The following is a 127,258-nucleotide window of genomic DNA, read 5'->3' on the forward strand; positions in this document are numbered from 1 at the left end:
GGATTTCTTCATAGGTAGCAAAAAGTTTGTTTGCCTTTGTTTTCGGAAGAACCAAGAACTATCAAGTTGGAATTTACAAACGGTTAAATCAAATCAAAACAACTTTCTACAAAAGGTTAATTTAATTGAAAAATATATATTTTATATTTATGGTAAAAAATAGCTAAAATGAAAAATATCTAGAAGTTTGGGTTTGTAAGTAAAAGTATGTATTAGTGGGCATTGTAGAATCAAAAGGACAAACCAACTCAATTAAAAAAAAGAGTTGAAACTAAAACCAAAAAAAAGTGAAACAATTCATTAGATTGATTGGTTTACTGATTTAAAGTAAAAAACAAATTTTATGCAAATTATTGAAAGTACACTAAAACAAAAATGGAGCAATTCATTAGATTGATTGGTTTACTGATTCAAAGTTAAAAACCAATTTCATGCAAATTACTAAAAGTACACTAAAACAAAAATGAAGCAATTCATTAGATTGAGGTTTACTGCTTCAAAGTTAAAAACTAATTTCATGCACATTATTAAAAGTACACTAAAATAAAAATGGAGCAATTCATTAGATTGATTGGTTTACTGATTCAAAGTTAAACACCAATTTGCATCAAAGTTATTGAAATTACACTGGAATTATGTTGAAAATATTTTATTTTGAAAAATTCATCCTGTTCATATTGTTTATGAAAGTTTCAAAGATAACTTAATCTTTATGATAAAAAAGGATAACTAAATTTTTAATTTTTATCTCTTTGTTTTAAGTTCATCAAATAACCTAAGTTCATAAAATAAAAGAATAATAATAAATAAGTTATATTTTGTAAAATAATAAAACATTTAGTCATAAAATTTTTGTCACTATTAAATCTTGTTTAAAAGACCTCGCTCTACTATGATATGAATGTCCCTTATTTAAACATAATTAGCTGTTGTGGAAGACACATATAATCACAACAATACAAATTATAGTTAAAGTTTAAACTTATGACATCAAACATGTCATAACACCAAAATGGGTATTGTAGTAATTACAAAATAGAGGTAAGGATAACTTTCGTGGGGACCAAGTCACTTTAAATTAAATTAAATTAATTGAAAGGTTTGAATGCAAATTTACGGAAAGTGAATGAAAGCTGATTGAAACTTCCAGTGAGTCTGACATGCTCCCCAAATTACACGGCGACTTTTAATTCACATTTTTATTATTACAAAGTGATTAATATAATTGAAACTTGATTATTTTGAAATCAAGTAGAGTTGCGTATTTATTTAAACATGTCCTTATTATTAGCTAATAATTTAACGGAAAATAGAAAGAAGGTGCCAAAGACATAATTGAAGGTAATACGCACCATTTGGTAGGTCCACGCGGTGGCCTACGGCATTTTTTTTTTTTTCCTTTTTAAGACCGTGAATGAGTGTGGGACAAATGTCATTTCAGCTGGGATTGATGGCCAAAGCCAAGAAAAATAATTGTTAGACACCTGATTGGAGTATAGACAAATTTAATAAAATTAATAGGAAATAATTTGAGAAAAAATTCAATGATACGTGATTTGATATGATAGAAAGATAAAAATAAATAAAAAATAAAGTGTATAATAAAGATGGGATAATAGTAAATTCATGTATAAACTATTTTTACACAGGTTTTCAATTGTTTTTCACTATATTAGAGTATTCACGTTTTATTTAATCTTAATAAAAGAAGAAAATAATAATTTGTCTTATGTGATTGAATGTCAGTGTAAAATTTAATGAGTATATTGGACAAAAACATTTTCTTTACATATTGTTGGATCAAAAATCTATATTGAAATTTTGTGTTTATGAGATTTATATGTAATAAATTGGTGAAATCCTATGAATATTTATGAAGGGAGAAATACACACAATTGCGTTTTAGAATAGAGATCGCCGGAAATTGTCTCTTGTGGCGGCGTACGACGTAGGATGGCGGAGGAGTCAAATGTTATGTGGATCCTTTTCTCCTTATGACAGGGATCATCATGGTAGTATCTGATTTCCCAAAAGGTGAAGGATCTGGTCATAAAACGTTGTTGCAGGTGCGGTGGCTCGACGGTGTAAACCCAGATCGAAGTGAGAGTTTCAGATCTGACCCTGTGCTTCAATCTGCGGCTTTCTCCCTCTATCTTGCTCGCTTCCTTCCTCTCTCGCTCTCTTCTTCTCTTCCCCCTCTCACGATTTCTCTTTCCCCCTCTCCACCGTAATTGTTGGTCTTCCTTTCCCGCTATCAGAAACTTCGATTCAGCGTCCACGACGATGGATGTCAAAACCCAAGCCTATGCGATTTTGGAATCGCTTCCTTTTTGCAGAACGAGAAGTACCGAGTCTATGCTCTGGTTCTGCAGCACCGAGTTTTTCAACTCCTCCCTCTTCTCTATCTTACTGAGAATCAAATCCAGCGCCTGACATAGAATTAACCCTGGAGATCTTAATCAAATCCCCTTAATGATCTATCATAAGGAGATGGTTTTGAATTTGATATTGGATGATGAAGATTAATGGCGGTTGAGGGTGGCAATCCAGATTGATGGAGATGATGGGGTGAAGAAAAATGTTGGGGTTTGTAAGGATGCAGATGAATCGGTGATGATGAGGGAGTATTATTGTAATTGTAATTTTCTTTTAGTTTGTTAGTTTTTATTTAATTGATTTTGAAGATAATTTTCTCTGATAGAAAATGTTGTTATTTTTTTATGCAGTTTTATTAAAGTTTTAAATTATTTTCCATATTATTTTCCTATGTGTAATTAAAAAATAAAAAACCGGCTAATTAACTAACATGTAAGCGTTTACTTACAAGCTGGCATGCCACCTAAGTGGTCAACATGGTCAAAGGGTAAAAACCAAACGGTTTACTAGTAAAGGGATGAAAACCATCAGAAAATTAATTGAGGGACGGAAGCCAAAATTTCGCTATAGTTCAAGGATGAAAAGAATATTTAACCCTTCTTGTTTTTACCTATGTAAGGCCCAAGTTTTAACGCTTTGGATAAGTGAATAAAATAAAAGAGTTTATTTGATTAAGATAAATTTGTGAAGGAAAAAGGTTCAGGAAAAGTCCAAGAATTTATCGAAAAACCGATAAGAGTTATAGCACGACTAACATACGCTTAATCCTAGGTCAAAGGTATTAGTGAATAGTTAATTTACGCTTTAGGACATGATGGAAACTAATTCCAAAAATCCTCAGAGAAATGTTAGAACTTCTCTTTTCCGTCCTTAAACAATTATTTCGATGCGAAATCCTGGAAAGTACGAACGTCAAATTCCAATTCTCGGAAGTTTGCCGAAACGGAATCCCTGATAGTTCGAGAAACCTAAGATCGACAGACGATGAAGATTTTTTCTATTCGGAGCTGCAAATGAAGATTCCACCCGCGTTCTCCTATTTCTCTCGTCATTCCCAATCTTTCTTCAGAAGGAAGTTTTCTCATCCGACGATCACTGCAAAAAGTAGTTTTTCGGGATAAACCGACTTACACCGACTTATGCCGATTTTGGATCTTTTGGTTTAACTCCAAGAATCCTTTTCTGAGTTCTGGAATTCTGTCGCCAGAACCTATCTTAGAATGCGCAGAGGAACGCGCAGGAAAAATCGGAATCGCAAAAAAATCATTTTTCCGCATTTTCCAAAATCTATAAATAGCTCAAAAATTAGATTTTTGCCAAAAAAATCACCCATTCCCTCCCCCAAAAACCGTGAGCAGCTAGAGAGAAAGAGAGGATCCGGATTTTCGCGAATCTTTGCCCGTTTTCTTCACCGATCGTTGCTAATCGAAGACCTTGAGGTAGGTAAACTATATCTCACTTCTGATCGTCAGATCTGTCGACTTTTTCTATGTTTTTCTGAGCTCAAAGTTTGGAGCTTTTTGTAAAATTGTCCAAATAGCTTGATTTCAGTGTCTAAACTTCTTCCCTGCATGCTCCTGAGCGTGTTCTGCGGATTAGATTTTGTCAAATGTCGACGAAATGCCGCCGGGATCAATTTCTACCTTAAATACCCATTTTTCGGTAAAGTCGCAACCTTTAAGCTCTAATCTATCGACTTGGCTTAGTGCTAGTAGGATTTGTCGTCATAAACGTCGTTGTGGACGTCTCCATCCAATCTGTTTTTCAAAAATCCAATTTTGAAATTTTGAGCTAAAAATAATGACCAAACTACCCCTATATCAGTTTTCGATCCGAAAATTTTTCCGAGCTTAGAACCGTCTTAGTTACGGCGTATGTTAACCTAGGAACCAAGTTTGATCGAAGAAAAATCGACCCTCCCAATTAAGGAAAGTGGCCGAGAGCTATACCAAGGGGGGAGGAAATCCGACTTTTTCGAAAACTTGTCTTAACGCGTTAGATTGTCGTACCACAGAGTTTGTAATGTACCGTGTAACCCTAGGACTTATTGCTTGCTGAGTTTCTGACTCAATGTGTTGATTTCTGTGATTTTGGCTTAAGGTTCTTTTGAGGAGTTTCCTGGAGATCAAGGCGAGGAACGTGAAGGAGGTTGTGAGGAAAACGCTGGAGGAGTTACAGGTGAGGGCTACTATCTGAATTACTAGATAATGCTTTAGGTGTCGATGAAATTCGACTTGATTTATGTGTTATGCACCTAATTGCTAAATGTCTGAAATGATTTCTGAGGCTTCGGCCGCACTTGTTGAGTACTTGATGCCATGATATTGTGTGCTAAATGATTCACATGCTATGTGCTACATGGTTAACTTAGGATGTGTTGGAATATGCTGTTTATGCCTATTGGTTGAGCTGTTTCATGATGCTATTCCACTCGTGCCTATGTTTCTGGAAAGTGAGGATTACGGGCAAGTCATGCCGAATTTTTATGAGATTTTGAGAGAGTTTGAAAGGACGAACGAAGTTCGGACCTTGTTATATTTTAATGGATCGAGACCTTCTCAGAAATTAATTGGGATTAGGGGATCCCTGAAACTCATAGGAAGTATCATAAGACTAAACGAAATCTATTTTCTCAAAGAAAATTCATAAGACATTAATCAATCTCTAAACCCCTTGAACAATGATAACAACTTTAGATAAGAGCTTAGAGCCTGAATATTAGTCTTGGAGATATGATAAGTGTCGTCGAGTCCAAGTTTTGAGGAACTTACAAGTTTTCGAGTATGTTGATACTCTTTTCGCTCGATGAGTAGTTTATTGTTTGGCTATCTAAAGTTTAGCCGGAGACTATAAGTTTCCAAGTACTTCGGTACCTTTTCGCTCGATGAGCAGTTTATTGATTGGCTATCTAAAGTTTAGCCGGGAACCATGAGTTCCAAAGTATCTTCTTCTTCTTTTGATTAATTCATTTTGTCGCAGAATCGACGTTTGCCTTAGGGTAGGCTTTTTAGAGACAATAAGTTAGCTAGAACATGTGACGACGTGTCGAGTGAGGTCGGAGACGTTGTTTGGCTAATCACTTGCATTCATGCACTCATTTTGAGGTTAATACACGGCGTGATACCGGACCTCGGTGGATTCCAAAATGGTCATAAGACCCGGATTTCCATATTTAGGACACTACGGTGGTCCTTAGTAGCAGACGGAATGGCAGACCTACGGGTTCACTGCTGATCTGACTACTTTTGTGTGGTGTAAGAGGCGCCCGAGCGGAATGGTCCCACTTTGGCCGGTGTTAGGGCTGACTCGATGGTGTCCATCCTTCTTCCGGAATGCATTTTGTTACCCAGCATTGCATTTCATGCAACATACATGCTGACTTAGTTGCTGAGTGTGATTGGTACCTGTTTATCCTACTTGAGGCATGCTAATTGTTATTATGATCTTTATATTCATTGTGATATATGCAACCCTAGGATGTTATCCCTAAACGTATAAGCCTGAGAGGCTAAATAATTATTACCCTATATATCTGGTTTTATTATTTATATAATTCTTTGGAGTTGACCCTCGCGTCTTCTGTGTGTGTTTGGGCGGACTACGCCATTGTCAGTTGAGTATGGCGGACCGGTTCACGATGGTTCACCCTTCAGGGGAAACTAGGTTGAAGAAGCTTGATCAGGAGGACTACGGTTCAGGGGTGGTCGACCCCGCTGGCCACCGAGCAACTTACTCGAGATGGGATTAGTGTAGGAGTAGTGTCGATGCTCTGACCGTCATGCTTCAGTTTTGGGGACAGGGTAGTTTCCTACCGGTAGCTTTTTGTGTGGTTTCCTATGGAGATCACAGAGAGCTGGTTGGATTTAGGGGGTCTTTTCTTAGGCCGCTGGGCCAACTTGTTCTCAGATTTTGAGGTTTAGTGTTGCGGACACAGTATTTTTACCTTGGTTTGTACTTTTGCCTACGGGCGTTACTCTCTTTTTCTTTCCGTCACTGGAGGTTTACTCGTGACGTGGTTTACAACTTACAGTGGGGGCTGTAATCATATTGTATATTAGTTCTGTTATCTTCGTTTTAGAGTTTCATCTCTTTCTGTCTTTACTTACATTATCGAAAAAAAATAATTCACGTTTTTCCGCTTAAGTTATTTCTTTGGTTACTAAAGTGACGCCACCGAAATCGGGGTGTTACAACCTATGTAGCTGATACTATTGTGTATTTGGGCGCCACCCCTTATGCCTTTTAGTCAAAGTATTTGGCCTATAAAAAAATAGGAAAAATTTAACCTTCACAAGTAAAAACTTGTGTAAGGTTACACATGTAGCTTTTGACCTGCAATAGGAAGTTTAAAAAAAAATTAAAATACATATTTTCTTAATTAAACATTTACCTTTTAATTAATTTCAAAAATTTATTTTATCTTAATTTGTTCTTTTTCTCTCTCCTTCACCAGAAAATATTTTCATCAACAGAAACCCATTAATCCCCCATCTTCTCCTACAAGCACAAAACCCTAGCTGCCACCTCCTCCATCTCTCCCATGGTCTAGCCGCCACCACCACCTCCTTGGCCTTGCCGTCACACCACCTCCTTCTACCCCATGACCCCGTTTCCTTCCTTCTCAACCGCACCACCACCTCTTCTCCTTCTTTCCTCCACAAAACAGCTCCGCCGCCACGCTCCTCGCCGGTTCCAGCGTCGATCGCTCTAGATCTGAAGAGGGGAGGACCAACCACCACCACAAGCACCAGATCGGTGGTAGGTTGGGGTTGCCGTGATTGGTTGTTGTTGTGGACTGGGGAAGACGAGTGGATGGCATGCAAGGAGGGCCGACACGGCGTGGCACCGGCACCGCGCAACTGCCACCGCGTCGTCCAGCGCACGCGCGGCCTCGTCCAGCACCGCTTCATCGCACCACCGCCACCATCCCTTCTCTCTCTAGGTTCAGATCACCAAGTTCGCACTTTTTCTGGTGTTGCGATTTTGGGTTTCTGCGGTTGGGTGGAGAGGCATATCGGACGGTGACGGGATCTCCATCTTCAGCGCGTGGAACATCTGGATGATTAATATACCAGGTTCCTCTTGCTTCCAGATCTGTTGCTTCAAACTACCAAGTTCCTCCTTGGTGTTGTTGGTATCAAGCTTCTCAATCTCTCTCGATCTTTCTTTCTTCCAGATCTGTTGCTTCAATTGTTGTTACTGGGTGATGAATTTCTCAGATCTGTAATCATTTTTCTTTGTTTTGAGCAACACATTCATGTAAAGATCTAACCCCTTTTTTCTGGGTTCAAGCTTTGTATTTCTGTAATTTATATTGATTTAGCAAAACAATTATGATACTGGAGAGCAGGTTTAATGTTATATGTTCTTCCTCTGTAACGGTATATTCAAAATTTTCACTATCAAAATTTAGCAAAATTTTTATGTTCTTCCTCTGGGTTATTTTGTTTCAGATCTGTTATGTTGATGATGATGAACAATTCAAGTTTAATAGATTAATTAACTTAATTAAAATTATCACAAGTTAATTATTGTAATTAATAAATATGTATTTTTATTTATATTTTAAAAACCGGCGAAACCTCCTATTACAGGTCAAAAGTCACTTGTGCAACCTTACACAAGCATTCAATTGTGCACCGTAAATTCCTCCATTCTCAAAAAAATAGCTTATGGCCCAGTTTGGAAGAGCTTATTTGAGCTTATCTGACAGCATAAGCTCTTATGCCAGTGTTTGTGAGAGCTTATGCAAACAGCTTATGACATACCATAAGCTATTTTCAGCTTATTTTCATAAGCTACTCAGGATAGCTTATGAAAAACAGCTTATGCTTATATACAGCTTATTTTTAATTTATTTAAATAAATTTTTAAAAATAGCTTATGAATAAGCGCTTATGTCATAAGCGCTTATGACCATAAGTGCTTAATTAAGTTGTTTTTCCAAACGGGGCCTATATATGTTCAATAATAAACTTTACCTTAAGTATATATCAACATTCAACAAATATTAACGACTAAAAACACTCGGGGGAAAAGCACACGGGTAATAAATGATTTTAGTTTCAAATAGGAGTTTTTCAACCCCCACTTTGAAATGGATCAGGTCGCACTTCACATTGCAACTAGTTTGATTGGATTGCTATAGTAACGCTAAAAATTAAAGTTGGGTCCATACTCTATCCGTTCAGCAGAAAACCAAAACAAAGGAAAAGTCTTTGTCTAGAGTTCATAGATTCATAATAGCAGAAACAAAAGAGAGAAAAAGCTCATGAAAGTGGGCATCTCATACATGCACGGAATTTCATGATGGCAATGGGCAAGAATTAGATATGCATCACATAATTCTATAATAGTAAATCGTTGAAGTACAAGTGTGTGTGTGTGTGAATGAAAGAATTCATACATAAAAAGTAAGGGTTCAACAGATTATAAAGTAAAAGAAATTACATACTTCACATACTTTATTAATGTCTGAAGGTTTTGTGATGAATGTATGTAGATGATGTTTAAACACTTGCTTTTAATCCAATATATGGTCAACTCTAAATCCCCCTTATAAGAGCCATCAAATTATGAGAGTACTCTCATATTCTGCTGCTCCCTTCCAACATAAATAACACTCACATACTTATGGTTCACAATCTTTTCATGTGAAAAATATTTCATGTTAATTAAAGTTGCGTGCTTATATCTCGCACATATATTAAATATCTTGCATTTTGATGTCAGCTCTTCGCTACCAAGACTATAATATGTTTCAAGAGTCTGGTTGTTCACCTATTAAATTGGTAAGTGAGATAAGTATTAGAACGTCATATGCATGAAGAGTTGCCATAAACTTCATTTTCTTGTTTAGAAGAATGAATTTTCAAAATTTTTGTTGAAGTTTACCATCAATACACACCATCACTTTGAAATGGGATACAAGATATCGAAAACTAATATCCGTTATTAATTTTTTGGTGTAAGATATGTGTCCTTCTCTAGAAGTGATTTTGTTCCCGCCGGTAACATCCACATCGTGGTAGGGTTAGCTCTACCAGCGGAGGTTTTATCTATCCACAAGACTCGAACCGATATCTTACTTAAAGTGAATTAAATATGTAACACTTGAACCGACCGACCGTTGTTATATTTGTTATTAATTTAATTAAGCATGTTTATCTAATTCATTACCCCATAAGAAAAAAGATATGACACCAGAATTATCAATAAATTAAGATCAAGAAAAAAATTAACGAACTCTTATTCCTTATTCTATTATGTCAACAGATAATATTAACTGTAATTTTTGACAAATTAAATACATAACGTCTTTAGTATTTTCCTCTAATGATTCCCTGTTTTTTTGTCTATCCTTTAATGGTTCCTTTTAAATAAGACAATTTTGTCTTTTTTTTAAGAGGGCAGGGTGGAATCATTTAAAATTGACAACTAACAATCGTTCCATTACTATGTTATCTAGTCTAAGGTTTCTAATATCTTGTTTACCTCGTAATAAGCACATACCTAGGGTTTCCATTTAAATTTCTAAAGTTACACTCTCAAGCAGAGAAAAAACGCTAAAGGTTGTAAGGCGAAAAAAGAAACCTCCAACAACCAAGATCCCGACTAAAACCCCAACTGAGAAAACCTATCACCAAAAAACCACTAAAAAGCCAACAGAGCCACCATAGATACAACTAAATACACATAAAACAAACCCCAACAGACTCGAAAACACCTCACTAGGAACCTCCGTAAAGCCTCGAATGGTTAGCAACGAGGTGATCAGCAAGACTAAGGATGTTGGTGATTTTAGTATCATCAATGGATTTTAGTAGTAATGCGATTTATTGTAGGCCGATGCGATTATGCGTTAAGCTCGGAAACGAATTAGGGTAGTGCGGAGTGCACGCTTGTTGAACCAACGCATAATTGACCGCGATTAGATTGCAGGGTTCCAAGGGGCGGAGCCCCTGGCTGAAACAAACTCCTTTATAAGGAGTCATTTGGCCTCAGTTTTTGACACAGAAAACAAAAACCGATATTTCTCTCTACATTCCTGATCTGTTCTCATTTTCCTGAAGCAGATTGTTCTTCAAGAATTATCCCAACAAGGATTTCGTGAACCCAGGCAAGAATAGGGTCGAAATACTTTGTTCGGAAAGTGTACGAACACGATTCTTCGAAGTTATCCAGGATTATCATACCCAAATTTCTAACAAAGGATGGCTTCCTCATCAGAACCTTCCGGGAAGACTCCAAATTGTTTGACAATGAAGTAATTCCTGCGAGCTCTCGTCAAAGCACCCTCGTAACCACGGGCTTCAGGGAGAATTAGAGGAGAGCTCTAGACCAGCGAATCCACAACCCTCAGATTCTCTACGACCTCCTCGATCGAAGCTCCTTCTTGAGGTTGCAGCTCTGCAGTAGGGGTCTTCCTTGGTCGCCCTCTTCGCCGTCGTTCCGTCAACATACCCACCTCAGCCGCCATTGAGCCAGCGCCAGCACCAACACGAACAGGAGAAGGAGAGGAAGACGACCCGGGAAACCCCAAGCAAACACCAGAAACAGACCCAATAAGACTCACTGCCACTTCGGGAAACAAAACTTCAATGGGGTTTCTCCTCACACCATCAACCCACTCAAAACCGCCACCCCTGCCAGAGGAGACGATCTCCGGGAACAACAGCGGCTCCGGCAAGCCTAGATAGGGGAAGAACGAAGCAAACTTGAAATCATCAGCCCTTCATCAGCGGAAAAGACCCCCTCTCATCGCTCCTTCAAAGCTCCACCCTCATTGGACCGAAAAGACCCAAACAAATCTGGAGCATTGCCGAGTCTATCCTCTGATCGCCACGCCCTGCTCTCAGAAACTTCGCGAGAACCACACAAAGGATCGAACCTCTCATCAGAACCCCGTTGAACAGATTGATAGCCATGGAAGCCACATCCAGAGACGAGTAACAGACAAACCCGAATCGGAATGCCCTTCCAATCCTTTTCTGCTTTTGGACGAAAACGTTCAACAGACCCCCGATTTAGCCAAAGAGCCCCCGGATCTGGTATTAGTGTGCAGGCTCCGGGATCCCGTCGATGAAGAGGGTAAACGATGAGGATCCACTTCTTCCTTCGACCCGATCATCACCATCATTCTCGTCGGTCGCATTCTTCTCGTCGTTCGCGCCGTCTGTAGAAGTCGGTCCTCCGCTGTTTGAAATCGCCAGCCGCCGTGAGCCAAGGTCAGGAGAAACCCTAGCAGACCTTGAAGAGGAGAAGCGAGACAAAATAGTTTGAATTTTTATCTAGAGGGTAAATTATATCATGATGGGAATATTTCCTATTTGAATATGATTAAGTCATGTTAATGACAATTGTAATATAAAAAAGAATTGTTTAAACAGAGCACATAGTGGCCCTCGGTAGGCACTGCATGTGGATAGACAACACCATCTTTCATTACCCTATCATTAGTGACCAAGAAAAGGAAACCCCACTTTTTTGGATGGGGACACAAGGCATCTTGGTTTGAATCCAAAATGGCTTTCCAAGGAAATTTCTAAGATGGACCAGCAGCATTTATCAGCATCACAGATAAGCATGTGTGATTTATGGACAGTAAGATGGACATTTGGCAACGGATTCAATGGAGAGAGATTAAGGATAGGACCACTTATTAAAGATTCCAACTTTTGAGCAGGCACCTAATAATATATGAAGAAAGCCACATCAGAGTTGGCTCAATCATTCTTAGATTAAACAAATAAGAGTTAGCTTAAGCTTATGGATGCTGATAATTTACGACAATGCAATCCCATGTTACCATATAAAAGTATATGATATATCTTGTTTGGTCAGGTTTATGAAAATCAGATGACTAGTTCAAGAGTCCAGTTCATATGTGATATGATTATGTGTTTGTTCAACCCATAAATTGATGACTTGAAAACCGGTTATACAATAGTTGAATAATAAGTTAGTTGATGAAAATTATACTAATATATAACAGTTTGGTTGCTCAAGCCAAACCATTTCCATTTCTTGTAGAAGTGGTTTTGCATTGGTATTTATAAATTTAATGTAGTATGACTTTTCTTAACATGATCTATTATGAAATGATATTTTATATCAACTAGTAGAGAAAAATAGGGAGTGAATCAGCACATAAGGTGATATAGACTTTTCCATCCTAGGGACGAACGGAAAATGTATAAAAGGATTAATGAGACCGACGTTTGCAACTTCGAGAGCTTTTTGAGTCATTTTTGGAGTTCATGGATGAAAATGCTCGATGCCTACAACTTCAGAGACCAATTAGATGATTCACTCGAAAAATAGAATTTAGCAACAGTGTGTAGATGGAAAAAAACTACGTCACTATTAGCGACGAAAAAATTGTTTGTCACTAATTTCATTTACTAGGGATCTTGTCACCGATATTTTCCCTTTCAACATTTCCTTCACAAAGTTGTCGTTGATTTTGGGAAACAATTTAGAGAGGAACTTGTTCCGTCACTAAAAAGAGATATATTTCTGCCGCGCACTAGAGAGGGATCTGTCGCTAACTAGAGAGGAAACAACTTTGTCGCTTGTGGAGAGAGAATAATTCATCCCTAGAAAGAGATGGAATGTTTCGTCGCTTATTTCCTTTGCAACATGAGAGGGAATGTTTGTCGCTTATTTCCTTTGCAACATGAGAGGGGAAAATTACATCGCTAAATAGAGAGGGATTCGTTCCGTCACAAAATTATTTTAAATTGAAAACTTATCCCTCTAATACATTGTCAACTGTTTCAGACGCAAATATTCGACTTTAATCCAAAGCATTCACACTTTCAGCTCTTCACGTGAACACCGCCGCCACCACCTCTAACCTTGCGATGCCGTTGTCGGCCCTATTTGACGCTCGTGAAGCGCCTCTGCCTCATAACGTCATTGATCATGCCTGTTGGAGCTATTTTATGATTAAAGGCACGTGGGTAACTATTTACTATCTTCTAAGGTCCAATAACTATGAGTCCCTAACTAGAACAATTGTAAAACCCATACATATTGCCTGTCTCTTGAACATGTAAAGTGGGCTCTCTAAAATTCTACCTTCAAGTTGGGTTCAAATCATCATTCTTAATCGACCAAAAAAAATAAAATCATCATTCTTAAGTTGTATGAAAGTGACCCACTTAGTTATACTCACTTTTATCTACTATTGTTTTGAGCTTCATAATTCATTATTGCAAAGCTTTTATTATTATTATTATTAATTTTTGGCTATTTCTGTCACTCCTTACAAAAACTACTTCATTCTTTTAGTCATGGATCTTGTTATTGGGCTTCATGCGCACTCATATTCCTTGTAAAGAGTCATTCAATGGGTTGGACTTATCTATATCACAATCGAAGCCATTTTTTTATCAGTATCACAATTGAAGTTTGCAAGGAGTTATTGTGGATGGATTTTGACCAAAAAAAAATTGTGGATGGATTTTTATTCCTTCATCAATCAGCTTAATTTGCATGTATATATATATATATATATATATATATATATATCCAATGAATCATAATCAATAACTTGTATCAATCACGTTCTCAGTATTTTGTGCAAAACTATTAATAGCTCCATCTTATAACATGTCTTTTTAAAAAGAATCAATAATTGTATTTTGTTTATGATACCTGACCTCGATCCAGCTAACCGATTACTCCTTTGCTTAGAATTCAAACATACATATAATGATATAAATATATAGGCAATAGGAAAACAATTTAACCACATAGTTTACTATTTAGTGGACATATGTATATAATATACTATCAATCAAAATTCAAATTAAAGCAAAACCATGTTATAGAAAGGATCTTAAAAGTTCACCACAGCCCTTAGAAGAAGCTTCTTTTGCAAAAAAAAAAAAGAATGCCTCCATTACTAAAGGGTGTCATCAAAATCGTTCCTTTTGGCAATACTTATCAACAAAGTAATCCTGTGTCCCTCTTTAATATGATGCAATTATGCAAGAGGGGGCATGATAGAACAAAAATAGGGTCAAAAGGGAGAGTGATTAACTGGGAATATATGTTTATGGGTATCCTCAGCGGCTTTGGTTGATTATGCAAAGGCTGGAATATATTTGCTTACTGTCAAAACAAAGCAATAAATAAAGGTTTCTTTAATTGCTTGTCATTCATAATTGGCTGGTCCTCATCAACTAAATGTCCCCATCAAATAAATTACAATTACGACATCTAACTACAGTACTCTTGGTTTAGTGAAGATTTAGAGTAATGCTACATTACTCTACACTACCCCTGCTGAGAATCGTCGTTGTCATCCAAAAGCTCCTAGAAATTAGAAATCCCGCCTTGTAGATCTTTTTTGTTCTTATTCTAAGATAACTCATAACTCTATACTAAGATTTTTTTTTGGAATGCTACTCTATACTAAGATGATTGATGCATTGAGTAGTTTCTCTCATGAATTAGACCTACACCAACTTCTCAATTGTCATGCAAGTCCTTAACATTAGAAAAATGTTACTTTCACACTTAATATCAAAGTACCAAGACACATATAGAGATAAATGAGAGATATGATATATGATGTAATAGAAAAATAAGAGTGAGATAGATAGAGAAAGTGAGTAGAAATAAGATGGAAGATAAATTGGAGTGTAAATGAATAATAAACCTTAGCATTATTACATGGTCACAAGATACTCGAAGCATAGAAAGAAAACCATTAACACTTATCAGTGCAACCTGCAAGACATTACAAAGCAACCAATTATCACAAAAACTTAAGTTATTGGATTTATATTATTTCTTACATGTTCCCTCACGCAAGAGTCCGTTTGGCCATGAAGCGTGAACAATGCACAGACTCAACTACCATGTACTGAAATTCAACTTTTTATTAGAAAAATTGGAGGCGGCAATGATCGAACTCTAAATTGCTTGGTCATAGTACTATAATTCTCATACCATGTCAAACAACAAATTATCCCAAAAGTTTAAGTTGTTGGATGAATGTCGTACGAATAGTTTTATATTTTTATTTCTAGGTGTTTTCCTTCCTTTGATTTAAGCAAGAGCATTGCTATTTTGCATCGGCCATGATAGTACACGACCAAACACACCTCCATTTGCTCTGGATTGCTAGAAATGGTTCTGTTTTCAGGGAGGAGGAAGCGAAGGTAACAAGGTTATTTGAGGAAGCTAAGGTTAAATCATGGTGTTGGCTCCGTGCAAGAAATAAAGCCTTCATCCATAGCATTTCTGAGTGGCATAATCACCCTCTTGATTGCCTAAAATATATGTGATGTGGAGATGCTTGGAAATTTTGTGACTCATTTAACTAATAGTTCTCTGTTTCTTGCTGTTTAAATGGTTAATTGGCAGGTTTGAATATGTTGGTACCTCTTTGTAATGCTGCTGCTTTGGGGTTGGATTTGGTATTGAGCTTTGGATGATTTGGTGCTTTGGATTTATACTGCGTTTGGGTATATTACTAGTGGGCAGAGCTATTCTTTTCAACCAATTTTGAAGGTTCTTTGAAGGCCTAGTATCAGTTATTTATTGTTGCAGTGGTCAAACTGAATATGAAACTATGGATAGTTTTAATTGACTTTGTTTGAGTTGGTATTTTTGGGTGGAAAGTGCTCTATTTCGGTTCACAAAAGCTAGTGGAGGAATTGGAATGCTTTGTTGGTACTTAAGCTCTGATATGAGGAAAGAGTGGGTATGGGGTGGGAACTTAGAATGTTTTGTAAACTTCCTTGAAAATTTTCCCTTGACTTTCTAAAGTTGATACTCTTTTTCCTTACTAGGTTTTCCTAAGGGGGTTTTATCCTAGTAAGGTTTTAACGAGGCCGGCTTTGTTAAGTCTATTTTCATTGAAGTATTAGGTGGGTAGTTCCGGTCTGGTTAGGTTTCATCAATGTTTTCGTCTCTATTCTGTTCTTCTCTTCTTTTTTTCTATATTGGTTGAAGTATCCCTTGTACTTCTATTCAATATAATTTATATTACCTATGAAAAAAAAGTAACCGTTCATAATTTTTGAAAAATAAAATAAAATAAAAAAATGAATTCAAAATAGAAATCACAGGCCGTGCGAAGTCGGGCCACTAACGGGTCATGTGTTTCAGCATTATTGTTTAAGCAAACAACTAATCCATATCAATCTTCTGATCTACTTATAAATTGGCAAAACCATAAAGATTATCAAATGGCCAGTAAAAGTAGGAAGTGCAGAGTAAAACACCAAACAATGTAAGAAAGTCGATTACATTAATGAAACAGTATTTTAAACAAACAACGGAAGAAACTGCAATTAGAAGAGGAAGGAACAGATAAAATCCAAGAGAAGGGGACAAATCCATGGCCGCTCTCATTAGCCTGGGGTGACAAGGTACAATTCCCCAAACTTGACGAGAAGCTCCTTCGCCAGGGTGTACACATTGTGACCCTTAGGGTTAATTTTAATTTCTAGTGCATTATTGAACGTCAATCTCACTTCATAGTCAAAATCCTTAGGCGCATTGAGTACAATAAAAAAATTGTTATTTAATTAGTGATTTCTTTCAATTTCTTTATTATTATTTTTTCATCGGAAAACTAGCTTACAATTTCTTTATAAGAGAGTATCAATAATATTTGTTTTTTGGGGTTTCGCTTTAGGGATGACTTGATGTATAGTTATAAAATATTTTTGGTAAATTGAAAAGATAAATTATACCCTCTTGGGATTAGTTTTTTAATCTTTCTATCTCAACTCATATTTCCTCTGTGTTTCAAAAGAGAAGTCTTCTGCTTGTTTGCAAAGTGCCTCAATGCTCTCTGATAAAGGTTGTTCTGTTCATTAATTCATTTTGATTCTAGTTTCATCTAGATGCAGGGTCTTTCATGATTGACTTTCCTCTTCAACAGTAATTTTTTCGGTGTATTTTCTTTTCTTACCAATCTTGAAATTGCATTCATTTGCTAGTAGCCAGATTTTCTTGGTTTGTCTATATATACATAAGATTGAGACAAATGGGCTGAGCAAAGGGAGAATGGAATATTCCTTAGCTTGGTAACAGCTCCAGGAAAATTCCGCACGTACGTGATCAGAACAACAATTTCACATTCTAAAGGGTGAAATACAAACAACAATTTTAAAATGAAAGTTTCACGCTTATTAAGTGTAAAACGCTTAAACACTGTTTTTTTATCTCTTAATTTTTTTTTGAACTTCTAAACGAGTACCTTCATTGCATTTTGTGCATCAACTTCAAAACCGGTCCATCACAAGTTCATAACATTATAATAGCAATAACCGAAATCAAGCCATTACAATGACATGCTCCAAAGTCACCATATCACAAATATCAAATAGAATACAGCCAAGAACTAACTTCATTCCACAACTGAATGCAGCCAAGCTGCTATCACTCTGTCATAACAGGTTTGTTCTCATTGGCTTTGGATCTCTGCTCTTTTGGCTTCTGCTCCTCGATTTTCCTCTTATCGAAGGAACCTCCCTTTTGGCTGAGGAAGGATCGGAAAAGAGGAGAATTAACGTCGTAGATCATCTTGTCGTAGTTCGTTTTCAGAAGGAGATGATAGTTCTGCAGCAAAGATTTTTATCTCTTAATTATTTTTAATATTATTTGTAATTTTGAAATATACCATCTAATATACGGATAAATGTCAAAAATCAAAATAATTGATAAACAAATCTCCTGAAACAAATCAATATTTTAATTGATGTGAACCTCAAATAATTGTCTTATCATATTTAATTGAAGTCATCATATCATGTCTAGAAACTTTCATCATTTCGTTTTTTCTTTGAATCTTTATTTAATAGACTGTTGCATGTGAAAAAATTTGTAACCACACTACCACCCTCTCCTACACAAGCTACCAGAGAATTTCTCAGTGCAAATCTCTCGCGTCATCTAAGTCCAACTCTTCAGAGGTAAGTCAAATAAACATTGTTATTGTTATTGTTCTTACATGAACATGGAGGTGCTTCCTCTAGGGTTTATAGTAGTTATTGATGAACATAAGAGAGAACCTGCTTTATTCAATAGGAGCCTAGCCTTTTATAGTGGGTCTTGACTCTTGACCTAAATATTACATTTGGGCCTCATCTATAGTCTATTGGGCCTTGTGGGATATAAGCCCCCCGAAGGTCCTACATAACCTAAGGTACATACTTGCTATCCTATGTAGGTCAAGTCTAGTGCGTCTTGCTAGCCCTTGAGGATCCGCCAGTCAGGACCCGCCAGGTCGAGTCATGTCCATATGTCCGCAAGACGTCGAGTCCTTAGGCGATAGGATGAAGCACGTCTGACTTGACCAACTCGATCCACATGGCGGGTCCGGTCCACATGCCCACAAGACGGCAAGTCCTATGGTGTTAAGGCGAAGCGCGTCTGACTTGACCATCTCGTTCCACATGGCGGGTCTTGTCCACATGCCAACAAGATGTCGAGTCCTTAGGCAATAGGACGAAACATGTTTGACTTGACCAGCTCGATCCACATGGCGGGTCCGGTCCACAAGCCTGACGCTTGTCAATTCCTCGCGTGCTCGTAGGAGCATGTGTCACATCCCCATCGATGGAGATGATCTGTTTCCTCTTTCCGCGTGACATCTTCCGCGTGGTACAATCCACTCTTTAGCATCAGGTCCCGCCCGCAGGGGTCATGTGTCAAATCCCCATTGTGAAGTCCCCTGAATAGAGGTCGAGTCTCCCTTATGGGTCGGGACCTGTCCATATGCCCGCAAGACGCCGAGTCGGAATCATGAGGGTAAAGTATCTTAATTGTGTCAAGCCTTAGAAAACGTGTCGCCCTTAGATGACTCGTTATAGAGATAACCCCTCGATTGGCGGTCACGACCAATACCCCAGGGTGTCCCCCCACAACTAGCCTTCCAGGTTACACCGTTCTAAGCTCGACTTTGACAATGAAGCTTGCCTTCTATAAAGCATATAGGTCGTCAACATGGCGTAGTAAGCATACAACTTGCCAAAAAGGGGCAAGTAATAAACAAAAGCGATCGTCCAAGCCTCTTGAGGTGAGGTCGTCAGCTGGTTGAATGACATCATGTATGGGAAGAAACCGACCTGTCCACATGCCCGCAAGACGTCGAGTCCTTAGGCAATAGGACGAAGCTCGTCTTTACTCCAAGACGACAATGATGAGGATGGCAAGATTAAGCTGGCAAATACTTTTTGTTTGGCGTAGCGGGTGTCACATGTGTGAATGTGTGACGAGTGTCATGTTTCTGGCACTTGGCCATTTTGAACAGCCTTCTGTTCTTTATATTTGGATTTGGTCCCTGTGAAAGTGAAACAATGAACTTTACAGACGTGAGCTTGATTGCGCGACATGAATCATTTTTTCTGCGTCAAGTAACGCGCATCCGGCGAGTAGCCGATCCGAACCGTTAGTTCGACCTGACATGCTTTCCGCGTAAAGTATAGCGCAAGAGCGCGAGCTTTTATCCGCGACATGACGCAAGTTTTGTGACAAAAGTGTCACGTCGAGAACTTGATTCCGCGGCATGTGACATGTCTTTCACGTGAAGCGTCACGTAAGGACGCGAATTTGTCTTTGCGACATGCATCATGCTTTTCGCGTCAAGTGACGTGCATCTAGCCTTAGCCGTTCAACGCACGCCCGACGAGTCTGACATGATTTCCATGTCAAGTGTTACTTAAAGATGCGAACTTGATTCGCGACATGCAAGGCAACCTGGAGGCAATGTGAAGGTTCGGGTGGCTACAAATGAGAGCTCCAGGAAGATTGTTAGTGAGTTGTCAGGTCGGGTTGATGGGTTGACCGCTGAGTAGGTTAAGTTGGTTGGCGAGTTTGCGGCAACTGAATTTTTTAAAACAAAAGCGATCATCTATGTTTGAAGAGGTTAAGCGATAGGACGAAGAGCGTCTGACTTGACCAGCTCACGTTCCCTGGTCGAGTCATGTCCACATGCCCCCAAGACGCCGAGTCGGAATCATGAGGACGAAGTGCGTTTTTATTCCAAGATGACAATGATGCAGATGGTTTGCTTGCCGTGACAAGCATCCGACAGAAGCTCCTAAGGTTCGTGGCGGATGGAGATGCACTCGCCACTTCTCTGATAGGTGGGGAGGTACATGACCCGCTCGTGACGTAGCAGCCACCTAAATTTCTTAACCTGCAAGTAATTTGGTGTTGTAACTTGACAATTTCGTGTTTTGCTTTTCCCAATCTAATTTTCATAAGCTTTTTTGAACCTTTTCGAAAGTGGGTGATGTTTTAACTTGTTTAAGTAAGAAAATGCCTTTCATAAATGTGAACTTTTAGCAAGATGTAAGGACATGGAAATAGTTAAGTTTTGTGCAAAAATTAGACAGCGAAGGTGTAATACAGACTCGTTAAGCGTGTGCTCGATTCCGCGATATATGACATGTTCTCAGCGTCAAGTCACACGCATCCGCGCGAGTTGCCGATCCAAACATTAGTTTGATATGGTGACTCTGAGTCACATCGCGAGCTATTCTTATCTGACACTTGGCCAATCCGAACGCTAGCTCGATTCGTGATTGTGAGTCACGTCGCGAGCTTGATTCCGCGGCGAGGGGCATGCTTTCCTCGCGCAAATGCAAATTTGTTTTCGCGACATTTCCCTCGCTTTCCGCGTCAAGTCTTGCGTATCCGGCGTGTCGCTGAGTGTTTGAACAATGATCAAACTGGAGATGGCGATAAACAATCATGACATTCAGTTAGGATGCATCACCTGCCTGAGTCTTACTTGACATTTAACAGAGCTCGAAACAATCATGTCATTTACTTCCAACGAATATAACTTGCCAATATGAAAATATCTTACCTAATTTCACTCGTCATATAAGGGCAAGTCTCTTTCAATTTATCAAGACAATCAATTTAAGATGTTTCGATTTTGCATCTAAGTGCAACATGACTACCGCAAGCTTTAGAATGCATTTCTCATAGAACTCAAACATGGGGCCAATAAATTTCAACAACTTTTCATTCCATATAACTTGTTCAAATGAGACTTGATATATTATAAGATGCCTGAATGTTTGTTGCTAATACTTACAACATGTTTGGCATATCACTTGACCACATGTTTGATTGCAATAAAATAAACCATTCCTAGCATATCATCAAATTATATGACGAGTGAAATCATATTGACAAGTTATCAAACATGTGATGGACATTTTAAATATCAAAGAGTCATTTAGGACCATAATAATCAGCAACTAGCTTGAAGATGAGTGAACTATTTGTTAATTATGTTGGATTTCAATATCATGTCAGTCAGTTTGGCATTAGCAGCAGTCGATTCTATGAAATTTAAGAAATACAAGCTGGAATGTTATTTCAAATCATGTTCACATGCCCGCAAGACGTCGAGTCCTTAAGCGATATGATGAAGCGCGTCTGACTTGACCAGCTCGATCCACATGGCGGGTCCGGTCCAATTATTATTATTATTTTTGTATCCAACAATCGAATTTGTATTTTTAGTCCTTAATGTTCAACCACGTACATAAAGTCACATTTGAGTTCAGGAAATTATTAGGTTTCAAAACACTTTTGAGTATTCAACTTCTATCTAAACATTCATTACTTTTCACAATTAAGAGTTACCATTTTTTTTCTCTATTCATATTTTGTAATAATAAAAACAGACTTTAAGGTCTACCGGCGACATCCACTTTGCCGACGATGTTGGAGAACTCGTACCTCCGACAGAAATTATCGGCGTTCGCAGCAGCGGCAGAGACGAAGAAGAATAGTGAGAATTTGAATGGTTCGAAGGGGAAGAAGGATTGCGAATTTGGGTATAAAGATGTTGCAGAGGCCATAAAGAGGTTTGGGGAGATACATGAAAGAGTGGAGTTAGCCAAGCAAAGGCAAATGATGGAGTTGGAGATAGGATGCAATTTGTTAAGGATTTGAAGTACCAGAGGATGCAACTCTTCATGGAAACTCAAGTGCAGCTTCAAAAAATTAACACTTCCAAGCGATCTTTTACATCTGACAGTTTCTCGTAGCAAAGCGGTGATGGAGACTCGAATTGAGAAGAATATATAGATATGGAAGCATACTTAGCCCCTTTTAATGGATAAAGAAATTAGGTAAGATATTTTCATCCTAAGGTTCAATGTGAGTTGTATTTAACTAGTGCTATATTTATTCATGTGAAGTAAAATCAACGAAGTGACTATGAATGGTTGTCTAGTTGGAATTTTCTTTGTTCAAGGGAACTTACTTGTGTTAAAGTCACGATATTTAAATGTGATGGAAATTGATTTTGTGTAAAAAAAAACAAACTTTAAGGTCCAGTTTATCTATTTTTAATTTACAAAGTGCATTTTTTTAATTTAACACAAAAAAAACTCTTTAAATTACCAAGACCCAAATCCTTTTGAGTAAAAATAAATGTATAAATAGGAAATGTGATAGAACATCCATGTTAAATCATTTACACTTTACCATATATTAGATGTTAGACCCACACGTTGTGCGAACATATATTAATATTTTGTAGTAAAATAATATTTATTTTAAAACATCAATGAAATGTTAAGAATTGAAAAATAGTAAGTTAAAATGTTAATTGTGCCAATATTAATAATATTTAGTTTTCGGATGAAGAAAAAAAAAACTGATAGTATTTGGAAGTAAATAAAAGCTTACATAGAAATAATACTAACAACAAATCATGCAATTGACCTAATTTATTAATAAGAATTTTTATAAATAAAAAATATAATGTAATTTTTTCATATTAATAATTTTACTAAATATATCAATAAAAATATACATTTCATAAAATATTGTGAATATTTTATATGTACAAAGATACATATATTATATGCATTATATAGTAAACATGTAGTATATGTTTGTTATATAAACATCATTATAAGTGTGTTATATAAACATGCATTATATGTTTATTGAATGAAAACGTTTAGACTCTATGAGGTAATCTCGAAGTATCTAGATTAGTTTCATGGCTGTCGGCTATGGAGATACCTTGGAAAACAAAAAAAAAAGACTTAGACTGTATGAGATAGTTTAGAAGTGTCTAGATATATTTTGAATTTATATTTATAAATATGATAAATATATGTAAAAATAATTAACATATTATTAATATGATTTTTTTAATATTTAAACTTTTGATTAAATCATTTTGATGTTTAATATTTTATTTTTTATTTAGTAGCTATTCTTATTTTATTAATTTATAAAATGATTGAATATAGAAATTAAACTTAAGGTTTTATATTTAAATGATATATTTAATAATATGGGCAATTTTCTGCCAAACTATAAACGAGTTCTATTATATTGTCACGAAGAGCGCAAGATATTAAAAATTAATTTTTTTCTACAATGAAGTGTTAAGTTCAAAACATTGTATGTATCGTTGATCATATTTTGAATGATAATAATTTTCAAGAGTATAAGTAAACTGACTAAATATATCATGTGAATTGTATTTAATTTAGGAAATCACACTTATACCCCTTACACTATATTGTAACGCAAGAAGATGACAAGACAACTCAACCTAAAAGGACAAAAGTCAGAGCAATAAGGGCAGACGACACAATTAAAGAAAGTCAAACATGCCACATCATCTAAGCATCAACAAAGAAGAGATTGATCAAAGCAGCAAGACAAGTTGGTCAAACAAAAGGAATGTTGATAATGCTGAATGGATCATTCCTTTTAGGTTTTTTATAATCTTTATTATTTTATTTTAATTAAGATTATGATTTGTAATTAAAAAATAAAAATAAAATTCCACCTAGGCTTATTTTTTCATGTCAGCGTGTCACTAGGAGCCTCGTCGGAAATTTGCCCTCCGGCAGGGACTAATACCAAAATTGAAAAAAGGTCAGAGAGATATCGCTTAATTTTTCCGGGGAGGGGCTAAATTGAAAATTCAATACAAAGACAGGGACTAATATGACCTTTAACCCTTAAATTAATCTAGAAAATAATCTAAATTACATTAATTCCTCTAAGATAAGACTCAATATTTTAAGAAACTATAAAATACAATAAAAATATTATGAGATATTTTTTCATATTCTAATAACACTAATTGAACCCACACTTGTTAACAGAAAAATCTCTTAAAGCAATCCTTTTACCTAGATTTATTATCAGTGATGTCTTGTAGCTAGAGCTAGAGGTAATCCAGCCAGCTTGGAAAGATATAGATACTCAATGTAATTGTACAAGTGAAGTTTTGCACATTATCTTATAATGAAGGAGTTAGGTGTAAAAGTGGTCCTTTTGCATTGCGTTATTCCATTTGGTAGGCAACTAGAATCGAATTCCTCCCATAACCTTTCAATAAAATGAATTTTGCTATATACTTTTAAAAGTTCGGTTACACACTCCAGAACGTTTTTCATTTTCCACGAAAGTTCAATAAATGACCCTAGCTAGCTAAGTTTTTTCCCATTTGAAAAAGTTCAGTAGACACCGTTGTTTTGGTACACCTGCGATTTATGACAGTTTTTTACCCTCTCAAATAGAACTCTGCAATTTGTGATAGGCAGAAACCTCCACTAATTCCTGATTTCTTCCGATGTCGCCAAAAACATGGTCTAGTTTGCGACTGATTTCCATTAGTTATATCCTATACATATAGTTGAATATATAGCAAGAGTAAACAAAAGTACATTCATTCATCGACTCTTCTCCTGTTATCCTCTACCACAAAGCAACAAGTGCAAAGAAAAAGCTGCAACTTGAACAACTAATTAATGTATTTGGATTGTCATTGTCTTCACTATTTTTTTCCATTCACTCATGAGACATGATTAATTTCTGTTACAAATGATTATAACGTTTGATAACAGAAATCGAAACGCACACTACAAAATAAGTTCTTGTAAGATTGGTTACATGATGGAGCATCCATTTACATTGTCTTCACTGAAATAGGACATGAGTTTCTCTTCTGTCTCACTGGATGCTGGGAATGTTTGCACGTCTTTAACATAACCTGCCGGTGCCCTTTTATCGTACACTCCAGGAGCATGAGGATAAGACACTACATGCTGTGGAATATAAGGCCAAAATTCAACTCTTTTCTTGCCTGTACTTTTAACCCTCTTCAACACCTTGTTTGGATCAACATCACCAATCACTGTTACCTTGCTTTGCTTTCTATTTATCTCCACAGATTTTACTCCTGCAACACATGCATATATACAACGACTAACCTTAAAAAAGAAACTATACATGTTGCGCATAAGTAATGCATATTTAATATATAAAAAAAGATAGACAGATATCAGGAACAGAAGCTACCAATACAAAAAAAATTGTAAATATTGGTGGTTTATTTATTTTGATAATACAGCGGTTTCACCGCCATTTTATACATTAGTGACGACGATTTCCATGTTATGCTGCAATTATTTTCATTATGACGGTTTGCAAAACGCTGTTTTATACATAACATAACGGCAGTTTTAGTAAACCTCTATAATAAATTGCCAATTTTTGCAGTTATTTGCAGTGACCACTGACCACTCTATTTACCCACTTTTGTGACGGTCAAATACCCTAGTAGAAGGGAGTGATTGGTGTGGTTGTTACGGTTACCATCTATATATGTATACTATGTGCTCTTAATGTATTGAATTTTGATAGATGTCTTTTGATTAATAGTTGTTTCCCATTTCTATATTTCCTCATAAAGTATAACCTTAATTTATATCATATATTTCAAAAAAAAAAACCTTAATTTATATCATAATATGTCATGTATTTTTTTGTCAAGTACTGCAGGATCGAAATAATCTGTACTTGTAGCTTACGAAAGAAGTTAAGTTAAATAACAAATATAGGAATATCTTAATGATCAACAATATTGGAATAGAAAAGATAAAGGATAGAAAAAGAGACAATAATGCTTTGAACTTTCTAGAAAGTGTTTGCTTTCACCTAGCTGAAAGGTAATATATCCATTTTATCTCTTTATGAATACATCATTTTATCTTTTTACCATCAATGACATCTAGACACTCATTTTTGTGAAAGTTTTAAAACATCACATAGTGTAATTTTTTTTCTTTGTTGTTATTTTTCATAATGTGAGAGTCAAGACCGCTACAAAAGTGAATATCTGATGTGGTCACTGGTCAATACTGTAGACATGATCTGCATATCAAGCTTCTTAATTTTATTCTATTTTCAACCATTAAAAGTTGAAAATAACCTTTCTAGTATTTCCTTTTTTTTTTGAAAATAGTATTTCCAAATTAAATTAATGAAAGTTTTCTAAGTGAAACTATGAAGTCCAAGAGATAGATAGAGAGACTAGCTACTAGCTAGTGAAGAAAACAAGCAAAGCTTTACCACACACAAAAACAAGAAAGATGAAGTTTGCTCTTGAGATTCAGTATAATGAAATTGATTGGAACCTTTCATTGTAGCCACTGCATTTCTGACTCTTCGTTCACATCCATCGCAGTCCATTTTCACTTTGATCTCAACTGTCTAGAACAAATGAAGATCCCAACTCATGTAAGAAGCACTTAATGATAAAATGTTGCAATAGTAGATAACTAGAGGAATGAAATGGAACTAGCTACAAAGATGATTTATGAAAATGCATGCCTCTTGAGTGCATGTTTGCGTACACAGTGAGCAGAAACTACAGTAAGAGTAGAAACAATTTTCCTTAGCTTTTGTAGTTGTCCACACTTCACTGTAATTTTAACTTCGTGTATGGAAACAGACACTTAGATTAAGAAGGAAACAATTATAAACTGTTAAAATAGTGTGGTAAAGGAGAAAGTAACAGGGGAAATGGTTTCTTGGCAGTGTTAGAGCGAGTACCTGCATTGCTTTGTATTTAGTTTTTGTGCTGGGTGAAGTGCAAAAGTTGGAGAACAGATAATCAAGAACACCCATTTCTTTTTCCAGAAAGCAAATTAAATTAAGGCAGGGAGAGATAAGAAGACAGACACATATCAAACATAGAGAATGGTGTTTATATATATAGGAAACTCAAAATTCTCAGACACTGAAGGAGAGAGATGGAGAGAGAGGAAGGTTCAAAAGTAGTGTCTAGAAAATTAAGCTAATAAAAATAAGCAGAATATAATTGAATTGGTGGACATATCACATATATTATGCCCATAGATGTAGGTTAGTGGTTCAGGATCCTGCTTTAAAATTGGGTCTTGTGTGATGCTACGTTTTACTGAATAAAATAGTTTGAAAAGTGATTTTATGTTGTCTTTCTTTTATGTCAATGATATGGGTAGAGAAATTGTATTAGTATTTTTTTATCTTTAATATTAATTAAACAGTAAAGATTGACTGATCACCAAACATCAAAATTTGATCCTTAAAAATTGCTATAAAAGTAAAAATTTGAATTTGTTTTCATACTCTTTACTTTGTGACTGTTTTTGTAAGGTGTCTGCAAGTGTTCACCACTCTTTAGCTGTTTATATATCTCATTTTGCTGATTAAAGATGTGTATTTAGTGAATCAAAATTAAATATAATTGCCAGCTTATATGATTCCAACCAATAGAGAGGGGAATAATTGACCTACCTAAAGTGTAAAGTAGCTATATATAACTTTCGAACCCTCAAAAAGATGGAAAAGAAAAAGAGCATTATGCAACGTACAGAACAGAACCACCGCCAGAGGATCAAAATTCTTTGGTGACTAGCTCGAACTTTGTTGTGGTCATCATTGGTTTTCATTTGGCATTTGGGCAGGTAGATATATATATATTCATACTCATTCATTCTAAGTTTTGTATTTTTTTTATCAGTCGTTTTCCTCTCCCAAAATATGATCTTTGTTTCTTTCTTTTTTTTTCTTCATCAAAGTCATGACAATATAATATGTAAAGGCAAGGAACTATATACGACTATACACTTTTCAACAGATCTAAACATTAACAAATGATGTCGGTTCTATTCACTTACTTTTAGAACTAATAATTAGTAGTAACTTCTTTCAAAAAAAAAACTAGTAGTAACTTATTTGAAGAACATGAAGGATAAAAAATGCTAACCAGTTTGGCTTCATTTCCTGAAAAAAGGAACTCATAGAAACTTGGGAAGTTTGCAAAATCTTAAATCCAGATGAGAAAAGCATGCAGCAGAGATTGCAATCAAATCATCAGGGACAAACTAGAGCAAACTGGAGGAAACATTATATTCATTAATGCACCTAACACTTGAGGTATACAAGTTTTGATAACTAATATACAGTCTGGATCTTAATGGAATATGAAATATGACCAGCAATAACACACCAAAAAATCCCTTTTAGCTTCTGGTGGAACTGTGGAAGTGATAAATGTTAAAATAAACAGATTTGTGGAGTACAGAAGCAATAGAATCCTTGCTTCCTAACTCATACAGCAGTTGTTCCCTCTTCTTGTCCAGTACCTTTATCATCATCACTATCCTGGCCATGAATTGCATTCTGTAAAAACTTATGTTCAGAGGGCATATTTTTCCTCGCTTTCCGAGTTCCTTCAACTTTCCATAGATCCCAAACACGAGTTTTTGGAGGTGCCGATGCTTCTGCCGTCGGTGCAATTAATCCTGGTTTTCCCTCATCAATAACACCATCAACTAAACCATATTCCTTGGCTTCCCAAGGATTCATAAAGTTATCGCGATCAGTGTCTAATTCAATCTGCAGATAAAATAAACTACAATGGTGAATAACATGTATCATATTGGACAACAAACTAATTAGTTATTAAGATAAGGAGGTTCCATCTGATATCTAACCTGCTCTTCAGGTTTCCCTGTAATTCGTGACAGTATTTTGTTTATCTTGATCTTGTGATATGCCATTTCTCTTATACGGATGCTCATTTCTGTAGCCTGTAATTACGTTTCACTATTTAGCAATATAGAAAGCAAAGTTTTTGCTCAGAGCCACCAGAAGAACCATTTAGACAAGCTAATTTTGAAAATAACGCATCCTCCATATTGGAATTGCATAGTAATAACACCAGGCATTATGAATTCATAATAGATAGCCAAAAGAATCCCAGGTAAAATACTTCTAATAATAATTATCAAAAGTATTTATTTAAAACCTATTAGGATCGGAAAAATCCGAACAGTGGAATCGATAGAGAAAGGAGGATAAAGGATAATTTTTTTGGTATGTTTAACATAATAAAAACTGGAAAACAAGATAAATAAGAAGCTGAACCTTCTCCAAAAGGGAAAATCCCTGACAACTCAATAAAAAGACATAATTCTAACCTAAGGAGGGTACTCCTATTTATAATAAACTAATCCTAATAAGATAAACTTAAATCCCAAAAACATAAAGATATACTAACCAAAATAAAAGATAACCCAACCCAAAAATAAAAGATCTCCTATGATAGACTCTAAATTGAAAAATAAAAATAAAATAAATCTAAGTCCCTAATAATTAGATCCTCACAAACCCATATTTTGCAATTATAATTGTCACCAACCTTGGTTCCTGCACAATCATTTTTGATACATCAAACTTGGCACCATTCTAATTTATCTACATGGCGATAGGCATACCAATAAAACCTTGATCTTTCAATAACTAAAAAGGTTGTTTTTCAACCAAATCATCTTCCAAAAGAATCTACTTCAAAGGTGGCCTAGCCATGGGAGAACGATAAATGACACCCCCATCAGAGAAAACAGAAATCAGTTTAGTTCAGAATGCCAAATGGCATATTTGATTAATATAAACATCTTAGTTCTAAACCTCAGAAATATCATTGTGGACAGAGGAAGCAAAAAAGTAGTTTGTTTATTAGTGCAAATGAAATCAAACAACGTCCCCTTATCAGTTTATTAATTATATATAAGCAACAGATCTAAAGCAGGTCATGCTTGCGTTTGTTATTTTTTAAAAGAGAGGTTCTTTCACTTGGTTCAGATTGGAATTGAGTAAACATCGGTACTTGCAATCAAAGGGAACTTTACCCCTTCTATACCCCATGTTTCTCTAACATTTAGTTGAAATATATGGTTAGCTTAAACTTTAACATGATCACATGAACTCAAACAAAAATAACCATGACAAACTTCATATCTATTTCTAATTGAGAACAATCGAAGTTAGAGGATATTAGCGGACAGTCTTACTTTCCCACCAGCAGTTCCAAGCGGCTGATGGATCATAACTCTGGAATTAGGCATACAATACCTCTTCCCTTTAGTACCAGAAGCAAGGATAAATGCGCCCATGGATGCTGCAAGCCCGAGACAAACAGTAGACACATCTGCCTTGCATAACTTCATGGCATCATAAATTCCCATTCCTACATGCAGTCAGGTATAAGTGTATAACAAAGAAAGAGCACTTAGTAGAAGACATTCTTACTTTTAGATTCATTAAATTGAACAATGCCCCATAGTTCACTAATAGCAGGTACCTTGCCTATACTCACAGATTCAGTAGATTCAATCTCTTATGAAGAGATCCTTTAAGGAGTTACAATGAAATTCTATTTTCACAAATCTGAATTAGCTTGGGAATCAGAGTTAAAAACAGTCAGGTATAAGTGTATAACACAGACCAACAACTCGGTTGATTGTTAATGGTATATTTATTTAAGTTATCTGTTGCAGTCAATAGATAGCTGAGTGCGTGTTAGCAAATAATTCATGTGAACTATTAAAACCTGAATACTCGAGTATGGTATTAAGAAATTTAACATCTCTGAGCAAGTGGATATAAGAACAACAAATACACAAAACAAACTGAGACAGAACCGGGAGCAAAACTTTGTTGACATACCAGCAGTAACAGAACCACCAGGTGAATTTATAAACAACTTGATGTCTTTCTTTGAGTCTTCAGCATCCAAAAACAAAAGCTGACTAATGATAAAATCTGCAGTCATATCATCCACCTGCTCAAACAAAAGCCATACACAAACACATTATCAGACACACAACAGTCTCTTCAGTTGCATTTTATTTCCCATGTTTGTTCTTTCTTTCTATTGTAGTCTCTTCAAAATAAACCAACATTAACAAGCACACAATCCCTCAAAATTAACAACATCAAACATGTTTTGAGCTATTCAAAAAAAAATTCCTATTTTTTTTCCTATTCCCCCCAGTTTGTTCATTCATCTGCTACTGTGACTGTGAGCATGCTTTAGAATGACCCACATGAAAAGTTTGGAAATTTCCCAAAAAAACATAATCACAAAGATAAAGGGTACTCTAAAAACATCAAAATAACAACAAAGGGATTCAGAACCTGAGAACCCAAAAAGACAATCCTCTGACGGAGAAGCATGTTGGTGGTGTCAAGCTCTTCGAGTTTGGGGAGCCATGGGGAAGCGGTAGATGCAGATAAATCATTGGGAAGGTCCCAGTTGGAGGACAAGGTTTGTCTGGTGGTTGATGAAGCGTTAACGGTGAACAAGGGTTTCGTTGTTGTTCTTCTTGTGGCTTTGGTTGAAGCTGTGAGAATGGGAATTTGAGAGTGGAAGAGGTCATGGTTCAGTTTCAACTTGAAGCTCAATGGCATACACGTTGAAGCTAAACTCAATTCCATCTTCGTTTCTCTTGTGTTGCTTTGGTGACGAGTATTGGGTTTTGTTTTGTGCGATGAAGGATGGAGATTGTAGACTCAAATCTTTGGGTAAATAGTGAAGTTGGTCCCTAAATGTGTCAGCCGCCTTCAAGTTGGTCCCTAAACTTCTAAAATGCCTCCCGTGGTCCCTGAATGTGGCAAAACACATTCACGCTAGTCCTTGACGTTAAAAAATGAGACTGCCGTTAACTGAATCTTTTTTTTGTAATTTTTTTACTTACGTGGAATGCCTACGTGGAACTAGAATGTTGGGAAAAAAATTTATACGTCAAATTAGTCCCTGAATGTAGCAAACTAGTCCCCAATGTAAAAAAAAAAAAGTGAATTTCTATCATAATTTTGTCATCTTCATCCCTAATCATTTTCAACCTCTATTATCTTCTTCATCTTAAAGTTTAAATTTGAAACTCAGAAACCCAGAAAAATTTCTAATTCAAGAAAAAATAAAATTAAAACCCCTAATTTTTTCTAATGTTAAATTTATTTTTGTTCATCTTCTTCTATTGAAAATCAAACCCAGAGACTCATGCCCGCGAGTATCATTTCTGAAAACAAACTTAGAGACTCAAAACATTCACTTGTTTCAAAACAGCCAATTATTAGTATATTGTAGGAAACTTCATCCCTGACAGAAATATTAAAGACATTCTGAGTAAGGTTTAGGCATCCACAATTTGAATATATCTATCATAGAATTAGCAATAAAAATATCAAACTCAATACCCATCCTCAAAGTAAATGCACGGACTTCCATTCCTGACTTAAAAAATCCAAATTCTCCTAATACTGGTAACATACTGGAAAGGGTAACAGAGTTTGGTGTCATTCCTCTATTAAACGTCAACCTAAATGCATCCAGAGCATCCTTGCACAACCCTCTGAAAGAAAAAGTGGTAATAATAGCATTCAGATCCAAAAAGCTTCGAACTTCATGACAAATTGAACCCAGTAAACTTCAACAATGAGTTAATTTTCACAATGAGAGTTTTCAACCCATCTTGTTCAGATTTTCAGATTTTGTTCGCATCTTGTTCAGATTTTTTCTCTTCAAAACCCCATCTTCTTCTTATTGCAATCTCAAAGTTCTCAACTTTCCTACTTCCCATAAACTCTTTCCTCTCACTCAATCCAAAACCTTTCTCCACCCCACCCACTTCTCCTTGCAAAACCCCTCTCAGTTCTCAACTAGATGCGAAACTGGACAACCCAGATGCAGATGCAAAGTCTCCACCTTTGTCGAAATCTCGCATCTGGTGGAGTAGCTGGATTTGGAGCCTCCGAATCTGAGATTTGATTTGGTGGAAGAAGATGAAGGTTGAGGGAGGTTGGTGTTGGTGGAAGAGGGTTTCGGTGGTGGTGGTGGTGTTGGGTGAGAGAGGGGATTTGGTGGTGGTAGTGGTGGTGTTTGGTGGGGCTTCAATGGTGTTGGGTTTCTAATTTTGAAGGAGTTGGGAGGAAGAAGATGAAGGTTGAGGGAGGAGGAAGAAGATGAAGGTTGGCTTTTTTTTTTTATAAGCAAGATGAAGGTTGGTTGTTTAATTTTATCTTAAGTTAATTAAGGTGGCAGAGACCAATTTGACCACCATTTCTGCCTATAAGTCTCTGACACGTGTCCTGTGAGTTTCATTTTTTTGGGGGAAACTAAATAATTTCCACATCAGCCCTCATTGATGGAAAATAAAATTCCAGGTCCGACTTCCGTTAACGGCAGTCTCATTTTTTTAACGTCGGGGACTAGCATGAATGTGTTTTGCCACATTCAGGGACCACGGGAGGCATTTTAGAAGTTTAGGGACCAACTTGAAGGCGGCTGGCACATTCAGGGACCAACTTGGCTATTTACCCCAAATCTTTGGTAAACCCATGGATTTTTGTGACCTTTAGGACCTACAAAATTGATATTTTTGACATTTTATTTTTGAAAAGTTAATATATATGCACCCTAATTTTCCAAAGCATAGAAAAACAAATATTTGTTTTGGACTTTGGCTCTCCAATTATAGAGGCTAAGCTCAGAAAAAAAAAAAAACTAATCACTAGGCTCAAACGGCCAGGGGGAAGACCTACCCCGACATCTATTCTAAGATAGCGGTGACATCCACCGAAAGAGGAGAAAAAAATATGAGTCTGTAAATGAAAGGATAATCGCACTCGCCAACCAATCTACAACTGTGTTGCATTCCCTCAGAGCAAAAGAAAAAGTGATACTACCATGAAAGGTAACTTCGTGGTTAATATGACCGAGAGTGGCCGCATACAGGTATCCGGATCCTGGTGAAAGGACACCAAGCGAATTGCTCTAACGAGTCACTTTCTATAACAACATAGAGAAAGCTCTGCTCGAGAATTAATTGAATTGCTGACAAAATAACATTGAGCTCAACAAGGAGAGGATTAGAGGTACTCAAGTTGTTGTAAAGCCCGATAATCCAATCCCCTTCAGCATTACGCAACACTCCTCCACAACCAGCCATCGACATTGAATTTTACATGGCCTGCCGCTGGACGCTTCCACCGTTACACTCTGATATTACCTCCACTCCCCATATCACGAACAACTAGAAGTTATTGCTCGACACGAGTAGACATTGTTGACTAGTATGGAAAAAGCACATATATGCCCACGCACATTGTGGATCCGGAGAAAGACCTTAGACCACCGCCTCGTTCCGCAACCGCCAAAGGGTCGCCATGGAAAAGCAAACCGACCACGAACTAGAGAGACATCCATCTCCAGCAACCTGCAAGTTACAAATCACCCAAGACTGAAAATCAAGTGAATAAAAATCTGGCACCACCGGGCATCGCAACAACCAAGGCCAAAGGAGGGATGTTTGGTGACAGCCCTTGAAAACGAGAAGTTTCGTTTCAGATGTTGCACCACACATAGAGCAAAGGTCCGACGAAACCAAACCACGCTGCACCCGTACCGCGTTCGTCAGGAGCCCTCTGTTCAACATCTTCCAAGTGAACGTCTAGATATAGTGAGACACCTTCAGCTTTCCAGCACCTCCTGAATATCGCTTCATATATTTCATGTTTCTATTGATGAATGAGAGAAAAAATTGATTTTTAATTTTAAGAACCACCAAGAACCAACTGCTTCCACAAGAACAATTTTAAAAATAGTCAATAACCTCTAGCTAGCTTTCTCCAATGAATTAATTGCAAATTTAAGCAACTAGTTCTTATCTTAGTAATCAACCTTAAGATACTCGTTTGAGATACTCTAATTGAATGAATGTGTAAATTTGTTTTACTACATGGATATTGGTATACAAAATAGCATTTTTTTTGTTATTCGTTTTTTTTAAATCCCATATTTTGTTATTCATACACGTGATATTTTACAATTTCTCATGTGATATTTTAGTTTTACACCATAAATTATACAATAGAAAGTATGATGGATATAATAATAATAATAATAGCAATAATTATTTTGGTGCAATTCATAAAGAAAAAACAAAACCGGGAGATCCTCATACTATTGTCTCCCATAAGAGACCCCCGAAGCATCAGCCAGAAGTAACAAACCCGAACCCGCTAATGGGTGCTCTATCACCACAAGGTCTGCACTCTGCTTCACACTATGTTTACCAAATAATCAGCACAAGCATTACTCTCCCTTAACGTGTGGCGAATCTCCACTGACCAAGGACAACACAACAACTCCTTAATATCCCAAATAAGAGAAGCAAACATGTGATAAGAAGAAGGCACAAACTTAAGAAGAGTCACACCATCAAGGAATCTAATCGACAATCCACAACGTTATAACCATAATCCCATACAAGAAGTCAAACCATGAAAGAGACCTTGCAATTCTAGATGGAGAATACAAGAATCATCTAGGTATCCAAAAAAGCCGCCCATCCACTATTCATATTGGCTTTTGAAACAACCACCGAACCCACCATGACTCGAAGTACCTCTAACATTGTCATCCACATACAACACAACACAATCTAATGAGCCAACCATCCACTTAACAAACCTCGGAACCGGCTCCGGAGCATCAAGGGGTTAACAACAACAACAACAACAATAATAATAATAATAATAATAATAATAATAATAATAATAATAATAATAATAATAATAATAATAATAAATAAATGCTCTCAAAAAAGAAAAATATATACATAAATAGATTCTTCTCTATCTTCCTCTCCGAAACTATGTAGCAGTAGAATTCTTATCTCTGTTATCATAGCTCCATCCATGGCTCTTTCATTCTGTAACAATCATCTGCTTCATCTGAACAAAATCCCTTTTGCTCTGCAATCTCAGCGCACACCTTCATCAAACACCACATACACAAGCTTGCTCCAATTCCCATCAATCCGGTGCTGCTCAACTCTCAACCAGAAAAACAGCATCAATCTCAACACTTGCAAGAACTGCAAAACCCAATTCGACCCTGCCCTCAATCACCCTCGTGCTTGCCGATTTCACACTGCCCATTATGGAGGTACCCAGTTAATGCATTTATGAATTCCATGTGTTGATGCCATGACATATGCAAAATGCTTTGATTTTTTTTTTTCTTTAGGGAATCTAATTAGCATTGGGTAAATTTTGCATCTTGAATTGTAGAATGTTGATATTGAAGAATATGCAAAACTGGGTTTTGATAGCTGAAATAGCCTATTAGTAAATCTCTTTGAAAGATGCTAACTTTTGCCCTTGCACCAAGTTTAATGTTGAATTTTATAATGTGAAAGGAAGAAAGAGACATTCTATAGAAATGTTCCCTGATTAATGTGGATAAATCTTTGAATAGATCACTGCCTATACTAGTATACTCTATACATATGCTCTTAGATTTTAAGATGTTTAGTATGTTTTTGGAACTACATTTGACACATAATCGGATGCTTGTTAAATGTGAAGCTACACATGCTAGGTTTTGGAATTGATGCAATTATGGGGTTGTTTGCTGCGGAACCAAACTCATTCTTAGTCTCTTAGGTTTGAATGGAGTTACAAAGGAATTGATGGAACCCAAGTGTGCTGGACTCAGCACACTTAAGTCTGCTGACTGATGTGTTGCCTGCCTGAGATATTGTTGGACGGGCATGGGGATATTTCTGGTTTTTTTAATGAGAAGCTGACCAAGATATATCCATGAATTCTGAAGCCCATTTTTGTCAAAAAATGATCTCTTTAAAAGCCTATATTTCTTCATGAAACCTGGTCAAAGAATCATCGATATTAACCTAGAACAGTTAAACCCAATTAGGCAAAGATATATGTTAGGATCCAATTGCAAGGTATGGGACTTAAGTCCCACATTAGAATTATGGGATCTAATGTGGGGATCTAATGTGGGGTTTATAAGTCTTTGGGCTCTCCATATTTCTCAATGTTTTAGTGTGTGAGTTTGTGTCGTATTCAAATTACACTCCAACTTACATTCCAGATTTCCAGCTAATCCAACAATTTGTTGCTTTCATGTTGTGGTGCATTGGAGCATGTACCAGCAACATGTATACTTACTCACCCTTATTTATTATGGCTGCCAAAGTTGACCAATCATGAACAAGTGGTAAATTCTAACTTTAGCCATTGTACTACTACTAAGTCTAATGTTAGCTGCTGAGCTTATGATATGAAAGGAAAAAGAGGAAGTAACTGTTGAGCCTATGGCGTCAAAAGAAAGTGTTTCTTGAACTGGAATTGTAATGTTCTATTAAGTGACAGCTAGCTTGTATACAATTTTTTGGCTTTCCTTCTTGTGAACGTGTCCTGCATTTAGAGTAGTAATGAGAGGCTGGGTTCTCTTTGTCAATTGTCAATGGCATCTTTTCCATTCCTTTCAATATAATCTTAGACAGATTTCAACATAGGGCACTAAATCTTTGTGTTCCAAACTTAATATATCTAACCTCTCTCTAATTGCGCAAAACCATTGCCACGTGAACTATGTATGCTTGGGCACAAATAAAGATAATACCTATTCCTCCTGAGAAGTTGGCCCAGATTTATTTGTTAATTCAGAAGCTCATCTTTGATACAATATAAGAATCCTTTTAATAATATCAAATGATTTCATTGTTGTTTTATTTTTCCTTGGAACTTAAAAGCAACTTCTCTATATTAGTGGAAACTTAGTTGGAGTGACTTTCATCCTTACACAGGACAAGGTATATTGCTGTAAGGACACTATTATTAGCTGGGGCACTTAGCATACACCTATGAAACCTGTTCATTGCCTTAGTGTGGAACCTTTTAATTTCCTTAATTTGAAAGGGGAGATTTTCTATTTGTTTGAGAGATAGAATGTAGATATGAGGCCTCTCTGGGTCACAACACCCCACTCGCAAGGTATTTATATAATCTGTTTCTTTTCAATATGTAGATCTGGGTGTTACTCAAGTATTGGATGTAAATCTAGTCAATGGTCTTCTTAGAATGAACTAAAAGACATATTATATACATAAAATTAATGCTGCAGGGAAGGAGCATCAAAAAGCTTATGTGAACCTACTGCACTGCATGGCAACATTTTGTATCTTCTGCTGACGAAGTTTGATGGGTCTACACTAGACAAATGGGCTACAACACATGAGGCCAGGCCCAAAGTCTGGCAGGTCTATGTTAGAAGGAACAAAAAGAGTGAATCATAGAGAATCAATGAGCTGGAGGAGAGAGGTTTAGTGTGAGAAGTTAGTTACGGGAATTGCGGATGAGAGGAGAGGTGTGTGTGTAGAGATTCCTCATATAGGCTTTCTGTCAGCTGAGGTAGGGTATTCAGAGAATTGGTTAGTAAGAATTGGATAGAGTTCTCCTCTCTATAGGAGTGTAATACCCTGGGGTAGAAGCTTGCTTCTGCATTTGTTCTTCTTTCTACCATTAATATTACTCAGTTCTACGTTTCAGTTCTTATTTCCTTTTCACTGTTGCATTGGTTCCTAACAAAGTTCAGATTGATTCATGCTCATATGAAGAAACACTTATGATATTAGAAAACATAACAATTATGTATGATATTAATAAAGCTTAGGTTAACAAAGGATCTACTTTGAAATGTTAAGAACCCAAGCTTGGGTGTGGGGTTATCCCATTAGAAGCCGCACTTGTAATTTAACTATCTTAGTGAAAAGGTTTGCCTATTGGGTTGGAAATTGAAGCAATTTCTGTTTGAACGATATTGGGACGAAATGTTTACCTTCTTGAATTTTTTCCAACCATTGCTTTGATGAAAAGTTATGCATTTTGGTATTATGTTGTTCATTTGCTTTACAATTTGGATATAAGTTGGCTTTTGATTGGATCTCTTTCTATCTTCCTCTACCACAGGAGAAACTAAGAGAAAGTTTGAGAGTGTGTATGAAGGGGGTACCATGAACACTCCTGACTCTGGCAAAGTTCTTCAGTATTGGCATTGCTGTGGATCTGAAGATCCATTTGATCCTGGTTGCACTGCTTCTCCTCACTCCTCCTATGATGACTAATGTAGATGCCATTCATTATCCATGAATCTGTGGTTCACTTATTGCATTTAGGACTCTTCTTGCTAAATATTATAGCTTTCCAAACACTTGTACAAATTCATTGATACAATAATTTCTGAAAAATTTGAATGCTGTCCTCGTGGAAACATATAATCTGCAACATAATCCTCAGACTTTACTTAGTATAATATGTTTGTTAAAGGAGACTAGGAGGTGGAGGAAGAATTCTCTAGGAGGACCAGCAGTTGATCAATGTAGACTCCATTTAATTGTGATTCTCATTCATTATGTCTCATACTAAGCATATTAGGTTTGCACAGCCGCACTCGATGAGTGAATAGTAATATTAGTTCCTAAATGATTTGGGTTGGTCATTTTAGTCACTAAGCTATGAAAGTTACTCAAAATGTCTCTAACTCTTGCATACATCAGTCATCGGTCAAGTTAGTCTTTACTCTAATTTCGTAATATAGTATCGGTCCAATATATTTTTAATTTTTTAAAGTTTACACCGGCCTAAAATATTAATTTTTTTTAACGTAATTTTTTTTAATTTCAAAATAATTTAAATACCAAAATTTAGTTTTTAATGCTTACTTTTAAAAATCTGTTTAGTTAAATAAGTTAGTTTTTATTTTCAACAATTAAATTAAATTGGTCAATTCAAAACTGAAATATGAGATCCTGCCTAAGGAAAAACCAAGTTGCTTGCCACTTAAAGTCTTAAACCAAGTTTTTGTACATAATATATTTTTATCAGTTTTCCCAAATCAATTCTTTTTTGGTGCATTTTATTATTTTAACCGATTGGATGATTTTTTTAACATGCTATTCCATTACATAAACAAGAGAAAAGGGTAATCAATTGTCCTTCTTTATTTGAAGGAAGGTTTTACCAATACATTTGGACAACCATTTATTTAAAAGTTTTAATATTCCAATGCTAATGTTCATCTTTGATAATTGATAATGATAAGCCATATATTCCAAGATTCATATACTTCGTCTGAAATCAATGTTTTGTGTAAATTGCATATAGCTGACAGTTTTCCTTTACATTCCGTGTGCATGTGGAAGTTCCTTTCTTTCCTTATCTCTTTTGAAACGTGCCACTAAAGGTAAACACAAAGTAAAAGAATTCTACTCATAATTATAAAAGCAAAGGAAACAGTGCCATGTCTATGATGCAATTGAATCTACCCTCTATGGTTGTGATTTCTAATGAAAATGTTCCTATTTCAGAAGGATTGAGATCAGTTTGTTTTTCTGGTTGATCAGCTTCACATTGAATCTACCCTTGTACATGTTATCAAGATCCAAAAGAGGTTGCAAAGCAATGTTGAAGTGATTTTTTTCACATAAGATGGATGAGAAAATTAAGTCATCTCCTAACACATTGGTACAATGTCGAATATGCCATGATGAAGATGAAGATTCAAACATGGAAACACCTTGTTCTTGTTGTGGCACCTTGAAGGTAATAATGCCTTGTTAAATTTTTGTTGAGGAGTTTGAAGAATCTATTTGCATAGCTTTATACCTTTTGCATAGTTTTATACCTTTGCAAGCTTGTCTCTCTGCAAAGTTATGTTTGGTGTTGTTAGCAGGACCTTTTAAACTTAAAAAAGATTCATTAAACCATGATAATTGCTTAAATTTTTAATAGCCAATTCATTCAAGCTGTAGATTAATAATGTGCTAGTCATCAATGTTGAATATCTTTTTAGAGTACATTTCGTAGTCAGTTGTTTATCACTTCGTACAAGCTCTGCAGTGAGGGAAATAGTCACTGCTGCCGGTGGTGAATGTCCTAGTTTGAGATTTTTTTTTTAAAAAATCTCCTAATTAACTACTATGTGCAGGGCCGGGCCCAGGTAGAATAAAAGTTGGGCAATCGCCGCCAAGAGAAAATGTAAAAATTTGTTTAGTAGAATGATATTGAAATAGTGTTTTGTCCCCCCAAAATTTTATATATACTAGCTACTCTAATTAGCTAATTTTTTATTTTGCTAAATATGAGTTTAATTTTCTCCCTCCATATCTATTTTTTCTGGTCCGTTCCTGATTATGTTCTTGTGGCCAACTTATGACCCTTTTGCTGGTTTATTCAGATTAATAGTTTGAGCTATTTCTTTTGCTTTTGGTCATTGTAGTACGCACATAGAAAATGTGTCCAAAGATGGTGCAATGCGAAAGGTGATAATACCTGTGAGATTTGCCAACAGGTTTTGCAGCTTAATCCTATTCAACGTTTGTATAATCATCATAAGTCATTCAAACTTGTAAAAAAAAAAGCTTACATTTTCACCCTATCAACTGTGGTAATTGCAGCAACTTAAGGGCTACGTTGCACTTCCACCAGCTCCTTTGTTTCATTTTGGTGGTTCTCCAATAAATTTTGGGTACCTGTTAATCTGTCATTGAATTCCTAGTCCTGTTTTATATATTTGCTTTTCTGTGGATCAAATGATAATAGAATACTGTTATTTCAGAGAGACTACTAGAATGGATCTTCATAATCATCAGTTTATAGCAATGTTTACTACTAATCATGAGTTCACAGACCCTGACTTTGAATATTCAGCCCCCTCTACAAGGAGCCTGATATGCTACCGCATCATTGCCATCATTGTAATTTCCTTTTGCTCCCTTCACATCTGTGTTTTACTTTACATGAGAAAAATGCTAAGTACATATGGTGAAAATAAAATTATGGTGCTCTAAGAGCTAAAGGAAGTTGTTTCTATCCACCATGATTTTGGTTGAATGTGGTTCTCCACCGTGTATCCAAACATGATTTATGAAGATTATGAAACCAACAACGTTCTAGATTTTTGTTTTATTTAGCAACGGGTCGTTAGTTCAAGTTATACATGTTTGATTTTCCTTAAACAAAGTCTTAGGTTTAAGTATGGAAAAAAATATCGCTTGTAGAACCGAGAGCTAGCCCTACCATGATGTGGATGTTCTCAGCTCGATTCTAAACAATATTATCTTTTGTGGAGGTTACTGTATTAGACGAAAAAATTATTTGTTTTATTTTATGTATTAGATAAGAAAATGAGATGCCTACGTTGTTATGGTCTTAAGCTACTACCTGTTTCCCTTACACTCTTACGAGAAGATAGTTTCCTTATCCTTTGCAGTTTCTTGTTCTTCTTGTTTTACGCCATACACTTCCAATCATATTTATACTCAGTGGAGCAGAAGGGTATTCATTGACAGTGTCTACGGTAAGCAAATACAGAACATTCATTCATAATAGAAACAATTGACAACCCTTTACATGTATATAAGTCCAGACAAAAAAATGTTGATTTGTTAAATGCATTGCAGTTAATTGTGTTGAGAATCATTGGAATGCTTGTACCAGTGTATATAATGGTTAAAGCTATTATTTCGATCCAACGGCTTCAGTTTGTGCATGAGGTTAGATCTGACTTTACCATAGTCCATATTCTTTATACACTCAAAAATCAATTCTAATATTTGAACTTCTATTATTCTAGACTTGTAAATAGTTCATTAAAGATTATTACAATTTCCATATGTTCTAGTGAAAAAGAATTGATACAATATTCTGGTGCATCGTCTACTAATTACTTCAGGTGTCATGAAAGCTAGTGAAACAATGCCTAATTTTCAAGATGACTTGCTTTAGAAAATGAAAAAGTAGCAAAAGGGAAAAGGAAAATGAATGTTTAAAAAATATGGAACATTAATCTTATACTAATGCTACTAGCTACTGCACTCTAGCTAGGATAGACAAATCAGTTGAATGAAACATAAATCCTAGAGTAAGTTTGAAAAACCTTCTGATTCTGAAGCCAGAATCAATTCTGATTAGAAGCTTCTGAAAGTGGATCCGAACCTGCTATGACAAGCTGTACTTGTCTCAGTTGTACTAATACTAATCTACAAGAACTATGCCTTTGTTTGCAACAAGCTGATAACAATTCCTTATTCATATTGTATCGAAGTTTTTGTATCTTTAGACAAGGGAAATCATTTTTTTTTAATTTCTGCTCAGGATCATCACTCTCCTATGCAATCTCATGAGGAAAATGGCATGGAGGGGCAGTCTCAGTTGCGTGTCATTCAGATTCAGTGACTTCATGATCAATTTGGAATGGAGAAGTTGAGATAATGTTGAAAAGATAAATCAGAGTGGAATCATGAATCATGATCATTCTTTATGTGCCGGGATGGCAGAAGAAAACCTGTTTAGATTTCCGTTACATTCACCTAAAAGAACTTTCATCCTACTTCATTGTGAGACATGAATTTCTTCTGAAAATATTTCTGAGATTTGCTAAACGGAAATTCAAACACATCTAAACTAGACTCAAACCCGCGCGATGCGCGGCGGAATAATTCATCGTGATTTCGCTAGAATCAAAAGTGTTATATTAACCTATCTTTCTAAACTTTTGAAATAGGCTATTATCAAGCATCATAGTTACTAATCAACCAAGTAGACCCCAATTTTTCTCATATTTCCATCTAAACATATCAACAATAATCTAAAAAGAAAACATTTTCTAGTCATTAACTTGCAGTGGTTGTAATCTACTTTTCCACATTCATGCTCAGGAGGTATATTTCCTTTCTCTTACTCTGCATCAGTTTTCTCTGCCAGCATTCAAAGTAAGTGGTTGTGCAGAATAGAGAAAATTTTATACACTTCTACAGTATTATTTTTAAAAAGTTTTAGAACGGTTTCAGATTTAATTCCTTTTAATCTCCTGTCACTTAAGCGGCTTGTAACATTACAATAAAATAAAGTTTCATTGGAGATGTTGATACCCCAAGAATCAGTATCTAATATTTAAAAAAGATTCATCTTAAAAATAGTCAAGATATTAACAATACACATACAAGTCGAAATCTTAGAACAAATAGTGTATACATGTCCTACTGTGAAATTTGAGCAGTTTGTTTGATGAATCTCCTAAACTTGGTTTTATCATGTACACAAGATGTCATTGGAGAGGTTGGTTAACAAAAGCTGTGAAAAAGTACCACAAATATATACATTAAATAAAATTATCTAAAAAGTTGAAATAAACAATTAACTATGGAACACATATGCAATCAGGCTCTCTTCCACACAAGTTCATTTCTTCATGAATCTATAATGAAATAGACCAAAACCCAGAGTAGGCGACAGAATTTCATCAGACCAGTACCTGATCATCAATTCATCATACATGTACATTGTACCATTGGTATGCCTTTCACAGTAGATTGCTGACTGTGATTGCATCATCTTTGCAAATCTAAGAATGGAAAAACTGAATAATTTGGGTAACATTCTTATTAGAAAGATTGTGGCTTAATTTGATATAGCGAGCTATGCACTTTTTCATCCACTTCAAAGTATAGGTAGAAAAAATATCTAGTCATTTTGGTATAAGTTAACTTCCAGACAAAAGGAAACACTGAATTCGAAATTCAAAATAGTCTTGCAGTGAACATTTTTCTACAGCAGAAAGAAAGTTCAAATTATTGTAATTAGAGGAGATAATCATTCCAAAATATTGCATGAAGAAATACATGAAAGGAAAACCTGATAACTGAATTCTGCACGACCAATTTTCTCAAATCACTGTGAAGCTTAAGGTTAAATTGATACTATAAAAAGAAGAGTAGAACACATTTCTAACAGGTAAATATAAGAAACATGTCAAACCTTCACTTAATATATATTTTGGATAGGACTGAGGTAGTTTTATTCTTAACCAAATGGATGGATGTATTCATTAGCATGAAAAGAAAATGAAAAAACACACTCATACCTTGTAAAAGACAGCATCAGCTGCAAAGAAAAGCAAAAGCAAAAGATACATTAGGTTTGAGTAAGTATTAAGAAACAGAAAATAAATCATACTTCAAAAAGAAAAATGACCTATGACTTTTGAGAATCATAGATTTTTGTTATACATGCAAAATAATAGAACACATATCACTTTGTAAATTCAGATCTTATTCATAATGTCATTCATGAGAAGGAAAATGGGTCTTAGCTAGCAACCATTACCATCCTAGCCATGAGTGAGCCTCGGAAACATGCGGTTTAGCTGTGCAATGAGCAGATCTCTGTAATTGGAAGAAGTAGAACATAATAGTTGAAAGGAGGATGGAGAAAACTGACCTCAAATGGAGATTGATGGCAAAGGACTCGAAATCCTTTAGCATGCGAGTTGAGGAGCAGAGCGAGCGATAGAGTGGAACGGACGGAACAGCAACAACATAGTTGGCGGAGGTCGAACAATTATATATCATCCCTCTTTTGTTCTTTTCTAACAGCAAAAGGAAGCCAAAACCGTAGAATACAATTATGAACTGGGGAGCGTTAGAAAAGCCCTTTATTCTCTAATGAATGAATGGGTTCAAAGAATGAGAAACGGAAAGAATGAGTGTGTGTGAGGGGTCAGGATATAGTAGTAACTGTGATAGATGGGTTCAAAGAAAGAAGGAAATTGATGACACGTAAGCTAATTATCAGATGTGGCAAGTATAGGTGAGTAAAAAAAGATGAGTTGTCAGTGCTTAATTGCGCGCTTGAGAATTACTATATTATAAATAGATTGCAAGAAAATTGATTTAGTTCTGTAACTGATACTGTTGTACATATAATGAATTGGTCCAAATGACTTACAAAGCAACTTGATGAGCAAAAAATACATGCCATGACCAAATGACTTTGTTGATCACTAATGGATGCTATGGGATTTTTCACTTCATGTTGTCTCAAAATATCGAAAGATGTGCTAAGAAGAATTAAAATTCAAAATTTCGATAATTCGTACCACCAAAAGACCAAAAGTCCAAAAGTGTAGATCAACGGGAGTTGTTGCAATATCTTAATATCCTTCACCACAATCCCAACAAGAAAAAATAGATAAGGTTTTAAAACCATTCCAACGAAAACCTTAACTTATCCTTGATTGATTGGAAGACCAAGCCGTGGGATCTCAAGTTTGCCCAAACTAGAAGAGAGGGGAATGCCCTTACTGATTTTTTGGCTAATCTAGGCCACTCTTTCGATCCAGGAATTCATGTCTTCCATAGTCCCCCACAGGGGTGCAACCTCATGATTTTAGAGGATCATTCAAGAGTTTCTTTTCCTAGGCGTGTCTTAGCTTAAGCTTTGGGGCTTTGTCCCTCCATGTAACAAAAAAAACCTTAACTTATGAATGTTAAATCCGGCAACTAAGAAAAGAGTAATGTGCAAAAGAGATGGCTAAGTGATAACAAGATAGCATCAACCATTTGAAATGCCATATTCACATAGCAGTGGACTATCGTGGAGGTGAGGGGAAAGGAGGGAATAAGAGGTGAGAGATTTTTAATCCTTATGTTTGGTTCATAGGAGATCGGGGAGGTGAGGGGAAGTAACTCCTATCTTAATTGGTTCATAAGAGAAAGAAATATATTTTTAAAAAATTACTTTAGTTGCCCTTACTTGTAAAAGAGTTTTTTTTTTACGGGATTGTAAAAGAGTTTTAAAACAAAGGAAGAACATTTTTGTATAATGTAATATTCCCCACCTAATAACTTTTCAAGGAAAGACAAAATTGGGTTATAAAAGGGTTCAATCCCCTCCATTCCCCACCAAACAAGGATAAGTTTAAAAGACCTCTCCCCTCTCCTCCCTCCAACCAAAGACCCCTCCAACTAAAGACTATGTTAGTGTAATTCGCTTAAAGTTATAAAACTCCCAAAACCTTCATTTTGACAAACTTTTAGCATTTACCGATTACATCTTTTTAAAAATACCCAACTCATCACTTTTATCCTCATGAAAACTAAGCTTTCTTCCGAGACATCTCAAAAAAGTTAAGAATAACAGGAAGACCACCCCTTGGGGAAAAGGCCAGGGGCGTGCACTACGCTATGGATTTTACACCAACTTCATGCAATATAGACAGTATAACTTAAATAAGAAACAACCATCAGCAAGGAAGAAAAAGGTCACATAATATTTAAACGAGTCTACAAACACAAGCACAAGCACACATCATAATTTCAAGTTCTACAACATAGTTCAACAACACCAGAGAAAACTAAGAAAAGAGTCTCGGAAAATAATTTGAGAAGAGTGCAGAAACACAAGCAGACAACATAATTCGAAGTTCAAAACAAAAGCTCAACAACACTATGGGTTGGACCGACCCTTATTCAAAATAAGACACATCAAAGCAACAGAAGTAAACAACACATCGAAGTAACAGAAGTAAACAACAATCTGGGCACATTACTCTTCCTCTGATTCTGACTCTGCACTCTGAAGCCAGTCAACAAAAGGCTTAACATTCTTCCAAATCTGAGAGTCCTTGTTATCGCCTTTGAGCCCTTTCTGGTACCACTGAACTATGTGCTCTTCCTCCAAAACATCAGCATCGTAGAGCGCCTTCAGAACCAGGGCAACCTCCTTCAACGCATTGGAAGTGGACTTGCAGGAAAATTCCTCAATTGCATGCAGCAATGGCAACTGCATACCCTCCTCCTGAGAAACTGCAGCAGCAAGGTAGCTCTTCCTCTTAATTGCTACTTTCGCGAACCCTTTCTCAGTGCCCTCAAACAGGGCTTCATACAGAGCACTCATTTTTTCTTGAGCAGATGCAGGAAGTGTTGCCAGATGGGTCAGCAATTCTTTTGCAGTAGCACCTTTCTTCAAATCTGCTTTGACTTCCCCAACCAGTTTGCTATAGTGCATGGAGCCACCATTCTCAGAAGTGTCATTTACCTTAGTTGCTGCTTTCTCAGATTTACCATTTGTGGAGCTACCATTCTCAGCGTTATCACTTAACTTAGTTGCTACTTTCTCCTTCTCTGGTTCATTTGTGGTGAGCATGACCATATCAGCTGTCACAGCACTTAACTGCTCTTGGATACGTTTACGAGCAGCCTCTGCTGATGTATCAGCTAGCCACTGAACATCATCATCATCATCTTCTTCGTCTTCCTCATGAGCAACATCCTTCTCATCAATTTGACTATGAGTAGGAGATGTACGGTCCTCATCAGAGCCATTTGCCTTTTTCCTTGAAGAGCTAGATTTGGTGGTGCCATCCTTAGAAGACGAAGTGCCTTTCTTCTTAACCTCTTTCTTCAGTTTTTTGAGCTCCTCATCAGCTGCTTCACCTTCTTTCAGTCTCTCCTTCTCAGCTCTTCTCATGGCCTTCTTGTCTTTGGATCCCTTCTTACTCTCAGGAGGGTTCTTTATGATGAAGGTAGTTAGCTTGTCTCTCATATCCACATCAGACACAAAACCACAAGCAGCACATTTCAGCTGGATCATTTGACTCTTAGTAATCAATATCTCAGTCTCAGGATTTCCACAGCCATAGCATTGGACATATTTCTTAATGAAATTCTCAAGGAGGCCAGCAAGTTTTGCAGTATCATGTGCACCATTGACATGAGAAGTTCCAGTCTTCTCATCAAATTTCGACTGGGCTCCAAGTTCACAACCGAAATACTTGGTAGTGTAAGCCGCTGGCCTCGCCAATGCCTTTGCTATATCAACCATGTTGACAACATTTGTTTTGATGCCGTTACCTCTACCCTCAATTTTGGTAATCATTCTAGGCATCTTATACCTATAGAAGGCATCGTCGCGATTACCAGCACCAATGTTCTGTAACGCCATGATGACAGCAGCAAGTCTTGACAAAACTAGATGTCACAGGCAGCAGCAACTGTGGAAACTCAATATATCCAGCCGCAATGTTGATTTGCTATTAAGGTCACACAGACTCTCCAGCAATTTCGGTAGGCAGCAAACAGAAATGACAGAGCTCAGTATGTTCCTGATAAGGCACACGATGCATACAGCCAAGTCTTCTCCGCAACGGCCTGTTCTTTTTCCTAGAACAAGAAAAACTGTCTCCAAGCAACTCAATTGCTCCCAAATGGATGATAGCCTGTTCAAACATGAAAGAAACTTCCACGTGATACCTTCACCTTGGAATCTGCCACCGGAGAACTAGCACAGATCCTGAGTCAACAACCAGAAGCCACATTATTTCAGTTACAAGCATAAAATACTGGACAGTAACTCTTCCAAAAGAAAACATTACAATAGTAAACATTTACTAAGCCAACAAACTTAATGTCCGAAAAACATCATCATAATAAACAAATACCAGATACCGACAACATTAATGGCCGATAAATAAATACCGATACCAACAACATTAATGGCCAATCGATAAACACCGAATACCAACAGCATCAAGGACTTATATATAATCACCTGATACCGGAAGAAACCAATTCGCAAATATAAAGGACATTCCTAAGCCCACAAACAAAAATCGTAATCCCTCCCAGTTCTATTCAATATCATGTAGATCAATGAAACAACAAACCAAGCCTTAACCCACACAGAGGGATCAGCTTACACAGACTAAATAGTCGCGAAAGCACAATATCAAACACCCTCCAACAGATCAAACCAAAATAAAGCAAATATCAAAAGCCACTAACATGCTTAACTTGAACCTATAGAACCGCATAAACTAAAACCTTAAACAAAACTGAAATCACAACATTCAGATAATTAAAGTTAATACGAACACAGTAGGTACCGTAAAGTTTATCCCCAAATCTTGAAGTTAACGGAAAATCGTTCAAACACAGCGACGTAACAAAAAACATTCAGATAATAATCAGATCAAAATCAATCATGAAAAAATTTAAAATCTAAAGTTCCGAACAGATAAATCGATTAAACCTAGAATCGATACAGCTAGAACAAGACGATCTAGGTTTTTGGAAGCAGAAGTTGAAATTAAAATTAACGAAAAATCGAGAAAAATAGAGAGAAGAAAAGATGAACCCTAAGGGTTGTTACCTGGAGGAGAAGGGAGAATGCAGAGAGAGAGAGAGAGAGAGAGAGAGGAGATTGTGAATGAGATGAGAAGAAGAAGAAGAAGATGCGGCTGAAGAAGAAGCGATTGTATGAGAAACGAGGTTTAGCATCACCAATGCCCTTATATATTTATATATAGACCTATCATTGCATACCCTTCTTACGTGAAAACTAATTTCTCTTTTTTATTTATTTATTTTATATATGCGGTCTAAAGTGTAGGCTCTAGACTATTCTTTTTTCTTTAGGAAACTACATTTTTGTTTGAATATATAAAAAATAAAAACCACTTTTTAAAATGAATCAAAACCTTATAATGTTTGGGTTGGCCGAAGTGGTTATAAGACTTAATATCGTTCGGAAGTTCAAAAAATTCACAAATGAACTGAATGATGTATTGATTTCTATCGTCCAATAGGTAGTTGTGTGAAAGAGAGTTGACATAATCATTAAACACCTAAAAGTTGTCCTAACACAAACATGAATCATCATCTTGGGAGTCTTCCTTAAATGTTTCACTAGGGTCAAGCGCATCAGTTACATATCATATTGTGCTTTATAAATGCATTTTTGATCGTTTAATTACATAAACGTTCCTCATTTTGCTCATTAATTGTGCTTTTTTTGTTGACCTAGAGGTTGACTTAAGTGTTAGAGTGCCTTTTGTAGGTACATCCTCCACTGTGCTCCGTTGTGGATGTTCCTCGCCACCGCATATACAGCCTACATCCACCACTTTCGGATCAAAAGTATATACAAAGCTCTATTTCTCGAAAGATATATAGGATGAAGAAAAAGTAAATTTTAAGGCAAGAATACCATGTAATTATGATGTTAATCTTGGTATTCGTGCTTTTAAAAATTAACATCATAAAAGAATAGTTGCATCATACTAACAACATTTGTGGTCGTCAATCTTGTTGCGACGATCAATCTCCACTTTCTGATCAAAGGTACCCAGATCAATCTCAACATTTGTGGTCGTCAATCTTGTTGTGGCGATTCTTTGAGGATAGATTCTTCACCATAGTGGGTTACATATTGGCATAGTCAACCTTGCACTAATAGCTACGTATCCAAAATTTTCCAACTTTCGATTTGACGGCCACAAATGTTGCACATGATTGCCCGCCTCTTTCATCTCTCGCGCGAGTCGAGTCACAAGTTCAACGATTGAACCAACGAGCGCCTCACCATGGGGCCAATCCCTCCATTATATGCGTTGTTGGCACTGCCACCATACCCAACAACTTCTCCTATGCCTCATCTTCTTCTGCTACGTCTCCAACAACTACTTCCATTCCTCATTTGGCCACGAACCCTTGCTCGCATAGACGACGAGTCCCGAGTCATTAAGGATGACAATGTAGGACATTCAATCGTCAGCCCTGCTGCCTCGTTGGCTTGTCAACACGCCAATCAAAGCGAATACCTTAACCCTACAAGCGGGAAGACGAGTGATGTGAAATTGAATTCACTCAATGAGAGAGGAAAACGATATGTGAAAATGCAGCAACTTGTAGTCTTGGTAGAAGCAAGTAATCATAGTTGCACGATGGATCCTTGCAGCAGAGCTAGGAGAACCCTGAGTGGTAAAGGCAAGTATAAAATCCTTCACGAAACAAGTAATTTGTCTGACCTATCATGGTCCCATATGTATACATGCAAATATGCAAGGGGGAAAACTTAGATACGACACCTTAGGTGTGGTTTTTACTTTGGTCAATTATAATATAACACCTGCAATATCAATCCATTCCATTGATATTGGATTCCAATAAATCTCACCGTCATTTATCTCTATTGTGTTGTTAACACCTTGAAGTTCTACAACTGTGGCATCAACACCAATGGAAAATAGGGGTTAGATGAAGGGAGGCTTTAAAAATTCAGAATGGGATCCGAGAAATTGATTAGAAGAGTGACAAGAGAGTTTCATAAAATGTAGAATCATACCAAACTAAGTTCACAACCATATATCATCATTAGCCATGAGCACTTGGACTAACAATAAAAAAATACGCACAGATGAAAGACAAACCCAACATTTTGTTTCACAAAATTGTACCATTGGAGGTTATAAAGAAATAATAAATTTTACTACTCCTTAAAACCCCTTGAAAAACCAATATAATCTCTTCTCACAATGGCATAAATCTAAAAAATGGGCACTTTTCCTGTGACGGAACACTCATTGTGGTGGTTCAACAACCAGATTCGGTTATGGATTTGACGAATCTCGAACAACCAGTTCTCCCACCACAACGGGGTTGATGCTGCAGCCTCACAACCACTACACCATGTCTCGGCGATGCAAGTGCAGGTAACAATTGCGTGTTAAACCACTTCGGCGAGGACCTCGTGCAGAGGATTCTGCAATGAAGGCTAGGTATATCCTGGCGACAAACAACGACTTTACACAGTGGGAGATGCAAGCGATCGAGGGAGTAAGGACTCCCCCTTCAACAACCAACGAAATCGATACACGGCGTCAGAGAACCCTCACACAAAGCAACAAAGAGGCCGACTTTGAGGACAGGGAGTCAATAAACTCAATGACAAATTCAATCTGATGGAAAGGAGATTGGAAAGATGTGATTACAGATTCAAACCAGAAATGCTGCGCATATCAAGACCTGCATCGCAGAGCTCTATACCCACTTCCATGGAAGTTAATTCTTTGCAGTTGGAGATGTGAGAGACTTAAAGGCGTGCATTTTTTTTTAATTATCACTGGATGTGGTTTGATATTACAAGTGTTATATTATAATTGGCCAACATATTGTATCTAAGTTTTTTGCCCATTTGCAAGTAGATGACGATAATATGAATAACTCACCTTGAAGTTTTTTTCTTTTTGACAAAACGTCATATTATACTAAATTTCAGAATAAAATCACTTTACATTACTATATATACAAAACACTAATTGAAACTTCAAAAAATTTCCTAAATGAACTTCTCATAACAAAAAAATGGTGAAGCCAACACGATTACACACAAATGGTGTCTAACATGATTACACACAGATCCAACCTCCCAGATAATGGAAATAAAAGGATGAAGCCACAGTAGCATGTGAATTAGAATTGCACCCAATCAACCAAACTCAGCTACTCCATTGATTATCATAACAGAGAAAAAGAAAGAAGACCTCATTTAGCTAGAGGGCACACATGTTGGAAACAACACATGTTAGACACACAATTAGCAAGACAAAAGAAAAACAGCATCATAATATAAAGGTGTGTTTTGTAACACATCATTATCCATCACGAAATAAAATGTGTACTAGAACCACAACAAATAAAACTGACTGACACAAAAGTTTAAAGACTAATAGTTCAACAGATCAGGGGCCAACAAGACCCTTTATTTGAAAAGAAGAACATAACACAAGCAAACAGACAACAACAGTAAAATAAGATTTCTTCCAGTAAATGATGACCTGAGCAAAAACATCATTCTTCCTCAGTCTCTGATTCCGCAGTCTGAAGCCACTCGATGAAGGGCTTAACATTCTTCCAAATCACAGAGTTCTTGTCATCACCTTTCAGCCCTTTTTGATACCACTGCACGATATTGTCTTCATCCAACACATCAGCATCATAGAGTGTTTTCAGAATCAGGGCAACCTCCTTCAGAGCACTGGAAGCAGACTTGCAAGAAAATTCCTCGATAGCATGAAGCAGTAACAACTGGGATCCCTCTTCCTCAGCAACCGCAGCAGCAAGGTAGCTCTTCCTCTTGATAGTTTCTTTTGCAAAACCTTTCTCAATTCCATCAAAAAGGGCTTCAAACAAAGCACTCATCTTTTCCTGAGCAGATACAGAAATCGTTGCCAAATGAGACAGTAATTCCTTTGCTGAAACACCTTTCTTCAAATAAGCTTTCACTTCACCAACCAGTGTTGTGTAGTTGGTTGAGTTTCCATTCTCAGAACCATTATGTGCCTTGTTTCCATTCTCAGAACCATTATCTGCCTTGCTTCCTGCTTTTTTCTTCTCCTCTGTTTCATTTGTGGAGAGCATGACCATATCAGCTGTCACAGCACTTAACTGCTCTTGGATACGTTGCCGAGCAGCCTCTGCAGATGTATCAGCTAGCCATTGCACATCATCATCATCTTCATCATGAGCCTCCTCTTCCTCATCAATATGACTGTGTGTAGGTGAAGTACGCTCTTCATCAGAGCTATTTGCTTTCTTCTTTGAAGAGGTAGATTTTGTGGGTCCATCCTTTGAAGAGACTTTCTTCTTAACCTCTTTCTTCACTTTTTTCAGTTCCTCGTCAGCAGCTTCACCTTGCTTCAGTCTCTCCTTCTCAGCTCTTCTCATGGCCTTCTTGTCTTTGGATCCCTTCTTATTTTCTGGAGGGTTCTTAACAATGAAGGTGGTTAACTTGTCTCTCATATCCACATCCGACAAAAAACCACAAGCAGCGCATTTCAGCTGGATCATTTGATTCTTAGTAATCAATATCTCGGTCTCAGGATTTCCACAGCCATAGCATTGGACATATTTCTTAATGAAGTTCTCAAGAAGACCAGCAAGCTTTGCAGTATCATGTGCACCATTGACATGAGAAGTTCCAGTCTTCTCATCAAATTTCGACTGAGCCCCAAGTTCACAACCGAAATACTTCGTCGTGTAAGCCGCTGGCCTGGCCAATGCCTTTGCTATATCAACCATGTTGACAACATTTGTTTTGATGCCATTACCTCTACCCTCAATTTTTGTAATCATTCTAGGCATCTTATACCTATAGAAGGCATCATCACTGTTTGCAGCACCAATATTCTGCAAGGCCATGATTGCTTACAAATTTCAGAGATCTTCGGACGCTTTCAGACAATAGCAGCTTCAATATTGGACTCTAAGGTAGCTTGCGCCCTTGAAAAATCTCCTAGAATTATGGAAGGTGGCCAACAGTAACCAGACAGCTCGGTGAACTTTTGGTATGTCTCACGATGCATGCAGATAAACCGCTGCAGAAAGGGTCTGTAATTTTTTCTAGAAGAAGAAAAATACTCTCCAAGCAGCTCAATTGCTCCCGAATGGATAGTAGCCTGTTCAAACATGAAAGGAACTTTAACGTGACTCCTTCACCTTGGAATCTACTCCAGCAAAACCTCCGGGATACCAAGCCAACAAATAGGAGCTTCAATATCTGGACAGCTGGATGCTGGAAGGCTGATGTCTACAATTCAAATTCAGAAAAAAGAAAGTTAGATCACATACTCAAGGCAAGTCAAAACATTAATAAAACGAAATCAATAGAAGAACCCAAGAAAAATACAACATCAATAACTATATGGAAAACCAAGGTTTCAATAAAATCAAGCAATAAATATCGGATTTACAGACAAAGACTATGAAATCATAATAAATCACGGTGTATGGTTATTTTAAATAAATATCAAAACAAAACAAAAACTACTCACAGTCTAACAGTGACAGTAAATTCATAAAGCGCTCTCTTCAAACCTTCCATACTAATAATGAAAATCAATTTGCTAAATAAAAACTTATCTTTTTGTCAGATTTTTACAAATAACAGCAATACCTCAACCACACACACACAAACAAAAGCATATAACATAATAACAGTATAACTATAAGTTCATCAAACACCAATCATAGGATAGAACTACATGACAATGCAGTTCATTTTTCAACTTCAGAGAATCCAGTTCCCCCTCCACCAGAAAAATTCAATGATAAACTTCAGGATCATAGCCAAGGGGTCAGCACCTAGACACCCCAGCACTCACGATCCTGGTAATACCTAAGCTACCAGATCATACTTGTAACAAACCCCAGCAAGTACTAACAAGAAATTAGAGTTTCAACTTTCAGGAAGCAATATCTTCAAAAAATTCATCTGGGTTCATCTCAAATCTCTATTGTCAAGGAGTTCTACTTCAAATATCAAACACCACCAACATTAAAAAAAAAAGACCCATTAACCCCAGTAGGAAAACAAGTTGAATAAGCATGCTAAGTAACATGTTTGACTCTTGTTGCTAGAAAACAATCAAGCACAGACAACATAGGCAGATGCAAACAGATGAATCAAAAAACATGATCACATGAAAAGTTGTTACCTGAGATGAGGAGGAGAAGCTGGTGTTGTGGTGTGTGGGAGCAAGTTTGAGATGTGGAGGCGGCGCCGTGAATGATATTTAGTTATATAGGCGTTGGTTGGTTGAGGTTATGGGGTTTCAATATTCTTGATGGGCCGGTTCGGTGTTTATTTTATGTTTTTCGTGGCATTTGAGATACACACATCAATCTAACCTAAACAAGACGGGTCGGGTCGGGTTATGCCTTTCTTAAACCCAAACTCTCTTCTCAAACCCAAACTGTCGGGTTTCGAATTTACCCAAACTCATTATAACCTCAAATTCATGCCCTAACCTAACTTCATGCAAATACTTTTTTGCAAAATAAAACGTAACTTAATTATATGATTTTATTGTGGAAAAACCTTGTATATCTTCTTTGCAAACAACTATAGTATCTTGTTGTTCACGTATGATCAAATTGTTTACAAATCAAGTTGTTTTTTTTTTAAGACAAATCAAGTTGTTTTTTTTAAAGACAAATCAAGTTGTTAACATGATATATATAAGACTACTTTTATAATTTCATATATATTGTTCGGGTGCAGGTTTCACCAATAACAAACCCAATCATCTCGGATTTTACCCATAAAATCGGGTTGGGTTCAGGCGGGTACACGGGTTTGGGTTTTGTTGTCATCCCTAGATTTAACATCTATCTATATTTCAAGATGGGCATGTTTTTATCTAGGGGTGTACAAGAGACGGGTTGGGACGGGTTTTGGTTAACCCTTACCCGGCCCTAAATATTGATCGGGCCAATTCATAGACCCTAATCCGTCCCTAGACCCGAAGCAACCCGACATTATGCGAGTCCAATTTAGGACGGGTCTATGTAGGACGGGACCGGGTTGGCCCGAGGGACAATAAGTTTAAGACTATTTGATTTTTTTTATAGGCGTTTAAGACTATTTGATACTAATTGTAAAATTTAAAGATAATAACATACTAAAAGAGTTATAAGTTAGAACTATTTTTTGGAAGAAATAACTTGAAAGGATCCAATTCTTTCATAATCTATTCCACTTGAGGTTTACATTTTGTTTGATCATTTCTTCACCTGTCTCACATATGCATAATACACACACATGATTTTCTCTTGTTAGAACATGAAAGTGTGCATAGTTTGACAAACGTTTATTTAATTCATAAGGTAGATGTTAGACATTTTAATTTCATCTACATGGTAAGATAAATTTGAGCACCATGTATCACATTTTAATCATTATAACAAATTAAAATTTTATAAAATATATATGTGGACGGGCCGGGTGACCCGAATGTCAACCCGAACCCGAAGTCGGGTAACTCAAAGATCAACCCGAACCCGGTCTCTTATAATGATCGGGTCGGGTTCAACCCGACCCTAAAGGCTTAGGCCGGGACGGGTTGGCGGGTAGGGTCGGGTCTTGTACACCCATATTTTATCTATATGATCTATTTATACTCGTGTATTGATTAGATAAAATTTTGTTTTAAAGATGGGTTCCAGACTTCCGGTTGTGCAAATTCTCCCATGTTACTTGGAACCATGATAAAGGTGAACTCAAAAGGAGATGCTCTACCTAAACATGGTTATATTTATTGATGCCTTTATCTATTTTTGAGGCTCTTTTGTCATTGGTGGGTGTTAACATATTCCGAATGCAATGGTGGTCCCTTCTAACAAACGACTTTCTCAGGTTTTTAGTTTTTGTTTTATTCAATTTCTTTTAGACAACGTCTCAACGGTTTTTTGTTGTGGCTTGTAATTTGTTTAATCAATTTATCAATCATGAAACTGTGAACTTGTAAAGTTATTTTTTTTTAAATGTTAAGGCAATAGTAATAGTTCTTTTATTTATGATGAAAAGAAAATTATTATACTCAACCATAAAGAGTGTACTTCACTTGAAACTAATTCATTCAAAGAATTTCTTCACGTTGAAACATTATTGAAAGTTTATGGTGTAACTTCCATGTTGATTTTCTTTGGAAGTTCTTCAGCCATTGACACAATCTCACCGCACACCTTGTGTCAATCTCAACTGATGCATGTGTGTCATTTTGAATCCGCTAGCAATATCTTATCTTTTTCATGGTATAACGAAAATACCATAAGGATGCACTTTATATCTTTTAGATTAGATCATCATCCTCTCTCATAACAAGGGAGACATTGCTTGCACTTGCCTCAGAGTCTTTTTCTGAAATGGCTCCACCCGAAAAATTTCTTTTCACGTGCCCAAACTTTCCATACTTTCAGCATGTCATATTCTTTCCATCAACCTTCTTCCCATTAGCCTCACTCCTAGTTACCAACACCGAGCTTGATGCAGTGTTTTCGTCACTTTTCACTCTCCTTTCTTTAGAAATAATTTTACTCGCGACTTCTTCAAAACTCATAGTTTCCTTCCAATACATCAAAATCAAAACATGTTTAAGATGAGAATAGGAAGATGGAAGTGACACAATATAAGTTTTAACGCTTTATGTTCATCATCAATATTTACTTCAAGAAATTCTAGTTCAAAAGTAAATATCATTCAAAGTGCTAAGATGATTAGAGATTTTCAAACCATTATCCATGTGCAAATTGTGAAACCGCTCCTTTAACAACAATCTATTTGAGATGCCCTTTGCCTGATATAATCTTTCGATCTTCTTCCAGAGTTCCTTGACTGATGATAGATGATGCACATTCTCGAGAACATTCTCTTGCAAACACATACAAATTGCACTTGCAACTCTTAAATCCAGTTCCTTCCACTTATCGACATCATGTTCGAAGTGTTTCCTTTTATTGCCTCATGTAATCCTGATTGCATCAACATATTCTTGACTTGTATTTTCACACGCTAAAGTTCATTCTGCCATCAAACTTTTATGTGCATGTCAAATTCATAGCACTTGAATAAGATATATAGTAGCTATATGCAGACTATATACCGTACACTAGATAGGTTCCCAAAAGGTGGGTTACAAAGGACATGCTTAAGTTTCAAGTCTTTCCTACCTAGAACCTTTTTTTAAACAGCACTTTCACAGTATCACTCTTCTTCAGCACCTTCACAATATCACACTTCTTTCCGGATGTGGAAGATCATGCACTACTGCGATCATACACCATACTCAAAATGTGATATCTCATCAAACTGAAGGCTCTTGATACCACTGTTAGGAAATAAAACAGTTAAAGAAATAAAAAAAAAATAAGCATAATCAAAACACAAAAATATTACGTGGGGAAAACTTCAAAATCAAAGAAAAAACGCGCTCGTTATCTAAACCAACAACCAAATAATAATTGCTGTGTGAATTTTTCTAATAACACATGAACTTCTCTCAATTTCACCACACTACCCTAGTACATCCATAACCCTACACGCTAATAACACTGGAGAAAGAGTTGTTATACATAAAATATGGTTTAGTGTCGACATGCATTAACACACATATTAGCTGCCGTTTTTAATCTTTGTATATATTTGTGAAAAACAATCGCTAATTAATTTATATGCCAATTGTATGATGAAAACTGTATATGTTTACGAATCATTCTCACTTGAGAAATTAGAACCTAGAATCTCTTATAATCTACCTAAACTTCCTAAGTTCTTATCCCTAGCATAATGGCTTTTATTTTTGGTAACTTAGCTACGGGGCCTTAGCCCAACAAAACAAACTACTCCCTCCTATAAAGGGTATTACAAGAATTAAAGAGAAGGAAACAGAGCAAAACGCAGAGCACTATCATAAATCCGCATAGGCATCGCAACATCTCATTTTATGTGGTTTTTGCTTTCATAGAAAGTAGAGCCCACATACTTAATTAATAGCTGGTTCCAATTATCGTTTCAAATTTCAATTGCATAAAGTTTCAAAGACTAGTAAATTAATTGGTAAACTCTTCCAAAGTAAAATAATAAAACATAACTAATTAATTAATAAACTGAAGAAGCCGCCGGTTTGAACTAATCCAATATAGTTTGCTATGTGTTAATTATTACAAACATGGTTTCCTCTCATGCTTCCTTCACGCGTGTAGGGTAATAGCCTCATTAGAATATACAATTATTTCAAATGAAATCAAATTCTTTGCCCTCAAAGCATGGGATTGTATATCTTGACTTGACCCCTAAAACACCTTTTCTCTCATGTCGTTACAAGAGACTAGCTAATTAAAGAAAGACTATAAGGCCAACAAATCCACAAATAATCTGATATATATATTCAAGGTATAGCAACACTTTTAGGAGAACCCTTCATTCTCTCTATTGTTGTTTCAATACTTAGTGATAGTCATTCAATAACTAACGGTGTAAAAGTGATCACATGGCTGCTTCTTTGCCTTCTTTCTTCTCTGTCAAAGCAAGAGGACCATATATCTCAAGAGATGCAATATCTCTTAAGAAATGCAAGATACGTCATGGGATGCAAGTAATAAAAGTTCAGAACTATCAAGATGAAGGTGACTATATAATATTGAAGATCTCCTGTCTCATTTTCTGTCATAATTTTCTGTTTGGCCAGTGAAATTTTGACTTTTCACATAAAAATAGAATATACGAGTGAGGCAGTTATAAGTTAATATGATACTTTTTAATTGATATGACAAAAATTTATTGCTGGGACAAGAAATGAGGAATTTTGATACAATATCCCTGAGTACTCATTCAAAATGTTAATAATATTTACAATACATATGATTGGAAGTTGGAACCTTTTATTTTCTTCTTCTTTATGATTGGAGTGATTGATTATTATTAATCAACAGGGAGATCCACCAACATGGTAGATGCAAATATGAATGTTCTAAGGGGGAGAATGGAGATGGTGAAGGTGAAGGAGAGATTGGAAAGGTGTTGCAAATGTCATCATGGCTGGAATTATGTCCAAGTTTCTGATCACAAAACTAAGAAAAATAAAGAGTTTAGCAGCTTGATTGAGTTGGCAGGTTTAGTTTGTGGGACGTTTGGTCTTACTTGTTTTGGTGGAACACTCTGCCTTTGTCTTGTTTCCCTGCTTGTTCATCTGCAATTGTGATTTGGAGTCTTATACGTTCACAAGGATCACTTATAGTTCTATATATTTTCTCTCACTTCTATTTATATTTGTCTCGGTGTGTTGTTTGATTTCATTTAGGGGTGTGAAATAGATTTTTATTGATCATGATTTAGAAAGTTAATTAATGATGCCTATTTTGCATTTCTCAGTTGCATAGAACTCAACAATTTTTTTTCTTCACAGCTCAATCTTAAGTAATTAACATTTCTCGTAACATAGTTTCTTCTGAAAAACAAAAAATAGTAAAGCAACTGAGAATGGTGATTTAGTTTCCTTTGTACATGTTAAATTATAAGCATTTGAAATGAAGGATATCACAACTTTTTCCTTAAAAGGTTGCACAAGAAGGAGCTGACCTGTTATAATAGATTCCCTTTTGGTTAAGATTTTTTTTAAAATTATTATAGTTTGGCTCAAATCTAGGTTAAATTATATTAGAGTCGTTACCCCAAATTCTTCCACTACCTATCCCTTCCTCCACCTCCTCCACACCATCCTCCTTATCGCCAACCTCCTTGCCCTCTATCACAACCACCACCACCACTAGTTCTTCTCTTCCCTCCCCCACTGATCACCAGCCCGCCATCCCACCAACAAAACAAAGACCTCGTAGCATTAGTCCATCTGAAGAAGCATCGGCAGTGGTCATCGAACCCACACGTGCAACGTAAACATAATGATATGGTAGAATACACCCAAATCTCATCACCGACCCTATTATCATCTCAACCTCCAAAACCCTACTCTCCTAGATCTCATCATCACCCCCAAATCATTTATTGCAGTTTTACTCATGGTTTATCCTTGCCCCGCTTCTTCATAAGATTCAGTGACACAATTTTCAATGGGCCAACAGTGAGCCACTGGGATTCCGTCCCACCGATGAGAGTAGCGAAACACAAGCGATTGTGTATAATATTATATTTAGAGAACATTGATGTTTTGTTTTAGTTGGTGGTTGAGGAAATTTATACCTTAATAGTAGCAATTCCTCTTTTCTTCTTCTCACTCTGTTACATTTTTGAGTTTTGACACACCGTGACTCTACTTGTGCTTGGTGCTAATAGCAAACTACAAACCAAACCCAAAAAAATTGATCAATGCTTCTGTTAGGAGAGACAGGGGAGTTCATGGGCCGAGGAGCAAGACACCAAGAGATATCGATGTCACATCTTAACCCAAAACCTTAAGGCATTAGGTTTATAGGTCACATCTCTTATAAAGTCTTCTCCTCACCCATACTTAACCAATGTGAGACTCCAACTCCGCACTTGAATTCTCAACAATATCTCCCTCAAGTGCGAGTCACCACCACATTATCATGGCCCCCCTCAGCGGAAGCTTCCACCTTGTACCGCCGTTCGCTGCCTACAGAACCTGCCGCCTAGCCACACTACTAGGAAGACTTTCGACACAAGGAGCTGTTACCATGTTCCCACGAACCATCGACTCTGATACCACTTGTTGGGGGGAGCCAGGGGAGCCCATGGGCCGAGGGGCAAGACACCAAGAGATATCGACATCACATCTTAACCAATGCGGGACTCCAACTCCGCACTTGATTTCTCAACAGCTTCTGACCATAGAGATATATGTATTTTGATGGCTTTGTGTCTGAACAGAAAATGAAGGTTTTACTCTTTTTCTAATTTGTTGCACATGAGGAGATTTGGTTCGAAGATTTGTGTTATGCAATCTGGACTGTTTTATTAGCACTATGTGACGAAGGAGGAGGGACTGGCGGTGGTTGCGGTGGAGGGTGAAGAGGTTGAGGGGAGGGTGGTGAAGAGGATGTAGAGAAAAGGGGTGGTGATCAATGAGGAGGAAGGAGAAGATCTAGTGGTAGTGGTGGTGGTTGTGGCGAATGATGAAAAGGTTTATGGGAGAGAGGGTGGTGAGGGGTGGTGACTGGTGGGAGAAGGAGGAAAAGATATGGTGGTGGTGGAGGAGGTTGAAGGGAAGGAGGGTGGTGGAGAGGAGGTGGAGGGGCATAATATAATTAATTGAAATATAGCTCAAGGTCATATGATATTGAACAATTGTGGGCCAGAGTTTTTATTTTTTTGAAATAATTGTGGGCCAAAACTTGCATGTATTAGTAATGAGTTTTAGAGATGAAAATAATTTCGACAACCGCATATGTTCCTTCCATATAGTCTTATGAATTAGACTAACTAATTGAAGTTAATCCAAACAGAGCATACATTGCTACGATGCCTTTGTTCTGATGTGGAACTAGGGGTGTTCATAACCGAACCAATCCAAACAAAACCGATAAACCGATCCAAAAAAACCGAAATCCAATCAAACCGAAAACCGAACGGACTGAAAATTGAAAAAACCGAAATTATTTATTGGATCGGATCGGATTTCGAATTTGATTTCCAAAACCGAACCAATCCAATCCAAACCGAACATTCACAAATATGTATACTTTTAGTTATACATATATCATTCCATTTACACTTACATAGTACATATTTATTGTATATATATTGATTATATCACACATGCATCAAAGTTTACTATATACATGCATCAAAGTAAACAATTATAATCATAATTTTAAAATATGTTGACTATGTTATAATTTATGAATGTTATATTAATGTTATAAATTATGTATCATTGTATTTATCATATATTATATATTTTTAAAATTTATACAACACAATTTCAAAGTATAAAAAAGTGAAACAAAAACCGAACAATCCAATCCAATCCAAACCGCTATAGATTGGATCGGATTGGTTCGGATTTGAATTTAGTAAAAAATCCATTGGATGGCAAAATCATAAAACCGATGAGATCGGATCGGATGATTTTTCTCCTCAAAACCGATCCAATCCAATCCGCGAACACCCCTATGTGGAACTATGTAGGGAGGAAAGAAAGCAAGCTTGTATGAAGTAAGAAAAATTAAAAGACAACAAAGAGAAAACTTGAAATTTCTTTCCACATCTGGTTGGCTGGATAGGAAAAGGAGAATCCTAATATTAGGCAAGAAGGAAATTTAAACGGTAAATTAAAAATGTGAAATTATTTTCCCAACCACTCGAGGAGATAACTTTGATGCGAATCACACATTATTTTTTACTTCTACCCTTATTTTCTCTCCGTTAACAGCATATATAACTTTATTTTTTAGGTCAGCAGCATATATAACTTTAATTTAGAGACAATATCACTTTAAACTTTAAAGGAACCTTATAAACCACTTTGGAGAGCCACGGTTTTTTCAAAGATTGCCCCACATTGTAATAACATCCACAAACAGAAATGGAGTAAAATAACTTTATGCCAAGCTGAACTCTCTTTTTTCCTTCCTTTGTTTATGAACTCCGAATGATTCACAACTACTCACCCAAAAGAAAGGGTGAGGGAACTTACCACCACACAGATAAGAAAAATATTTACGGTTTGACACTAACATAACATTAAAAGTTAGGATGCATCTACCTACACAGACACACAATCCCAAACCCGTTCACCAAAGACCTAAATCATGAGGGTAAAATGGCAGGCATTTCATTTCCGAAGGAATGCCACAGTAGCAACACGGGAGCCTACGGATCCACCAAACATGAATGTCGGATATGTGCGGACATGACTTACGTATTGAAACAGGGGATCTCTGCATGATTCCTCAGCATGATTTCTTTGGTTGAAACTTTCCACTTCTTGTACCAACTCATCCTTTGTATTGTTACATGATGTGATCACCTTACAACATACAAGGAGAAAGTCAAAAAGGAAAAAATTAACAAAGTAGAAGAGCTGTAAATCTGCAACTATCATGAGCAAAGCAGGTTGGAGGAAAGATATAAAGAGAGTATGCATAAATGAAGAGAAGGAAACAAGATCAAATAATCATGATTTCTGTATTGGATAAAAGGACTTCCTGGAATAGGCAAAGTTCAAGACTTCATGCCACAAGCCCCAAATACTTGGTAGAAAATTAAAACATGAGCCTTAAAGTCAACATTACTATATTAGGTATTAATAACTTCAAAAGTACTTACAAGTATACCACCAGGAGCAACCAACTTTGCAACAGAATCCCAATACATCATTCTGAAAATAATAAAGCAACAACACAATTCCTTAAATTGCAAGCACGAAATTATATGGAGAAAAATATTAGTAAGTGTGAAGGAAATGTGAAACATTAGTTCTATAAAGCAAAGAAACATCATCCCAAAAGAGTTTGACAGAATCACAGATAAGAGGGTAACTTTCTCTTACCTCTTGACAGAACCATCAGGATGCAATCCAATAGCATCTAGTGTCCCTTTATCCACAACAAGTTGAAACTCTTGTTCCAACTTTGTTTCAAGGACATCATCAACCTTAAAACAATCAAAGCCAATGTATTATGTATTGGAAATGTCAAGAATCAATGTGTTTTGCACGAAATAGACATGCTTACATATCAATGATGGTTAAATGTGCAACTTGGTGTAACCTCGTCCTATGTCATGACTCATGTCTCTACTTCATAGACAAAGCAATTGTATAATTTTATTTGAATATCGTCAGGTAAAACAACTTTTACATGTCATATTACAAAGACTAATGTTAATTTTAAATTATAATAATAGTAATAGAAATAATAATAATAATAATTAAAGAGAGAAGGTATAAATTTATAGCAAACTGTGGGAGAACAAATTCCTCTCAAATCTTCATTTTGGCAAATGTAACTAAATGCTACTCTTGCTCGAACATAGTGATTTGAGCCAAGCCACCACAAAACCAAAAGTGGATAAACCTTATTTTTAACAGTGCAAATAAGTAACAACAATTAAACTATCGAATAAGCTCAGATACTATGAAAAGCAACCCCCCTATGGGCTACACAGAGAAGTACAGAGACAAACAAATATACTGAAATGCTCACCCACACGCACAGATAGTAAAACTTGAACGTACCACAAATTTGATATTGGAAAATCCATCACGATTTGCAAGGCTTTGGGCAAGGCTGATGGCCTGTTCACTATAATCAGTACCAGTTAAATCAGAGAACCTGAACAGATACAAAGAGTTTATTTAGTATGGAGTTTGGAGTAATACGACTTAAATAAGTGCAAATATCTTTCCATCACCAAAGAACTAAAGACTGAAAAAAGCTTGATTACATTCTAAGGAACAATAAAAAAACAGATGCAAAGAGTTTATTTTCTGAAGCTGCATTAGTTTTCATCCTTGTTTACATATCTTCCTTTCAATGTATTATCTGGATAATGCCTAGAAGATACATAAAATTTCAAATATGCCAGTAAAGCACAATTCAATCTACATGCAGTCTGGCAGCTTCAAGCAATCCATTTTCCCCCTAAAATTAAACAGTATGAATAAAGGAAAGGTGTCTCTTTTCTTTCTTAGCCCGACTATTGCATATTGCCATATTCCTAACTTCCCATTTTGAATCAGCCGAATGATTTTTTTGAACATAGATATTTTTATACAGAAAATTCTTATCCTCGTAGCTTCACTGGTATGCATGACCATGAGCCTATATTAATTCAAGTACGAATTACAACTTTCATGTTTTTATGAATAACTAGATATATAGTATTTATGACTTATACAAGTTATGCTTCTCTGAAAAATTAACATCCAATTATATTTATGTGCGCGCACATTTATTTGGAATAAGATTAATATGCCTTTTGTATCCCAATAAATAGATGAGGGAATGGACACAACTTTGTGTAGTTAAGAGAAAAGAGGAGATAATGTTGGAGCAAAACTAAGTCAAGAAAGATAATGGATTTATATGCAGAGGAATTTGTTTTATATTCACAGCCTATACTACAAAAAATACATGGATAAAAGATGAAACCATACCCTTGTTTAGCTAACTCTTGGAGAAGCAAACCATTGCCAGTCCCAATGTCAAGTACACTCCAACTAGACAAAATTTTATCACCTAATTCACTAGCTTCAGCCTTAACATCATCAGTATGATTTGGTAACCGGCCTTGAGAAATGTCAATGCACAATGCCCTAGTCCAAGATGCAACTACTTCCATCACATCAACTCCAAACCTACAAAGATGCAAAATAACAGCAAAAAATAAATAAATTATATGTAAACAATTTGCTACGAAAACCTTTAGAATGTATCATTTCCAACAATTGCCTATGATGCAAATGTTCATCATGGTCTAGAAATTGATAAATCCAAATAAACTTTAAAGAATGAAAAGCAAAGATGAAGCTCATGTCCTCTACTCTAAAAGGAATACTGGAATACAGTCTCTGATTTAGAGGTTAGAATGGCATATATGACGTATTTATCCCAACAACATAATTTCCCACTCATTGTTAAAGCAGAGGAACCCAAAACCTGAAGTATAAATTAATCTTAGATGAGATTTCAAACTCATTTTCTCATCTTACTTCTACATTAAATACTCATCGGTCCTTCTTAACATGGGAAAGTCATTCCTACCACACCACTTTTTTCATCAAAAAGCCTATACAAGGTTTGACTCCTAGCAGGAATTGAAGTGGCATAAACAAAAGCAGAAAAATTCTTTACCACTTAAAATAAAAATTAATCTCCACGTTATGCAATCAAAATATTATTTACCAAACTTCACCAGCATGACCATGTTCACGAAAATTTGTGAGCTCATCTGAGTACGCAGCGTCCCAGTAGCTCTGAAACCCCAGCATTGATGCCACTGCTTCAGCATCAGGTTCTTCCTTATCAGAGCTGCACAGACAAGAATAACTCGCTCAATAATAATAAAAAACAGTCACAATTCACTAACTTGCCCAATACTCAAAGGTAATCTCAAATTCCAAAACCTGCATAGCTAAAATTCAATCAGATCCATACATTACTTAGCAGCCAACATCAAATACAGAACTAGATCTTAACATTCTACTTCACCTCCTCACTCTCTCTTCAACCCTAGAACTAGTAAAAAAAATCTATGACTAAAGCAAAACAATGCAATCAACAGAATACTATTTCACTTTCAGTTTCACCTTATGCATAATTCTCAAACCTACAATCTGACAGCATTTAACAGACCAAAGGATTATACAAAACAATGCAATCAACATAATCAGGAAAAAACTCAGTCACGCTCCACAAAGCAGCGATTCGCGAATCACAAAATTTCGAAGTCGAAAGGTACAAAAACGGAGAGTGAGAGGGAAGGAACCTGTAGTCGGAGGGAGGAGGGAGATTGGCGTTGGAGAGAGCTTCGGCGGCGTCGGCGTGGCGCTGGTCGTCGTCGAGAGTGCTGCCGTACTCGCTCTTGATGGACCACGAGTCGGCTGCGATGGAACGGTCGTCGTCGGAGACGAGATCGGCGGTGGAGAGGGAAACCGATCGGACTTGTTGAGAGACGTCGGAGTCCTCCGGTTGCAACCGGATTCCGGCCATCTTAGAGAGAGAAAGCTAGAGAGAGAAAGTGAGTGTGGTTTGTTATTGCTACTGCAGTCTTCTCTTCAGAGTGAGTGAGTGAATTTGTCACGTAATGAATGATCGGGTGCGGCTTTCGGATCTCGGTTTTCCGTTTTTGTTTCTTCTCGAATCAAATCGAATTCACTCACACATCATTATTCTTTTCTTCATTTTGGTAAACAATTATTTTTATGAGTTTAATGGATATGCACTGTCAGTTTTACACTGACAACCAATCACAACATGCCATATAAGTGAAATAATATCTTTCATCTTAAATTTTAATTAAAACAAGAATATATTTGCTGATGTGGCGGAATTCAATTGGGCGACTGTGTAAACAAAGTTTACACTGATAGTGTATTCCCATTAAATTCTATTTTTATTCACATATTCCACTTCTATACTTTTTAGAAATATATAGAAATCAATAAAAATTAGTGTAAACGTGATATATGTGATTTTTTTTATAAGAAATGAATTATATTGAAATGAAGTACAAAAGGTACTTCAACCCAATAAAAAAATTATCAATGTAAACTAAATACAAACAATGAACTTAATCACAAACTATACACAAAAACCCCTTCTGATATATGTGATATGATGAGAAGAAAGGGATAGAGAGAAAAAAAAATGTCTTGAGGTATCTACACTATTTGGTGATCTATAGAGTGGAAATGAATTGAAAAATGAAGTGAGGTATGAACATATTTACATTTAGTATTTAAAAGATGAAAAAATACAACTAATTATTTATGAAAAATAACAAAGACAATTTTCTTTCCAATATAAAATTGTAGAACAAAGATAAAACACTTATAGACAATTGTGCATAGAGACTAGCAAAGCCTCACCCATGCGAGAAGCGTCAAAGGATGTCCTTGAGATTTGAGAAGGGTTGTTCACCAACTAGAATTTTACTAGACGTATTTGTTTCCTCAACCTATAAGAAGATGAGTGTTGAACTCATAACTTGTAGTCAGTTACAGTTATCTCACAGTTATCTCAACTAAACTTGACAAAAGAAAACCTGTTTATATTATATGAATTTATTTTTATGTTTTAGAAATGAAAAATGACGGTGATTACCTTCATATGTTCTCAGGGATAAAAACAAAATGATTATTTTAGTGTTTTTGAGATTTTAAAAAGCAAGAACTTCTTGACTGCAACACAAACGGTGAGAACAAATGATGCGTTGGGTGACTATAACTGTGGAAGATGGATTTGAATTCATTAGAAAAATGGTGGAATCACAAAAGAGGTGAATTATACATGCATTAGAGTTGATGAATCACCCCATAGGTGGATTGAGCTGCATCTCCTCCCGGTCACGTCTTTAGCCGACCACATCCAGCCAATCAAGTCTAGGGGGAACCAAATTGGGCTGATCGGCCCCCCATGAAAGGGAGATCCTCACCGCCTCACCAATCCCATCACTGACTCTATAGCCTAGCTATAGGGGTAGGCGTGAGGCTCAAGATCTAGTCTCACTAAAGAGGATCCCCTAACCATTTGATCATTGTGAACAACTGGTGGCTCAGAGACCCAACGTTCCACACCCGCCTGGATTGCAAGTCCAGAATCTTGCGGCACACCTAATCATATGAACATAGGTTTTCAGGGAGGGTCAAGTACACGATCGTCTCCTTATTCTTCTGCTTGGGCTTAGATTTTCGAGGTTTACGAGGAAGCTGGATGTCGGTGTACTCGGCATCACGCTTTCCATATGTATATTTTTTAACTGAAATGATGTAATTTCATTAGTTGAGACAGAAAATGAGACAATGATGAAGGGTTTCAATCCCTATGAAATTATATCTATCCACCGCCTTTTTATTTTTTCTGAGAGTTTAATTCATACTTAATGTTGGAGAAAGGAAGATGGGTGCAATTGGTGTTCAGCTTTTTAAAAAATAAAATGTATTAGCAAGATCTAAAGATATGAGTTAGGATTGAAGGACTTTGAAGAACACTAAATGAAGGAAAAAACTCACAGTTAAAGTGGTTTATTAATTATATCATATTATAGTTTTTTTTTGCACCAATATATCCTCACAACCAGTATCCATGAGGATAATCTCATAAGCTTATGAGATTATATAAAGTGGGTAGGTCTATCCCAACAAATCATTCTCGGGATTGAATAAGAGTAAATGAGTATGAAAGGGTCCAAAAATTCATACTCATTAATGGTCACATGTGTAATAGTAAGAAAAATGAGCATACAATGCAATCTAAGTTTGATTCAGTTTTCATCAAGTTCTTCATCTATTTTGCTTTTTCATTAGATTGACACCTCATCTATAATGTTGACATGACAAAAATATTGTAAAGTAAGCAATTGAAGTGACAAATGCCCTTAAGATTTAATAGACTATGGTAGATTTGTCAACACTTAACAGTTGGAGAAGACTCACAGGCTAAAAGACTAATGCATAGGTGACACACATTAGACTTTGCCGGATGAAACGAGATTCAAACATGTACCACTTAAAGCTAACCACTTGTTTAATTTTGAAAAGAGTTTCTGAATGAATTAAAATGCAACCTTTTTAATTAAATGGATTTTTAAAAAGAGCATTGAAGTTATATATGGGAGAAACAAAACCCATATTACAAAGCTACATATCTATGAAGCCTACAAGCCAAAAAGGGATACTATGTTAAGAACAATAGACTGTACACACAAACTATTAAAACATCTTCAGTAAACTCATACACAGAAAATAAATCAACATTCAACTATCAGCTGTGACATCCATCTTCCGAGTCTGAGAATGAAACATTTCAACTATATCAGAAGCTGTGCTACATTCTTCTGGATTTCTATCTGACACAGAGCCAATAAATCTTGGAAATCTGATAGAGATGCCTCGAGATGGATGAACTAAACCCATGGCAGCATGATGAACTGGGGATACTGTGAAGTCTGCACCTCTTATTTCCCAAACAAGTTCTGGACAAAACCACATGTCAGGTGTCTCTCCTGTTTGATAATATGGTGGTTTTTTTAGTAAGACTCTGTCTCCAGAGAAGAATTCTTTCATCTGCAGTGCAATGTCAGTGTTCTTGTCAGTGATGATAAAAGAATATTGCCATCAAGTTAAAAAATTCAGAAAGGAAAAGAGAGCAATAGTGAGCACATTGTAGACCTTAAGTTAATGCAGCATTTTACGGATGTTTCGAAATTGGATTAGTTGTAAAACTGGCAAGGGACCACTTTAGTCTTGTGTAGTTACAAGTTACAACAGCGTGTATTTCATGATATGAATTAAAACTTTTCCAATTTTCTGTATGATTTAGCTTCTCACTAACATCCTCCTCTTTCTCCGCACCCACCCCCTACGAGCAATACTCATGTAGTACTGAAGACGGTAGACCTCTCTCAAATGTGATAGTTATAATTTTTTAATTATAGAAATAACTATAATGGGGAATAAATTACTTTACATGTTAGGTGTTATGCTTTAAGATGGGGAATATGTATAACAGGAGTACTGAAAGATTTTCCCACCGTCACCACCACTCTTTTCTCTCTCCGCTCTAGCCAAGTATATGCTAAATGCAGCTAGTAGGTCAAAGCAAATGCCTAGAAAATGGGGGTAACAAGGATCAAACTCTGGATTATTTAGTCATAGAGGCACTGGTTTTATGTCTTAACTAACTATCCAAAAAACTTAAGCTATTGGGTGAAAATATATGAATGATTTTATATTATATTTCTAAAATAAATCATACAATGAATAAGGCAATACCATATATACCTCTATGTAAAATGAATCTGAGAACCCCGACATCACGCGACATACACTTTGATACTCCTCAGTTTCAGGATTGAAACATGCCATAAGAAATGGACTATACCTGCAACAGTAAAAGATCCATATAAACAACAATGAAGTAATTCACTTTCTTATAAGAAAAATTCATAATGAAATCACTGATTGCATATTCCTTTTTTCTGCCATTTCGTTTTCCATTTGATTCATGTTAACAAAGTCAAGTAATCACATAAGGCACATCACCCAGTTAGTAATAGACTTATGAACACAAATGTTATTTCACAACTCCAGAGCATTTAGCTCTGATAGTACATAGCACAGATCTTTCACCCAAAACTTCTCCTTTGCATAAATTTCTTTACTTATCATTGGTGCCTGAATGACAAGGAAATGGAATTGCTAAAACCACTCTTAGGCCTCCACCGTTAACCTTAGCGTGTCTTTGGATACTAGATGAGCGCAACATGAACGGATTTTTGTCTCAATCAATAAGTTGAGAGTTTCATTTACTTTTTGTCTTAAAGTATGTGCTAATATTTGTTTGTACTGGTGCCAACGAATATTCAAACATAATAAAGCAGAAGAGTTAGTCCTCAATAGAACTAATGTAGTGATGTGAAATAAAATACTTTAAATTTAATTCTCGTTTCATTGAGTGAAACATCTCAATAATTTCAAAAGATAGTGGAAAAATATGAAAAATGATAAATTACCATCCAGCTTTCCTTCCATTCCCATGCCAAGCACCAATTGGCACTAAATCAAGAGTATCATTTAATCCTTCCACATAATCTCGCTTGACCTACAAAACGAAGCCTCAGAAACATATTACAGATACAAACAAAACAGCCAAAGTCTCACTGGCCAAAATAATTACCTTTAACCATCTATCAGAACGCTTTGATGGAGAATACCCAGCATCATCGTCCAGTGTTTTCACCATAATTCCTTCACTAGAAGAGCGAAGTGCATCTTCCAGGAAAGCATTTATCTTAGTTAATGTGGCTTCAGATGTTAAGCAAGCATCATCTGCTTCAATCTACAATTGAAGTGTTCATATGAATATAACTGCATTAAATGAGTTTTACTATAAAATAAAAATTCATGGCTAGAAATATAAATATAAAATCATTTATGTTTCTTCACCCAACAACTTAGATAATTAATTCAGAACAATAAAAAAAATTAATACACTTACAGTTATTTCTTTCGCATATTCGAAATACCCAGGCTTTTCATCCAAGAACAAATCCTTCAGATCTGCATAATGTCCAAGAAAAACAGGGTTAAAACAAAAGTGTAATTATGTGTCACAGTACATTTTTGTCTTGCCTGAGAATCAAGAAGATTTCTAATTTAATAAGATGACTAGATGTATACACTTTCGTCTTAGGCGGAGAGGAGAACCCAATAACCTGCAAATAGCACTCAAATGGGTCAGCAAAGACTGTATCTGAAAAGCAATATCAACTGCTTAACAAGGATGACCTGAGTGTCTTAAATATCATAAGAATAAATCAATACAGCCTAAATAGACCTACTTTCCTTCTATCTGAAAATCCAAAATCTTGATCATCACTGATTAACTGCACTAGCATGATTAATAAGAAAATGTCACAAATTTTTACCCTATCTGGTTTTCACGATCCATACACAAGATAGCATTAATTACAGCATCTTGCACACCATACATTGGTATGCCTAAAATATGCCAAACTAAAAGCTTATCAGGTGTATAGTATAGCCTATACTCCCCTATTATCTGTACTATACTATCCACCGTTATAGGTGAAACATACAAGGCCAATGCATTCAAGAGACCACTTGCAAACAGAATCATTTGTATGTGTTCCACGAGACTTTCTACTAAGTTTGCAACTAATTATCATAAAATTCATAAAAGAAAGTTTGGAATTATTACTGCTCTCCATTTGCGAACATGATATCAAAGACAAAGACGCAAATGCCAACCTGCATGAACAGAAGATATCAGAAACAAATCCAGAGAATTCAAATAGAAAGAGAGTTTAAGAAGAGAACTAGACAAGTACAAAGGAAGATAAGAAACCTGTATAACAACCACTTATCCCAAAAGCTTAAGCTGTTGGGTAAGGGCTACTTTAATGGTTTTATATTATATTCTATCACGCCCCCTCATGCAAGAGCCTTTGGGCTTGAAGCGGGGATAAATGCACAAGCCCACCTACCATGTGCTTAATTAAATTCCACTCTTCAATTAGAAAGTGAGGGGAGCAAGGATCGAACTCTAGACCTCTCGGTCATAGAGGCTCTGATACCACTTGTTGGACCAAAGAAAGAGCCAAACAAAGGAGATGATTTAAAACTGGGGGATAAAACTCCACATTGGGCTAAAGAGCAAACCATAAGTGGACCAGACATCACATCTTTCACCCAAAACCTTAAGGCAATGGGTGTATGGGTCCTCACACTTATAAACCACTCAAGAAACCAAAATACAAGGAAATTCCATAAAGAAGAAAAAAGCATTAGCTAAATAGAGCTCTCCAATCCTTCTAAAACCATGTTCTTGACAATACCAAATATATAAATATGTTTATCATCCTAAACCCTTCAAATAAATAAGCCAATAAAACTGCTGAATTTCTAAGGAAGTGAATCATGTAACATCCCTATGATACTTAAAGAATGGTTTTGATCCAAATAATAAAAACCTGAAACAACAATTAGTTTGACACTGTCCACAGAGCACACCATAACAACATGCACTGTGTTGAGATATTTATATGAAACTTGCCATAACATGTAAAAGAACACTGCCATAAACTAATTATTGTCATTCAAACTATCCCAATCCTTTAACCTGGCTGGATCCAGAAACAACTGAAGTCATCAAAACTGTCAAAGGGATCACATTGCATGTTATACCTAAAGGCATGTGTTGTAGCATTTTAGACATCTAGAGCAGCTAAGTTGCCATAAATTCAGATTTCAACAGTGGGGTAATAAGGAGAATAAAGGAAAGAGAAAGAGAATTTGCAAATATTGAGAGAGAGAGAGAGAGGGCAAAAGGCTAACCTGGGAATTAATAAAAGCTAAGTTTGAAACACAAAAGAAGAGCAATCAGCGAAAGCTCTTAGCATCAGTATTCCTCAGTCAGTAGGTTTCAAAATACTTAGATTGTGATAACTTATTAAAAGAAAAAGGCACCTAGGAAGAATATGGTTTATATGGACTAAATGACAAATAATATTTTAAAAACTATATACCAAAATATTGTACTTTCTTTAACACTACCAAAATACTATCCACTTCACCGTGTTGGCATGGGATTGAAGCGTTATGTCAAATTGTCAATTAGGGAATTTTACTTAATAACATTGAGAGAAACTTAGAACTACTCTTCAACCCCAGATTTCACAAGACATTAGCATTGATCAATGAAACAATTTCAGAGAATTTTTGTTGAGTTCTGGATCAGCTTGGTTCTTTAATGTTATTATACACATAGATTGGTTATATAAAAGATTATCCAGTCCACTGATCAACCAACTCTACCGATTCACATCCAGATTCTTCAAACAATAAATTAAATTAACCATAGTTCTATATATCAGCAATGTTTGAGCAAGGAATGAAGATTTAAGAGTGACGAAGTTATAGAATATGTGGAAATTTTACGGACATATAAGGCCTTATTCCATTATAAAGGTGGTTTACCCATTTCATAAATGTAGTAATTTAGTTGTCTAGTTTTTGTATCCTAAATTACTTCGTATTATCTTTCATGTCTATTATTCTCATTTTTAATGTGTCAATATTTCTCACAAGTTGGTTTGGGATCACTTAGTATTAGAGAATTCTACTTAATGTACAAAAAGATGACAGAGTAGGAGGAATCGTTGTCCTCCTTTCACTTTGTAATTGTTTTCTCCTTGTGAAGTGTCTATGGCTTAAGGCATAAATACTTTTCACTTTCTTTTAAGCATGCTAATTTCCAACCTTTATGCTCTCTGCAGTAACTAAAGTATCTTTGCTTCCTCTCCCACGTGAAGATAGCTCCTGAAAAGACATAATTCTGTTTCCGTTTTTTCTATCAATACCAACAACCTGAAAGGGACAAGAACCACAAAATTAGGAGTGAATAACAGAAACTTAAATAACAAGAACTAATATAAAGTATACCATGGCAGAAAACAAGAACAAATACAAAGTATACTATGGCAGAAAACAAGAACAAATACAAAGTATACTATGGCAGAAAATATTTGTGTACCTCTGCATCAATTATGAAAGTTGATGCAACAGGCTTGCAGGAGTGCTTAATTATGTCAATCAGATCAGGAAATCTAGAAGTTGATTCATTTCCATTTCTTGAAAAGACACGAATTGAACCATCAACTAATCTGTGGATATGAGCTCGCTGACCATCATACCTGGAATTACATTTAACTCAACTCAGCAAGTGATACAAAAGAGAGGTGCAATTCATCCTTGTAAAAGAGAGACATGTAATGCAAAGGGACCTGAATATTCAACAAAATCACCAAGTTCAAAACCATTACCAGTAGAATAAGAAAACAAGACCAGAAGAAATCCACAAAAGAAATTCAGGGTTAGATAAACTTTACAAGTTGGAGATAAAACTAAAATTACAAAATTTACTGTTTGAAAATGAAGTGATTTGAATATTTTCATTTCTTATTGCTGTATTTTCCTTATAACAATGCAAATAATCATTGTACTATGTGTGTTACCAGTTTTCCCCCACCATAAGTTTACTATATGATCAAATATGCCAGATTGAGTTTATGAAATGGTCATAAAAGAAAGGGATGTGTTGATTGTAAATATCGACAGATGTAATAATGCATCAGGAACTAGCTTAGAATTATGTGAACTGCCAATCACAAACTACAGACTAATGAAGTAAACAGCAATATATCAAGGTAAATTTTTTTAAAGATAAATTGGAAATCAAAGTAGCATTTTGAAATTTTAATGATGAAATGTTAGAAAGTTGAGTTTCAAATTTGCAATAATCCAATGATTCTGCCTTACGGCAGCACTCCTACCTTCAAGACCATTTTGCCAATTTGAAAATGTAAATAACACCTTAAGTGGATTCACCAAATGCCGATTGTCTCCTTGTTATTCAACATTACCCATCAATATTATATTCCAACCAATATTTTAAAGGATTGCTTGCTTTCTAATGTTCATGATTGCATGCAATGAGATGCCAAAGGAAAATAACTAATTAAAGGATAGTACATACTTATATTCACATGTAAATGCTTTATTTTGAAATAGCTTCAATGCTTGGGGAATGCCATTGGTGATCCTATGAAGAAAAAAAAGAAGCAAAATACAAAGTATAAAGAACTAGGGGTGTTAACAAAGTATATGGGTACAGATGTAAGTTAAGAAAAGAAGGTTAAAAACCTTGAAATATAATTAAAAATTGTTTCAAGAAAGGGCCAATATATTAAATACTGCATACTTTGCAAGCATAGGCTTAATAGGGATTCCTGGAACCATTGATAAACTTGAAACCGAAAAATCAATGCCTTTGCTCATGAGAGATGGGACTATGATATCCTGCATAAAGTAAATGATGATGAGAAATTGAAATATCATGAGTACTACATTATTACTCACATAGGGAGAAAACTACATAGTTTGTTCTCAACAAGTCTGAATTTACCAAACAGATACAACAGACCATCAAGATAAATTCTGAACTATTTAAAATAAACAAAACTATAGCATATTCACACAAACCACACATCAGCAGTATATCCAACGTAGTGTTTGGTCATATTTTTAAAGCTGGTCATATTTTCTGCTTTCTCACCATCAACGACAGAATTGAGAAACACAAACAAAGGAACACTCAGAGCCTAGCTTCCTATCTTCTAGTATATGAGAGAGAGAGAGTGAGAGTGAGAGAGTAGTGTAGATAACAGTCTAATGTTTGCAATAATGCTATGGTTTCCCTCATAAAATTTATATATAGGTAATACTCATTCAAATATTCAACACTTACCAAACTTGGCAGAATATTATATGCTTCAACAACTTCCACAGAAAGGACCTGGAGAGATGAGGGAAATAATTAGTAAAATAAACATGGCTACTTCTTCTAGAGCATTTTTGTCGTACATAGGACATAGCAAATAGATGGCTATTTCTATACGCTACTTTGGTCATATCTTTAGTCTATATGGGATCTCAACAAGCAATAATTCAGAGCAAGTAACAGAAGGGTAGGTCTGCCAAGCTTTGCATAACTGATGAGCTTTCTTGTTTGACCATCTTGTATTATCTTAATTTCTTTTCCTTTCTTGATGGAGAATTTACTATCCTCTGTTTCTGAACTTTTTCCCTCTAATCTGATAACATTTCTTCTACTATTGAAAAGGAAAACTTAGGGTGTCTTTTTGCTAGATATATAGAGGGATTTAAAGGAGTTACTATATTGATGATGTCCTTGTACGATAACCTTATCTCCAATAAGGTTACTGATAGGGACCTTGCTGTAAGTAAGAGCAAGGATTTCTCTAAAGTTTACAAGCGTAGGGGCAAGGTGGGAATAAACAATAGTCCCACTACTACTGATGAGTAGTGTAACCAATTGCTGAGCTGGCAGATTCTCTCTGCAGAGAATCAGGCCAGGTGGTGTGTAAAAGCACCAAGAGGGGGGTGAGTGAGGTTAGGCAGAAATTCTGTTAGGACTAGGAGAGATAGGAACGCTCTCGAATCTGTTCCTGGGTTATCACTTTTTCCTGTATTTCCTTTCTGCTATTGTAATTCCTTAAAGGGATTCTGGCATTCATACCAGGATTCCCCTGAATTAATACACTATTTTTCCAGTATAGTCTCTGAAATCCCTATTCCCTATCAGTTACCCTATCCTAGCTCCGGTTCTAACATTAATGAAAGCACCCCTACATACGGAAAATGAAACGTAACTAGTGCAACCAAAATGACATAGACCATTAAAAGCAGACAGGATAGTAAAATGGCAAATTAAACTTGGTCATGGGTAAAAACAATTGATTTCAGAATTGACCTGAAGTTTATTCTTCAAATTATCTGCAGTTCCTTCTTGATCCACAGTAGAACGAGAATTCATAACAACAGCATGAGCCAATGCAGGCAAAACAGTTCTAAGCATTGCCCCAATCCGTAAGTTCCTGACCTACAGAAGACGCAAATTTGAGGACCAGGAAACTAGCACAGAGGGATAAAAACCTAGGGGAAAAAGCATTTGAGAAACATACTATGTATCAGCCATCATCACACACACATGGAGAGAGAGGGAGAGAGAGAGAGGGAGAATAGTAAACATTGAAACACAATGCGTCGAGAGAGAAGGCCTAATTGCAGAGTATAGGACTTGAGTCACACATTGGAAGTATGAAATTCTAATGTGGGGGTTTATAAGGCCTTGGGCTCGCACAAAAGCTAGCTATTGTAGCTGGGCGGACACTGCAATGCCGGCGTCACCACCCGCGCCGCTCGTTTGCAGCTGAGAGACATGGTGGAAGGCTCTGATACCAATTGATAAGAACCTTGAGAGAACCATACCACAAAAGCTAGCTGTTGTAGTTGGAGAGCCCAAGGCCTTATAAACCCCACATTAGAATCCCATATTCCAATGTGGGACTCAAGTCCCATATCTTGCAATTGGGTTCTAACAAGACCATACTGCCTAGCCAGGTATGGCTACCGAACCATACTATCAGCCACCATCACACACACACACACACACACACACAATGCATTGAGAGAGAAGACCATACTGTCTAGCCAGGTATGGCTACCGATGAACTAACTTAACAACATATATGAAAGAGGTGGACAATAGAAGCCTGATAAACATAAAGACTTGTCATTTAAAATCTGCTTAGAGTTTAATCACTAAAGCAAATGGAGGTCCAAGAAATCAATGTCCACGATTGTACCTTTTGACCTTTTAACCTGCATGCCAACATAAGTTAAGACTATTACTTTAAGTCATGTACTATTGGAACTATCAGAGCTGTCAGATTCCAACTTGAAGGTGCACAGTAGATAAACACCAATGGAAGCTCTTATGAGGCTTGGGGCATACCATAACCTCAAAATGTGATAACCTTCCCTTCTTTTAAACTTTTATGCACAAAAAAAAGAGATATTTACCAATGTCCGAACAAGAAACTTCATCTCCTTCTCCCGGCAAGACCGCATGAGATGAACGATGATGCCTTTCTTCCGAACTGTGCTTCCATTGCCTGTTTGTACACTGATGAGCACCACATAAGAACATCTAAAACAAAGCTAAAAGTTTACAGAACAAAATAGCAGTAGGAAAACGATAGAATTAATAGGGAAGAAAAATGCGAAAGTAAGAGAAATAAATGTTACAAGTTACAACCAGGCTTAATATATACATTTGGTCTCTTTAGATTCATCATTGTATGGTTTTGGAGCCCTGGTTCCAAGAAACAAGTACCACCAACAAAGACGTCATAACCACAAATTGATCTCCTAATTGTGTAAAATGCCACAACCTGGAGCTCCTTTCAAATGTTTAAAATATGTAGAACAACTTCCCAGGGTGTGGATCACGAAGAGGACAAGACATAAATTGATATTACACTCAATGAGAAGGTTAATATCACCAACTCTGACTGCCAAAAAGCTAATCCTAGTGACCAACATCCTTACCCTGAACCTAAGTTCATAGTAAGAACTCCCAACTAAACATTTTTACAGCAAACCATTTAGAGGTAAATTATATCCCTAGTAATGTTAAATGTTACAATAAGAAACAAAACGATTGTTAATACCTCATCTTTCGTAGTGCAGAGAAAACTTCCTTAATTAGAAGTGGTGTAGGTGGTGCAAGCAATCTCTGTGTTTGACGACACTCTTGAGCCACATCACCTATAACAATCCCAGGTTATTTCATAGTTATTCCAAATTGTCAGACTGAGTAGGTTTAGCAAAAAGTGTCTAAAACTATGAGAACAATCATCCAACCAAGGTCACCAAATTTGTTATACATCTCCCCTATTTTCAATCGATTTGTTCCACATGCTTCTTCAAGTGCTGTAGTGACTAAACTTCTACCAATATTTAGTTCCTGCATGAATTGCATAACAAATCAAAATTTCTTAGTGCATAATAGCCTTTATTGCCAAATAGTAGATTCTTATACTTGTCAAACAAATGTTAATTTATCATCGGTAAGAGATAAAGAAACAAAAATTATTAACAAGAAGAAACAACACTGTACTTTTACAAAAAAAGTTAATTTTTTCTCAATAAAGGGACCTTTGAATTGGCTTCTGGATTTTAATGGCTATTTTATTCATTACAAGTATGGGTTCCTCTTCACCTCCACTAGGAAAATAAAGTGCAATCATGGCGAAAGCCATTGTTTCCAAATTATCAAGACTAGAAATAAACCTACCACATTTTCATGGTCTGCAGCAATTTTGTTTGTACATAGATACACAGCAGGAAGCACATCTGCTGGTGACAAGGCCAACAAACTGTGTGATAGACAAGTTACATGCAGATAATATTCAAAAATCAGCCAACTAATGGTAAAATTGTTTCATTATTCCGTAAAAATGAGGGAGAAAACAGATAATACAAAGACTATGATCAGTATCAAAGGACCTTCTAAACATATTGCACAACATTGAAGTAGCTTTTATCTTTCCTTTCTCCTCCTCAAGCAGATTGAAGGTTCGTGCAAGATGTAAATATGGCGCAGGCTGTCCATCTCCCCAACAAGCTGCTCATTTATGCCATTGTAACATACTTTACAAGACAGATTTTGAACATAATGAATGTATATAACAGTAAGTGCAGTAAGTCGAAAACTCCTTCTAAACCAAGACACTTGGGGAAAAATTAACACAAACCATGTTCCTTAGGGTTGTATTTCTCAGGTGGTAAAGATAAATGAGTTGCATCTACACTATTTCTTAACACTTTCTGCACAGAAATATCATGTACAACTCTCATTTCCTGTGACACATACTTCTTTTCTAAAGGTCTGTCGATTTTGCACTCCTCTTGAGCTGATATTTCATTTTCACCAAGATGGCCAGAATTGCAGTAATATATGTCTAAGGCCTTATTGACATCTCCTTTTGCCTTTTTAATTATAGTGATGGCATCTCTTTTTAAAGACTCGTTTCCATTTATTATTTGCATAAACTGATCAATCTCATCCTTGTACAATTTTTCAACATCAGATTGCAACAACTCTTCAACTTTAGGACTTTCATCAAGCTTTGACCCAGCATGATCAGAATGAGTCCCACCAGGCACCTCAGGCGTTACTTTGCCGAAGAATCTTGTTATAGTTGACTGCTTTGAACCACTTGATTCTGATTTTGCTTTGACTTTTACTTTCTTGTTTGGCTTACTTTCACTACTTTTTCTTTTGGCAGGGGAAATGCGACTTGGTACTGTATTCCTCAGTTTAGTTAATTTAGAGTCTTGACTAGGAAAAATGTCAACATTTAAGGGAGTACTGTTTGTATTAAGGCATGACTTTGGAAGTGAATCAGTGTCATCTGATGAGCAGCACTTGGATGTTGAAACTGAAGTTTGACTAGAATTTACTTGATCATGAAATTCAGTTTCACGTTCATAGAAATTAGAAACAGCTTCAACAATATTGCTCCCTGAGATACTGATCAGATCTAACACCTGGCTTCGAGTGACCCATGAGGGCAAACAACAACTAAGTTCTTGAATGATTTTCTCTTTTTCTTCATCATTTAGTAAAGTAGGATCTTTTGCACACGTTTCCCCATCTGCATCAGATGGCTTGACTTCTTTCTCCTGGATCTGTCCTTGTTCCAGAACGTCGCTAACATCCTTCTCACCCTTTAAACCCACTTCACTGGTGCCACGACGAAAACCTTTTAAAAACTCCTGCTTGTTGGCTGTCTCATCAACTAATCCAGCAAAATACTTCCTCATTTTGTTAGCGTGTTTGCTATCACTTTTCTCGACATCTAAACCCACGGTGGGAATAACCTGCTTCGGTTTCAGAAACTTTACATATTCCCTGAGCTCTTCATAGTTTGAATGCTCACTATAAGGAACGAGATGAATCTGACACGAATCCTTGGACTTGACAGCAAACCGACTGCGTTTCACTTCATAGGTCCATCCGGTTGGCACAAAACCCACAACCTTTGAGTACCCTCTCTCGGTCATAATCTCCTTCATTTTAACAAAGTTGGGCCTAAAATAGGGCCAAGTTTCCCCCAACACATTCCACCCAACAACATGAATGTTAGTCTCCAATCCATCCTCAGTAAATTCACTACTTTCCCCATACCCAAGAACTCGCAAAACCTCCATTTTCCTAGCATCCACCAGCACCTTCTTGTTAAATCTTCGCGCAAGCTCAAGCAAAATCCTCTCCTTCCCAACAACATAAGTAGCAACCAGAAACAAGACATCATCACCGTCACACTCACCCACAACATTAACAACATAATCAACAGACTCCTCTTGTGCAGGAAACACAAACTTCGGGTGACAGTAAGTGGTGTCCAAAAACACAGCATCGGCACCAACAAAAGGAGCAAGCGCAGGCTCAGCCAACATCGAACGACAAAACCGGAAATCTCCCGTGTGAACATACCTGCCATTAGAAGACACTTCATCAGAAATAAAATGCAACACCACTCATGTCAGCTTTAATTAATCGACCTGGCAGTTATAGAGTTAGTCGTGCTTAACAACCCTTGGAGGAGAAGATAGTTAGATTGCTTGTCTGAACAAGCTGTTCCTATTCCTATATAATTTTCAGATGAGAACACAAATTCTAATAAGTAAATAGTCAGACTAATCCATAAAAGATATAATTTTTCATCCGTCCTGCAAAATTGGACATTGTACATAAAAAGTCCTTGAATAATGTCTTGTTATCAGTCCCTAAGATACTCTATCCAAGAACCAAATTGCCTGACAAAATATATATTCAAAAGGCAATTTCAATTATTTAAGAGCTAGTATGATAATATGGCTAAAGTCATCTGATTAAATAACTAATTTGATTCTGATGAGCGCTAGCAATACACTCTTTTGAACGCGCCCCTCAACGTTTTTCATCCATTTTTGGAAAAACTTAACACATTTACATTAATTTCATTATTATTAACTCAAATCAACTTGAGCTCAGAATGCTTGCACTACCTGCGGCAGGTTCCGTCGGGAGCGGGGACCTCGAAGAGGAACTGGACAGCACCAGGGCAGTGGTTGGCGTCAATGAGGGTGACCACGGAACCATCAATACAAACGGGTTGGTTGAGGGGGAGAGGGTGGACGAAGGGGGAGGGGACGCGGAGGACGTGGAGGAGGAGTTCTGCGGTGGTGGGGGAGCAAAAGACAACGCCGTGGGACCAGGAAGGGGAGAGGCCGGCGTAGTGGTCGGAGTGGAAGTGGGAGAGAAAGTAGGCGACGGAGAAGGAGCCACCACCGCCGCTGCTGCCGTGGCGGAAGGCGTCGACGAGGAAGCGGGTGTTGGGGATGAGTTTGGAGTGTGGAATGGCGGTGGTGGTGGTGGAGGAGGAGGTTTGCGGTGGGAGTTGGAGGGATTGGAGAGCGGAGAGGAACAAGTGGGTGGAGTCTAGATTTAGGGTTTTGGGTTTGAATTGGGAATTTTCCATTTCAAAGAAAGAGAAAATGAATGAAAGGTTCAGACTTGGTGAGGAAAATGTTAAGCATGTTTTGGCTCAATGATGATGAGGAATGGGGAATGGGAAGCAGTTTCTGTTTCTGCTTTATATCATTGGGTTTGATTGTAGAAGCTGGTTGTTTGTAGTTAAGGCGCCAAAAGTACAAAACTTGTGTTCACCACAAAACCAGAGAATTTGGGGAAAAAATTTCTTCACACCTAATACACTTACACACTCAATAGATAGATAGAAATAAGAGATGGGTGATAGATGTAATAGGAATAAGTGATGTGATTAAAAAGAAGAGAGATAGAATAAAAAGATAGGAAGAAACGTGAGTGTGAATATATAGCTTATTTGTGTTTTTTCTTATCGTGAAGCATACCCGCTAATAATCATATGAGAAAAAGTGGGAAACATGTAACGTTTGTGGTGGTATCAAGTAAGAATACTCATAAGTGAACAAATAAATAATAATGATGGTTTGAAATATATTTTGTGGTAGACATTCATTAGACATACATATTGGTGAGGGTTAAAAATCGTCACAAATGTGTATGTCTAATGGATGTCCACAACAAAATGTATGTCTACATATCATTACTCTAAGTGAATTACTGTGTTTCTCTAAACATAGTTTTGACATACACGTCTAGCGGCAATGATGAATTGAATAATATTTCTAACCCGCCGGAGAACTTATATAAAACAGTTAGCAGATTTTTGAACTTCTACAAAATAAACACATTATTTAGTAGCAATCTCCTAAACAGCAAGGAACACATTTATTTGGATACTTTACAACGCGTGTCAATTGGTACCATATTGATCGGGTAATGTTTAACTTAGATACAAACTTTTAGAGTACTAATGTTTTCTTTTAAAATATTATTCATTGTTCAATCTTGTGACCTCACTTTTACGGATATCTAGTTTTATATATTGATCATTTCTATTTACACAAATTAAATTAATGTTTATTTTAAATTTAGAAAATTAACTAAAGTTTGCACAACTTTTACTCAATTTTAAATTTACACAAATTGATCATTTCTATTTACACAAAATGATTGAGATAATTTATTCACTTTTTGGTTTTAAAGTGAAGCCCACATTTCTCAGTTATGCATTTTTAATTGGATGAGCACCCATGTCGAAAAATCTTGGTCTATTGAGCTCATGAAATGGAAAGAAAAAAAACCACAAAACTAAACTTATTTTAAAGTAAAAATATAAGTTACATTCGACATTAATTTTTTTCTTCTTCTTTCTGATGTACAAAAAAAATCATTACATTTTTCTAAATGAATTTTAAAATGCATGTTAAACTACAATTGAGAGTAAATACTAAATATAATCACTTTACCATAATAAACACTTAATTCCCTAATAAGCAACAAAGTAACAAAGATAATAAAGACTAGATTCCCTAATTCTATACAAGCCAATGACCGACCAACCAAACCATATACATTCCCTTTGTCGGGGCGTACATGTTTGTTTTGGCATAAGAACCAACACAAACGTGATTTCACTTATCTCAAAACACTAACAGAGAAGCTAGAATTTGTCACGTTGAGCTTAATGTGGATCGGAGAAGCAGAATAATGACACATTGACTTTAACGTGGATCTAGCAGAGAAGCTAGAATTTGCCACGTTGAGTTTAACGTGGATCGAAGAAGCAAGATATTGACACAATGACTTTCACGTGGATCCATATTGAGTTCAACGGAAATCAAACGCGCACACAAACCAAAAGCGTCACACGCAAACCCTTGAATACCCCAGAAAAGTTGAAAATGCTTTCATTAGAAGCTTGCTGATCTTACAGAAAATCATTCCGTTTCGCTCCCTTGTAGTACCAGCATACATGTCACCTTCCTGTCAAGTATTCAAAAGACATACAGTTGATTTTAGCTAGAAGAATCTGGAACTAAAACTTAATACTACATTCCGATTCACCAACAGTGTGAAAGTCTACAACATCACTGAGCCAATGTGGTTCTACCTACTCAAGAAATTGTGAAAAGTTTAAAAACTGTTATTATAATGATGAGACACTTTGTTGCTCCTGATAGTGTAAAGAGTTTTACAAGGGCATTGGATCATATATCCAAATTTAAACTCAAAATATACGCAACACTAAAAACCTAATATTTATTATAAATATACTTATTGCAGAGCCTACACTAGTAAGAGAAATAAAAGGTGGAAAGGAGACCGAGCATACAAAACTAAAACTTAATATTTTCTTTATCTCACTAGAGGAAGAAAGTAGAATCAAATCTAAAAACACAACCTAGATTATGGCTTGACAATAGCTTACTTGGTTTCTTCAAACTACTAATTTAGGATCCAGTGATCCTGTAACATTGCCTTCTCCAGATAGCATATTGTTAGGATCCTATAAAAGGAAAAATAAAGTAGCAGTTATGCAAGATGAACTTAAAATGGGAAGTGACTAGTGTGGTTGTAGAGCATCTACCTCCATTCCCCATTTGATATAATCTGGAGACTCACAGGCCTTATATTCATCCACCAAACTCTCAATTATGTCCCTTGATTCATCAAATTCTGAAAGGTCATTATCCTGTCCATTTGTAATTGATATCATCAGATGAAACGACAAGTTTCTAGGTACTACATGAAGATGCTACAGCCCAGAGAAGTATTTAACTTACGGCAAACATTGGGAACTTCCGGTAGTTGTCTAAAAAGGCTTGTTTCTTTCTCAACTTATCATACTGGCTCAAACATTTACTGAAAAGGTGACGAATGCTAGTATGGCTAGCCAGCATAAGGCCACTAACCTAACAAATGCAGAACACATAGGTTATCACAACCTCAGAACCACAATCATTTTTAAACAATGTGTTGATCTATCTCCAAACACACTGAGCAGAAAAGCATGACAAGCATAAAAATAAAGACAAACAAAAAGAATATAGAGTTGTACCCTGTGTGCAGTTTGAACATATGGTGACTTTCTGGATAGAGCAACCTACCAGAAGTGCCAGAGAGAAGAAAAATTAGAGTATGTCGTAAACTAAATACACTGCAATAAGTTTAAATTGCTTTGCCACAGACCTGAATACTTGCAGGACCCCACTCAATAAAGTTAACTAGCTTCCTTTCACGTATCCTCTGCAAACTTTCATGCACCTAAATCCACAGACAATCAAAATCATGATAAAGTATAGCACTGTAAAAAACTAAAAATATTTACAATTTTACATACAACGTACAAACGTGATACATAACTATCACAGGTCAATCTGAGCAAGCAGCAACTTGATTGGAACTTCTTAAAAAACAAATATCAGTGTAAAACTAGAAAAGTTCCCCCGACATCAGATGGATAGTATATTTTTAAGGTCTCCTTTCCTAAGAACATGTTTTTTATTTGTCAAGGTTTTTGACAAAAATTATATAATTATAAACAAATTATTTTCACGCTAACGCTCATATAGAACTAGTTATTAAGAAAGCAGCTTATAAAAATGAAAAAATTATATAAACAGAAAAATTCAGAACTGTCATTAATACGTCGTAACTATTGTCATTACCTGAGTTGGATCAACCTCTCCTTGGATGATATTCAGAATTGATATATATTTTGCTTGGCTAGCATCTTTCGTCCGTGCATAAGATGAAACCATAATATTTTTTGCCTGCCAGAAAATATTAAAATTTAATCAGTAGAGCACATAACCAATCAATTTGAAGTTCAACTGTTTAAGCAGTAAGCATACCTGCAGAAGTCTTCTCATAACATCAAGTACAGTGGTCTTACGAATTACATTAGCCTGCAAGGAAATATCATCAGATTTTTATGTTTCCCTAAGTTTAATAGGAAAACACACATTTTTGCCCAAACATATGCATAATACATATCCCAATCAGATTATGGAAGAACTGTAACATGGTGTGTTGGGGGAAAGGGGGATTAATTAATAGTTTCTTCATATCATATATCCCTTCCAGTTCAATAATTTAACATGAATCTTCACGTGACACAAATTTAAGCAAAACTTTTTTGATGTTCCAAATATAACTTTTTTGAGAAAAAACTGACACAGGAATCTCACCTGACGTTCCACTGTCAAAGGCGTATATCCTGTCATCAGAAAATGGCATCTTGGTGTTGGGATCAAAGAAGCAAGAAGACCAACCAGGTCATTGTTCATGTAGCCCGGATAACGAAGAGTGGTTGTGCTGGCAGACATCACAGTAGAAACTAAAGAATTTGTTTGAGCAAAGGTTGGATTTGATAAATGAAGTCGTTCCACAGCAATTCTATTTAGTGCAGTATTGTCAAGAACTACAACACAATCTGCATTAAGGGTCAGTCGCTTGAGTGTCAAAAGTGAATTGTAAGGTTGGACCACCACATCACTTGTCTCCATTTGATTAGGAAACACACTGTAGGTCTGAACTAGTTTTTTGCTGTAGCGGTCATTCAGTGCCTCCAACAAGTATGAGCCCATACCTGCATAGAGTAAGGAAAAGCGCTTCATAAATAAGTGAAAATTTAAATAATAAGAGTGTGTTTGGAAGAGCTTATGAGTTTATCTTATTGTGAAAACAATTAAACAGGTATTTAAGTTTATGAAAATTGCTAATGAACCTTCCTATAAGCTCTTTTGAGCTTATTTTGATAAGCCTCTCATTAGGTTATAAGCACTTACAATACAGATAAATTCTTTTGAGCCCATTTTAATAAGTTTTTCAAATAAGCTCATGAATACATGCTTATTTACATAAGCACTTAACTACACTGGTTATCCCAACTCACCCTAATAGGCTAATAATATTATGAGCAGTGCTAGTTGTTACGAAGGAAATCAAGAGAGGAACACAAGAATTTAGAATTGCAGCAATTAAAATTGGTTATCGGCAGAAACCATGGTGGAATGCCACAACATAAGGAGATATCTGACCAATGATAACAATTCGTTTACTTTCACGTGCCTACCATCCGTACCACCAACCATTTTCCTAATATTATACAGGTCGAATTGTGGAAATATTTGAGCAATCTCTAAGGTCTTTCATCTTGTATATAGCAAGTTCAAACTTTAGAGGCTAAATAGGAATCTGATATTTAGACTGAATTAAGAAACTAAGAAGAAACAGCTCTGATTACAGCTAATTTGTAGAAACAAAAATACTATAATAGAAGGAAAATGGATATCAGATAAGATACTTCTCTGCCCAGAGACAACAGCCATTCCCAAACATCCCAAAAGACGGCCTATTCTCCACACATCCCCCTCATTCATTTTATCATGTAGTACTATACATCAGGTGCAAATTTAATCAACTATTTCAGCAATGTTTGCTTCTTCTGATACAACAACTAAACAAATGTTCCATAAGAAAGGGAAAATGAAGAAACTTATAGGATGATTTTTTTAAGGCAAAGACAAGATAAAATAGAAACCTGAGCCTGTTCCACCAGCAATTGAATGACAAAGAACAAAACCCTCAAGACTGTCACTGCCATCTGCTTCTCTGTCAATCATATCCATTATGTCTTCTTCAACAAGTTTTCCCTGATCAGATATTAGCAACCACATTAGTAAAACAATTGGTTCACATTCTAATAATATAAGTCACCACCTATAGGAGTATATAGGACATTAACCATCAATATCTTTGCTTACATTTTATAAAAAAACTGATTATGATTCCTACGGAGAGACTTATCAGGATTATCATTTCTGAAGCCTTTTGAAAAGCAGAAATCCAGTTTGTTACATAACTACTTGAATACTAGAAGGTTGATAATATGCAGTCAGACCATCTAAGGCATCCATAGTTCTATAAAATGAATAAATACTATGCATGTAGAAATATTTTCCCAATGACTTTACGTGATTTCATGTGAAACAAGATTTAGGAACAATTATCTAGAGCCAGTTAGTGCTCCATCAAATACCAGAGACATTGATTGACATCAAGTTAGGGCATTTTGGGAAGGTATTTCAGGGTTTTTGCTTTGAAAGCATACTGAATAGTCTAGTTTGACGGGGGAAGAGGAATTGATATAGAACTTTGATGATTTGTAGGCAGTGTAGTTTAGGAAATAGAGACTTAAACCTCATGGTTACCATGACTTTTGTTGGTTCTAGTATGTTTTGTTAAAGAAACCTACGACTGTTTAATTTTAATTATGAGTGCCATGAATTTTGAGTTTTTTTTATCATGTATATGTATATAGTTGTATAAACTATACAAACAATTCAGCATCACGGTCATCCCGCTATGCGCTATACTATACCGCAATAGCATTTTGTGGTCAGCCGCTGCGCACCACTCTTCGAGATTTACAACACATTCCAACATTGCTGGAAAACCATAAGCACAAAAAAGAGAAGAAAAAAAACCATCATAAGTCTCATGCTGTAAGTTGCCAACATTGACTGCTGCATCAACTCACAATCATCATGACACACATGCACGCGATATTAAACTTTATCTTTGTGGATGTACAAATACCATATAAATGGAGCATCAGCAACATTCTAAATGATCAACTTAGCTAGGCTAACTACTATTCGCTCTAATACCCTAGCTCTTTAATAACCCCTCCCACTCATCTCCTGCACTATATCTTTCCTATCATAAATTCTACTGTTAGGTCCATGTTTTTGCTTCTTTCTTCTCCTTCTATAACCATGAGTCATTGACCCATCAATATACAAATCACAGTTACAAAATGCTCTAGTGACAAACCTGATGGTATCCGCTGGCCCAATTGTTTCCTGCACCACCACCATGATCTGAGACAAAGACGTTCTCATGATTGTAGAGGTTTCGGTAGTCGCTATTTTGAATCCCATTAATTACTCTTGGCTCCAAGTCAATCAAAAGAGCCCGCGGTATATAATGCTGATCATCAGCTTGATAGAAGAACACATCTTTCCGATCACCTCCCTGCAGCAATTTGACCAATATTAGTAAATATTAACACAAAACCAATCTTGACTAATCACAAGTTGGAAAAAGATGGATACTTATTGCTTCTAATCATTCACCGTTCACTCATCAAAGTACACAATCAAATGAAATTAAGATAACTATGGAAGCTGGACAACAGCATATGATGCTGCTGGGCGGGAACTTCGTTTTCAAGAACTCAAATCAAAGCTGACAATTTTACCAATTTTCAAATAACCCTAGGGAAGGATACATGACATGTGTGTTTAAGTTATATTATTCATACAATTGCATCAGGGCCTAGGGTGGTTTGCCAAGAAGCAAGTGAATGAGAGTTTAAGTACTATCATTCTTAAAAGGTACAAGGATCAACTAAAAAACTAAATTCAGGATACTAAACTAAGAATCTCAAAATTTTGAAAGAAAAAAAGAAGCCAGAATCTAGATAACAAGAAAAGGTGAGTCTAGAATTAAAACTGTTAGAAATATAATAATTCATGTTTCCTTTACCAAACAACTTAATCTTTTGGGATAATTGGTTCGTGACATGGTATCAGAGCCTCTATGACCAAGTGGTATAGATTTCAATTCTTGCCACCCCCAATATTTCTAATAAAAAAAGTTGAAGATCAGCCCGTGGTAGGCGAGCCTGTGCATTGTTCAAGATTCAAGCCTAAGTAGGCTATTGCGAGTGTTTGGATTCGTCGTGGCACACAATTCGAAGCATGGTAACTGAAGAAGCTATCTTTAGTAGCTTTTTCTTAGAAGTGATTATAGGACTTGTCAGTGCAGAATCAAACACCCAATAAATACTATATGATTGAAAGTGAATGAGGGGACCTGAGTGGCGAAATCTTCGAGGATGCCATCTTTACTGATGCCATGCTCGAGGCAGAGCTGCTTCCAGAACTCCATGCCGATCTGGTTCCCACATTGCCCAACCTGAAGCGTGATGATTTCCCTCGGCATTGTTTGTTTCTGCGGAAAACTACCAAACAAGCATAAATCATTGCATACGTAATAATCAAAGCGAAAAACGGGAGAAGAAGCAAGCATGTAAAGAATCAACCCACGAAAATGGGAGATGAAAAACGAGAGCGAGTTTGAAAGTTTGGGAAATCGAGCAAAAGGGGGAATAGAAATCGTACCAGAAGGATGAGATTGAGGAGGAAGAGGAAAGTGCAATGAAAATGGAACCAAAGTGGGTTGGGTGAGTGAGAGTGTATTATATCAACTCTTTCAATTTCAGTCCCCTCTTTTCAATTCAAAGAGGTTAGAGTTGAAAGACTTCAGGAATATTGAATATGATACTTTTGTTTTGTACTAGGGCATCAAAATGAAATGACTATTAATTTTTGGCATACCCTAGATAAGTGTTTGTTTGTTTGTTTTTAATGAGAAACTAACCAAAGAAAGCAAAAAGTATAGATATCCCTAAAAAAAAGTCAACCCTCTCAGGAGGAATATAAACAATATATTGAAGACTTGCTCTAATCAGCAGACGCATTAGCTTCTCAAGAGACATGGTGTAATCGTACTTCGTAATTCCTCTTAAGAATTTTATGAATAATAAGCAGCTCATCGGCATATAAATGGAACATGAACCTCTCTTTTCATGTGTTTGTTAAGTATACCGATAAGAGTTCAAATTTATACTTGTTCAAATTTATACTCTCTGCATATAAATCTCTAATTATGGGCTGGACAAACCTTTTGAGCACAAAAAATAAGTGTTAAAGTAATTAGGATGCCGGATATGTGGTATAAAATTGATAGTCAAGATTAGACATTTTACATGCTTTTCTCTACTATTATAAAAGTAAAATTACTATTATTAAAGAGCTTCAATAAAAATAAAATATATCTATATAAATATATTATTCAACAAAATAACTTATAATTTTATGAATATTTTTATTAAAATAATTGAATGCCTTTTGACCAAAATACTAAAAGTTTTCCATACACACCGCTATCAAACTAATATAAGCGCAATAGTCTCTACAAGATAACTTTGAATTCGATAACATTAATGTGCTCCTAGAGGAGGAAATTTCAAATGCTCTCAGACATTACAGGAAGCAGAGTGCAAAAGTGCACAATCCAAATGCGACGAAGAAGGAAGGGGTAATGGGGTCAGAAAGCCCCATCAGCAGAGCATATATCAGACTTCACATATGAAGGCAAATGGCAGTAGCCGGAAAAAAAAAAACCCCTTCACAAATTGTTGAAAACAAACATCTCACTTCTCATTCTTTTCGGCTTTTCTTGGCTTGCCTTTTGGTTGACCGCATTTTCCTTGTGTTTGATTTGTCACTTTTCTGCCATTCAAAATATTTAATTAAACTTCACACTTCACAGAATCAAAACAACTCTGGCTGATAATTGAAATACTAATGTTCTCTACCTTCTTTCCCAATCTCTTCTTATTCTGCTTCTCTCCTTTGTTATTCTTCTTCTTCTTCTTCTGCACATTTTCCTAAAAGGTTTGAAAATGACTTAGTTTTCCACGCACGTTTAATCATAAATCAGTTTCTTCAATTTGACAAAGGTATTTTCTTATTTGGCTGAGTGGCCCTATAATGCAATTGTACATTTGTACACCAGCGAAGAACCAACCTCAGTATCTTCGGTTTGGATCTCTGTCTCTGAGTCCTCATCATTCTCAATTTCACCATTAATGTTCAGCATGGCCTTTAGTCTACCTTGCTTATAAAGTTTTTCAGATCGAGCATGTCTCTACAGCAAGAAGTAATAACAATGCCATCATTAGATCAATATCGATGACAAGTACAAATTGATATAATGCTTGCAAGTTGCAACAGATGCAGAAGATTGATAATTTGATACCAATATGGATTTAAGCTCTATCTTTTGCTAAAGGGAGTTTATGAATTTCTTCTCAAAACTTAAGTAGTAGTACAATAGTAAAATTTGATGCTTAAGCATAATAAGCTACAAAAGGAAAAAAGTGCATCATCACCTTTGACTGAAGATGATCGCGCAAAGTGTCCTCACTCAAACAGATAATCCGAGGACATATCCTGCATTTAAAAACTGATTTGCATTGTAAGATATAGGATGTCATTTCAGTGGGTAAAGGTTTCTCTTCAGCCATAGCTGAGGCATTAGACTTTTCAGAATAACGTTTATTAGGCAGCTCCCTGTTAATAAGCACTTGCTTTTCACGTATAGTTCCAGCATCATCATCACTAGATAGCAGACCTGGAGTAAAGTCAAATTTAGAAAAATTATGGAAGGATTATTCTCCATGGATTAAAGCCATGCATGTATCCCAGAAATAGACACCTTAACGACTGTAAAACAAATACAACAGTAAATTGTCAAAAAAAGACAAATGAAATGATGCATCATACATGACTAGAAATGGAACTTTGATGGCTGATATTTTGATTTTGCTAATTGGTAACAGCCTCTAACATGAATGGTGGAATAAATACTAGAAATTCAATTGATTATTTACAAAATTTCTACCAGAGGAAAATCACTCAAAGCAGACTGTACAATCAAACAATCCTACCTGCTGAATTGACATCCACCTCTTTCACAGAACTATCCTCACTTTCATATCCTGAATTGGGTCAAATTAAAGAGAAAAAAAGAGAGGTGTGAATCAGATACTAACAATAACAAACATAACAGTGAACAAGATTACAAGACATCTCATGCCCTTGACCCTTGTACAAAATCAGTTATACAGTTCCATACAAGTAATTATGAAAACAATACTCAATGAGCTTTCAGAATAAAGGTATGAACAAAATATGGAGTATATCTACAAGACAAACTAATTCTAGCAAGCTACACCATGATCAATATAGCTGTTTACTGTTCTTTTAATGAAAATAATGTCTAAACTCTGGAATGTTCCTAAACTCAGCAACTCTCTTGCATGTAGAGAGTAGCACCTATTGAACACAACTACAAATTAAAAGCTCCAAGATATATCACAAAAGGTTAATGCCCCATCTGGAAAAGCTTATTCGAGCTTACCGTATAGCATAAGCGCGTATGCAAGTGTTTAGGAGAGATTATGTAAATAGCTAATGTCATACCTATAAGTTATTTTGAGCTTATTTCCATATGCTATTCAGATTAGCATATGAATAACAACTTATGTGTACCTATAACCTATTTTCAGCTTATTTCAATAAGTTTAGCTTATGAATAAGCTCTTATGCCAAAAGTGCTTATTCCCAATAAGCACTTAATAAAGTTGTTTACTCTAACGCATCCTAAAGCTATTTCTTTATTACCTTAAGCTATCTAACAGCTAAGACTCTTGTAAGAATTACATCTAAACTACCAGAACCAACTGAGTTCATAATTATTAACAAAATATGACCGAATGAACGAACCAGAAGATGTTGAGCCAGCATCATCATCGTTGTTCTGTTCATAATCATCTTCTTCTGAGGAAGACGCATCGGAGGCATCCTTATCGCCACGATCAAGCCTGTAGAATCTCCTCTTTATCATTTTCCTCTCCAACGAAGCCAATAACTGCCACAACAACAAGAAGAAAAACGTGAATTCAGGTCACACTCACGCATTCAGCACACGCCAAACAATAGAAAAACACTTCACCCGTAACAAACACGTGCGGCGGCGGAGGCGGCGGCGAGAGAGAGAGAGGTGAAGTTGGCAACGGCGGCGAGGAAGAGAAGAAGAGCGAGCGAGAGAGAGGAACAAGAACGTGAGCGGAACAAAAGGAATGGGTCCGAAAGTTTGAAACCGGGTTGGATACGGGTCATATTCATAATGGGCTTTGCACCTTTGGGCCACAGATGGATCCATACCTCATAAAAATAATCGATTTTTTTCATTAGAGTTGGGTGTGAATGAAATGAGTGTGAAAATAATTTTTTTTTTCTAGTTTACAAATTACAAGCAAAGGGATGAAAGAAATTAAGATGCCTTTATAAATTACCAAAATTATTAACTGAAAACTCTCTTTTTTATATCACAAATAGGTTTGCGCACAGGTTGAATTGGGTGGATTTTTAGCCTAATGAGGATCCAAATTACCAATTAAAACTTTCGGGTTGGGTTAGGTTGAATTTTGCGAATTTTCACCTTTAGACTTGAACCAATCCAACAATGTTCGGGCTGATTTGGGAGTGTTGACCGGTCGTTATTGGAGTGAAGGGCAGCGCTGTTGGGCTTGAAGAAGAAGGAAAATCGTAATTGAAGACAGAGTAAAGAAAGCGAAAAGTAAAACTGTGAAATAAAATTAGAGTTTTTTTTGTAAGAATTAGGGTTTTGAATTTTACATTAGATAAAATTATTAAAAATATATAATTTATAATATATTATTATACGTTTCGATTTCGGGTGAGGTTCGATGAATATTATTAAAACCGATATATGATCTGAAGATGATTAGATTGTAATAAAATACATTCGATGAACCGTTTACCCAAACTAACCCGCATTTTTTCATTAGATCAGACAGGTTCAGTCTACCCGACCGCCATATGCACCCCTAATATATATCTCAACATCAAATTGTAATTAAGACATGAGTATTGGCCATGTCTATTGAATATCATTATCTTTTTTTTGAAAGAAATATCATTATCTTAAAATAGCATTATTTGAGGGACGAGTCGGACAGTAGAAGTTATGACTTGCATGTTTTCAATCAACAGCAACCTTCAGTAAAAAAAATCAACAACAACCTACTACCAAAATATTTATATATAATTTCAAATTTAGATAGTACTAGTAAAAATGTCACTCAATGCATACTGTTGAACTAAAATCATTCACATTACATTTCTCGACATCAGTGTTGGAAAGACGGTTGCTCGACAGAAGGGACTATGGTAAGACTTGTGGCTCAGCAAGTGGCGTCCCCCAAGACAAGATAGTAAAGGCAACATTTCGACAAACTCAGCAGATGAAGGAATTTCGACAAACTCAACGGAGGAAGCAGTTACCAACTGATGGATAATCGTCAGCACGTGCGTGTATCCACGATGCCACGAATGGCGGCGGTTACCCACGATTCAAGGTCACCCACGTTGCAAACAAACAATTAAGGTCACGTGCTCAAAACTTCTGGCCGAACGTGGGGCAAGGCGCCAAAATTCAAACCCACGAAGCCCTCGTACACTGAAGAACAACCGTCAAGAACGTGGGGGAAGAGAAAACACTATAAATATGAGAAGAATCATCAGGAAAAGGGTTCCCAACCCAACTCTAAAAACTTCACTAAAAAGCTCTAATGTCCGCATCAATGAGACTCAAGGAGCAAGACGTGATGATGGAGGAGTATGTTGCAGAACCAGCTGTTTAGTTTTCTTGCATTTAAGCTTGTTAATTACCAGTCCTGTTGTTTAGTTTCCTGTCGAAACTACGTTTCTTGCAGTTTTCGTTTCACTTTGTTACACTTTGATCTTCATGTAATTGATCCGTGTTTAATGAAATCCAGTTTCTTTTGAATTGCTCATTGTTGTCGAAGAATATCAACTCACACACAACACTTTGGCAAAACGTTTTCTCAAAAGGACCCTGAATCTAAACTTCCTTTAGTCGAACTAAGAGGATATTTGTTTACCAAAAACCACCGTAAACAAATTGGCACACCCAGTGGGACCGTTTTTGTGAAAACTAAGTTTTACAGAAGCGTTTTGTGTGTTTTGTTTGTTGCATGCTATCTGGTGCTTGTTACTTGCCTTGTTTGTGATTTACGTTTTATATGCACTTGAGAAGTGGTAAAACTGTGAGTATGGCAAGCAACCGAGGAAGGACCTACCCTCAAGGGTCTAACGTGGTCAGTCAGGGCAGTCCTGGGGGAAGTAGTGGTAACAATAACGAAGAAGTATATACTGGGATGGGGGCTGGCACCACTATGCCAACCCAGAGCGTGGCAATTTCTGCAGTTGCAGAAATGCCTGTGTCTACATCAGTGCAGGCACAAATTGTTCCAACGGTTACAAGGGGAGTGGCAGACGTGCCACCAACCTCATTTATGCAGAATGTTTCTTTGCCCACAAGAGACATACCTTTTGGTATGCCCACATCCATAATGCAAGGCATACAGGATACCTATTCGACGTTCCCCGAGAATGTCCCCCCATTTAGCATACCTCCTTTTGGGGCAAACGGGACAATGTTGAACCTGGGAAGTCGAGTTAGTCGTCCTGGCCCTACCCCCGGGCCCAGTTCACAAATTTATTTGTCCATAGGTATGAATTCTGGTTCACTTCAAGCCATTAGGCAGCAAGTAGATGATAGTAACCATGAAGTGGTTAACATGCTATCTCGACAGATAGGCGAAATAATTAACCCCGTGCTCCAAAATAATAATGCCAATAATCAGCATTTGGCACATCAGATGGATCGCTTGGCTACAGCCCTGGGGGCACCAGTCGAGATCCAACCAGCGCCAGGGGTTAATCAAATCCCATTGCCTAACCATGTCCCAGCTCCTGTGCGCTATCAAGCACCACAACACCAAGACTTGGGGGCAAACCATTTGTTTGGGGGAAACGAGGGAGCGCGACCATCATTGCAAAATGTGTATATGGTGAACAGAGATGAGCACGCTGATGGTGTGCTAGAAAGAATTCGACACCAGAACGCCGGGGGGCAACAAAATGTTGCTGCAGTAGTGGAGCAATTGTTGAACCAACATGGTTTCAACGTAGGTTTCGCGAATAGACCCCATTTTGTGTCGGCCTTTACAGAAGAAGTTCTCAAATCTGAACTTCCTCGAGGCTGGAAAGTCCCCAAGTTCACCAAGTTCTCTGGGAACTCAGGAGAGTCTACTGTAGAGCACATATCCAGGTACCAGATTGAAGCAGGGGACTTAGCCATCAATGAAAATTTAAAAATGAAGTACTTCCCAAGTTCTTTAACTAAGAATGCGTTTACCTGGTTCACCACCCTCGCCCCAAGGTCAGTCCATACATGGGCCCAATTAGAAAGAATTTTCCATGAATAATTTTTTAGGGGAGAGTGCAAGGTGAGTTTGAAGGATTTGGCTAGTGTCAAAAGAAAGACAACAGAGTCCATTGATGATTACTTAAACAGGTTTAGGATGCTTAAATCTCGAAGTTTCACTCATGTCCCTGAACATGAACTAGTTGTCTTAGCCGCTGGGGGCCTAGAGTATTCTATTAGAAAGAAAATTGATACTCAGTATATTTGAGATATGTCCCTACTCGCAGACAGAGTGAGGCACATCGAATTACTAAAGGCTGAAAAGTCTGAAGAAAAGGCTAAGGCCACTAAGTGACCAAAGAAGGAAAAAGTAGCGTACATAGACGCTGATCCAATGTGTCAAAGTCCGTGTGTTTATCGAGAAGTCCCTGCAAACATTGACATAAATGATGTCAATCTGGCTGAGCTCCAGCCAGGCGATCCTTACGTTTGTAAAGCATTGAAACCGCATGAAAACAAACTTGGGGGAGAAAACCCCAAGGATACCACTCCTGCTGTGAAAACTTATACTTTTGATGTGACCAAATGTGATGCAATTTATGATATACTTGTGTTTGATGGTTTGCTTGTGGTCCCTAAAGACCAAAAGCTTCCTTCTCCTGAACAAAGGAAAGGGAAGAAATATTGTAAGTATCACAACTTTTTTGGTCACTGGACCTCACAGTGTGTTCATTTCAGGGATCTTGTGCAGGGAGCATTGGATTCAGGGAGGCTCAAGTATGATGAGAAAGTCAAAGGCCAAATGAAGATTGACTCTGATCCGTTGCAGGTAGCTGAGACCAACTATGTGGAACCTTTCTATATTGGCATGGTCGATATTTCTGAAAAGCTAGATCTGGGCTTGACACTCGGGGAGGCAAAGGAGGAAAACACTGTCGTCGAGGAACCAGAGGTCGAGAAAGAGGTAAGCTTAGATGAAGTTTACCCCAAGGCTGGAGAAACTCTTGTTGAATTTCTATCCCGGAGCAAAGATGGCGAAAAAGAAGTCATGCTATGCCCCCGATGCAGCGCAGTCTTCGACAAGTCTGCCGCCAAAGCCTACCAAGATTCTGAAATGAAAAAACACTATCAAAAGAAAGCGCCTGTGTCGAGAAGGCTGAAGTATCCCCACAAGGAGTGGGTTGAGAGAGATCAAGAACTCGATGGCCATAAAGGCCAGAAACTGAGAGGTAAGGACAAGACTTACATCCCTGATGCTGGATTACCAAAAAACCAATGGTTCAGGCCAGCACCTCCAAGGCCAAAACAACACCAAAAGTGGCAGAAAATCGACTTGGGCCAGAGATCTTCTTACATCAACAATTCCCGCGTGTCGCGAAGCTACTCCTATGGCTCCGAGAACTACTATGCTCCTGAGCAAATGACCAGAACTCAATTTAGACGTTTCCTGAGGAAAAGGAAAGCTGGAAGGGAAAGAGGTGGCAAGTTCCGTTCACTATGGGACGTAAACCCAGAAGACAATCCTAACAAGGAACCTAGCGTGGCGTCAATTATCAATCGGCTGGACCACGTCATCAAACAGGGAACAACTGTGCCACCAAACCCGGCCAAGGAAAAGGGAAAAGATGTTGCTGAAGATGAAGATGAAGACATGCTTGAAGATTTCGATGACAGTGATGGGGAAGACCTCAACATCATTTGCATAGTGTCTATCTTACCTGCAGAATTCGATAGAATCTCAGAGGTTACAGAAAGCGAAGAAGACTACTATGTCGAAGAAGAGCCAGATGATAACCCTTTGTGTTACTATGTGATGCAAAAAGGGTCTGTCGAGGATGAGAGAGCTATTTTCCAGAGGCCAACAGAACAGATGAAGAGTCATTTGAAGCCACTATTCGTTTGGGCTAAAGTCGAAGAGAAAGAGGTTAATAAAGTCCTTGTCGACGGAGGAGCTGCAATCAATCTGATGCCGAGGTTTATGCTCAAGAAGTTGGGCAAAACTGAAGCAGATCTAATCCCCCATGATATGGTACTTTCTGATTATGAAGGAAAGACGGGTTCTTCCTTGGGGGCAATCATGCTGAACATAACCGTAGGAACGGTGGCCCGCTCCACATTGTTCATTGTGGTACCTTCAAAGGCCAATTACAATTTGCTGCTGGGGAGAGAATGGATCCATGGCGTGGGGGCAGTGCCCTCAACTTTGCATCAACGCATATCCATTTGGAAGTCAGATGGGGTCGTCGAAAACGTACAAGCAGATCAAAGCTACTATTTAGCAGAGACAGGCTACGTCGGCAAGAAGAATTTCGAGAAGAATTTAGCCACAATTGCTCCTTTAGACACAGTGGCCAATCAATATTTCAATCCATACTCAGAGTATTCAGTGACGTTGGATCTCATCCGAGGGCTAAACCTTAATGAAGCTTGCAAACCTGATGCCATGAGCGGATGGCACAGCGATGAAGAAAAAGATGCCACTACTGAGTGGCAAAACAATGGTAAAGATGATTAATTCGAGCATAGCTCGAATTTCGGCTTATGCAGCCGAAAATAGAATAAGAAAGAAATGGTTATTGATGAAGCTACCAATGTCTCAATTCTGCCTGTCGAAATGACACTTCAGGATGAGGCAACAACAAAAAAGGATAACACACGCTTGGGAGAAGACGAGCATAGCGTCGAAGAATTTGAAGATCTCCGCAATTTGAGGCTAGATTGCATCTATGATGATAGCCCATTGGGTTTCGAGAAACCAGTAATTGATGTTTCCAAGAAAATGGAAGCACAAGATCCTTTGGAAGAAGTAGACTTGGGTAATGGCTCAGAGAAAAGGCCAACATACATCAGCGCCCTTATTGACCCGGAGTTAAGGGATAGGATGGTTAAATTACTCAAAGAATTCAAAGACTGTTTCGCTTGGGATTATGATGAAATGCCAGGACTTAGTCGAGAACTGGTGGAATTGCAGTTGCCCATCAAGAAAGACAAGAAACCAGTCAAGCAATTACCCAGGAGGTTCCATCCAGATGTGTTGGTGAAAATCAAGGAAGAAATCGAAAGGCTCCTTAAGTGCAAATTCATCAGAACAGCTCGATATGTAGATTGGTTAGCCAACGTGGTCCCGGTTATCAAGAAGAATGGAAAGATGAGAGTTTGCATTGATTTTCGAGATATTAATGCTGCTACCCCAAAGGATGAATATCACATGCCCATTGCGGAGATGATGGTGGATTCAGCAGCTGGTCACGAATACTTAAGCTTGTTGGATGGTTATTCAGGCTACAACCAAATCTTCATAGCGGAAGAGGATGTGTCGAAGACAGCTTTTCGATGTCCTGGTGCCTTAGGGACATATGAGTGGGTGGTCATGCCATTTGGGTTGAAAAACGCTGGCGCGACCTACCAAAGGGTAATGAATACCATCTTTCATGATTTTATTGAGTCTTTTATGCAGGTTTACATCGATGATATCGTGGTGAAATCCCCATCAAGGGATGACCATTTATTGCACCTGAGGAAATCCTTTGAGAGGATGAGAAAATATGGCTTGAAAATGAACCCCCTTAAATGTGCCTTTGGTGTCATTGCAGATGATTTTTTTGGGTTTTGTGGTGCATAAAAGGGCATCGAAATCAACAAAAACAAAGCTAAAGCCCTTCTCGACACAAGTCCACAAACCAGCAAGAAGCAACTGCAATCGCTACTGGGGAAGATTAACTTCCTAAGGAGATTCATTACCAACCTCATCGAGAAGACCAAGTCATTTTCTTCACTTCTTCGACTTAAGAAGGAAGACGTGTTCTGCTGGGAAGCAGAACACCAGAAGGCATTTGATGAACTCAAAGAGTACCTGTCCAATCCACCAGTGATGGCACCACCCATAGGAGGGAGGCCAATGAAGCTGTATGTCTCTGCCACAGATGAAACCATTGGGAGCATGCTGGCCCAAGAGGATGAAAATGGCAACGAAAGGGCCATATTTTATTTAAGTAGGGTGTTGAATGGCGCAGAAACTCAATACACCATGATCGAGAAATTATGCTTATGCTTGTACTTCTCTTGTGTAAAGCTGAAATATTACATAAAGCCAATTGATGTAATGGTTTTTTCCCATTATGATATAATAAAGCACATGTTATCCAAACCTATCTTGCACAGTCGAATTGGTAAATGGGCTTTGGCCCTAACCGAATATTCACTAACTTATGCCCCATTAAAAGCAATTAAGGGGCAAGCAGTTGCTGATTTCTTAGCGGATCATACTTTGCCTAAAGAAATCGTAACTTACGTGGGCATACAACCTTGGAAGTTATTTTTCGACGGATCCAGCCATAAAAATGGAACCGGAATCGGGATGTTCATAATGTCCCCGCAGGGCATCCGCACTAAATTCAAATTTAGGATCAAGGATAATTGCTCAAACAATGAAGTTGAGTATGAAGCGTTGATATCAGGCCTCGAGATCTTGCTAGCTCTTGGGGCAAAGAACGTTGTCGTGAAAGGAGATTCTGAGTTGGTGATAAAGCAACTCACCAAGGAATACAAGTGTGTTAGCGAAAACCTAGCCAGATATTATGTAAAAGCGAGTAATTTGTTGGCTAAATTCGACAATGTTGGAATAGGTCACGTTCCTAGAATAGATAACCAAGAAGCCAATGAATTGGCGCAGATTGCATCAGGGTACATGGTTGATAGGTCTAGACTGAAAGAACTAATTGAAGTCAAAGAAAAACTAAATCTCTCTGATCTTGACATCTTAGTCATCAACAATATGGCACCTAATGATTGGAGAAAGCCAATTGTCAATTATTTGCAAAACCCTGTGGGCACCACTGATAGAAAAATCAAGTACAAGGCGATGAACTATGTCGTCATGGGAAACGAGCTATTCAAGAAGAATGTCGACGGAACACTACTGAAGTGCTTAAGCGAAGATGAAGCGTTCGTAGCAATCTCAGCTGTTCACGACGGATTATGTGGATCCCATCAGGCAGGAATCAAGATGAAGTGGATTTTATTTCGACAAGGGTTATATTGGCCAACTATCATAAAGGATTGCATAGAGTACGCAAAAGGATGTCAAGATTGCCAGAGACATGCAGGGATACAACACGTGCCAGCAAATGAACTGCATTCAATCATCAAACCATGGCCATTTAGGGGGTGGGCTTTGGATCTCATTGGTGAGATTAATCCATCTTCGTCTAAGCAGCATAAGTATATAATAGTGGCCATAGATTACTTTACCAAGTGGGTAGAGGCAATTCCTTTACAAAATGTTACCCAAGACACGGTGATCGATTTCATTCAGAATCACATAGTATACCGTTTTGGATTACCCGAATCACTCACTACAGACCAAGGCACAGTATTTGTAGGTCAAAAAGTAGCATCATTCGCGGAATCTTGGGGCATAAAGCTTCTGACCTCAACTCCTTACTACGCTCAGGCAAATGGCCAGGTAGAAGCGGCTAACAAGGCGCTAATCACCTTGATTAAAAAACATGTTGGTCGAAAGCCTAAGAGTTGGCATCAAACTTTGGGCCAAGTGCTTTGGGCTTACAGGAATTCACCTAAAGAAGCTACCGGGGCAACACCATTTCAACTAGCGTACGACCAAGAAGCGGTGCTGCCAGCAGAAGTGTATTTGCAGTCATGTAGAATCCAAAGGCAAGAGGAAATTCCAAGTGAAGACTACTGGAACATGATGCTAGACGAATTGGTCAATCTCGACGAAGAAAGGTTATTGGATTTGGACACCCTAACCAGGCAGAACGACCGCATTGCTAGAGCTTACAATAAAAAGGTTAGAGTTAAGTCTTTTATGCCCGGTGATTACGTGTGGAAGGTTATTTTACCAGTCGATAAAAAAGATAAACGTTACGGAAAATGGGCTCCAAACTGGGAAGGCCCTTTCAAAGTCGAGAAAGTGTTTTTCAGTAACGCTTATTCGATCAAGGAATTAGGGGATCGGAATCGACAGTTAACAATAAATGGCAAGTACTTAAAAGCGTATAAGCCAACGCTGCATGAAATAAAAATCGAGTAAGGAAAATGAGAAAGATATTGCCAAAACTGAGTGTTTTATTAATTAGAGTAAAACATTACATATATGGCAAAAAACTCTAAAAGGGGGAATTGGCCCTATAACTGTTGTATCTAACCCTCAGAGGCTCTATACGCCTCAGTACATCTTCTTGCTGGGCTTCCAGTCGCGATTTCTCTTGTCGAAGATCCAGTTCCTCGTGAGAAGTAGTGGAAATCTTGTTAGCCAAGATTTTCATAGCTCCCACACTCCCCTCGGGACCTACTTGACTCAAAGCAGCCCTCAGCTCGTCAAATTCCTCCATCTTCTCATTGATTTGGTGTTCAACAAAGAACACTCGAGCGGCGAATTCTCGGTGCTCTTCATACAGAGGCACTGCTTCATTCAGGAGTTCCAGGAACTCCAGGAGAGGAGTTTTCACAGAAGCAATGATATTCCGCTTCAGAAGTTGGTTAATGAGCCCAGTAAGCTCTTCAGCCAGGGAGAGAGAGGAGTGTAGCTCCCAAAACAAATCCTGATCAAAGGCCAAGCTCCAGATTTGATTAAGAAGACGACGACTGGCCATAGTTAAAGGAGTTCGTAGAAAGAAAAATTCTGGAGAAGTTACTGAAGAGAAGTAATGAGGAGTTTGAAGAAGTTACTGAAGAGAAGTAACAGAAAATGCTTTATTTATAGTGCTCATAACAAAGGATTACATTAATTAATGGCGATCAGTTGCCAACTCCTCACCTTATGGTTACAGGCCACGTAGGTTACCACTACCATCGAAAATAGCTTTGGCCTTTAATGGACAAAGACTCTCACTGAATCAAGAAAACGTGGTAAAAGACCGCAATAAATTGACCTATTTCCCAAAAATAAAGCAATGGCTACATAAATAGTGCGATTGAATTTGAACGGTGCAACAATAGTAAGTAGCCGTCAGAGAATGAAGCATAAATGCGTTGGGGAAACTGAAAAGACTTGGCAGATTAAAGGTCAAATTATATGGCCCAAAAGTCAAGTGCCAAAAACATTGTCGAAATAAGTACATGAAGTTTGGCATCAAAGGCCATGATTAAAATAATGTCATCATTACAAAATGACAAAGGGAAATCCTAAAGCAGAGATTTAAAAGAATTCAAGCGGTCAGCAAAGGTAGCAATTTTGGCATCGAGATCCTTCTTCACGGCCTGGTCGACCTCCAAATCCTTGATAACTTCCTTTGTCGAGACAATCAGGGCTTTGGATTCCTTGGTCAGCGTATCCAGTTGAGTCTTCACAGAAGGTCTTTCCTTGACCAAATCAGCCCGTTTCTTCTCCAACCTAGCAATCTCTCGACGGAGCTCCTCAAGTTTGGTGTCGACACCGGCTATGTCATCGTCAATTAAAACCTTCCTGGCAGTGAATCTCTTGAAATCCTCTTTCATCGCCGCAATCTGCGCTTTACCAGAAGAGACTTTAGCTTCCTTAAGGCTAACAGCTTGGCCCACGTCCTTTTCTTGATGAAAAGTAGCTAAGGCATCCATCAAAAAGGATTGAAGGTTGGCCAAAGCGGCAGTCTGGCGAGAATCAAGTTTTTGCCCAAGCAGGAAGATGAGCAATTCCTTAGCAGTATGACTCGCTTGAGAGTCAGCTCGAATCTGGTAAGGAATCCACCGTCGAAAACTATAGCCTTCAGTCGGCCCAAGCTCTCCTCAATTTGCTGAAGGTTAGCTATCCCACTGGATTGAGCAGTCTCAGCAGTAGCATCAGCTTGACGAGGCGGAGAGTCCCATTCCAAAGTACCAACGAGGAAGCCATCAAAAGCCGCCAGTGGGTCTGTCTCAAATAAGGTATCCAGCTTCTCACTAGACGCATGAGACGAAGAACCACCCTTAGCTTGAAGCGAAGGCTGCACAGTAGCAATTGTCGACTTCGGAGGGGGCATGGGGCTGGTATCCTTGTCAGGTTGCACTCTCGAGTGCGAGTCATCAGCTGGTTGCACGATCTCGACATGAGGAGCCCCCTCTTCATGAATAGGAGAAGTTGCACCCTGAGTTTCCTGCAAGAGAAAGTCGGAAAAGTTAACCTTGGCCTCTTTTGTAAAATAGGGTGCACATCCAGGGCGCCGCCAAAAGATCAGTTATGAATCAAAATCGAAAATCAGGTTGCCCCAATCAAAACTAGTCACCAGGCACAACCAGCTTAGATAGGCCAACCTTTCGAAAAAGGAAAAAGGTTTCTCACATAAGGGCAAATGATTACCTTGCGAGTGAGCTCTCTGGAAGGACTGGAGTTGGTGGAGCTCTTGGAAAGGTGAGAAGATTGGCGACCAGATTTGCTTCTGGTCTTCTTTTTCTCCCCACTCGTCGAAGGCCTTTTAATTGAAGATGCGACCTTAGGAGGTTTCTCGATGCCCCCAGTGTCGGATTTTGCAAGATTGGGGGTTGGAGAATGTTCACGGGATGGAGGGTTGGAAGTGGAATGCTCGTGGACATCAACCTGAGGAAAAGGCAAAACGCGATTTGAGTGGCAAGTCACAAACTAAAATTGCCACAAAGTGTTTCTGAAAATGAGAAACATACCTGAATAGTGGTGTTGCCACCACCTTCCTTGCCATCGACTTCAGGCTGAGCATCAGACACCAAAGGAGAAGCTTTGCTTGTTGTTGAGGCACCAGCCACTCTGGCCTTCTTTTGGCTAACTGAAGCAGTAAGCTTAGCTTTCCTTTTTCGACTCTGCAAGAGAAAATATCAGTTAAAGTTTTCAACGAAGCTGAAGGGAAAGAAAGAAGCCAAAGGAAAAATACCTTGAGCTTGTCAGCAAGGCTAACGTTATCTTCCTCAATCTCAACAGGATTATTCTTAGAAGAGTGGACCACCGGGGAGATAACTCGAGGAGCCGGTTGGGTGATGACTTCGGCTGCAAGTGAAAAGAGAAGTTAAGAAATAAAACAGTGAAATCAGGGCCAAGTAGAAATATTACCTTGACCAATACGCATATTCAGCGATATGTGGTTGAAGATTTCGACGGGCACATGATACGGAAAGTTCCATAAGTAGTACTTAGTCCAAGTCACTCGCTTTCGAGGAGGAAGAGCTTGATTGGCTAATACATTTATATTTACATGGTCAACCCATTTGGGCAAGACCGATGGAAAAGCCAATACAAACCTACTCGTAGGCAAAGATGGGAACCTAAAGCCAGTTTTTCGCATAACAAAAGATAGACCTTCCTCACCAGGAGGAATGACTAACTTGGATTTTTTAGCTTTAGCTTCCCATTTTTGACTTAAAACCTGAGCCGCTTTTGCGACTGTATCTCGAAGGCGAAGAGTTGGATAATATACCACACCAAAGAACTCTTGAAAAGATCGGATTTCTGCCAGGTGCATACCTTTGGTCTTCTTGAGGTCCTGCTTCTGCAAAAGAAAAGCATCTGTCATGCATTGAAGACAATCTACAAGGGGCTTCGAAATCTGGATCCAATACTCAGACCACCAGGTTTTAAAGGCCCTAGTAGCATAGTATGAAGGGACATAGTTGAAAGGGCTCAGGTTGAGGAGTTTTTTGTTATAGAAGTGAACAGTCGTGTCGAAAGCAGAAGCCTTCTTGATAGTCCCAGGGTATAGGACAAGGCTCTTGTCAAACAAGGTGTTGGGCAGAGCTTGACTAAGCCCAAACTGTCGAGAAACCAACTGAGGATTGTAGCCACACAAAGTGTAGTCACTGCTAGCAAAGCCTACAGTTAAAACCCTAGGCGAAAGGATGGTCCTCCAGAGTGTAACATGATGTTCTTTGGGCAGCGTAGAGTCACACGTGTTAGGGTAAGAGTTCCTCAGCCAGAAGGGGCCACAAATAGCCTTGCTATAAGGAGAAAAACTAGAGCGATAATGCTTCAGCTCAAGAAACATGGTAAAATATTTTATGAAATCAGCCTCAAAGCTCGACGAATCATAAGCCGGGGTCAGGGTCTCAAGCCTATGAGCGTCAATCCTGGTGTTAGAAACAGCTGGGGGATTGTCTTGTACCGGCAGGAGAGATTCGAAAACCGCGTTCAACCAAAGTTGAAATAACCAGAGAGGTCCAGCCGCATTCAAAGAAATGGTCTTGGTATTCCGAATGTCCTCGACAGCTTCATTCAGCATTTGATAAAGGTTGCCAAGAACAAGCCTAGCCATAGCAAGTTGTCGACCCTCGTGGAGCAGGTTGGCTAAAGGTAAAAGCTTGGCAGGTATACGTAAAGACTTGGTACAAAAGACGTAAGCTGAAAGCCAATATAACAAGAATGCGACGTTATCAGTAGGAATCGAAATGGGATTAGCAGCTGCAGGCGCAGAGTGATAATCATCACCAATGGGCCATAACCCAGTAATGGCAGCAACATCCAGAAAGGTCGGGGTAATCATGCCAAAGGGGACATGAAGGCAGTTAGTAGACCTCTCCCAAAAGTAAAGCGCACTCAACAGCATGGCTGGGCTATACGAGATTGGGGATCTCGACAGCTGAACCAAATCGAGAATCCCAACATTTTTCCAATGCTGCCTCTTGTGCTTCTCAACCCTATCTAACCATTTGAGATAAGCTTTGTCGTTGGCAGAAGAGTTAGGAGGAGCTGAACGAAAGGCCCTCTTTGGATCGCTAAGGAATGGCATGCGGTAAGAGGGTTGGAAAGCCAAAATAAGTTCTTTTCCTCTAACACTAGGGTGAAACGATTCGTGTTCATCAGGGAGACTATCAGGCCTATCATGCTTCACTACTTTCAAAGGACCCAAAATGGCGCGTAAAGTACCATTAACAGAGAAAGGAATGAGTACCTGGGATTTCCAGATAGCTCTCTTCTCTGCTTCATTGGGTGGTTCTGGAATTACTACGCGTTTGGACTCTTCCAGCTCAAGCTCAGCGGCCAATGGAATGGTCTGGTCAGAGTCAGAAGCCATTGAAGAAGATGATAGGTGCGCTGAAGAAGATAGAGTCTCTGGAGAAGAAAGTTTAAAGCTTTTGAAGAAGGTAAAGCTTGGAGAAGAGCGTTAATGGTGTATTTATAAGCAGAAGGGCAAGCGGAACCAAGGCGGCATTGTGCTCCAGCTTATAAAATTTGGAGTCCGGGTGAATATTTTATTAATTAAATCACGTCGTTGCCCAACGTTTTGGCATAAATGTAATCATGACCCTAAAAAGGCTATAACTGTCAGCTAGTGGAAAGCCATCAGACGTTATGACTATTGATTGGACCTACGAATCAAGCGGCCAAGGTTGCAAGGCATTTGAATCACTGAGATTGAATGGCCGCGATAAAAAATGCTTGGTGTCTTCAAGCTAAAGCAATCGACAACCAACATTTTTGGGGGGCAACTGTTGAACTAAAATCATTCACATTACATTTCTCGACATCAGTGTTGGAAAGACGGTTGCTCGACAGAAGGGACTATGGTAAGACTTGTGGCTCAGCAAGTGGCGTCCCCCAAGACAAGATAGTAAAGGCAACATTTCGACAAACTCAGCAGATGAAGGAATTTCGACAAACTCAACGGAGGAAGCAGTTACCAACTGATGGATAATCGTCAGCACGTGCGTGTATCCACGATGCCACGAATGGCGCGGTTACCCACAATTCAAGGTCACCCACGTTGCAAACAAACAATTAAGGTCACGTGCTCAAAACTTCTGGCCGAACGTGGGGCAAGGCGCCAAAATTCAAACCCACGAAGCCCTCGTACACTGAAGAACAACCGTCAAGAACGTGGGGGAAGAGAAAACACTATAAATATGAGAAGAATCATCAGGAAAAGGGTTCCCAACCTAACTCTAAAAGCTTCACTAAAAAGCTCTAATGTCCGCATCAATGAGACTCAAGGAGCAAGACGTGATGATGGAGGAGTATGTTGCAGAACCAGCTGTTTAGTTTTCTTGCATTTAAGCTTGTTAATTACCAGTCCTGTTGTTTAGTTTCCTGTCGAAACTACGTTTCTTGCAGTTTTCGTTTCACTTTGTTACACTTTGATCTTCATGTAATTGATTCGTGTTTAATGAAATTCGGTTTCTTTTGAATTGTTCATTGTTGTCGAAGAATATCAACTCACACACAACACTTTGGCAAAACGTTTTCTCAAAAAGACCCTGAATCTAAACTTCCTTTAGTCGAACTAAGAGGATATTTGTTTACCAAAAACCACCGTAAATACATACATAGATATTTCTTTTTTGGTATTTAGATACCAGTAGAATTTGAACCTAAGACTTAGAAAATTTTAATTCATCAAGTACCATTTAGGCTATCCATGTAATTGTAAAAGATATTTGAATTTTGTACTACTAATAACTTATTTCAATGTTTTTTTATACGAGTAATGATATATACACACCTCCTTATTTATACACTTCATTTTCACCTATTTTTATTTCTATCTCTCTCATCTTATCATCTATCACATCTTATACTTTCTATCTCTTACTTTTTCTTTTCTTCCTATCTCTCTCCTCCTCCACCTCTTTCCACCTCAATTTAGAGGTGTGGAGAAATAATTATTGTTTTTTATACCTTTGATTAAAGAATCAATTATATTATATATTGCCCATTGCCCAACATAAAAGAAACTTTCCCTACTTGGTGTTTGATCCCTCGATGATTCCATTTTGTAATGATTAAACTTATAAATAACACACATTTTTCACTGCTTCATATGTACTTGGAGTTGAGATCTGAATTCAAAATATAATAAAAATTTGTGAATTGACGTTTCGAAATTAACTAATATAGCTCGAGAAAGTTCAAAGAATCCAATTCTATAATTTTGTACGTTAATTTGGATCTCTAACAAGTACAATCGAGTAAAAATAAGAGTTTAATTTCTTTGCACCGACGGTGTCAACCAATTAAATTTCAAGGATGTGAGAAAATCTCTTATTTTATTTAATTTCATTAATTAACGTGACACATCCTTAAAATCTGATTGGTTGACGGTGTAAAAAAACTTTACATCGTCGGTGCATCATCATTTTTCTCTAAAAATAACAGTAAAACTAATTTATAGGTGAAAATATTCACTTATTTCTAACACTCTAAATTAAATAAATTGAAATGTTCCCACGTCTTAAAAAAATAGATCGAAATAAAATGATTGAGAAATTAAATGAATGTGTATAGTGCACTCATTCTTATTAGAACACTCACTCACAAAGTATCACACGAAGAGTGAATTGAAAGATTGAATTACGTAGTAAAATATGGGACTCTAATTTAGATATCATCCATACATATTAACACAAAATCCTTAAAATAATAGGTGAATATAAGTTGTTTATAACCCGTTTAATTCTATCCGTTGTGAAACTTATTTCATTCATACTTATTAGTTATTGGCTTATTGCTATAACAATGGTCCGTACAGAGGTATATATAGAGGTTTATATTGAAAGTTGTATAGTGATTTATAAGAATCAAGTGAAGGGTGTAGTTTGGTCCTTTTTATAGGAATCAATTCAAATTTCAAGATGCATTAATTATTTTTTAGCAACAATACTCTCATTTAATATAAGTTTATCTTTCTTTCCACAATACAACTCATTAATGATATATAGAAATTAAATAAAACAATACCCATTGATGCGTTTCACCCGAACCCGCCCAAATAGTAGAATGGGTATGGAGAAGATGAACGAAATATAGGTGACCGAGGCTCTGTTTGGTTTTACGTTTGAAGCACCAAACGTACGTTTACGTTGCCCCTAACTCTGTGCCATGATGTTTGGGTGCTCCAAAAGCACATTCTCTTAACCCACATTGAGTCCCAAAAGCACATTGAACTCAACAAACCCCCAACCTCACTTCTCCGTTGCGTTGAGATCTTTGGAAGTAATTAATGAGTAATTTAAAATTTTGATCAACATGCAGTTACAACACTGTCCTTGCTTTTCCTTCTCTGAAAATCTGGTACCATTTATGGATTGAAGTTGCCGAAATTGTGGAGTAGGGAGGTCCAAATTCGGCAGTAGAGCGGTGGTGTGAAGAGTTGATGTCTGAGAATTGATGGCTGACGGTGGCTTTGCGGAGCAGCACGGTGGCTTACGTACCATTTCTCTTCAATATTTGGACTCATCCAATTCTGAAGAACATTGATTATCCACACCCTTTTGGTAATTATACAAATTTGAAAGTGCTTTTAACTAATTTAATCCAAACAAAGATTAATTTATCAAACTTACTTTTAAAATAAAAGTATCCAAACATAAATCACATTACAATCAACCAACATTCATCTAAACACGGTTTTGCAAACCCACATCCAACCAAACTCTGTTTTGCAAACTCAAATCCAAACACACACTGAGTGTTTTACTTTTAGATAAATATTTTAATTTCATTGTTTTCTTTCATTTCAAATTTTTTACATTAAAAGCAAGAGATAAAGTAAACATTCAATGACAATGAGTGATAGATTGGAAATATACTAGTGTTCAGTGTGCAGTGTGCGCATGTGCTAACTAGTCCTAGGTGATAGAGATAATCATAAAAAGTAAGCTTTGAAACATCCAACCCGCACCCGACCGTTGTCACCCGTATAGAACCACAAAGCTCGAGGCAATTTTGACAGTGAGATATGTATCACCGGGTGGGCTCGAGTACCGACGGATTTTAAACATCCAACCCGCACCCGACCGTTGTCACCCGTTTTAGACTGTTTTGCCTTTCTGCCTTACCCGTTAACCGACCCGGCCCGACCCATTGCTTCTTTTTTGTTCGGTTATGTCGGATTTGGGTCGGGTCGGTTTTTTTGCTCACCCCTACTTGTTTGATATGACATACACTAATAACTAGTATTACTTCATCTGTTCTTATTTAACTGTTCACTTTAGGTGGATGCACACATATTAATGGTGTAATTAATTTTGTTAATTTTTAGAAAAAGTGAGGATTGTTTTCCTAATTTACCCTTTAAAGTGTGTGTTATCTCTTCTAATTTATTGTTCTATTAACAGCATTATATGTCAAAACATTATTTAATGCTCTCGTGAAATGCTAAGTGGACAGTTAAGTAGGAACAAAAAAAATTCTTCAAGGTGTACAGTAAAATAGGAACGGAGGGAGTATATGGTTAAAATGTTTTAATTTATTTTGGAGTAAAGTTCATGTTCTGAAATTCGATTGTATATTGCTTTATGTCATGAAAAATGTGTCTTATATTTTTAATTCTACGGTGGTTCAAATAAATTTAATCCTGCAACTCGTCTGAAATCAAATTTGCATGTATATCAAATCTTCATGATATCTGTATTTATGTTTTAATATAGGTATAAAAAACGTTTTTATTGATGTGCGTGTTTGTTGGTTTTTCTATTGCTCATGTGATTCTTTAAGATTGGGATAGAGTGGGTAGCTCATATAGTTGAGCTTAGAGCATCATTATCCAAGAAACTCATTAGAGTTTCTAATTTAAATTTTGGTAATGTCATGTCATTTAAACCACTTTAATAAACTATACTTACTTTTTACTTCAATCCAGAAATTCTAAAAAATTTCTTAAATGGATCTCACAATATACCCCACTACTTTATTGTATCCAGTTACCTATTTATTTGCTTTTTTATTTGTTTTTTATTTATTTTTTAATCATTAAATTTAGAAGAGAAACTTTGAGCAGGAGAAATTTTGGAACAAAGTTGCTTGCCACGTGGAGAAACTTAATTTTCTGCAACAGTTAAGAAACTTTACTTCAGATGACATGTCATAAAGAAAAACCCTAAACCCTAAACCCTAAATTTTGAAGGACTTTATTTATTTCCCAAAGATAATAAAGGAAAAATGTCTTCAAAAAAAAAAAATTCTTATGTGAGTTTCTTTGTTGCTGATGCTCTAAGTGTAATTGCAGGTGAAAGGTTAGGGTTTGAGCCCTGATGAGGGATAACTTGTACTAATTTAATTTATTAACAACTAACATTTGCTTATAGAAAAAATGTGATTCTCTAAGATATAAATATGGAATAGTAATGTCACGTGTATTTCACCAAAATAAACCAATTGTTTCATGTGTAGATAATACCATAGACTAGGATCAGAAGGTGTAATATATCAACAAGAAATTTGCAAAAAAATATATCAACAAGAAGAAACACAAACTCGTGATTCCACAACCAACAAAACTTCGTTCGAAACCGTTGCCAAATAATGAAAAGAAAAAAAAAACAAAACACCTCTCCGATAACAACCTCAAACATAACAAACACGTGGGTGATGACGCTTATTGCGCAAATTGTAAGAAACTAGCGTTTTTACCCCGTGCGTTGCACGGTTAATATTGATCTCATTATTTAGGTACGTAATAATGAATCGACGATCTCGTAAAAATGAGTATTCAACCAAGTAAAATAACAATGAGTATCACACAACTTGCAAAATTTTAAAAAAATTTCATATATATTTAATCCTAAATATTTTGTGAAAAATATTTTTAAAATTGTGAAAAACATACTTAAATTAGATGAAAAATTGTTACCAAGAGTTGCAAAAGTGGTAAGAGCTATGAGACCATAAGGGTTGAAGGGGAATAAAAAGTTAGCAAAAATTATTAGTTTTTACATGAATTATTTTTTATGTAAAATGTTTTTTCCCGTGGAAGTTTTTTATAGGATGTGTGTATACATATACGTGTATTAATTAGTCCAGGTACATAGTTCGTACAGTATAGTACATACAACCGTATTTCTAATAAACGTTTTATACAAACATATAATCAGCTTTATTTTCTGATTTTCCACACACGCAAATTATGTTTAATTATTTTGACTTTTTCGAAAATTAATGACTTTGTAATTAGGGAAGTAAAACTTACTTGAATTAATTATTTTAGAATCATTAATCACCTTAATTAATGCTTTAAAATTGGAAACCATTAATTATAAATAAAGTTAATAACATAATTTTGCCCCAGAATTAATTGCATGACCATTTGAATTTTTGGCCTAGGATTGATGTGTAATAAAATACTTTTAATTCAATTCAATTAAATTTATGTAAAATAAGGAAAACAACGTTTTCTGTTTTTTAAATAGTAATTAGTATTAAATGTTGTATTATGATTTTTTTAAATATGTAAACGAATTAAATGTTTAAAATTGTCAATGATACATAATTAAATTAAGTGATGGTAATCAACGGTTATAATTAACTTTGTTTAGAATTAATCAATGAAATTCGAAAAATAATTTCCTTAAACAAATTTTCATTGCATTAAAATGTAAAAAATTATTTCAAATGGGATTTAAAAAAAATGGATTTACCATTTATTTAATATAGCATTTAATTTCTTTTATGAGTGTAAATACAAATTTATATAATTAAGCGGTATATTTAAGGAATTTGAAGGAAATAAATAATTAATTGCAAAAAGGAAATAAATACATTTATGGATCCCTGTATATTTTAATTTAAACAATCAAAATTTCAAACATTACGTTATTAACTTTATTTATAATTTTTTTCATTTAATGGGAGACAAACAAACAAAATTATAGGGAAATCACTTAGGATAATTAATTTGTGTGAGTCTCTCTGGTTGTGACACTTGTCAGCCAAAGAGGGGGGTGAGATGAAATTGATTCTTGGAATGCCATGTGTAAAATTGTTTTGGATAACGATTTTCTTTTTAATAGTATATAGATGTCTCATGTGATGTATTAAATTAATTGATTTAATAATTAAATGAATGATGTATTGTTTGATTTTAAATGAAGAGACATAACTCTTAAATAAAGAGATCGATATGACTTTTTTATGAATGAAATTGACTCTTGATATACTGATTGATGAATGACATAAAACATTGTCTTTATCTCTGCTCATAAGAGTATGTCTCTATAATTGCCAATTTACCATCACGAATGAAAGAGCATATAAGAGACATGAAGGAGATATAAGAGTTTCTCCATTGCTGAAGAACATAGACGGAAAGACATTCTACAAGAAGATCAAATTAAATGAGATTAATCACACTCATAAATAGAGGATAATACTTCATAACCATTCTTATTGTGTGAAGATTGTGAACTGTTAAGATCCATCTTCTACATGCTTTAGTATAATTAAGTTTACACAAATAAGTAGCAAATGGAAGGAGAGATGAAGTTGGCAACGTCAGCGAGGAAAAGAAGAAGAGCGAGAGGAAAAAGAAGGTGAGCGAGACAAAAGGAATGGGTCCGAAAGTTTAAATTTGGGTTGGATTTGGGCATGGTCGTGTACAATGCATGGCCAAATAGGCAATGACATTATGCCCAAAAAACAGTAGATATAGTATATACTAATGATACTTAAGAGAGGTTATAAAACAATAAAACTAATACAATATAAATATTAATTTTTTTTATTGATAAACCAAAATTTATTGAATTGGAAGTACAACGTGTATTTTAATTGAATACAAGTATAAATATACAAAATAGTAGAAAATGGAGTTGATTCAAGTACAAGATAATTGTCATACTACAATAATAATCGTTTAAACTCCACCAACATATAAGAAACCCTACAATTCCAACTCACCCGCATGGCAACATACGTCATTAATGGTTTTAATTTATTTTCATAATTGAAAGTGCTAAGAGAAATATTAATAAAAGAAATTAACACTTCATAGAAGTATTGAGTTATATTAAAATTTTAGATTCTTTTCCAAATATCTATATCGTCTATAAAATTTTATTGACAATTCTTCAGACAGTTGCTACTGCTAAAATAATTTTCTCAAAATCAATTAAAATTGTTTAGAATATATCTATAGTCAATAGTGTTATAAGATAGATTAAAGGAGTTACCTATTTTATCTATTGAAAGCTAAATGCTAGAATTGTTTGATTATAAAACTCAAAAATGATTTTACAACTCAAAAAGCTAGAAGATTAATATAAATATTGATAGTTTATATGATATATTAAGTTTCTTTAAGATTCTTGTCAAAAGAAAATCACTTTAACATTTTCGCCTTAAACCCCAAAATGTCTATACACAGCTCTCTGGCGGGTCATAGATGACAGACTTTACACCTTTAGCCACAAATGGACTCGTACCTCTTAAAAAGAAGCCCAAATGGGGAAGACACCTCTAGGAGAAAATTTTCGCTCCCCGTAATAAAAAAATATATTTACAGTTTTATAAAATCGTTTTCTATTTTAAAAAATTGAAATTTTAAAAAATTATTTGTCATGACATGTTTTATAAAATTTAAAATATCCTAAAAATGTTCTCTAGCTATTCTTAATTTTAAAATATTTTATTCAAACATATTTTTCTTTTGAAAAGATTTTAGATTTTTCTGAAATATGTTTAAACTAAATCAGAAACCAAACAAACCCTACATGACGTCATTCCTCATAGATTAAGTAGGTAAAACATAAACGATATCTTCTGCTATACATGCAAAGGGGTGAAAGAAATTTAGTGAAGTACACTCACCCCCTTAAGATTTGTAAGAATTACACTCCACCCTATTTTTATCTAAAATCTATATCTCATCCCATTTTATATAGAGACAAAATTAGTGACGAAAAAAACACTCTTCATCAATAATTAATTATAACTTAAATTGTTAATCAGTAATTTCAAAAAATATTATTCATCAATAATTAATTATAACTTAAATTGTTAATTAATAATTTCAAAAAATATTTTCAATACAATCCAATAAATTAAAAAACGAAAACATCTTAGTCCTCCTCATTCTCTCAATCACGTTCTTTCTTCGCAAATTCATAGTGCAATTTTTGCAATAGCACATCAGACTGATAGACAAACTATTTCTCAAACATAGTCTAAATGCTTGTGTTTTCATTTCCATATTTATATACGGTAATAATTTAACTTTCATCAAAATCATCTCTTTCTATCTCTAATTTTCATAACTGGATTGGAGACTCACAAAAGCAATGGTGGTCACAAATTAATTTTTTATTGAGACAAAACACAAATGGATGAAGAATAGAGAGAAATAAAATTAAGAAATATATGAAGTTGATCTAAGACTACTGCAACCCAATGATGTGATGGAGCATCATTTTAACAAAACTCAGCAGTATCTTAAATTGCAGAGCATTACCCGATAACATCAATGAGGAGAAGTTCACAAGAAGTAGAAAAACAAGTGTTTATGAGGATTTGTGATTCACGGTGAAGGGCGTTGTCATTGATGGTGCGAGGTGGGGTTTGGTCACTGGGGTTCAGGTCCCAACACAACTTTGAGGCATGGTGGTGCCATGGGGTTTCATGTTCTGAGACGGTGGTCACCGCGCTAAAGGAAAAAAGGCTTGCTAGTGCAGCTTTGTAATGAGAAACATGGTTTGGCGGTGGATGGGGCATGGGCTCGACAGGTACAATGGATGGTGTTTTTAAAGTTAATTCCATAAAATTATTTTCATAAATTAATATATGATAGTGTATATTTATTATATTTATTTAAATTTTAACTAATTAGTAATTGTTAGTGACGAAACTTTTTTCGTCACTAAATTTTTTTCCCATATAAAATGTGGTGGAGTGTTAGATTTTAGATAAAAAGGAGGTGAAGTGTTATTCTTGCAAACCTTGAAGGATGAGTGTATTTTACTCAAAGAAATTAAGCTCTCTTATAAATTACAAACATTATTAATTGAAAATTCTCTTTATTTCTCTCACAAACCTAAATCTCAAGATGAATTTTTCTACTTTTTTACTCCTTTTACATGAATCCTCCATTGTAGACAATTTTGTTCAAGTTATGAACATCCACATCACAGTGAGGTTAGATCTTTCAATTTTTTTTTTCATCTACAAAACTCGAACCCAAAACATTGCTAAAAAAAAATTTAATATATACCGTTTGAATCAATCACCTTGGTAACATCAACTTTTCTCTATCACTTGAATATTTTTTTATACCTTTCATTAAAGAATCAATTATATATTACCCAACGTAAAAAAAATTGTATATGCCCCACTAGGTTTTTATCCCTCAATGATTCCAATTTGTAATTAAAAAAAAGATTCCATTTCGTAATAAACTTATAAACAACACATATTTCACCTCTTCATATGTGTTTGGTGTTGAGATATGAAATCCAAATATAGTAAAATTTGTGGAATTGACATTTTCGAAACTAGTGTGATGACCCGTGCGTTGCACGGAAATTAGTTTTTATTTTTTAATATATTAATAAATTTATTAAAATCCATACTTTTTGTAATATATCTTATACGTTAGTTATGATGAATTTTGCATTGCACGATAATTTAGATAGTTCTCCCTTCGTTCTTTTTTAAGTGTCGTTTTAGCATAAAGCTCTCCAACTAAGATAGTGGATTGTTAGAGTTTTTTTCCCATTCTACCCTCTCACATCCCAGTCATGAAGTCATAAAGCTCTCCAACCAAGATAGTGGATTGTTAGAGTTTTTTTCCCATTCTACCCTCTCACGTCCCAATCATAAAGTCATAAAGCTCTCCAGCCAAGATAGTGGATTGTTAGATTTTTTCCCATTCTACCCTCTCACGTCCCAGTCATAAAGTCATAATGCTCTCCAACCAAGATAGTGGATTGTTAGTTTTTTTCCACTATCTCATATCATTAAACCATTTACCTCCAATTCTAGAGGTAATGAGAATGAGAGTTATTCATAAAGAAAAAATCTATGGAAAATGTGAAGTGGAGTTATTGAAAAGGTAAGGGTATAATTGACAAATTGTAACCTTAAAACATCAAAATGACAGTTAAATAGAAACAAAAAAATCTTCTAAAACGACACTTAAAGAAACAGAGGGAGTAGTTTTTTTATATATGACCAAATTAACTAACATTTATATTTTTTTAATACATCTTATATGTCATATATGATGATTATTGCGTTGCACCATATTTTAGTTTGTTATTTTTCTATGCATGAATCAATTACTTAAATTTCATATTTATTGTAAAATAGAAAAAACATAAATAAGTAAATTGGATATATATCATGTTAAAACCTGGTAAGTTAACCTATAATAACATTCTTAACAACAACATCTCGTTCGCAATCTATATTGTTAAAGTCCCCAACAATCAAGGCAATCACTTCATATTGGTAAATTGTAAAGTCTTGCATATTTAGTTCTTCCTTTGTATAATATAAGACAAAAATTGTTTGAGTCACCAGTTGTCATGTAATCCCTTATTCTTTTAAATGACTGATCAACCCCACTGTCTTTATCAATCATCTTAGTTATGTCCTTAATTAAAGATTTGGCTAAACTATTTGTTTGCCGCCTAAAACATGTCATTTTACATTAATGTACACACCGAAATAAACTAATATAAAAATTGTTTCACTTAATAAATGATTAACAATTGTAAGCATATGGTTCATATCTAAAATGATACATTTGTGAAATGTCTTGTTAAAAGTGTCATAGATATACAATTACGCAAATTTTGGCTGTCATTTCTTCGACAATAAACATCCAATTTTTTGGAAATTTTGTCAACTCAAAATGAATTGATGAGATCCACCACCGTCGTTGATTGAGACTCAAATTTACCGACTATTAATGTAAAAGAAAATGCTCTATCGTAAGCTCAATTTTTTTCTTTGAGATGTTTAGACCTCATATTCACCCCCGTCATCAGATTGGACAGCAAATGAGAAGGATGTGCCAAGACAGATAGTTGAACTTTTTCTTTTATGCAACACAACGAATTTTTTTTTATTTTTTATTCTAGGACGAACGTTTCCTTTTATGTTTTTTTTTACCTAAGATGTGTCAAGAAAGATATGCTTTTTATCGTGTAATTTAAACAAATAATTGTAACTATATATATATATTAATGTTTTCTAATTCCAGCAATTATAATTTCACTGTCACATTTCACAACTATATATGTAGATACTCCTAGAATTATTAAAATGAATTGTTTGATGCCAAAAAATTATTAAAATCATGAAAGTTGTACTTAAATTATATATAAAAATATATTTTCAAATTAGTTTTAACATGAAATCATTTTATGTAAAACATTTCTCCCCGTGAGAGATTTTACTTGTCATTTAAACATAAATAGTATACATAGATCGAGGATGGAGGATGTATCATATGAGAATGAAGTTTTTATGTGAGAGTGAGAGGAGTTGTTATAAGTCATTAGATCTAATCATAAACGGTAAAGATCAATGGATTTTAATCATCATGTGATTGTCACATGATCAATTAAAAATGTCATGTGACTTTTTTGAAAAAAATTGCATGACTTCATGTTTTAATCTCGACCGTTCATGATTAAATGTAATGGCTCATAATAACGCATCTCACTCTCACATAAAAGCTCCATTCTCATACGATACATCCCGTAGAGTAGAGGATGTATATAAATAGTTGTAACTATTTATACATACTATTTATAGTATGTATATATATTATTTTCTAATCACCATACGACATATTGTTACCATCATGAAAGTTTTACATGCAAAGTGTTCCTCCTCGTGAGACTTTTTTACCTTATGATAATTTGTACAAAAAGTAGACTATATTGTCATATAGTACATTTTTAACATGAAATTATATTGTGACATTGTGAAATTTAATTTAAAATTACTTTTATCTTTTTTTTTTTCGAAAGCAAAAGATAATAAAATTAATGAGGAAAAAAGTCAAGATATACAACCCGCCTCAATAGGAAGCAAAAGACCACCAAAAAACACCCAATCCAACCCAAAAAACAATCATCTACCAACCCTGATAAGCCCTTAAGAAGAAAAGAAAAACCCAAAGCCTAAAGCCTGCCACCCGAAAGAGCAAGAAACAAAAACCCAAAGCCCATAGAGGTCCCAAGAACAAAGGCACAACCCACAAAACTATCTTATATTTGTACATATATTTTTATACAAATAATCAAATCATGATTAATTTGTATATTTTTTTCACTATCAAATTATTATATTTTTATATATATTTTATTTTAAATTTATTATAGATATGTAAATAGCTAATGGAGTTATATTAAAATATATTTTTTTATTAATTTAAATATAAAATTATATTCATCTTTTTTTTTAACTCAATAAATAAATTAGATTAAATCAAAGCAAATCCGGCATAGAAGCCAATACATCTGAACGCAAAAAGCTTGACAACTCCGGGGGACCCTCCTCTATCCAGAGTCCTAGAAGGTAGAGGCGTTCCGGGAAAGGTAGTCAGCACAAGAGTTTCCCTCACGACGCACAAAAGAAAGATCAACATGATCAAAAGATTAAACTACACTATGACAATCATGAATAATAGAAAATAAATAAGAAGTTTCATTTGCCTTCTTCCAAGCCTGAAAAAGAGGTAAACAATCGGTCTCAAATTGAACCCGCCTGAACCCAAGATGCATCGATAACTCTATAGCCCACCTAAGGCTCAAAGCCTCGGCCACTGTTAGAGAAAGAGTAACAGTTGGAAATTTTACAGCAACCTCGATCACCGGTGTGAGCATTTTAATCTTTAACTATCTAAGGTAAAATTGCTTAGATAACTTTTGCACCATTTTATCATTAAGACCTGCAATTGAAATAAACCAAATGATTAAAGTTATGGTACCAAAATAAAAAACGGTTTTTAAGTAGGCGCTGCTTCACGAGAAATAGTTATGAAAATATAAATAAAACTTTACATTGAAATCATTTTAAAAACAAAGCAAAAAAGAAAAAAAGAAAAAAACTTTGCATACTTGACTACATTTACATGACGTATCCCCAAGATCCACATCACAAAGTAAAGGTGCTTTAAATGGTTGAGGTATATGTTGACCATGAAATGGTTAAGGTTAGACAATTCACGGATTTGGATCCTATTATGTATTAATTCTTGCATAATCATGTTATGTGAAGATATGAGTCTTTAATTCTATTTTAATGAAATCTGGGCCATTAATGCATATATGGAGAGAGAAAATTAAAATTGTGCAGGCAATAATACTGACCATCAAATTTTATTAAAAAAAATAATTAAGGGTCCAAATTTTTCACATAATTGCACCAGAATTGAATGGAAAATTGGTTAAGCTTAGCTAACTTAGTGTCAAACTATTGAGTATTCCACAGAGTGGATCATTTATTCCTTAGAGTGGATCATTTTCTTAGAGCACAGGTTCTCTATGTAAATACAACATGGAAGATTGGGACATATTTCTCAATTTGATCCTATAAGGGGAAATATAGAGTGGATCAACGCAATTAGCATGATAAGTTCAGCCTGGCCTGCTCTTCTTTTTGGCCAAAATATATAGGATACCTCAAATCAGATATCTATCTAATTTCTTGCAAAAATTCTCTGAAAGATAAAAAAAAATTCTTCAATGCGGTGCAGCTCTAGTGACGATACAATTTCTTATTGTTCATCTTCCTCAGCGCAACCCTACTTCTCAATGTTCTAACTTCTAACACACAGACTCAGGCCCTAAGCTTTATCTTTTTCATTTTAGAAATTGTATTATGTATTAATTTTCTGGTTAAAATTTTCCATTTGTTTTCAGGGTGCCTGCGTCAAGTATGAGAAAGTAAAAATCCGAAGTATTACAATGTCTAAAAAATTATACAACAGAATAAAAGATAAATGATAAGTAAATGATATCAAACTTGCTGAAAATGTGTATTGCTTTGAGAAAGAAAATTGAAATTAAAAGCCAAAGAAGAAAATATGCATTGATTAGGATTCAAAAATCAAATCACCAAAAAGGAATGTTTGGATATTACCTGCAAATGTAACGGGGTTCCAATTGCCAGCAATATATTCAACACAAATTGGTTGGAACGTGTTTCAGTTAAAAAAATTTAGCTATGAATCACCATGGCAGAGACCAAATCGTGTCTGTGTTAAAAAGGAGTAAGAAAAAATGAGAAATCTTAGCATGTCTAAGAAATGGTACATCAAAAGAAACCCTAGGTTCTGATACACTAATTTTCATTTCAATAATTTAAGAAATTGAGTACAACCAAAAAATAATAAGTAGAACCTTAAGGTATTGAATATGAACAAAGTATACTCATACAACTTGATCTGTGCGATTTGACCAAAGGTGAGGGCCTTCAAACCGAAGCCACTGGTGATCTTGGAGCAGGGAATGGAGAGGCACAGGAGATTGAACTTGGGTATAAAGCATAGGCTTTCTGCCGCGCATCATAGGAGGCTCAAATTTGGGGACAAAGGCAATCAACGGCGATGGCTCTCGTGTGACAGAGCAAATCAAACGACAACTCCGATCAAGCAGCAGCGATGCGAGGTAAATGAAAGAGAAAAAAATGACCTCGAGAAGAAGGAAGAAATGGGAAGGTCGAAGGATTTGCAGGAAGGCACTGCAGAAAAGCAATTCTTCAGAAGGAGATGCAGAAGAGGAATGGAAAAAAATTATCCATTCCTTCCTTGATCCATATGATGTGGAACGGCAAAGTTCTGCATCTCCATGATCAAAACAAATATAATGAAGAGAAAAAAAAATGAACAGTACGTGAATGGTATTTTTTTGGTGTTTGAAATGTTAAGAGCATGTGAATTTATATAGCATTGGTAAAATGAAAAAGGCGGGATTATATGAAAAGAAAAATTTAAATTTTTTCAAAATATAAAACATTGATTTCGTAACTTATTGATATATTCCAAATTTAAGATGATATTCTTGTTTGATAAAGGCTTGCCTTGAATATTTTTTTCCACATGTACATAATTAATGGTATATTGCAAATTTGAGATGAAGGTCAATTGCAAGAAATAAATCAATTTTATTTTCGGTTATACATGTACAATTTTAAATTTCAACCCACAAGCCAGGAGATACGATGATGAAGATTCAATCATAGACTACTGTTTAATTCACGAATGGGCAATCCGGATTGCTAGGAAAGTTTTAAACTAATTTCATATTTTACCCTTTTTTATTTTTAAAAAACTAAAAACAAATCAGTTATTTTAAAAAAAAATTGAATCCACGCCATTTGTATGGGCAAATCCGGATTTCTA

General features: G+C 36.4%; 12 protein-coding genes across 16 annotated transcripts; 3 read left to right on the top strand and 9 right to left on the bottom strand.

Annotated features, from left to right (window-relative positions):
• Positions 1 to 17,759: 17,759 nt before the first annotated feature.
• LOC130732389 (wound-induced basic protein-like) lies at positions 17,760 to 17,970 on the bottom strand. Its single transcript, XM_057584445.1, has one exon. The coding sequence runs from the start codon at positions 17,926 to 17,928 to the stop codon at positions 17,785 to 17,787; it is 144 nt and encodes a 47-aa protein (XP_057440428.1). The 5' UTR covers positions 17,929 to 17,970; the 3' UTR covers positions 17,760 to 17,784.
• A 7,152-nt stretch (positions 17,971 to 25,122) lies between these two features.
• On the bottom strand, positions 25,123 to 27,487 carry LOC130728919 (heavy metal-associated isoprenylated plant protein 21-like). 2 transcript variants are annotated; one of them, XM_057580499.1, is made up of 4 exons: positions 27,244 to 27,487; positions 27,022 to 27,145; positions 26,826 to 26,901; positions 25,123 to 25,588 (listed from the first exon to the last, which is right to left on the bottom strand). In XM_057580499.1, exons 3-4 carry the CDS (start codon positions 26,878 to 26,880, stop codon positions 25,296 to 25,298), a joined length of 348 nt encoding a protein of 115 aa, XP_057436482.1. In that variant the 5' UTR covers positions 26,881 to 26,901; positions 27,022 to 27,145; positions 27,244 to 27,487; the 3' UTR covers positions 25,123 to 25,295. The 2 variants fall into 2 exon arrangements, with proteins under 2 accessions (XP_057436482.1, XP_057436481.1); XM_057580498.1 differs by lacking the exon at positions 27,022 to 27,145 and having other exon boundaries at positions 27,244 to 27,485.
• Positions 27,488 to 28,570: 1,083 nt separating this feature from the next.
• LOC130728920 (ATP-dependent Clp protease proteolytic subunit 3, chloroplastic) lies at positions 28,571 to 32,005 on the bottom strand. Its single transcript, XM_057580500.1, has 5 exons — positions 31,657 to 32,005; positions 31,186 to 31,300; positions 30,531 to 30,706; positions 29,172 to 29,267; positions 28,571 to 29,073 (listed from the first exon to the last, which is right to left on the bottom strand). Exons 1-5 carry the CDS (start codon positions 31,954 to 31,956, stop codon positions 28,786 to 28,788), a joined length of 975 nt encoding a protein of 324 aa, XP_057436483.1. The 5' UTR covers positions 31,957 to 32,005; the 3' UTR covers positions 28,571 to 28,785.
• Positions 32,006 to 36,154: 4,149 nt separating this feature from the next.
• On the top strand, positions 36,155 to 39,750 carry LOC130728922 (uncharacterized). Its single transcript, XM_057580501.1, has 2 exons — positions 36,155 to 36,469; positions 39,301 to 39,750. The coding sequence occupies exons 1-2, from the start codon at positions 36,220 to 36,222 to the stop codon at positions 39,453 to 39,455; spliced, it is 405 nt and encodes a 134-aa protein (XP_057436484.1). The 5' UTR covers positions 36,155 to 36,219; the 3' UTR covers positions 39,456 to 39,750.
• Positions 39,751 to 40,626: 876 nt separating this feature from the next.
• LOC130728924 (uncharacterized) lies at positions 40,627 to 43,772 on the top strand. Its single transcript, XM_057580503.1, has 7 exons — positions 40,627 to 40,932; positions 41,609 to 41,680; positions 41,787 to 41,857; positions 41,948 to 42,086; positions 42,602 to 42,688; positions 42,792 to 42,884; positions 43,486 to 43,772. Exons 1-7 carry the CDS (start codon positions 40,819 to 40,821, stop codon positions 43,564 to 43,566), a joined length of 657 nt encoding a protein of 218 aa, XP_057436486.1. The 5' UTR covers positions 40,627 to 40,818; the 3' UTR covers positions 43,567 to 43,772.
• Positions 43,773 to 47,421: 3,649 nt separating this feature from the next.
• LOC130728923 (eukaryotic translation initiation factor 5-like) lies at positions 47,422 to 50,474 on the bottom strand. Its single transcript, XM_057580502.1, has 2 exons — positions 50,320 to 50,474; positions 47,422 to 49,461 (listed from the first exon to the last, which is right to left on the bottom strand). Exon 2 carries the CDS (start codon positions 49,111 to 49,113, stop codon positions 47,716 to 47,718), a length of 1,398 nt encoding a protein of 465 aa, XP_057436485.1. The 5' UTR covers positions 49,114 to 49,461; positions 50,320 to 50,474; the 3' UTR covers positions 47,422 to 47,715.
• Positions 50,475 to 53,544: 3,070 nt separating this feature from the next.
• LOC130728925 (eukaryotic translation initiation factor 5-like) lies at positions 53,545 to 56,586 on the bottom strand. Its single transcript, XM_057580505.1, has 2 exons — positions 56,444 to 56,586; positions 53,545 to 55,536 (listed from the first exon to the last, which is right to left on the bottom strand). The coding sequence occupies exon 2, from the start codon at positions 55,146 to 55,148 to the stop codon at positions 53,799 to 53,801; it is 1,350 nt and encodes a 449-aa protein (XP_057436488.1). The 5' UTR covers positions 55,149 to 55,536; positions 56,444 to 56,586; the 3' UTR covers positions 53,545 to 53,798.
• A 4,085-nt stretch (positions 56,587 to 60,671) lies between these two features.
• LOC130732390 (uncharacterized) lies at positions 60,672 to 61,551 on the top strand. The gene is made up of 2 exons (XM_057584446.1): positions 60,672 to 60,911; positions 61,218 to 61,551. Exons 1-2 carry the CDS (start codon positions 60,776 to 60,778, stop codon positions 61,484 to 61,486), a joined length of 405 nt encoding a protein of 134 aa, XP_057440429.1. The 5' UTR covers positions 60,672 to 60,775; the 3' UTR covers positions 61,487 to 61,551.
• Positions 61,552 to 64,787: 3,236 nt separating this feature from the next.
• Positions 64,788 to 69,048, bottom strand: LOC130728926 (uncharacterized). Its single transcript, XM_057580506.1, has 7 exons — positions 68,692 to 69,048; positions 68,109 to 68,234; positions 67,361 to 67,561; positions 66,440 to 66,536; positions 65,753 to 65,856; positions 65,530 to 65,581; positions 64,788 to 65,230 (listed from the first exon to the last, which is right to left on the bottom strand). The coding sequence occupies exons 1-7, from the start codon at positions 68,913 to 68,915 to the stop codon at positions 65,036 to 65,038; spliced, it is 999 nt and encodes a 332-aa protein (XP_057436489.1). The 5' UTR covers positions 68,916 to 69,048; the 3' UTR covers positions 64,788 to 65,035.
• Positions 69,049 to 71,474: 2,426 nt separating this feature from the next.
• Positions 71,475 to 85,609, bottom strand: LOC130728927 (DNA ligase 6). Of its 3 annotated transcripts, XM_057580507.1 has the most exons (20): positions 84,926 to 85,603; positions 82,627 to 84,371; positions 82,379 to 82,496; positions 82,167 to 82,248; positions 81,734 to 81,836; positions 81,541 to 81,637; positions 80,891 to 80,993; positions 79,779 to 79,907; positions 78,753 to 78,800; positions 78,207 to 78,304; positions 77,982 to 78,047; positions 76,980 to 77,139; positions 76,706 to 76,813; positions 74,646 to 74,695; positions 74,105 to 74,139; positions 73,923 to 73,984; positions 73,602 to 73,763; positions 73,438 to 73,526; positions 72,707 to 72,806; positions 71,475 to 71,989 (listed from the first exon to the last, which is right to left on the bottom strand). In XM_057580507.1, exons 1-20 carry the CDS (start codon positions 85,396 to 85,398, stop codon positions 71,681 to 71,683), a joined length of 4,137 nt encoding a protein of 1,378 aa, XP_057436490.1. In that variant the 5' UTR covers positions 85,399 to 85,603; the 3' UTR covers positions 71,475 to 71,680. The 3 variants fall into 3 exon arrangements, with proteins under 3 accessions (XP_057436490.1, XP_057436491.1, XP_057436492.1); XM_057580508.1 differs by lacking the exon at positions 77,982 to 78,047 and having other exon boundaries at positions 84,926 to 85,604; XM_057580509.1 differs by lacking the exons at positions 71,475 to 71,989; positions 72,707 to 72,806; positions 73,438 to 73,526 and having other exon boundaries at positions 73,606 to 73,792; positions 84,926 to 85,609.
• A 1,139-nt stretch (positions 85,610 to 86,748) lies between these two features.
• LOC130728928 (tubulin gamma-1 chain-like) lies at positions 86,749 to 93,673 on the bottom strand. 2 transcript variants are annotated; one of them, XM_057580511.1, is made up of 13 exons: positions 93,500 to 93,673; positions 93,192 to 93,329; positions 92,148 to 92,348; positions 90,853 to 90,964; positions 89,498 to 89,898; positions 89,162 to 89,215; positions 88,976 to 89,080; positions 88,497 to 88,571; positions 88,366 to 88,410; positions 88,091 to 88,219; positions 87,895 to 87,999; positions 87,736 to 87,813; positions 86,749 to 87,290 (listed from the first exon to the last, which is right to left on the bottom strand). In XM_057580511.1, exons 2-12 carry the CDS (start codon positions 93,318 to 93,320, stop codon positions 87,745 to 87,747), a joined length of 1,425 nt encoding a protein of 474 aa, XP_057436494.1. In that variant the 5' UTR covers positions 93,321 to 93,329; positions 93,500 to 93,673; the 3' UTR covers positions 86,749 to 87,290; positions 87,736 to 87,744. The 2 variants fall into 2 exon arrangements, with proteins under 2 accessions (XP_057436494.1, XP_057436493.1); XM_057580510.1 differs by having other exon boundaries at positions 93,192 to 93,339; positions 93,500 to 93,672.
• Positions 93,674 to 94,286: 613 nt separating this feature from the next.
• On the bottom strand, positions 94,287 to 97,085 carry LOC130728929 (uncharacterized). Its single transcript, XM_057580512.1, has 7 exons — positions 96,960 to 97,085; positions 96,731 to 96,875; positions 95,893 to 95,943; positions 95,335 to 95,576; positions 94,971 to 95,090; positions 94,759 to 94,830; positions 94,287 to 94,672 (listed from the first exon to the last, which is right to left on the bottom strand). Exons 2-7 carry the CDS (start codon positions 96,849 to 96,851, stop codon positions 94,601 to 94,603), a joined length of 678 nt encoding a protein of 225 aa, XP_057436495.1. The 5' UTR covers positions 96,852 to 96,875; positions 96,960 to 97,085; the 3' UTR covers positions 94,287 to 94,600.
• Positions 97,086 to 127,258: the final 30,173 nt, after the last annotated feature.

The sequence above is a fragment of the Lotus japonicus genome, chromosome 1, assembly GCF_012489685.1.
Source record: "Lotus japonicus ecotype B-129 chromosome 1, LjGifu_v1.2".
Taxonomy (NCBI): Eukaryota; Viridiplantae; Streptophyta; class Magnoliopsida; order Fabales; family Fabaceae; genus Lotus; species Lotus japonicus.

Bases quoted from the DNA above. Each gene is read 5' to 3' on its own strand.
- LOC130732389 (XM_057584445.1), bottom strand. From the start codon at position 17,928: ATGATCTACGACGTTAATTCTCCTCTTTTCCGATCCTTCCTCAGCCAA.
- LOC130728925 (XM_057580505.1), bottom strand. From the start codon at position 55,148: ATGGCCTTGCAGAATATTGGTGCTGCAAACAGTGATGATGCCTTCTAT.
- LOC130728923 (XM_057580502.1), bottom strand. From the start codon at position 49,113: ATGGCGTTACAGAACATTGGTGCTGGTAATCGCGACGATGCCTTCTAT.
- LOC130728922 (XM_057580501.1), top strand. From the start codon at position 36,220: ATGGCTCTTTCATTCTGTAACAATCATCTGCTTCATCTGAACAAAATC. The intron at 36,470-39,300 runs GTACCCAGTTAA...CCTCTACCACAG, and splicing joins TCACACTGCCCATTATGGAG to GAGAAACTAAGAGAAAGTTT.
- LOC130728920 (XM_057580500.1), bottom strand. From the start codon at position 31,956: ATGGAATTGAGTTTAGCTTCAACGTGTATGCCATTGAGCTTCAAGTTG. The intron at 31,301-31,656 runs GTTCTGAATCCC...TTGTTTGAGCAG, and splicing joins TTGTCTTTTTGGGTTCTCAG to GTGGATGATATGACTGCAGA. The intron at 29,074-29,171 runs GTTAGATATCAG...TTTTATCTGCAG, and splicing joins CAGGGAAACCTGAAGAGCAG to ATTGAATTAGACACTGATCG.
- LOC130728927 (XM_057580507.1), bottom strand. From the start codon at position 85,398: ATGGAAAATTCCCAATTCAAACCCAAAACCCTAAATCTAGACTCCACC. The intron at 82,497-82,626 runs GTTTGTGTTAAT...ATAAATGAGCAG, and splicing joins ATACAACCCTAAGGAACATG to CTTGTTGGGGAGATGGACAG. The intron at 78,801-79,778 runs GTCAATTCTGAA...TCATCTCTCCAG, and splicing joins ATTTGAAGAATAAACTTCAG to GTCCTTTCTGTGGAAGTTGT.
- LOC130728924 (XM_057580503.1), top strand. From the start codon at position 40,819: ATGGATGAGAAAATTAAGTCATCTCCTAACACATTGGTACAATGTCGA. The intron at 42,689-42,791 runs GTAAGCAAATAC...AATGCATTGCAG, and splicing joins ATTCATTGACAGTGTCTACG to TTAATTGTGTTGAGAATCAT. The intron at 42,885-43,485 runs GTTAGATCTGAC...ATTTCTGCTCAG, and splicing joins GGCTTCAGTTTGTGCATGAG to GATCATCACTCTCCTATGCA.
- LOC130728926 (XM_057580506.1), bottom strand. From the start codon at position 68,915: ATGGCCGGAATCCGGTTGCAACCGGAGGACTCCGACGTCTCTCAACAA. The intron at 66,537-67,360 runs GTATGGTTTCAT...GTATCTGTTCAG, and splicing joins CAAGAGTTAGCTAAACAAGG to GTTCTCTGATTTAACTGGTA. The intron at 65,231-65,529 runs GTAAGTACTTTT...GTATGTTGTAAG, and splicing joins TTGCTCCTGGTGGTATACTT to GTGATCACATCATGTAACAA.
- LOC130728928 (XM_057580511.1), bottom strand. From the start codon at position 93,320: ATGCCGAGGGAAATCATCACGCTTCAGGTTGGGCAATGTGGGAACCAG. The intron at 89,216-89,497 runs GTGAGATTCCTG...ATTTCCTTGCAG, and splicing joins CTTTGACAGTGGAACGTCAG to GCTAATGTAATTCGTAAGAC. The intron at 88,411-88,496 runs GTCTGTGGCAAA...CACTTCTGGTAG, and splicing joins GGGGTCCTGCAAGTATTCAG to GTTGCTCTATCCAGAAAGTC.
- LOC130728919 (XM_057580498.1), bottom strand. From the start codon at position 27,318: ATGGGTGTTCTTGATTATCTGTTCTCCAACTTTTGCACTTCACCCAGC. The intron at 26,902-27,243 runs GTACTCGCTCTA...CATTTGTTCTAG, and splicing joins CTAAATACAAAGCAATGCAG to ACAGTTGAGATCAAAGTGAA. The intron at 25,589-26,825 runs GTTCCAATCAAT...CATGTGTTGCAG, and splicing joins TGCAGTGGCTACAATGAAAG to GAGTAAAATCTGTGGAGATA.
- LOC130732390 (XM_057584446.1), top strand. From the start codon at position 60,776: ATGGCTGCTTCTTTGCCTTCTTTCTTCTCTGTCAAAGCAAGAGGACCA. The intron at 60,912-61,217 runs GTGACTATATAA...ATTAATCAACAG, and splicing joins TCAGAACTATCAAGATGAAG to GGAGATCCACCAACATGGTA.
- LOC130728929 (XM_057580512.1), bottom strand. From the start codon at position 96,851: ATGATAAAGAGGAGATTCTACAGGCTTGATCGTGGCGATAAGGATGCC. The intron at 95,577-95,892 runs GTAGGATTGTTT...ACTTTACTCCAG, and splicing joins GGTGGATGTCAATTCAGCAG to GTCTGCTATCTAGTGATGAT. The intron at 94,673-94,758 runs GTAGAGAACATT...TTTGAATGGCAG, and splicing joins AGAAGAGATTGGGAAAGAAG to AAAAGTGACAAATCAAACAC.